This window comes from Cryptomeria japonica, chromosome 2 (assembly GCF_030272615.1).
Source record: "Cryptomeria japonica chromosome 2, Sugi_1.0, whole genome shotgun sequence".
NCBI lineage: Eukaryota > Viridiplantae > Streptophyta > Pinopsida > Cupressales > Cupressaceae > Cryptomeria > Cryptomeria japonica.
Window position 1 is genome coordinate 672,917,244 of NC_081406.1, and position 144,179 is coordinate 673,061,422.

At 36.1% G+C, this 144,179-nt stretch overlaps 2 protein-coding genes across 7 annotated transcripts; one reads left to right on the forward strand and one right to left on the reverse strand.

Annotated features, from left to right (window-relative positions):
- Window positions 1–17,385: 17,385 nt before the first annotated feature.
- Window positions 17,386–17,880, forward strand: LOC131060620 (secreted RxLR effector protein 161-like). Its single transcript, XM_057993930.1, has one exon. It carries the CDS (start codon window positions 17,386–17,388, stop codon window positions 17,878–17,880), a length of 495 nt encoding a protein of 164 aa, XP_057849913.1.
- Window positions 17,881–27,396: 9,516 nt separating this feature from the next.
- LOC131060616 (uncharacterized) lies at window positions 27,397–118,609 on the reverse strand. Of its 6 annotated transcripts, none has more exons than XM_057993927.2 (5): window positions 118,477–118,609; window positions 117,876–118,167; window positions 100,501–100,660; window positions 66,303–66,379; window positions 27,397–27,640 (listed from the first exon to the last, which is right to left on the reverse strand). In XM_057993927.2, the coding sequence occupies exons 2-5, from the start codon at window positions 118,134–118,136 to the stop codon at window positions 27,515–27,517; spliced, it is 624 nt and encodes a 207-aa protein (XP_057849910.1). In that variant the 5' UTR covers window positions 118,137–118,167; window positions 118,477–118,609; the 3' UTR covers window positions 27,397–27,514. The 6 variants fall into 6 exon arrangements, 3 of the variants coding, with proteins under 3 accessions (XP_057849910.1, XP_057849909.1, XP_057849908.1); XM_057993926.1 differs by having other exon boundaries at window positions 118,350–118,485; XR_009110399.2 differs by lacking the exon at window positions 118,477–118,609 and adding an exon at window positions 47,425–47,554 and having other exon boundaries at window positions 27,503–27,640; window positions 117,876–118,339.
- Between the last annotated feature and the right edge of the window lie 25,570 nt (window positions 118,610–144,179).

A 144,179-nucleotide genomic window follows, 5' to 3' on the forward strand; every position in this document is an offset into this window, starting at 1 on the left:
GATAATGTCAAAATGGTAATTTGTGAATCACAATATGTTCTTTGATATTTAATGAGTAATTTACTCACATCTTGAAATAACTAAATCTTAAATCCTCATATTCATCTTGAATTTCAATTATTAGGGAAATATCTTTTAATAACATGTCTTGTCATTCTAAATCAATAAATTATTAAAGGCTAGTGAAATGATCCAAATTAGTGACCATTCTCATACATCCACCCTTTCTTTCCAAGAATATTTAAGTGAAGCAATGTGCATCATTATGACATAAATACGAAGGATTTGTTTTTCTTCTTATAAGATATAGTCTCAAATAATCAAATGTACAAATGATGTTTACGACAACAAGGTCCCTAGTTAAACCCACACCTTGACAAAGCTAAGGAGAACCTACATAAAATTGTTAAAAGACTCGATTATAGAGAGATTTGCATCTTTGAGAACCTAAATAATTCTCATAATAGCTTTCTATTGCATGCCATTTTGTGAATTTATGGTAATCTACATAATGTGAAAGCATCCCAAAGGTCATGCCATCAACACTAAACAAAAAATTATGTTATTATAATTTTTGAATTTTGTGGTCTAATCTTATGCTTCCACATGTAAGAAACAATCTAAATTATTAAAATATTTACATTAATTTTTTTTCTATCATATGTGGACATTCATATATAATTAGATTTTCTCGAGGACCCATTTTCAATTGTTTATGACACCTAGTGGAAGCCAAGGAGTCACAACTTCTCATGAGGCCTTTCAAATGGTAGAAGAATTGCATGCTGCTTATTTAAATTGCATACGTGACCTTGATTTGCATACCGGCGACATTGAAAAGGTCACTCATGCATGGACCTAAATTTTGAAAAGAATCTTGCATGCCTCGTCTTAACTGCATTAACTAGGTATAGGTTACACTTAACTTATTGACTTGCATTGGTTCATGGTTGAATGTCACCACAAATGGAGACAATTACCATGGAGGGGACTTACAAGTTGAATCATTATATGCTATTATTGATCAACATGAAGAGAGGGCACCACATGAGGAGATGAAAATTCCTTGGAAGTTGCACTCTTAAGTTGTTGGCTAAACTCTTCAAGTTAGGACCAAATTTGGCTAAATTAGAAAAATGAATGAACATATTTGAGTTAACTTTCCAATGCTTTTCCTCATGGTTGAAGGTAGAAGAAGGAATTTGAACAACATGTTTGCATGTTTGGAGCTCAAGGGTGAAGATTGTCTTGAACTGAGGTGATAGTTGTGTGTCTAAGGAGACTTAATTTACTTATGAGAGTTTGTGTATGTCAATTTTCAATTTGGCCATTCTTGTATATGTCCATTTTGTTAAGGGAATTTGTCAAAAAATTCTTATTCATTTGACATAATGTTGGTTTAATTGTGGATGCAAATCCAAAGGTTTCTCTTATGTGTGCTTAGTCTTGCAAAGCTCAAAATTACTGAAAGGTTAATTTAAGTGATATTTTTTATTTTTATTACTTGTAGAGTTTGAAAAGGTGAGTAAAACCTATAGTATATAATAATATCAATCTTGTAAATCTCATTTAGATTTGGTCCATATTGTGGCTTAATTGAGTGCGGTTTGACCAACTAGTTTGTGGTTTTTTCTTCTCTACGTGTAAGTGTTTACTCATGTTTCATATTTGTACTTTGTAATCATGATTTATAACCCATTATAGGGTCTTTAGAAGTGATGTGAACTATTGTTACAAGGGAAAGGATTACATTCATTTGTCTCCCTAACATTGATTGCATCACTACACTTAACTAATAAGTAATAGAATATTAACGACTATTATATAAGAGTAAATGTACAAAGTTGTGTCACAAATTTTACTAATTATTAGCACAAATGAATTTAAGCATTTTCAACTAAAAATCCATTTTTGTTGAACATACCGTCTAGCCAGATTCATTCTAACTAAGCTAGATATGGGCCACAACTTTTCTAATTGAAAGTGTCCATTAAATGCATATTTTGCATCACTTTGGTGTTAATTTATTAAAAAACTAAAAAATTATTCAAACAATTGTTGTTTCAACTATTCATACTCCTATAAATAACATTTTTTTAAATTATCAAATTAAGGAACAAAATATGGGTCACACAACAACAACTCTCCTGCGCGCTGCATATTCAAATCCTGCCATTGTTAATGCCTTGTTGGGCACCCCTCCTCCTGTCACACCTTTGGGGGGGTCAGCTTTGCTCCTACATGGATTTCATTTGCACTATTGGGGCCTCTACCTATGCTATTAGAGATGGGTGCTTATGATCCTCTAGTTGTGGGTGGGTTTGATATTGTTGTCCCTAGCCTGTGTCTTACCTCTGGTTCATATAATTTGTCTTAGTCATATAGTGGTGTAGTATTGATTAAAGACTAATCAAAAGATGTGATAAGCATAAAAGGCATTGATTTATCATTAAAGAGACATATAATATGCATCGATATTGTGATGGAAGACAAATCAATGATTGGTCAAAAGGTAACGATTTGTTTAAACATCAATTATGATACACTATGTTAAGGCAATGACTTAAAATTAAACAAGTTAGATTTTGATTTGTCTTATTAAAAAAGGCAATGATTTAAGAAGGGCAACGATTCATTGAGTGGAAGTGACTATACTTAATTAAAAAAATGGTTTATAAAAGAAATTAATAAAAGCGTTAGCTTGCAGAAAGAGTACAATTTATTAAGAGAAGAAGACAATTTGTTAATGAAGAGATATGACCAGTGGTTTAAAAGTGTCTATTTGTGAAAAGACAACTCTCTTGAAAAGATATATAACTAGCAATTGCATCTTGGTGTGCAATGGGTACGCCGAAAAAGTGTGGAAGGTCAATTTGATATTTTTTGTCTATTTTTTGCATAAATTTGTGTAATACATGAGATCAATTGGTAGGTCCTTTAGAAAATGATTTTATTTGTGTAACAATGGTCTCAATGGAAAAGTGATAGCTTCAAATCAGCTATGTATCCACTTAGAGGGATCCAAACATGATTTAAATTAAACCTCAAAATTAGGAAGCTAATAGGCTTCATTGCCAATAAACTCATGTTACATTTGCGAGAGGGAGAAAGAGAGAGAGAGAGGGGGAGAGAGGGAGAGAGAATAGAAAGAGGGGGAGATATAGGGGGAAAGAGTGAGTGAGAGAGAGGAGTAAGGAGATAGAGATAGAGAGAAAGATGAAAATGGAGATGGAGATAGTATATATATATATATATATATATATATATGAAAGGAGAGTGATAGATATAGGTGTTTAGATAGATAATAGACATAAAGGGATATGGGTGGAAGAAGAATGGACATATGCAGATAGAGAGGTGAACATATATAGATATAGAAGTCTATGAAGATGTAAATGGTGTGAGAGAGGGAAGATTATAGTCTATTGTCTGCATATATTTGTGTAGTGCATCAAGTGAATTGGTAGACCATTTACCAAATGACATTGTTTGTCTAAAACGGGTCCCAATGAATAATTGATAGCTTCAAATCAACTATGCATCCACTTACAAGGATCCAAATATGACTAAAACAAAACCTCTAAATTAGGAAGATAATAAGGTTCCATTACCAAAAATTTCATATTATGTTTGCAATAGGGAGAGGGGAAATATATGGATAAAAATACATAGAGATAGAGGGGCGAAGAGTGTGATAGAAATGGTTAAGGAGAGAGAGAGAGAGAGAGAGAGAGAGAGAGAGAGAGAGAGAGAGAGAGAGAGAGAGAGAGAGAGAGAGAGAGAGGAGAGAGAGAGAGAGAGAGAGAGAGAGAGAGAGAGAGAGAGAGAGAGAGAGAGAGAGAGAGAGAGAGAGAGAGAGAGAGAGAGAGAGAGATGGAGAGATATATAGATGATGAGGGAGAGGGAGAGATAGAGAGAGAGAAATGTTAATATATATAGATGATGAGGGAGAGGGAGAGATAGAGAGAGATATAAGGAGACATAGAGAGGGTTAGATACTAAAAAATAAAGAGAAATAGAAGTAGTGAATAAGAGAGACTAAGAAAGAAAAAGTAAAAGAGATAGTAATATAGATAGAGTGAGGTAAATAAAGAAAGGGATAGGGAGAGAGATAGAGAGATAGCGGTAGAGAGGTACAAATAGAAGGATCTAGAGAGAAGGAGCAAGAGAAAGATAGAGGGAGAGAGAAATGGTAAGATAGTGTTCTAAAGTAGGAGAAATGGAGTGAATATAAGAGAGGTAGATATATATTGAGATATATATTGAGAGAGGGGGAGTGAGAGATAGGGATATAGAGATAGAGAGGACACAAGTTAGAGAGAAAGAAGACAAAGATAATTAATAGAGAGACAAAAACAAATATGGAGAGAAAAAATATAGATAGAGATAGAGAGGGGGAAACATAGACATATATAGAGAGAAGAGAGAGATAGAGGGGAAAGATAGTTAGAGATAACAACGAATAAATAGAAAGTGTGTGTGAGAGAGTGAGAGGGATATATAAAAAGACTTAGGGAGGGAAAAACATAGTGTACGTGTGTGTTTGTAAGAGATAGGAGAAAAGAGAGAGAGTGGTAAGAAGGTAGAGATAAAGAGAAAGATATAGATGGAGTTGGGGATAAATTAGAGGAGGCGATATAGAAAGAGGGAGATAGAAATAGATAGAGATGAACACATAGAGAGACAGGGAGATACAAGTAGAGAGATATAGATAAAAATAAATAGAGGAACACAAAGAGAGATATGGAGATAGGGATATAGAGGTAGAGAGATGTAGATAGAAAGAGAGTGAAGATGGAGAGAAGTAGAGAGACAAAATAGGGAAGGTAGATATGATTAGATATAGATAAAGAGAGGAAGGGAGATAGATATAGAGGCTCAACAATAGTTAGAGAGAAACAAGGTGACATGGACACGTAATAGAGAGAGGTATATTGGGAGAAATAGAGAGGGGAAAGATAAAGAGATATGGAGAGAGGGATAGAAAGGAAGACAAATATCTAAAAATAGATAGAAAGGGAGGAAAAAGAAGTAAATAGATATAGAAAGGAATGATAGGGAGAGAGGGAGAGAGAGATAGAAGTAGAAAGAGGGAGGGAAGGGGATACAAAGGAGAGACAGAGAGATAGAAGTAACTTGGGAAATATAGAGGAGTGAGAGAGAAATATATAAAAAGTGAGAGATGGAAGGAGAGATGAAGATGGAGAGGGAGTTGAATGCATATAGAAAGAGGGAGATAATGAGAATGGAATATGGAGAGATAAAAAGGTAAAGATCCAGGAAGTGATAAATATAGGGAGAGATAGAGAGAGGAATATAAAGAGATTAAGAGAAAGAGAGGGATAAATGGAGCGAGTAATAGAAAGAGAGACAAAGCTAATTAGATATAGATAGAGGGAGAGGGAGAGAAGGGAATATAGAGATAGGGGGTAAATAATATGAGGTAAAGGAGTTAATAGAAACAAGTAATCTAGAGAGAGAGTGAAGGAGAAGCAAAGAGTCTATGTGTTTGAGTGAGAAGGAGATATACAAGTAAAAATAGGGAGGGCGAAACATGAGGTGTGTGTGTGTGTGTGTGTGTGTGTGTGTGTAGAAATGAAGTGGAGATATATAGAAAGTTTGAGTGATAATGAGAGATAGGGATATGTAGGATAGAATGGAGATAGAAAGAGAGAGAAAATGAGAGGGGAGATGAGGAGATATCAAAGTAAAGATATAAGATGTGATATATATATATATATATATATATATATATATATATATATATATAAGATGTGTGTGTGTGTGTGTGTGTGTGTGAGAGAGAGAGAGAGAGAGAGAGAGAGAGAGAGAGAGAGAGAGAGAGAGAGAGAGAGAGAGAGAGAGAGAGAGAGAGAGAGTCTCTTTCACTCTATAACTTTAAGTTATATTTTGTAGTTTAAAATTTACTTAAATATTATATAAATAAAGATTCAAAATATAATTTTTATACAATGATTAATATTTTAATAAGACAAATAATTATAAATTAAATTGATTCTAATAACTTTGAATTATTATTTGTAATTTCATAAAAATATATAAATTATTAAAAAATAATCAAACGTAATTATAAATTTTAAACTAAAATAAATTAAATTAAATGCAAAGTGTAAATGTTAAGCAAACTGTTAGAATAGTTTTATTAATCAGTTCTCTTATCTCTGTATGTTGTTAATTCGATTTTGTTCTTCTATCGAATTCCCTTCGTTGGTTTGCAAATTACATATATCTGTGACTGATCTCTGCAGTGATTTTATTACTGTATGTAATAAAATGAACCTTTGGCAATGTCAGTATGGAGTTTCGTATTTATCTGTATACTGGTCGCCTATGCTCTATTATCTTTTCTTTTCATCTTCAGGGAACATGTTTGGCATCTATATATCATTCACATATTGGATCGTGCCTCCACAGGGAGTCATGATCTTATGTGGAACCATCGTGGTTCCACATAGGGTCGTGACCCCTGTGTGGAGTCATGATCCTACCCAACATCAGCGTCAACAAATTAGGTGTAATTCGAATGTTTGTTTATGTCTAAGTATTTTTAGTTAAGTCTACTAACTAATACGCAATCAGTAAGATCGTAACAAATATGCAATTAGTACGATCGTTACCATGCGATTTTCTCTTTCGTCTGAGACTATAAACTTAACACTCCCTCTTAGTCTCAGAAGAATAGGCCTAATACATATCACTTTAACTGAGCTCAACACTAATCTCATGAGAATCTCATCACCTAGGTGTGAAGTATCAACGTGTGATACTAAGGATATACTCACTTTGATATCCATGTTATGGTATGTGCATTGACACTAATACAGTTACATAATGTCTACCATAACTTACCATATTACTGATATTCAAATTGTATGATTTTCAGTTTAGATGATCTTCCAAACATTTGTAAGATCGTCACCTTACAATGTTTAAATACAAGTGTTCATTAACTAGAGAATCGTCATCCTTTAGTAATGTACACAGGAAAGATTATAAATTTCATATACTCATTTATATGAACAAGAAGTTTACATAGTTAAACATCTTTATATATATAAATAATTATATTTTAACCATACCAAGAAGCCTCCTGAAGATTAATTTTCACTCTTGCTAGAGGTTTGGTGAGAATATTAGCTGTCTGATCTCCTGTATTGATATATTTCAACTTTATTACCTTTCTTTCTGTCATGTCTCTTACATAGTGATATGGAATCTCAATACAGTGTTTGGATCTATCATGGAAAACTGGATTGACTGAAAGTTTAATGCAGCTTTGGTTGTCACAATGAATGATTGTAGGTTTTAGGCTTTCACCAAAGAATCCTACTTTCAGTTTCCTCAACCATACTGCTTCTTTTGCTACCATGGATGCACTTATATATTTAGCTTATGTAGAACTCTGGGCTACAGAAGATTGTTTTCTGCATATCCAAGATACCATAGCTGATCCCAAACTGAAACATAATCCATAAGTACTCTTCCTGTCTGTTAGGCTTCCAACCCAATCTGAATCAGAGAATCCATGTAGGTTCAATTCAGTGTGTTCATAGTGAAGTCCATAATCCAGAGTACCTTGAAGGTATCTCAATATATGTTTTACTGCTTCTAAATGTATTTCTTTGGGCTCAACCATGTGTTGACTGAGTGCATTCACTGTATAACATATATCAGGTCTGGTATCGACAAGGTACATCAGTGATCCAATAATTTGCCTGTATAATGTCAGATCTGCAAACTTGGAGTCTACTACTACTTCTTTTAGTTTATGAAGATTTGTTTCCATAGGAGATGACATTGACTTACAATTCAACATTCCAAATCTCTTTATAATGTCAATGGTCTATTTACCTTGATTTAGATAAATACCATCTGGTCTTTTCCATACTTCTAATCCAAGAAAGTAATGGAGTAATCCTAAATCCTTCATCTCAAATTCTAAAGCTAGTTCTTGTTTGCATTTTGTAATGAGATGATCTTCTCCTATAATTAATAAGTCATCTACATATAGTATCAATATCAACATTTCACCTTTGACTGTCGTAAAATACAGATTTGGATCAACAATGTTCTTAGAGAAACCTATTCCCAATAAGTAACTGTCAATTCTTTCGTACCATGTCTTGGGAGCCTATTTTAATCCATACAGTGCCTTTTCTAACTTGCATACATGTGTTTTTACATTATTTACCTCGAATCCTTCAGGTTGTTCTAGATATAATTCTTCTTCAATTTTCCCATTCAAAAAAGCAGTTTTTACGTCCATTTGATGAACTTTCCATCTTTTAGATGCTGTTATAGCTAGGATTGTTCTGATTGAAGTGTATCGAGCAACAGGTGCAAATGTTTCTTCATAATCAATTCCCTCCTTCTGTGAGAAGCCTCGAGCAACAAATCTTGCCTTGTGTTTTTCTATACTGCCATCGACAACATGCTTGATTTTAAAGAGCCATTTAGAGGATACAATTGATTTTTGTTTAGGTCTAGGCACAATTTTCTATACATCATTTTTTAAGATAGATTGATATTCCTCTATCATGGCATTCTTCCATACTTGTTGTTTAAGGGCTTCTTCTGCATTTGAGGGTTCAACTTTTATGATTTCTGACATTAGAGTCACATAGCTAGAAAATCTTGAAGGTCTTTTGCTTTCCCTAAATGTTCCTCTTGGTGCTGCATAGGTTTCTGCTTCCTGTACTGTTTTGGTGGCCCATAGTGGTCTTTTCCTGGGGTTCTCAGTAGTAGTGTTCTTTTGTCCCAATGTGTTTTCCTCAGGATGCTCCCTCTGAGTTTCAAAAATAGAATCTTCCTCCAAATTTATGGAGTTGGTTGAAGTCTCGTGTAATGGAACTTCTTGTTTTGTTAATAGCTACATCTTCTTCAAATATGACATCTCTGCTTAATTCTATTTGTCTTTGACTAGGGATGTATATTTGGTAGGATTTTGAAGTTTCACTATATCCTACAAAAATCCCTTTCTGCCCAACGGGTTCTAGTTTAGTTCTTTTCTCCTTGGGTACATGAATATAGACAGGACATCCAAATATTTTGAGATGGCTAATATCAAGTTTAGTTCCAGTAAAGACTTCTTCAGGAGTTTTATCAATGATATGAGAGTGAGGACATTTGTTTTGAATATATACAGCTGTGTTAGAAGCCTCCCTCCAAAGTGCAATTTCTAAGTTTTGATCAAATAACATAGCCTTTGCAACTTCTACTATTGTTCTATTCTTTCTTTCTGCAACCTCATTTTGTTGAGGATTATAGGGTACTGTGAACTCCCTCTTAATCCCAACATCTTTACAGAATTCTTTAAATAAGTCTGAAGTGTATTCCCTACCATTGTCAGTCCTTAGTGTTTTGATTTTTCTACCAAAATGGTTTTCTGTAATAGATTTGAATTCTTTAAATTTTCTAAGTATCTCTTCAGATTCCTTGCTTCTAAGAAAATAAATCCAAGTTTTCCTAGAGAAAGCATCTACAAATATTACATAGTATAATGAATCTCCTATTGATGGTTCAGACATAGGTCCACATAAATAAGAGTGAATTAGTTCTAAAACATCCTTAGTCCTTCTAGAGCTGCAGGGAAATGAGCTTTTAAGGTTTTTCCCTAATGCACATCCCTTACAAGTGCCTGATTGAATTTGATTTGACTTAGGTAGTCCTGTGACTAATTTCTCCATAGAGGGTAGAGTGCGAAAGTGTAAGTGCCCTAGTCTTCTTTGCCAAATTTCCGTTTGATTTGTGACTTCATGAAATAAAGTCTGATTTGGCTCATTACACAATTCATATAGATGACCTTGTCTGTAACCAATCACTTGTGCTCTTTTGAAGGTGGATGATTTTGGCCATGCCATTACCTTTCCTTCTATGAATGAGACCCTGTATCCATTATCTTCAAGTGTAGAAATAGAAACTAGGTTTCTTTTGATTCCTGGTACAAATAGTACTCCGGTGAGTTGAATTGAGATTCCAGACTTTAATTTTATGGTACATGTTCCGACACCTCTTACCAGATTTGCAAAATCATCTCCTATCGTTACCTCCTCAAGATTCCTCTTCCATTGAGTCTAGTAATTATCTGAATCTAGTGACATGCCTTGACGATCCACTGTCTATCACCCAAGTGGTAGATTTGTTTGAAGCTAGACTTGAAAGTGCAGAGTAGAATACAAACTTCTCAAATTCAATTTCTAACTTCCTCCCCACTTCGGTGAATGATGCTTGTTGTTTTACTTTGTTAGGACAATTGAATGACATGTGTCCGTACTGATCACATCCGTGACATTGAATTTTCGACATGTCTCTCTTACTTTTCCCATGGTGGAATTTTCTTTTCTTGAAGTTTTTCTTCTTACCTTTCTTATGAGAGTCAGTATTGAGAATGTGAAGATCCTGATCTTTAGTTTTATGATTGCCCCCTTTTATTTGCCTTGATTCTTCTAGAAGACAGTCTTCTCTTAGTCGGTCGAATTCTGTATAAATATCTCTTGCATTTATGCCTTGTTTGAATGATTCCCAAGAATCAGACAATCCATCTAGAGTAATCATTGATAGTTCCCTTTTCTCGACATGATAATCAAGTTTTTGTAGTTGATCTCTTAGAGAACCTACTCTCATGAAATATGAATTCATTGATTCCCCTTTATTCATGCTTATGTGGTTTAAGTGTCTTTTTAGAGCTAGGGTTTTGCTCATATTGTTTATTTCATATGTCTTCTCTAAGGTTTTGTACATTTCATATGCTTTATCATGTTTTGATATAATTGGTATTATATGATCTCTAACTGCATCAATAATGATTTTAACTGCTTTATCATTTTCTTCAGTCCATATAGATTTCTCTGGTTCAGCCTCGGGTTCAGGTTTGTCTTCTTTCACGAATTTGTCTACTTTGTTCCCTTTTAGCACGATCATAATTCTGACTTTCCAAGATGCAAAATTTGCTACTCCTTCAAGTCTGTCTTCAAATCTGATTGTGTGCGCCATTTTAATGAGTCTTTGTTTAATTGTAAACTTCTCCCTTAGTCTATTCGGATCTTTGAATAGTTAGGCTCTGATACCATGTAAATGTTAAGCAGACTGTTAGAATAGTTTTATTAATCAGTTCTCTGATCTCTGTATGTTGTTAAATAGATTTTATTCTTCTATCGAATTGCCTCTGTTGGTTTGCAAATTACATATATCTGTGACTAATCTCTGCAGTGATTTTATTACTGTATGTAATAAAATGAACCTTTGGCAATGTCAGTATGGAGTTTCGTATTTATCCATATACTGGTCGCCTATGCTCTATTATCTTTTCTTTTCATCTGCAGGGAACATGTTCAACATCTATATATCATTCACATATTGGATCGTGCCTCCACAGGGAGTTACGATCCTATGTGGAACCATCGTGGTTCCACATAGGGTCGTGACCCGTGTGTGGAGTCACGATCCTACCCAACATTGACGTCAACAACTTAAGTGTAATTCAAATGTTTGTTTATGTCTAAGTATTGTTAGTTAAGTCTGCTAACTAATACGCAATCAGTAAGATCATAACAAATATGCAATCAGTACGATCATTACTGTGCGATTTTCTCTTTCGTCTGAGACTATAAACTTAACACAAAGTCAAAATACATCAAATTTCAAATACTTACAATACATAATAAATATTAAACTTATTAAATTAATAAATAATAGAAAAAAGATAAATGTAATTTTTAACTGTATTATAATTTAAATATCAATAATATCATATAAATTAAAGTGAAAACATAAATAATTAAAGATTAAATTAATTCTAATAACTTTTACTTATGATTTATAATTTCATAAAGCGACATAAATAATTAAAACAAATTTTTAATCTAAACTTAAATTTAAATAAAAAATAGAATAAAAAACTAAATGCAAAATTAAAATATATTGAAATCTAAATATTAATAAAGTAACAATCTTAAAATTTATATTTAATACTAAAATTATTAAATTAATAAGCAATTAAAAATATATTGTTTAATTGAAAATATCCTATATTCGTATGTATTTGTCATATTAAAAAAAATTCATTTAATGTTTTGGTCTCCGAGATCAAACAAATGGATTAGCAAATAAAAGTGCCAGATTATGTTTAAAATAAGTAAATTAAAAAAGAAAAAAAAATTAACAATGTTTATGTCGAGAGGCATCTACAATGACATCAAAATGTCCGTAAACAAAAATCCATTTTTGAAACAATTTAACATGCAAATGACGGATAAATGCATGGAATATGCCATGTTTTAGTTTTTGTGGAGGTGTTATTCTATTACTCCAAATAAAATAGAGTCCTCGCCACTTGTCTCCAACTAGATTCACAACTTTTTGCATGCAGGAGTTTAATGGATTTGTATTCTTGGTGTTTAGTATTTTAGAAGAACATTTATTTTACAATGATTCTCTTCAATTATAAGATATCTCTTGGCATATTTTACATATATTTTTTTAACATGAGTATACTGGTTTAAAAATCAAATATATAATTAAAAACTATTTGTACTATGTATTCATGATATAAGTAAAAATTTAAAGATAATGCCTACCTTAAAGTTAAAAGAATATATAATGAGGAACTTTCTGTACTATTTGTACTATGTACACATGGTATACGTGAACTCAAAGTTATAAATGCCCACCTTGCCGCATAGTCAATGAACATAATCGACGACGTGCGGCAGTGAAAATAATAAACGACTCATATTTGTATCATTTCACACCACTCTTTAAGAGCACACAAAACGGAAATCAAAACAACCAGAACTGTCTAACATATGCGAAAAGTATGAAAGAAAACTGACAGAAAAATAAACAATTGCGATTTATTCAATCGTCTTGTAGTACTTTTAAACAAATTTCAACTGTCGATTTAAATATAGAGGTTGTCCATCTCAAATAAGAGACGCCTTCAATGTAATGAAAGGTTTTTTTGAGACAATTAATGCGTGTGCAACAAGGGAAGATCTTTGAGGAGAGTAAATTGTGTGTGAGGAATAAAAGAAAAATATTTATGATCAATATATGCTAAGAGAATTATTAGCATAATATCTTAATTATTTCTTGTTAATGATCAATTATGTAATTTATTGTAAATATTAGTTAGTTTCTATTTCGCAATTGTTTCTTTTTAGAAACATCTGTTTTGTAATTCTTTAAAAATCTTTCGATCATTTCTTTAATTCATTCAATTATTTACCAATTACTTGTGTAATATGGTATCAGAGCAGGAAAGAAAATAATTTTGTTTTTCAAAAAAATTTCAAAAGGAACTTTTAAAGAAATTTGAAAAACATTTTAAAAAAATTTCGAAAGCAATTTTTGTGGGTGGATTTTGTGCAAGGTTGCATTCTTCTTCTATCAGTATTTTCCTTCCCGGCGTGACTCTTCTTTGCTTCTTGTGATGCGACGTGATTTTGCGATCTTTTTATGTTCTGTAGCTCGCGATTTTGTTCGTTTTCGTGAAAAAAAATTCGTGTCAGGTTTTTCTTTCGGTAAGATTTTCTATGCAACGGGTTTGTGTTTCTGGTGGTGATGATCCACTGTTTTTCATGTCCTTTTTTTCTCTCATGATTCATCTCGTGCGACACAATTTTCACACTTTTTCTGCAATTGGCGACTAACTTTTTGGTGTTTTTGCGATGGAAATATTTGTCTGCAACCTTTCGAGGTCTTCTTGTGCAGGCTTTCTCCTAGATTCTATGTCAAACTTCGTTCAACCCGTTTTTTTTTTCTTTTGTCTTCCGGTTCAAGTTTTGTATTATTCTGCAATTTCTTTCACAAGATTATGCTTGGTTCATTTCGCGGCTAAGGTTTCTGCTAGAATATCTGTGTGTTTCGACAAATATTTTGGGTATACTAGATCTGACTTGGGTTTTTAGAAAATCCTCTAACTTTTTAGTCAAAATAAACTTTAACCTACAACTTCTTTTTGGGTTTTTACAAAGTTTCTGGGTTATAAACATTTGTACCTTGGGATTTGTGTCATTTGTACTTCATACATTTTTGAAGTCTGTACCTAATTTTGTCTCTATTTTTGCATTGGGATATGTGCCTTAGATTTTATCTTCATATTTTCACTTTTTTAAATAATTTCTCATTTTCTATGCCTCGAAAAGCATGCAAAATGGTGTCATTGGCCAACATCATGTTGGAGTGTATTCAGCGATTTAACGACAAAAAATATAACACATGGAAGCCGTGGATGATGACCATCTTTAAATATCACTGCCTTGATGATCTCGTTTTAGGTAAAGAAACTCGTCTTACCACAACTGGACAAGATCATGATAAGTTTGACAAGCGCAATTGGGAAGCGGTCATGCTTTTCAAGCTTTCAGTTATTGATGATCAGTCGCCGCAAGTGCCATCCGACAAGACGACTGCAGAGATCTAGACCATTTTGAAGGATCTCTATGAAACATCAAGTAAGATCTGTGCATTCTTCCTGAGGAACCAACTATTTTCTATCATGATGGATGAACATATGTCCTTACAAGAGCATCTGACAAAGATTAAGGACATTCGGGATCAGTAGGAAGCAATTGGCAGGAAAATGGAGGAAGAGGATATGATAGTTATAACCTTGAAGAGTCTACCTAAATCCTATGAGCACTTCATAGAAACTCTCAACATTACTTCAACGAATGCTGATCTGAAATTTCCAAAGTTGTGCACCAAACTTCTACAGCAGGACCGTTGGAAATAATAGTTTGGTAGTAGTGCCACTTCATCCTCCACTAAGCAAGCCTTCGTAGCCAAATCCTTTCACAAGGTTAAAGGCAAATCTCAGTCATCTCAACAACAAGGCCCCATCTAGTCTCAGGATAGCTCGAAGAAGAAGAAAGTGCAGTGTAACTATTGTCACAAATATGGCCACTTGATCAAGGATTGTCAAAATCGGATAACTTTCGAACAACGGAAGCAGGGAGGGTCTCAGCCTAAGGCCAATGTCACAGAGCACTCATAGCAGAAAAAATTTGCATTCTACGCTTTCATGGCAAAGTGTCCTACAGATCATGTGAAATCTTTGCTTGATACATAAACTCTGGTGCCTCTCGCCTCCACTCATAGGCGTGATTGGTTCACAAAATACTCACCTTTCACCGATTAAGTCATTTTTGGAGGAGGTGAAGAGTATACTGTTGTTGGTAAAGGAAATGTATAGATACAGTTTGGTGGGAGGAAGCTTATATTCCTCAATTTATACTACGTTCTTGGCATGGAACTAAATCTTCTCTTAGTGAGCCAGATTATGCAACACTCTCCCCAGTTTGATGTGATATTCAATTCACACAAGTGTTCCATTGTTGATCGTGCGACTCACACTATTGTGGCCGTTGGCATCAAGGATCATGGTCTATACAGACTTGTGGATATAGGCGATTCTCTTAAGCATGCCTTTGCAGCTAAATCATCTTCTATCAGTAGTATTTGGCATTAGTAGTATAGTCACCTGAACATTCATTACCGTGCTCAGCTTGTTCAGGAGGATCTTGTTCTTAGCTTTCTTGAGATTCAGACTCAGAATCGACAAGTTTGTGGAACTTATTAGGCTGGGAAGCAACACAAGACACCATTCAAGGATGCTAACTTATGACGAGCCTCAAAGGTATTGCAGTTGGTTCACATTGATGTATGTGGTCCAATGAATACACCTTCTATTACTAGTTCTAGGTATTTTTTGCTCTTTGTTGATGATTTCAATCATAAAATGTGGGTGTACTTTCTTAGAAAGAAATCAAATGTGTTTATTGTATTTCAGAAGCTTAAGGCCTTAGTAGAAAAAGAGTCTGGTTGTCCCATAGTCACTCTTAGGTCAGATAATTAGGGGGGGGGGAGATTTGTTCTACTGCTTTCTCAAACTTCTGTTATACTCATGGCATCATATGCTAGTTAACAACACCTTACACTCCTCAGCATAACGACATTGTAGAATGTTGCAACCACACCATCACTAAAATGGCTAGGTCAATGTTGGAACACATGAATGTTCCTAAGAAATATTGTGCAGAAGCAATATACACCACAGTCTATCTCCTGAATCGGTCTCCCACACAGTCTGTTAAGGGGAAGAATCCTGAGAAAGCCTTGACTGGTTGCAAACCCAAGATCAGTCATCTGAAAGTCTTTGGCTCTTTAGCATATGTATGGATTCCAGATGCCAAGCGCTCCAAGTTGGATTCTAAGAGTCAAAAACTTATGTTTATAGGGTACAGTGACAACCACAAGGCTTACTGGTTGATTGATATAGACACTGATTGTATTATCTTTAGTTGCGATGTTGTCTTTGATGAAGAACAAGGACCTTTTTAGCTTTCCTCGTCTTAGCAGAATTATGAGGATTAGCGTTTGAAGGCTTCTGATTTGGGTGTCCATCTACCATTTGGTTCACCTGATGGGAGGGATGATGTAGACTTTGAATTTGATGACGCACTACCTGAATTTCCTTTGGATGATGCTAATATTCCACCTGTTTCAGATCTTGTTCCGGCTCTAGTTCCAATCATTCCTCCTGCATCTAATGTCATCTCTTCTACTCTCCAGCCTAAATGGTGGGCTAAGACCATAACTGATCTTCGACCCAATGAGCTCATCAAGGGTACATCTTCCAGAAATAAGAGGAAGCAACAAAATACAGTCAATTTTGCTCTCATGGCCAACATTCATAGTATTTTTGAGCCCCAAACATATTCTTAAGCTAAAGGAATTCTTTAGTGGGAAAAGGCTATGGAAGTTGAACACCATATTTTTATGAAGAATAACACTTGGTTCCTTATTGATCTTCCTCCAAGGAAGAAGCCCATTAGCTGCGAATGGGTGTATAAAGTTAAGTACAAAGTTGACAGAACCCTTGACAAGTACAAAGCTTGTATCGTTACTAGGGGGTTCTCACAAAAGGAAGGCATTGACTATGAGGAGAGTTTTGCTCCTACAAACAAAATGAGTACCATACAGCTTGTCCTTGCCTTAGCAACTCAGTTTGGATTAAAATATCAAATGGATGTTAAGAGTGTATTCCTCAACAATGAGTTGTAGGAAGAGGTCTACATGATGCAGCCTCCAGGGTTTAAGGTTGTTGGAAAAGAACACTAGGTGTGCAGATTGGTGAAAACACTTTATGGGCTAAAACAGGCTCCTCGAGCTTAGTACATCAAAATTGACAAGTACCTCACAGATAATGTCTTTTAGAGGATACCATCTGATTCTAATATGTATGTCAAAAACATTGGCGGTGGTATCCTACTCCTTGTTGTCTATGTTGATGACCTGATTATCACTGGTAATTCAACAACTTTGATCTATTAGATCAAACATAGTTTGTGCCAATTCTTTGATATGACAGACTTGGGATTTCTGCACTATTGCTTAGGTGTTGAGGTTTGGCAGACTGGAGGTAGTATCTTCATATCTCAGTCAAAGCATGCTTGCAGTCTGTTGGACAAGTTTCAAATGCAAGACTGCAAACTTGTATCCACAACTATGGAGCAAGGGCTGAAGCTAGCAACCAAATATAATTCACTTGTGGTGAGCGAATCAACATTCAGGCAACTGGTGGGTAGTGCCATCTACCTTATTGCTACTAGGCCTGATCTCAGTTTTGCAATGAGCTACATTTCATGCTTCATGACAGCCCCCAAGGCTGATCATTGGGTAGCAACGAAGTGTGTGCTGCGTTATGTGAAGGGCACTTTTGATTTTGGTATTCTGTATAGTACAAGTCATGATCCTAGACTTATTGGTTTTACAGACTCAGATTGGGTAGGTTTCACTAATGACAAAAAGTCAACATCTGGGTATGTTTTCAATTTGGGTTCTGGTGCAGTCACATAGACTAGCAAGAAGCAGTAGGCAGTGGCTCTTTCCTCGACAAAAGCAGAGTATCGAGAAATAGTTAAGGCAGCTTGTGAGGCAGTTTGGCTTCGGCAAATGCTTTCAGACATGCAAATGTCTCAAGCAGATCCTGCTCTTCTTTAATGTGACAATCAAGGGGTGCTTAAACTGGCCAAGAATCTGGTCTTCCATGAGAGAACCAAGCATGTTGAAATTTATTGTCACTTCATTCGGAAGCTGGTTGAAGACAGATCAATTCAATTGTGGTATGTTCTGACGACGGATCAGATAGTAGATATCCTCACCAAGTCTTTGAGCCCGGACAAGTTTGTAAAATTTAGGGGGCAACTTATTATAGTTGATAGATTGACCATTAAGGGAGGGTATTAGCACAATATCTTAATTATTTGTTATTAATGGTCAGTTATGTAATTTATTGTAAATATTAGTTAGTTTCTATTTCACGATTGTTTCTTTTTAGATACATCGGTTTTGTAATTCTTGAAATGTTCTTTCAATCATTTCTTTAATTCATTCAATTATTTACCAATTACTTGCGTAATAAGAATAAAGGCAACAAGTAAGTTAATATGCAAATTTGATTGTAAGAGTCATGACCATTCAAATGGTTGTATCCTTTTGAAGAGTTGCATCCTTTCATGAAGGTATTAAGATATAAAAGAGAGTAAGATTTTGAGAAGAGCGCATGTGTATGAAAAATAATGTATCTATTAGGAACCTTTAGATCTATATAAGAAGAAAATCATTGTAAAAAGGAAAATGTATATTTGAATAAAGAATAAAATATGAAGATCATTCAAATGATGAAATATTTATGAGTAATGTTGAAAGACATTTCTAGAAGATATCGAGGAGTATGCTATTACAGAAATGGAGAAGATTAAGCCAATTTAAAGATAGACTTGTAAGTGTTTTTGGCAGAGTTATAGAGAGGAATACGTGTAGATTGAAGGGTAGATTTATAATGCATTTCATGAGAGATTGTGATCATTTGTGTAGCAAATTTGATGTCACCATAATAGCAATTTGAAGAAAGAAACTTGTGAAGAAAAGATTGTCTATTATTCGTTGAAGAAGCAACATTCAAAGGTGGAACCTTGATTTGGAAGTTGGTGCTTCCTAAAGGAGAGATTGGTGTCTCTCACTAAGTTGGTGCTTAGCAGTGGGGGCTGATGCCTCTAGTAGGTTGGTGCGTACAAATTGTGGGGATTGGTGTCTCTAGTGGGTTGGTGCTCACAAACAAAGTTAGGGGTTGGTGCCTACAAACATTGTAAAATAAAATATTCATATATAATCATTTATTGCCGTGGTTTTTCCTATTAGGGTTTCCACACAAATTTTGTGTTCTTTAGTGTCCATATTTGTTAAAATTTGCATGTGTTGATTAAGTTTTAAAAATGTATTACTATTATTTAATCAAGTATTAAAAGGATAAAATTTCTTAATATACCGATTCACCCCCCCTCTCAATATATTTGAGTGCTCTTCAATTGGTATTAGAGCAGGTTCCTTCTATTAAGCCTAACTGCTTGAAGATATATCGTGTGAGCACATATGGGAAAACGAAAAGGAAATAAGGGAAAAAGGTAATAACAATAAGATTATTGATGGCAATGCACCAAATGCTAGTGATAACATAGGAGCTAGTAGATGTGAAGAGGTGGCACTTGGAATACACATGGCAATAGAAAATGACATCGTGGCAAATGGAGATGACCTTGTGAGTGAAAGAAAGGAGAAGATAAAAAGGAAGAGAATTTTGAAATGAAGCTAGAAAAAGATAATCCAAGCAATAGCTCAAACGATGAATCAAAAGCAAAGAAAGCCCATTTTGATGGAAAACTCAAAGAAGGATCCAACACATATGAAGAACTAAATGGGGCATGTAGTGAAGAAGAGGAAGTAGATCTCGAGGAAGAACTTCACTATGCATACAAACACAAAGAGAAACTAAAGAAGATGACCACAAAACACAAGATATAAATTCAAGAAGTTTCTGAAGCCCTAAAAAAGTCAAACAACATTATTGAAGACCAATAGAAGAGGCCAAATGAATTGAGGAAGTCATGAAAGATGAGTTCAAGGCAAAAGAATTAGATTGTGATAAACGAGAACTTGGAATTGTCTCCTTAATGAATAGGAGAAATCAATGGAACAATTGAATTGATGCTTAAAGTTTGATAAAAGCACCAAAAAATTAGATGAACTTATCAACTAAAAAATCTCCACTTATCAAAACTGGCCTTGATTTTGTTGAAGATCAATCAAAAGAGGCTACAAGCTCTAAGATTGTAGATCCTCCACAAAAGGTAGATGAAAATTCAAGAAACTACATCAAGGCTCTCATTAATTCAACCAACGACAACAAAAAGGAGGAGATCAAGAAGAAGAAGACGAATACAATACCACAAAAGACCAATCCACCTCCAAAGGCAAACAAGGACAATTTGAGAAGGCCCCTCCATAAAAGCCAATTGTATATGACTAGGTTTCATCATTCCTTTAATGGCTATTGTTTTTCATGCAACAAATCTTGTCACAATGCAATGAATTGTAGAAAACGTGCAAGAAAGGTTCTGGAATAGGATTTCTTATGGGTTCCGAAGTAAGAATTATAATTCATGTGCTTCTTTAGTGGATTATGATGTCATATGTTATAAATGCAACAACCTTGGTCATATTGCCCAGTTTTGTAGAAGTGGTTTTGTAAAATCACCTAGAAAGAGTAAGAAAGTGGATGCTCTTCCTAAACACAAGAAAGAACCGACAAAAATCTAGAAAAGAAAGCAAGAGCTAGAAAGACAAAAAGAGGAGAAATCTATACTTGCGCTTCATGCACAAGAGGTATCACCATGATCATAAGAAGTATGAAGTCAAGGGAGCTGATAATTTCGCTATTTTTTCACCCCCATGGAGAAGACAACTAAAGAGATGAAGCTAGCAAAATATTAGAGGAAGAAACGATATGGTTGGAGATCTATGATTCTCAGTTCACTCACAATCATAGTCAATGGGCATTTGGATTTCATGCTGATATAATTTTAATTGTGATGACTTTCCTATGTGTAAAGATAGTGTAACTATAACCTTGAGAAAGAAAAGAATGTTATAAGAGTTTCTAGTCAATGAAATGTGACTAGAAAAGGACGAGCAAATTGCTTTCAACCTTCATAATGATTACATCGGTGCCATTCCAAGAGTTTGTGTATTGGATAATCTTATTGGTGTTCTCAAGGGCCCTAGCTTGGAAATATTTGATTGTAGTACTGTTCACCCAGTGAATACATGAAGATTGTTGATTGTGTCTATGTAAGGAAAGATTAAAACAAAAAATAATGATGGCATTGATGTCAAGAGAGAAGTTTGTCACTCAAGCATATCAAAATACACAAATCAAGAAACTAAGAGAAAGGAGTATTAAAGCAAGGGAGAGCCTTATAGATAGGGGAGCACCAAAGAAAGAATCACACCATGAAGGAAAGAAGTTGGTTACATCTCTTTGCCATTGATGTCAAAGGGGGAGAAATATAGAACTAGAGAGAGCTTGAGAAAAGAAAAAGAAGATGTTGCCATCAATGACAAAGGTGAAGCTTATTGGAAATGTTGTCATTGATGTCAAGGATATATAGATGATTGGAAGTTGTCATTGATGTCAAGAAGGAATTCATTATATGAGTGTCATTGATGTCACCAAGAAGAATTTTGGATGTGTTGCTCAAGTAGTGAATGATCTTACTTGATATAAGAAAACAAGATCATCTCTTACGACAAAGATCAAGGACAAGATGATAAAAAAGATAGACACAAATATCATGTTCAATCTTGCAAGTTGAGATAAGTTGAAGAATAATACATAACCTATCTCTAGTAAAGATGAAGACACAAGTCCACTGTGAAGGGAAAAACAAAAGCTTAGTAAGACAAAGCCAGTGAAAGAAAAACACATAACAACGTCATGAAATAATAGACATGGAGATAATGGTAAATCTTGCAGGTCAATGAATAAATTGAATAATAATGCTTCACCTATGTCAAGTAGAGGCAAATGCATGGAGAAAGCCAATTTTAGAGTTTTGTCTATCTAACTTTAAGCTTTGCACACCTAGTTACTATTTGCTACCTGAGAATTGCCTAAAACAAAGCTATAGTATTGACCTCATAGTAGAGGCATTGAATGATTATACATATAAAAGAGTTGTTGAGAGCACAACTAACATAGATGGTCTTTGAAGCATTTGAAGAACACTTGACAATTTTAAGTTTGAGATGCATTAAGTAGATTTATGTTGATCTTGGACTTGAATTACTAGATCTGTTGCATGTAAGCCCAAATAATGCTTTACCAGTAATACATTAGTTATTAATAGTAAAGACAAATAAATTAATAATGAAAATGAAAGAAAATACAAGAGTAGAACAAGACAAAACAAAAAAAGACAAATCAGGGTAAGACAAAACAAAAAAAGAGACAAATTAGAGAAAGTCTAAAGCAACAATTTTAAAGTTTGTTATCCAGGCTTTACCTATCTACAGGTGTTTTGTTCAAGCTGCTCCCATGTATTTTCTTCGAGAATTTGATGCACTTTCTCATCAATTTCTTTGGAATGGTAATTTGTCGAATGTTCAATGGAGCCTAGTTAAGTGGGAAATATTGTGCAGACCTAAGAATGAAGGTGGGCTTGGCTTACAATCCACTATTTTGAATGGGCAAGTTCTTGCAGCTAAATTGTATTGGCGCTGGTGTACTAGTCAAAATCAGCTCTGGGTGCATATCCTAACACATAAGTATCTTAACAATGCTAATGGGTTTGATGTTCCCCGCTTTCCTCTGGTGGGACGAGGTTCTATGATCTGGAATACTTTGAAATTGGGAGCTCAGTTGATTAAGAATGGTCTCTTTTGGATTTGTCACACAGGATCTCAAGCTCTTTTTTGGCTGGATTCTTGGGATGGTCATCCTTCTATTATCTCTACTCATCCTCACCTTCAACACCTTTGTGATTCTCTTACCACCGCTGGCTGGGATACGGGTTTCTTATAACTATGGGTTGGTGGTTCGTTTCCGCTGGAAATATCCTTCTGAATGGTCGCCATGAGGTTCTGTGGCTGATAGGACAGAGTTGGCTCAAATTCTGGAGTCTCGTGAGTGCACTACCTTGGCTGGGAATGATGTTCTAGCTTGGGCAAGTAGAGATTTGTCAGGCAGGTTTTTTGTTTTTGCTAGGTATGCTGAGTTGGTGCGACAAACTTTTGGTGACACTCAGGTTCCTTGATGGAAGCAAGTTTGGTACAAGTTTTCATGGCCCAAGTGCAATTTTTTCATGTGGTTGGTTGTCCACAATCGATGTCTTACTTGGGATAATTTATGCAAGCGTGGTTTTCAGGGCCCCTCGAGGTGTGTTTTGTGTTGTGATAGTGAAGAGAGTGTTTCTCATCTCTTTTTCTAGTGCTCCTTCACTAGACATATTTGACATTTATGGTGGGATGTGTGGAACCAAGCTTGCTGGCATGTTTCTTCTTTGGCTGAGTTTTTTGTCAGATGGAGAACGACCCCCGTTAAAACCTCTTTTCTTCAAGTTGCTTGGACTCTTGGCCCCTCTTTTATTATTTGGAATATCTGGTTGGAAAGGAATCATTGGATCTTTCAGGATGTTCAGTTGAGGGCCCAACACTTATGGTGGAAAATTCTCCTCTCTGGGAGAAACTGTTTTAGCGCGATGTGGCTTGTCAGAAATTGTGGACCCAGGTGATGTTAATTGCTACAATTGTTTTCATCTTCCTCCCCCACAACACTAGATCATGAGCAATAGATGCAGGCACCCTCTTCGGAAAATAAATAGGGTGGGGAGGTGGAGTCCACCTCAGCCGGGTATTCTTAAAATCAACACGGATGGGTCCTGGCGGGGAAACCCTGGCCTTGCTGGTATTGGTGGCATTGGTAGAGATAGTTTGGGGAATGTTCAGTTTATTTTTTCTGTCTATAAAGGGTGTCATACTAATAATTTGATGGAGACTCTTGCTCTTTTATCTCCTGTGGAGCGAGCTTGCGCTCTTGGTTGGTAGAGGCTCATTTGCGAATCTGATTTGCAAGTGGTGGTGAATTTGTTGACTTGGCCGCATTCTGAAGATGTTAGTTGGCAGTTAATTTTGTTTGTTAATTAGATTCTTCATTTGAGTGCTTCTTCGGATTCTGTTACTTTTTCGCATATTCCTAGGGAATGGAATGGTGTTGCAAACTGTCTGGCTAAATGGGCTTTTGATCATATGCATAACTGGAATGTTGTGGATAAGGGTCAGTTACTTCTGGATTTGTCTCTTCAGTTAGATCACTTAGTGGATCTTGATAGGGCGGTTTGATGACCTTGCTTTGTATTTCTTTTGTTTTGAATAAATTTTTACCCCTTTTATTTCAAAAAGCAACAATTTTATGAAGGTAATGTTAATATTTATAAAAGATTTAAATCAGTCAAACATACCCAAAGGTGTGGCCACTTCATATAAGACAAATATGACAACCGTGACAGCTTCATATAAGACAAATATGACAGCTTCATATAATTTGTTGTTGTTTCTGGATTTGATTGTGTATTTGTCTTATATGTTTGATGCAAAAAACACATACACAATCAAATCCAGAAACAACCACAAGTAACATGATGGATTGTGGAAAGCTGATGCTTCATATAAGACAAATATGAATTATGTAAGTCAAATTTGTCTTAGTCATATGGTGCTACGATATTGGTTAAATACTAGTCAAAAGATGCAATAAGCATCAAAGGAATATGTGTGATTACCAAAGCAAGCAATGAAATTAAAAAGGTAGTGATTTATCATTAAAGAAACATATATTATGCAACGATATTGCGATGGAAGACAAATCGATGATAGTGTTAACAATCATGGGCTTGCTCCCTTGGTTTGCTTCATCTTCTTGATAGTCTCTGACTATGTTAAGGGTCGACGCCCTAATTAACACTGCTTTTTCAATAATAATAATTAAAAAACAATGATAAAAATGTAACGATTTGTTTAAACAATAATTATGATACATTATGTTAAGGCAATTATTTAAAATAAAAAAGTCAGATTTTGATTTGTCTTATTCAAAAAGACAAGCAACGGTTTATGAAGGGCAGCGATTCATTGTGTGGAAGTGAATATACTTAATCAAATAAATGGGTTATAAAAGAAATTAATAAGAGCCTTAGTTTGCACAAATATTGCGATTTATTAAAATAAGTGAAAGAAAGGGGCAATTTGTTAATGAAGAAATGTGACAGGGGGTTGGGATGTGTCTATTTGTGAAAAGATAACTTTCTTGAAAAGATATATATGAAAGGTTATTTTGAGACAATTGATGTGTGTGGAATGAGTGAGAATGACATAAGAAGATATTTGAGGAGAGTGAATTGTGTGGGGAATAAAAGAAAAATCTTTATGATGAATGTATATTAAGAGAGTAAAGGTAACAATTAAGTTAATATACAAGTTTGATTGTAAAGAGTCATGACTAAGTTGCATCCTTTTGAAGAGTTGCATCCTCTCATGAGGGTATTAAGATATAAATGAAAGTAAGATTTTGAGAAGAGAGTGTATGAAAAAAGATTATATCTATTATATACCTTTAGATCTATATAAGAAGATCATTGTAAAAACGGAAAATGCAAATTTGAATAAAGAATAAAATATAAAGATCATTCAAATGATGAAGTATTTATGAGTAAAGTTGAAAGATATTTGTGGAAGATATAGAAGGGGATGCTAATACAGAAATAGAGAAGAAGATCATGTAGATTTGAAGGCAGATTTGTAAGAGTTTTTGGCAAGATTAAAGGGTAGATTTATAATGCATTTCATGAAAGATTATGATTAGTTGCGTGGAAAATTTATGTCACCATAATAGCAGTTTGAAGAAAGAAACATGTGAAGAAAAGATTGTCCATCATCAATTGAAGAGGCAACAATCAAAGATGGAACCTTGGTTTGGAAGTTGGTGCATCTTAAAGAAGAGATTGGTGTCTCTCCCGAAGTTGGTGCTTAGCAGTAGGGGTTGGTGCCTCCAAAAGGTTGTTGCCTACAAAATGTGGGGATTGGTGTCTTCGATGGATTGGTGCTCACAAATTTAGAAGTGGGAGTTGGCGCTTCCAATGGGTCGATGCTCACAAACAAGTTAGGGGTTGGTGCCTACAAACATTGTTAAAGAAGATATTCATATATAAGGATTTATTGCTGTGTTTTTTCCCATTAAGGTTCCTACACAAATTTTGTGTTATTTGGTGTCTTTATTTGTTAAAGGTTGCATATGTGTTTATGAAGTTTAAAAAGGCATTACTATTACTTAATCAAGTTTTAAAAGGATAAATACTCTTAATATACTGATTTACCCCCCTCCTCTAAGTATATGAGTGCTCATCAATTCCATACTTTAATATCATTTTAAAAAAAAAAATATAAAAATACTTTTTTTTGTAGATTTATAAGTTTAGTTTTCTAAAATATAATTTTTAAATAGTTTAACTAGTTTTTATTTCTTTTTATTTCTTTTTCTAAACGTAGGTTATCAAAGCCAAAATATAAGGTTGATTATCTTGTTAAAAAAAATGCTTAAATTTACTTTAAATTTTTTATTAATAAAAACATGATATATTTTTCTATTTGAAATAAATAGTTACAACAAAAGGTGATGTCCCATAGAAACATAGTTATGTGTTAGTGAACACAAATTTTTAGGTTTATTTATAAAGTATATTTTTTTAATCGAAATGGAGAAAAAATAAATCTATGCACTAAAGCTTTAAATTATAAATGCACACAAAAAATTGAAAAAAAAAAAGAAAAAAGAAAAAATTAACTGTATAAATAATGATGTCCCATGTAACTTCATTTTTCAACATTTTATCAATAGCTAAATTATAGTATCTATTTTATTTTAAACTCCACATAATTTTTAGTTTTTTTAAATTACAAATTTAAAATACACTAAAAAATATACATTTCATTAGTTTACATCATTTCAAAATTTAAAACATATATGTTGCTTTCTAGGATTCAAGTTAAAGAGTTGGATTAGTGTTGGTGAATTGCTTTACAAAAGTGTGACAACTTTGTACTTTTACTCATAATTTAGAAAAAAATAAAATTCTAAGATATTTGTTAATCAAGTTTCAAAATAAAACAATTTCAACCTTCATTGTATCTAACAATCCAATATAAAATGAGTCAAAGCAAATGGATTTTATTTTGTTCTATTGATTGAATGTTAGATGTTCTAATAAAATTTGTAGAGATAGGCATGAACATCTTCAAATTTTGGAAGATATGGACCTACTTTATGCTAGATATTAAAGAACTTTTACAATGCAATTATCATAGTTTTATATTATAACAGAATATTTGGTACTTGTTAAAAGAATTCAATTTCAATTTACCTTTTAATGCAACAAAAATAATTACTTACATGCATTAAAGATATAAAAGAGTAGTGAATGCATGTCGCCATAAAAATTAGAGTAATAGATTCCAAAACTTTTAGTAAATGCAATACCCAATGTTGGGAATGTTCTTTATGTAATTGAAGGCAACTAATGTTTATATTGGGGTTCTACTAGAATTATTTGCAGACATGTAAAAGTAGTAGGGACCTCCACAAGTCATCATTTAATTCAACTATTCCCATGTTGTTGGTTTCATCTAAAAGCTTGTAGTTTTCAACCAACATTATGGCAACAAATGGATCCTGAAATGGCAATACCACAATAGTTATTTCAACTTGTGCACATCCCATGATATAATTATAAAGAAAAGGCTGAAATATTGACATTGCTATTATATATTCAATCAAGGATGAATGACAAGTGAGTTTATAAGTTCTCATAATAGGCATTAACTACACATTATACACACTGTAACAAATGTGTGATGCTAGACTTATCATTTACAACACATAAAGACATTGTCATTAAACAAATTGCTTAAACCTACTTCAATAATATCTATGCAGGACACAGCTCTAATTTGCTTCATTATCCTGAAAAAGGTCCATTTAATCAGCAAGTACCCAAGAAATTCATCAAAATGCTCCATATACTCCAAGACATGTCTAGATCAATAAAAGAAAGACAAGTTGAAAAAAACACTATCAACTTCAAAAGGGCTAAACATGGGTTATGCTTAATCAGAAGTCCATTTTTAAAAACATATGCGGTTCTCTCAAAAATGTATGTATGCAAAAGTTATGGCCTCCACAAACTACAAGATTTTGTGAACAGTAGAGGGGCAGTTTCATAACTATCAAATGGCAGTTTTGAAACAACCGTTCTTCTTAAATGGGCAGTTTTGTAAAAACAGAGGATTTATTTCTGTCAAGGGTAGGTTTCATTTCTGCCACCTGCAGAATGTACTAGTTTTGTTAATGCCAACCACATAATGTGACAGTTTTGTCAAGAGAAATCATATCAGCAAAGTAACAACAAACAAAATATGTCTCTTCAATTTTGAGACTCGTGAGAATCCTTTGGTACCTTGAAAGATACTTTTAGCATTATAAATATCATGTAACACTCAGTTGATGCAATGAATAAGATGCAAGAATGAGAGATTCGATTGGTGATCTTTGTAAAGTAACTAGTTGTTCTTAGTTGGAACTACTCTTTACCCCTTGTAAATCTTTTTATAGCAGCATTAGGTACCAACTGTCATGTCCAGCTGGTCTTCCCCACATTGGGTTCTTGGGAATACAATCCTATTGCTATGTTGTTTGTTTCCTTCTGTTTACATTGTCCATAGTTATGAAAGTAATCTACACATTCCATGGACATTTTGACTGGTTTGAATACATTAAAACCAAAGTTCCCAGACTCGGACTCAGCTTTGACTCGGCTTGGACTCGGCAAAATAAGAAAACCCTTGAAATTTAGAGATTTTTGATGATTTAAAACTTGTTTCATACACCCATTATTGAATTAAGCTTAAAGACACTATAACATCATCAAATCGAAGCTAATTTGATCACATACATAAACATACATCCATCACATGCGTAGAAATCTAAATTGTAGCTGAAGGAATTAGAAAACATAGATATATAGAGCTATAAATGTTGTCCAATGTATATAAAATCCATGACTTCAAATGTTCCCAAACATATATGTAACTGTAAAGTGTAAACAAAAACAAGTCTATGGCTTAGGCTCTGGCTCAGCCTCGTCTATCTGCCTCCTAGAAAGGCGTCTAAGGTAGGTCCTGGATGACTGAGTAGCCATAGTCTTTGCTTGTGATGTGCCAGTCTGAGTAGCCATAGGTGCTGTGCCTGATCGTGCTCTATCCTCCTTCTCTGCCATAGCCACAGCCTCAGCCTCTCTGTCTGCCTGGTCAACCCACTCAAGGTCCTCATCAGTGAAGACTGGATCGGTGGACTCAGTGAGCCAATCGGACTCGGGGTCGACTTCCTCTAGAGTGATTGGAGAGGAGTCAGCGTCCAAAATCTGTCTGGTCCTGAGATGGAGGTTGTAAGAAAGGGAAATGGCAAAAAAAATCATTAAAAAGTGAATGCCAATCCCTTTTAGGGTTATAAGAAAGGGAAATGGCAAAAAAAATCATTAAAAAATGCTATGTTTTGTTTGTTTTTTTGACTGCACTTTTTTAAGTGACGTCAACCGGGTCACAACCCTCGGACTCAGCGAGTCAGGGAGTGACTCGCTGACTCGGCAAGTCAGGCGAGTCATGCCACCTGACCCGTCCGAGCCCGGGTCAAGGTCACCTGGCCCGCTGACTCGCGTGACTCGCCGCGAGTCACAGAACTCTGATTAAAACCACTACCTGAGTAAATTCAAGTAGTTTAAGCAAGAGTGCAAAATCAAAATGTTTTGAATTCCACAAACTTTATTTGAATAGCTATTAAAACACGAGTTTGTGTGCATGGCAAGAATATTTACAAAGTTCTTTGACAAAGTATTGTATGAATTTGTGGTAGCATAGAACAGTCTTGATAAAATCAATAAATAGAAAGCTTGAGGGGTCGAAGCTTGTCATATTAGAGAAGAGTTGCAAGTTACATGGGCTAACCAAGAATTCTTCATTTGTATCTTAGAGAACCGCAACAAGATTTGTTGTTAAAGGAAGAATTATCGGCAAAACTCTAACATAATGTTGGAATGGAGAAGAGAAGAGTCTACCACGAAAGGAGGAGCAGCCTCTAATTAAAAAATTTCAAACAATACAAGAAGTATGCATGGAAAATACTTCATGATTTTTTTTCCTTAAATTATACATTAAATGAATCCACTAGTAATTTTGAGATGCATAATAGATGAAATGATTTTAAGTTGTTAATAAGGAGGAATTGTTATTGTAGGGGACTTGGTAAGGATGGCCAAAGAGTTCTTAATTCCACTTTGATTAAGGGAAGGCCTCAATATCTAGGCCATGCATATGGTAGAATGAAGATTGGAGAATGCTCTAGCACAACTCAAGGAAGAGTAGTTTCCATGAAGGAAGATTTTGCACAAATGTAAAGTGCGGCCCAAAGAATGTAAAAATATTGTTTACATCATTTTTGTAAGCTACTCTTCCTTATGCATATACTTTTTTTAATCCCCTCTGCACCCACACACCTCTTCCTCTCACTTCACAAAGCACTAGCCTCATTTCTGATCTGTTCTTCTTTTACAAAAGATTCTCCTGTTCTTGGTGCTTTGTTTCTCAACACACCTCCTTCACTCTGCCTTCGCTCTCCTTATTGTACTCTCCCTGCATGATCTCCTACGTAGCTTCCCCTCTCTTCTACTTTGTCGAATCTGCAATCTTTTTAAACTTGATTATTTTCATTCTGTATTTTACCTAAACTTCCTTACGTGGCCTCCAAGAGGCTTTTGATCTTCCCCTCTTTCATTTTCAGTCAGTTATGTTTCTAAATTCCTTGTCTCTTGCATTGGAGACTTTTGATTTCCTTGTGCCTTGTTTAAATTGTCAGGCTCTTGATTTTATCCTGCAAACACATTCATTAATTTCCATTCCATATGTTTCATTGTTATTGCAAAACTGAAATCACTTCTTGTACCCCTTCATTCTCCATATTTTGTCTTATAGATTTTTTAGCCATGTCCAATGGTCGGGATGCTCTTGCATTAGACTCACTTGGTAAGAAGTTTGTGAGCATAGATCACAAAAGAAGAGTTGAGTGATTGAATCACTCTTCCAGATTGAATGCAATCTGCAGTGAACTCCATCACTGAAACAATTATCACGATAGTCTTTGGGTCCTTGGCTAGCGAACTTCAACCTTATCACATGCTTGGGGTAGTACCATTTCTTCAGGAGGGAAATTCTTCTCTTTGTTGTGTTCTTTCTCCATGCTTGATTCACTTTGTCATTGGATGACTTCATGAGGATTATTGACCCTTGGGCTGCCCCATGAATTACTATTGTATCTCTTCTTCTTTTGTTCACTGATGAAGAACCCATAACACCTTATTCGAGATGAAATTGTTATAAAACAATGCCCATGCCTTGATTTGTTGGTTTGATAGATTGTGTGTGCAAACAAGACTGAAAAGGGAAGGGATAAATTGATGTGAAAATGGGCTCACAAGTGAACTTCGGGTTTAGAGGACTGCATTACATGCGTGGAAAAACAAGAGCATTGACTTGCAATGGTGGAGAACGAACATGCAACTCCATATGTGTAATGGGAAAATACAAGTTTGCACTTGTAATTGGATCCTAGAGACTCATTTTCAAGTGTTTTTTAGTGCATTTTGGACCAATTTCGGGTATTGGGAGGTGGAATGCGAGTGCATAGCAGCAAGTTTGAAAAGGTGGAAATGGCCAGTGCAAATGTAGGGAAAAACTTTTAAACTTGCACTTCTAATCAGGTCTTGGAGATTTGATAGCAAGCTAGCAAGTCTTGAATGTTTGGGATGTGCAAAATGGGGAAGAGATGCTGAAACTTTCACTTTCAATCGGGTCTTGGAGACCCGAGTGCAAGTAAGCGAGTTTGCATATAAACTTGCAGCAGGGACCTTAAGATCCGATTACACATAAAAGAGGCTTAGCAAGATAGATAGACACTTGCATTCATCACTCAAAAAGAAAGGTGACTTGGCTAAGACACTTTGCATCAGGTTTTTGTGGACCAATTACAAGTGAAAGGGTAGTAATTGCAAACTTGCAATCGGGTTTCAAAGACCCGATTGCAAGTAAAATATACATTGCCAATGGTGAAGCATGAAGGGCTTGCAATTGGGTTCTAAAGACCCGATTGAAAGTGATTTTAACTTGTAATGAAAATAACCCCTACACACTTGCAGTCAGGTTTCTAGAACCCGATTGCAAGCGACCAAGTGTCTCTTTTCTTTTATAAAGCGAACTTGTAATCAGGTTTCAAAACCCCGATTACAAGTAAAGTTGATTTACTTGCAATGTTGGACATAAAACCCCCACTTGACTTTGACAAGAAAGCTCAACTAAAGGGACCTTAGTTGCAGTCGGGTCTTGAAGACCTGATTGCAAGTGATATAATACAACTTGTAATGATGCTCTAGAGATCCGACTTTGCAAGTAACTTGACAATTAAAATAATGAACTAACTTGTAATCGGGTCTTAGAGGCCCGATTACAAGTAAGTGCTTTTACTTGTAATGTCATCCAAAAGTTCCTACTACTTGCAGTGAAGTCAAAAAGTTCCTACTTGCAGTGTCTAACCTGAAACTCGAAATTGCATAGAAAGCTAGGAAAATGAAAGCAAGAATCAACCGGAACTTTCACAAAGATGGAAGATAAGCTTGTGATATTAGCATGATAGCTTCATAATATTTCTTTCTATTCTATTTAATGGTCAATATTGTATATTTTGTACATATTAGATTCTTTCTAATTCTGACGATCGTTTCTTAGTAGAAACATTGTGTCTTGTATTCTATAAATGATATGTTGATCATTCTTTTAATTCAATCAGTTTTTACCAAATACTTGTGTATTATGTTATTAGAGCTTTAGGTGAATTTGTTTTTCGAATTTTTTTAATCCTAATTATCCATGAGTGGAAATTTCGAAATTATTCCAGTTCATCCTAAGGGCTTTCGTTTTTTTTTTCTGCTTCATCTCCATTTTCCTGCATCGTGGGTTTGTCTTTGAGGATTTATTCTTCAACCCGCATTGGATGTTTGCAGGGTTTTGGCGAATTCTTTTCGACTCTGCATCTTCTTTTCGGTGGGTTTTGTCTGCAACAATTGCGATTTGTCTTCGTGGGTTTGTTCTAAGGATTTTTTTTCCTCTACCCGTGTTTGTTTGGTAGCTCAGAAAAACGGGATTTTTCGTGTCTGTTCTTTGGCTTGTATTTGCATCGCGCGACTTCATCTCTGCAAGTTCACGTGTTCTTTGTCTGTGTTGCGCGATTTTCGGCCCTCCATCTACAAGGCAAGCATTGCATTTTATTTTTTGGCACGGGATTTTTTGGACGTGTTCGAAGCAACAACGCGATCTTCCGACAGGGTTTTCCAAAAACGTAGTTTTCAAAACTCGCGATTTCGAGCTTCTGATTTTCACGACCTAGAGGTTTTACCCTCAGTTTAAAATCCGTCATTTTTTTGCATCATTGTTCAAGCCGCCTGGGGTTTTTTACAAACCCTCTGTACTTGTTCTGCGGCTAGGGTTTTTCAAACAATAATACTCAAAAATTTAGTCAACCAACTTTGACCTCAGTTTTCAGTGATGGCATCTTTGACAAATATTCTGCTCGAGGGAAGTCAAAAATTCAGTGGCAGAAATTATAACACCTGGAAACAACAGATGCTCACAATTTTTGAGTGTTGTGTTATTGATCAATTGATTCGTGGAAAGGCCACCCGTCCCACTGCAGCCGATCCTGAACAGACAAAGTTTAATGAACAAAATCGTGAAGCGGTCATACTCATCAAGCTCTCAGTGACCGATGATCAACTTCCTCGGATACCTTCCAGCAAAACAACTGCCAAGATATGGGAGCATCTCAAGATGCTGCATGAGACGTCTGATAAGAGTAGAGGCTTCTTTCTGAAAAATATGCTCTTCTCTATTGTCATGGATGAGCACACATCTCTTCAGGCGCATCTAAATCAGATCAGGGATATTCGTGACCAGTTAGAGACCATCGGTTGGCAAATGGAGGACATGGTCGTGATCACTCTGAAGAGCTTACCAAAGTTATATGAGCATTTTGTCGAAACACTCAACATCACTTCTACTGGTGTTGATCTAAAGTTTGTTGATCTCTGCACTAAACTTCTGTAGCAGCATCGGTGGAAGCAACAATTTGATAGCAGTACAAGCTCATCCTCTACAGAAGAAGCATTTGCTGCCAAATCCTTTCAGAAGGATAAAGGCAAATCACAATCTTCTTAGTCTTCTTAGCAAAAATCCTCTGCTCTGTCATCAGAAGGCTCGAAGAAGAAAAATGTTCAGTGCAATTACTACCATAAGTTTGGTCACATGAAGCTTGAGTGCCGTAAATGCTTGGCTGCACAGGCTAAGCAAAGTGGTTCACAGTCGAAAGCAAATGTAGCGGAGCACATTGAGCAGAGCGAGTCTGCCTTTTATGCCTTCATGGCTAAAAGACCTGCAGACCATGTCAAATCCTCTGCCTAGTATATAGATTCAGGTGCCTCACGCCACTTCACTCATCGTCGGGATTGGTTCACTGTTTTTCAGCTGTACTCAGATTCAGTTATCTTTGGAAGAGGGGGAGAGTACACTGTTGTCAGAAAGGGCAATGTGCAAATTCAGTTTGGCGGGAGGAAATTAATTTTCCTCGATGTGTACCATGTTCTAGGAATGGAACTCAACCTTCTCTCAGTTAGTCAAATTCTGAGAATTCTCCTCAGCTCGACGTGACCTTTAGCTCACATCAGTGCACTATCATTGATCGCGAGACTCAGACAACAGTTGTTGTGGGTCTTGAGGATCATGGTCTTTTCAGACTAGTTGACTTAGGTGATTCTCAGGAGCTTGCCATGGCAGCCAAGTGCTCCTCTATTAGTACACTCTGACATCAGTGGTATGAGCACTTAAATGTGCACTATCTTTCTTAGCTTGTTTGGGAAGATCTTGTCATCGGATTGCCAGAGATCCGGACCCAAAACCTTAGAGTTTGCGGAGCATGTCAGGCTGGGAAACAACATCAGACTCCCTTTTCAGATGGCGACTCCTGGAGAGCTTCTAAGGTACTTCAACTGGTCCATGCTAATATTTGTGGACCTATGGCTACTCCTTCTGTTACTGGGTCCAGGTATTTTCTACTTTTTGTTGATGATTTTAGTAGAAAAATGTGGGTGTATTTTCTTTATTAGAAATCAGAAGTGTTTGATGTGTTTCAAAAGTTCAAAGCATTAGTAGAAAAAGAGTCTAGTAATCATATTATTACTCTTCGATCTGATAATGGGGGAGAATTCTATTCTTTTGCTTTCTCCCATTTCTGTGAACAACATGGCATCAAGCGCCAACTCACTACACCCTACACCCCTCAGCAAAACGGTGTCGTTGAGTAGAGAAACCACACGATTACCGAAATGGCCCGGTATATGCTTGAACACGAGTGTTCCGAAGAAATTTTGGGCTGAAGCAGTTAATACTACAATCTATCTTCTGAATTGGTCTCCTACAGTGGTTGTAAAGAAGACGACTCCAGAAGAGGCTTGGTCAGGCTGCAAGCCCAAAATCAGTCACCTAAACGTTTTTGGTTCCACTGCCTTTGTTTGGATCCCTGATGCTAAGTACACCAAGTTGGATGCCAAGGGCCAGAAACTCATGCTAACCAGCTACAATGATAATCACAAAGCCTACCGATTGGTTGACATCGAGGCAAATCGTATCATCTTTAGTCATGACGTGGTTTTTGATGAGGAACGAGGGCCATTTCAGCTCTCTCCTTCACTTGTGGATTTTGAGGATCAGCCTTTAAAGGCTTTAGACTTGGATGTCCGTCTTCCATTAGGTCCACCTGATGGGAGGGCTCCAGCTATTCCAACTATTGCACCTACACCAATTCCTTCTCCTGCAGGATCACCTAGACACACAACTGCACCACCTGACTTTCCTCGGGATTCATCCGATCTTCTGTTAGATGAATTTGATCCTATTCCACCTCTTGCATCTGATTTTGGAACTTCTACTCTCCGGCCTAAATTGTGGGCTAAGACACTTGCTGATCTTCATGATGATGAGCTCATCGAAGGTAGAACTGCTCGAAAGAAGAGCAAACAGCCTGATTATGTCAATTTTGCTCTCATGGCCAATATTGACAGTGTGTATGAACCACAAACATACATAGAGGCGAAAGGGATACCTGAGTGGGAACAAGCTATGGCAACTGAGCACCCAAGCTTGCTGAGAAATAAAACTTGGGTTCTGTCCGATCTTCCTCCAAGGAAGAAACCCATTGGATGCAAATGGGTCTATAAGGTAAAATACAAGGTTGATGGTACTTTAGATAAGTATAAGGCTCGTCTTGTTGCCAAAGGCTTCTCTCAGCGTGAAGGCATTGATTACGAGGAAACCTTTGCTTCGACTACAAAGATGAGCACCATCAGATTAGTCCTAGCCATGGCAGCTCAGTGTGGATGGAAGGTCCATCAAATGGACGTCAAGAGTGCCTTCCTGAATGGTGAGTTATAGGAAGAGGTCTACATGATGCAACCTCCTGGATTCAAGGTTGCCGGAAAAGAACACCGGGTACTCAAACTGGTGAAAGCACTCTATGGCTTGAAATAGGCTCCTCGGGCATGGTACATGAAAAATGATAAGTACCTCACAGATCAGGGTTTCTAGAGGAGTCCTTCTGACTCAAATTTGTATGTCAAGACTACTGGCAGTGATATCATCATTCTAGTTATTTATGTTGATGATCTGATCATCACTGGCAGTTCGACATCTTTGTTTCAGGGAATCAAGAAGAGTTTATGCCAATCTTTTGACATGACCGACCTTGGGGACTTCTGCACTACTGCCTAGGTGTTGAGGTTTGGCAGCAGTCTAATGGCATCTTCATTTCTCAGTCCAAATATGCTAGGGCTCTACTAGACAAGTTCTGCATGCAGTACTGCAAACCTGCATCTACACCTATGGAGAAAGGCTTGAAGTTGTCGGCCAAATCCGGTTCTCCAGTTGAGAATGAATCCAATTTCAGGCACAACTAGTGGATAGTTTAATCTATCTCACCTCCACTAGACCTGATCTAAGCTATGTAGTGAGTTACATATCCCGCTTCATGACAGCTCCTACATCAGAACATTGGGCTGTATTGAGGTAGATCACGTGCTATGTCAAGGGCACTTCAAACTTTGGTATCCTTTATGGACGAACCAAAGATCCCAGACTCATTGGTGTTAATTTTGTAACGTCGGTCATACTATTTCATGCTTCCGATATATATATATATATATATTAATTTGATTACATATACTAATATGTTAACGTTAACTAATGATAAATAAAACCAAAGTTGACTTATCGCATTTGACCAACAGTTACACCGTTCATGGTATCGGGTGGTAAAGCGATTCTCAAACAAGTCGCACTCCTTCCGATCGGGTAAGTAAACTGTGACTAGTTTATATACTATGGTGAGAGGTACGTAGGGAAGAGATGTGTCTTCCCACGTGGGAAGACATATCTCTTCACTACGTAACCCCTCATCCACTTATATAGCATGCTTACATTGAGGAGGATGCACACACCGAAATTGATAAGTGTGGTGCATCTTTAAAACATGCTATAGCAGATAAAATACAACTTTCAGATCATATCTCCATCTCTTCTATTTTGATCACAAAATTTTGAAAGAACTTAACATGGTATCAGAGCGAAGTTAAGGAAGATCATATTAAAATTCTGTAACAATCTCATAAAATTTCACCAGGCTCTTACTAAGATCACATTCCCATAATCCTAATGGTAACCGGAGTTAGGTTTGAAGATAGATTAGATGGAGCATCAAATTTTGTATCTTGGAAATTCAGGATCATGCTTGTTTTGAAAGAAAATAAAATTGACTCCCATGTCAAAAGTGAAAATCCTGAACCCTCTGATGATACAAAGAAAATTCAGTGGAGCAAGGACAGTGAAGAAGCCCTTAAGATAATTGAGGATTCAGTAAGAGACCACATTGTACCGGTTATTTCTAAATATGAGACAGCCTTTCAGATGTTCAAAGCACTAGCTGACATTTATGAAATCAACAACACTAGCAGGGCTCTCACCCTAAAGAATCAACTACACCATATAAAGATGAATAAAGGAGAAACAATTACATCTTATTTCTTGAGGATCACTGAGCTTAGGGATCAACTATCCACTATTGGACATCTAGTAGACAACAAAGAACTTGCTATGATGGCCCTAAATGGACTTCGTACCTCATGGGAATCGTTCATTCAAGGAATCAATGCTCGTTCTAAATTTCCTAAGTTTGATAGATTGAAAACCGATTGCATTCAAGAGGAATCTCGGCTTGTCACAAGAGGAATAAAACAAAACAATGGTAATGAAGACATTCAAGTTCTAAACTCTAATTCCCACAAGAAAGGAAAGAAGAACTTTAAGAGAAAGAGGGACAACAACTCAAATGGGAAGAGGTCTTCAAAGAAGAAGAGAAACATTTCTGAAGTACAATGTTTCAGATGTGACCAATATGGGCACTATGCAATGAAGTGTCCAGACAAGATCGAACAACAAGCTTCAATGGCAGAAATCAAGAAAGGGAGTAATTCCGAGAAGCTAGTCTTCTACTCAGCCCTCTCTAGTCAAGTCACCTCCAGTTTCAACACATGGGTGATTGATGGCGGAGCATCTCGACACATCGCTGGATTTCGTGAGCACCTAGATACACTTGTGGAAAGTTCAAATGAAGAAGTGACAATTGGTGATGACTCAAATTATCTAGTTATGGGAATAGGAACCTGCAATATCAACCTAAAGTCAGGCATATCCCTACAACTGATTGGAGTTCTATTTGTACCTGGTATAAAGAGAAACCTTGTCTCAGTTTCTGCACTTGAAGATAAGGGTTACAGATTAACCTTATGGAAGGAAAGTTACTTGCTTGGCCAAAGAACTCCACCATCAAGAAAGCCCACACCATTGGAGTGAGACAAGGGAGCCTCTACAGACTTTGCACCACTCCACCTCTAGCCTTGATTCATGAGACTCCAAATTCGAATGAACTTTGGCACAAAAGATTAGGGCACCTTCATTTCCATGCCCTACCTAAGATAGAGAAGATGGTGATCGACTTACCCAAGCTAAGTCAAAAATCTGAAGGAGCCTGCAAAGGGTGTGCCTTGGGAAAGAATACTAAAGGGTCTTTTAATTCTAGCAACAGTAAATCCAAAAATGTATTAGAATTAGTTCATTCTGATTTATGTGGACCCATGTTTGTACCCTCATTAGGGGGATTTTTATATTATGTAATATTTGTAGATGATTATTCTAGGAAGACCTAGATATATTTTCTGAGGTACAAAAAGTCTGAAGAAATCCTTTCTAAATTTAAGGAATTCAAAGCTCTTGCAGAAAATATGACAGGTAAGAAAAGCATAACCTTAAGAATAGACAATGGGGGGAATACACTTCTGATATGTTTAAAGATTATTGTATAAATGCTGGGATTAAGAGGGAGTTAACTGTACCTTATAACCCACAACAAAATGGGGTAGCTGAAAGAAAGAATAGGACTATAGTAGAAGCTGCTAGGGCTATGTTGTTTGACCAAAATATAGAAACCTCATTTTGGGTTGAAGCATCTAGGACAACTGTGTACATTCAAAATAGATGTCCTCATTCTCTTCTTGACAATAAAACCCCTGAAGAAGCCTTTACTGGCAACAAACCTGACATAAGTCATTTCCGGATCTTTGGGTGTCCAATCTATATTCATGTCCCCAAAGAAAAGAGGTCAAAGTTAGAACCTTCTGGAAAGAAAGGAGTATTTGTTGGGTATAGTGAAACCTCTAAAGCCTACAAAATATACATACCTGGTCAAAGACAAATTGAACTAAGCAGAGATGTCATCTTTGAGGAAGACATAGCATTTAGGAGGTCCAAAAGCTCTAATGAATTAGAACACCAAGATCCTCCTACAAGCTTGGATGAGGATTCCACCCCTGAGATTCAAAGGGAGACCCCTGAAGATGCTGAGCATGAAGTTCAAGGCTTACCTTTAGAAGAAAATTATCCCGAAACTAGGAAGAGACCAATTTGGGCTAAAAAGATGCTTCAAGAAGCTGAAAATTATGCTGCTCCAAAGGGGACCTTTAGAGAAAGTAAGAGACCTAACCTATTTTCCAGTTATACTGCCTTGAAGAGTGAGATCATTGATGCAGAACCTTCTTGTGTTGGAGATGCGCTCAAGCATCAAGTTTGGAAAGATGCTATGTTAGAAGAGTATCAGTCAATTTTGAAAAATGATGTCTGGGATATTGTGCCTAGGCCTAAAGGCAAATCTGTGGTATCTTCTAGATGGCTCTTCAAAATCAAACATGCAGCAGATGGCAGCATTGAGAAGCACAAAGCAAGGTTTGTTGCCAGAGGTTTCTCACAGAAAGAAGGTATTGACTATGAAGAGACATTTGCTCCTGTTGCCAGATACACTTCTGTCCGAGCAGTTTTGGCTATTGCAGCATCTAAAGGATGGAAAGTCCATCAAATGGATGTCGAGACTGCTTTTCTGAATGGTAAGATTGAAGAAGTTTATTTGGAGCAACCTGAAGGTTTTGTGATTCAAAAGGGTGAATCACATGTCTGCAGATTAAAGAAAGCTCTTTATGGACTGAAACAGGCCCCCTGAGCATGGTATGAAAGAATTGATCACTATCTCTTGGAATTAGGGTTTTTCAAGAATGAAGCAGATCCAAATCTCTACTACAAGGTAGTCAATGGTGAATTATTAATTCTTATTCTTTATGTTGATGATCTACTAATCATAGGAGAGGATAATTGTATTTCTCGATGTAAGAAAGAATTAGCCTCTGAGTTTGATATGAAAGATTTAGGAATTCTTCACTACTTCCTTGGATTGGAAGTTTGGCAGCAGGCAGATGGTATAATCCTTAATCAAGGAAAATACACGATTGATATACTCAAGAGATTTAGAATGTTGGATTGTAGATCCATGACCACACCTATGGAGACAAATCTGCACAAGCTAAAGCAAACAGCTGTAGAATCAAAGTTTGCAGATCCTACACTCTACAAACAGATTATTGGATCTCTGATGTATTTGGTAAACACAAGACCTAATATATGTATGCTGTAAATGCACTAAGTCAGTTCATGTGTGAACCCAGAGAAATACATCTTGTTGCTGCAAAGCATATTCTGAGATATCTTCGAGGAACTATTGGTTTTGGTTTGAAATATAAACATGTAGAGCTTGACCTACACAGATTCACTGATTTTGATTGGGCTGGAAGCATAGTTGACAGGAAAAGCACATCAGGATGTTGCTTCAGTTTAGGATCAGGAATGATCTCATGGATATGTAGAAAACAGTCTCCAGTTGCTCAGAGTTCTACAGAAGCTGAATACATTGCAGCCTCCATGGGAGCAAGAGAAGCTGTATGGCTCCGGAAATTGCTTGTAGGACTGTTTGGTTAGCCCTTAAATCCTACTGTCATCTACTGTGACAATTAGAGTTGCATCAAGCTTTCAACGACTCCAGTATTTCATGACAGGTCTAAACACATTGAGATTCCTTATCACTATGTTCGAGATATGGTGGAAAGGAATGTGATCTGACTGAATTATATTAGTACAGGTGATCAAATTGCAGACATTCTTACCAAGCCTCTCTCCAAGATCAAGATTGAACACTTTAGAGATAAACTTGGTATGGTTGAAAATGTTATTTAATTTTGAGATAGAGTCTCATTTATTTTGATATACTAATATATTTAAAGATGTTTAGTGTGTAAACTCTTTTATTTGTCATGTGTGTGACTCCATGACTGCATGGGCCTTCCGTGAACATTATTGAAGGGTGACGACTTTTCAATAACGAACACTTGTTTCAAATTGATATTGTAAGGTGACGATTTAACAATTATCAATTTAACTATCTTGATGGATATCATGTGACTTGATATCTATGGACATGTCATGATAGTATATATATCTCTGAGACACTATGGTAGATATCCGTTGGTTGATATCATTAAATAAACCATAATTATGATAGAGATCTTCATGGTGAATATTATGAACATAATATTCATGGACATACCATGAAATCATTATCAGTATGGTAGGCATCATGTGACTTGATGCCAATGCACATACCTTGATAAATATGAGTTATGGTGAGTATCATGAGACTTGATATTCATTGTTGAGCCATATCTCTAAATATCACTATGGTGTGATATCTCCTCTCTTCACAATCAATGGATGAATTGTGATGTTTTCTCTAACATGAAATGTGTCCTCCCTAGTTAAGAGGGAGTGTTAATTTTATAACGTCGGTTGTACTATTTCATGCTTCCGATATATATATATATATATATATATATATATATATATATAAATTTGATTACATATACTAATATGTTAATGTTAACTAATGATAAACAAAACTAAAGTTAACTTATCGTGTTTGACCAACGGTTACACCGTTCATGGTATCGGGTGGTAAAGCGATTCTCAAACAAGTCGCACTCCTTCCGATCAGGTAAGTAAACGGTGACTAGTTTATATACTGTGGTGAGAGGTACGTAAGGAAGAGATGTGTCTTCCCACGTGGGAAGACATATCTCTTCACTACGTAACCCCTCATCCACTTATATAGCATGCTTACATTGAGGAGGATGCACACACCGAAATTGATAAGTGTGGTGCATCTTTAAAACATGCTATAGCAGATAAAATACAACTTTCAGATCATATCTCCATCTCTTCTATTTTGATCACAGAATTTTGAAAGAACTTAACAATCAGTTACATAGATTCGGATTGGGCAAGCTCTATTGATGACAAAATGTCTACATTCAGATATGTCTTCAGTTTGGGAACAAGTGCTATAACTTGGACCAGTAAGAAGCAATAGGTAGTAGCTCTTTCCTCGACGGAAGCTGAATATGGAGGAACAGTCAAAGCAGCTTGTGAGGCAGTTTGGCTTCGACGAATGCTTTTAGACATCCAGCTGTCTCAAGTCGGTCTTATGGTGTTGAATCTTGCCAAAATCCAGTCTTCCATGAGCGGACCAAGCATGTTGAGCTTCACTATCACTTACCAGACTAAAAATATCCTAACCAAGTCTTTACATCCAGATAAGTTTGTTAAGTTCAGGGGGCTACTTGGTGTAGTAGACAGATTGACCATTAAGGGAGGGTATTAGCATAATATCTTCGTAATATTTCTTTCTATTATGTTTAATGGTCAGTATTGTATATTTTGTACATATTAGATTCTTTCTAATTTTGACGATCGTTTCTTAATAGAAACATCGTGTCTTGTATTCTATAAATGATCTATTGATCATTCTTTTAATTGAATCGGTTTTTACCAAATACTTGTCTATTGCGTGATTAATTTATCATCAAGAAATGCAGCCTTTCCACCTTGGAAAATGTGCCTTAGAACCTTAAAATCACAAATTTAAAGCAGAAATTTGTGGGGTCGTCTAATTTTTGAAAGTTCAAAAATGAGGACAACATTATTTAAATTATCCTCCCTTCAAATGAGTTCTCTTCTCCCTTTTATACCTCATATTTGGGGGAGTCACAACTTGTCATTTCATGCCTTTTGACCATTCATTAACTTTAAACAAATTTTCATTATATATTTATATTCCTTTATATTTTAATTTAATTTTAATTTTTATTCTTTTGTATTTTAAATTTTATTATTAAATTATATTTCGAAGTAGGGACAATACAGTTTGCCCCACCTAAGATTGCTTGTCCTCAAGCAATGCCAATTTTAATTTTCTCAAGTTGAGTCATCCACCAAGATAAGGATTCCCCAAATCAACTTTTGGGAATTTGTAATCTTTCTTGTGATGTAATTAGCTTCTTCTATACATTCTGAGATAATTTAGGAATTGGAGCTTCTATACCAAGTGATGTTTCTTTCATTATCTTGGTTATGTCCACTTGTGCTAACATGATAGACATGTTGGAAATACATCAAATCAAACACAGAGCATACACATGAAAACACAAAGCATACACATGAATATATGCATACATAGAGCATACACGCGAATACATGTATTGCTAGATTTCTTCTCATTGACTTAGAATGATTCATTGATTCATCTTTACCTTGCAGGATGGCACGAAAACCTCTGATACCAATTGTAATGTACCCTGTTAGAATGCTACTTGTTTCCCAATAGTTACATCATTTAACATCATTATGTCTTAAATTAGGTTATTGAGATTAGAAGTATATATAATGCAATAAACAACTAATAAATTTAGGGTTTGCCCTCACTTCTTCCATAACCCTAACGGAAGATGGTGGAATTACTGTGCTAGGGCGCTTGGAAACAGTCTATGAGCGGGCTCCCTCAAAGTTTCTTAGGAACATATGTTTATGCCCATCTCGGGACTCTCCCTCAAGGCTTTAGAAATATATGTCCTTACCCATCTTGGGATTTACCCATCTAGTGACCAAATTACTCCACCTTTCCCTACAAAAACCCCCTATCCCAGCATAGGCATTAGCAGAAAAGCAAGGACTAGACCATTTTTTATATTGGCTTTTCAAGTCTTACTATTAAATTCTGCATAAGAAAATTGTCAGGCTTCATATGTTAAGCATACATATTAACAACCCCATGCATACCACCAAGAACAAGGATGTTACTGCCTGTAACTTAATAACAGTTCTGATCTGATCTGATCGATGGTGATATAACTGGAGGTTTTTGATTCCTTTCTTTTATATCTCTCAATGTGAGGGAGAGGTCACACCTCTTCATCATTTATGCCCTTTGGCAAGAGACACACCCTTTCACCATTAGCACCCTTTGAAAGAGTGCAACTCTTCATTATTTCTGCCCTTTGAAAGGGACACAACCTTTCACAATCAGATCTGAACTTCTTATTAAAATCAGATCTGCACTTCTGATTCCCAAATTATCCCCCTTTCAAATGAGTTCTCTTCTCCCTTTTATACCTCATATTTGGGGGAGTCACAACTTATCATTTCATGCCTTTTGACCATTCCTTTATATTTTAAATTAATTTTTGTTTTTATTCTTTTCTATTTTAAATTTTATTATTATTATTAAATTATATTTCAAAGTGGGGACACTACAATTAATCTGATCCAGTCATACTATAATCAGTGTCTCCCAAACTGAATAATTGTGCATTGTGGTATATATTTACTGGTTCATTGATCATCAAAATTTAATTCGTATATACATACATGAATGATTGGAATTGCATATGTCTGATATATATATATAAACTGTTTGTAAAACCCCATCATGTATAGAAGGAAGGAGGTGTATGGGAGAAGGGATTGCCATCTAGTTAAGGACCTGGTGGATGTCCATGTTGCCTGCCACTATGGCCAAGAGTGCCAAAGTTCTACTCTTGGACTTAGATAGTTCAATCAAGGAGCCCCCATACGATCTCCTCTCGGATTTGCAGTGATGGATAATAACCTTAGAGATGAAGTATGGATAGAGAAAGCAGATACAAGCGCCCCACTAGGTAAGGACCCTGAGTGGATGTCCATGTTGCCTGCCACCGGGGACAAGAGGGCCAAAGTCCCGTTCTTGGGCTTAGTGTGGGATAGCTTTGGGTGGACCCATCATACTTCTTCTCCCACACTCTAGTGCGTTGAAATGATGCTATTGACATTATATGAGTATCATGTGTTATGAGCTAATTAATATATATATATATATATATGTTTCTTATGTTATTGCTAGAGGATTCTAATCAAGGATCACCCTATTCAAAGAGATATTTTACTTGGTAAGATGTAACCCTAGCTCCAATTTGTTGTGTTTGTGATTCATAGGGAAATTCTAGGACAGATTAGAGAGGGGACATTACAACATGCATCTTACAAGTTAAAAATTTCAAATTTACAAGTTTACAACTATTGTAATTTGATAAAATATGTTTTGAATTTGCTTTCTAACTCTTCAATATTTTATTTTGTAGAGTCTTGGTGGACAAATTGGAGTGGAAATACCCCAAATCTCCAAAGATTTACCCTTTGCATATTATGCCAAACTTGTAGTGAATCGGTTATGAGCTCAATTGAAGCTTGTTTGAGGCCATCCACATGAAGAAGAGGAACAAATTAGCTCAAAAATGCCTCAATAACCTTGTCTTTGTGCAATACAATCTTCGGTTGTGCACAAGATAGAGGACATATGAGATGATCCAATCGATTTGGATGAGATAGATCCTCACAATGATTGGATGCGGCGAGATGAACAACCTCCATCGTTTATTGAGAATGCGATCCTTGATTTCAAGAGGCAAGGATTGGAGGAGGCGAGTGCAACAAGAGATTTGGGATTGGATGCATTGATGAGGCTGAGGAGGAGTCATTGCCACGGCATGTACATCCAAGATGGAGGTCAAGCCACATTCTATCATACCAAGTGAGGCTGAGGAGGAGTCATTGCCACGGCATGTACATCCAAGATGGAGGTCAAGCCACATTCTATCATGCCAAGTGAGGTAGAGGACACACAATAGACTCCAAGGACTAGACACTCTAGATCTACCTCTTCCCTAGTTTTTAGGGGATCAGGGAAGAGGAAGATGTAAAAAGTTGTATTTACTTTTAGTTTTACAAAAACTATTTACTATTTACATTTTGTTTCAGTTTATCAGCCGTCAACATTCCGCATGAGGATGTCATTTTGTACTCACTTTGCATTCAACTCAATCAAATATAATAGAAAACACTTTTGTACTTATTTATGGACTCATTGGATGCATCTTCTCATTGAATTTTGCAAAAAGAAAAGTGTTCCTAATGAAATTTAATCAATTTTTTAAGTTGCCGAGTCAAAAGTTTTGGGCCTGGCGAGTTTTTGTTGAGTTTGAGTAGTCCAAGTATGTTTAGAACTACTATATGCCTCTTGTAAATCTTTCCATGGCAATAATAGAAGATAGGAGACAACAAAGAGTGACTTGATGCTCTCAAAGTTATTTGTATTGACTTCATTAATCAAGAGAAGAAGATATGCAGTTGCCACTTCCAACTGGTTTTCCCCACCTTGGGGTTTCTAATGCATCTTGTTTCCTTCTCCTTATGTTGTTCATAATTATTCAAGTAGTCTACAAACAAATTCCATACAAATTTCTGCCAGTCTTAACACACTGTAATCTACTGCTGTTGGAGTTAATTCAAGTAGTTGCAGCATGGAGGAAAATTTCCTTTCCACAAGCATGATTTTAGAGAAATTACTGATTGTATTTCCTTATATAACAAATTTGGCAAATTCCAACTAAGTGTACCACACAAAAGGTGCAATTATTACTCAAGATATATGAAAAGGAACTGCATTTAACTCACCTCTTCTAAGAATATCAAAGTTGTCCTACAATGCTGCATCAGGAAAGTATCCCCATTGCTCATACAACTTATCATTTCACTTTCCTATCTAGGTGTATAGGATCTTCTAATAGTCACTCGGCAAGAGGCCCTGCAATGTTTATTATATAAAATTAAAGCACAATCACTTTCACAAAGAAAAAGAATATTACCTATAGCATGTTATAGAAGAGAGTTTAATGAAAGTATCTAACAATGATCCAAGTAACTTATGGGAAGTATAACCTCCTTGTAAGATAGAAGTACTTGTCCAGTTAAAGTAATAATAATTGTTACTCATTGCTCATTAGTTAGATGACATAATGACCTTGATTGTAAAAGAATCCCTTTAAATAGATTATAACCCACAATGCATCCAATCGAATGGGAATACAACAAAAAAAACAAGAGCAACCATGGCATATGCCTTGAACTCTGATCTAGGAGATGATTAATCCTAGTAAGATTTAAATATCCAGCTTATCTCTTCATTGTCAACAGACTAATTAAGAATTCAAATTGTCATTCAGATTAGGGTTAGAAATAGGAAACAAAAATATCCTGAAAGCAATAACTAGACAAACATGAAGTTTTCCCATAGTTCAAGGCATGTCATCAAACATGAAGCTTACTTCTAAAGCAATATATTATTATATCCTAAATTGTCTACAACCCATCACATGCAATCTTACATTTGTCAAAAAGCCAATACTACTCCTTTCTCAGTGTTATATGTTATGTTAGCATCATCATATAATAATGGTCATTTATTAATTTTAGATAGTCATAAGTACTTTATGTACATTTCATAATAAAGTCACTTTGGCAACATAATAAAATAACTTATGGTACATTTGAGTTATTTTAGGGTTTGGTTTTCAGGTTTATAGTATATTTTTATAAAGAGCTGTTTGCAATCTTTATTTTATTCTCAATCAAGTGTTTCTAATTTTTAGTTTTCTCTTCAACATTCTTTGTTTCTTTGTCTGTTTGGTTTTCATAATATGGTGTCAATGCTGCAATGAGTAAGTCAAATACAAATTGAGTGAAGGCATAGGGACTTCGTTGATCAGTGGCACCCAAGGAACTACTTCTCAATGTGCACCAAGGAACTGAAAGGATTTTTGATCCAGGAACAACTACAATTTTTTTTTAAGCAACTAATCAGTTATACTGATTGCCACAATGGTCATAAGGACTGCTACATTGAAAAAAAATTAGCGTATTTCTTTTTTTAGATTGCTGATTAAATGTAACAGATTTTTTTTGGCTGTTAAAACACATTTCAGCAGCAGCAGATAGACTGAAATTTTCTTTTAAAAATGGTTAGTTTGTCAAACACTATGTTGGAGGGTAACCAAAAGGTGTTTTGGGAAGAGCTACAATGCCTTAGTACAGGTGCTTGGATCAACTTGCCTTGGGGTAGAAAGAAGACAACAGAACAAGTTTTATGAGCACAATAGAGAGTCATAAAGCTGATCAAGCTCTATGACTAATGAAATGCTCTCAGAAGTATTGACTAGAGGTAGTGTGGCAAAGATTTGGCAAAGTTCTAATGATTTGCATGAAACTTCTGATAATTGATCAAGATGTAGCCTTCTTCCTTCAGATGAAAGTGATTTTTTGCAAGATCAGCTGTTAAAACTTAAAGATCTAAGAGAATAGTTGAAATCCATTAGGTGAACAATATAAGAAGATATGGTGGTCATCATTCTATAAATTTTACTATAAAAAAACCAAAGTCCTAAGAAACAAGCCAATGTTGCCAAACGTCACTATGAGGAGGATCTTTGTTTTTATGGCTAGAGATAAGGCAACCATCTGAAAGAATTTGCTTGGTATATTGATTCTTGTGCATTTCTTCATTTTACTAATAGGAATGATTGGTTCAATATTTGTGCCAATAATGAGTCTTTCAATAATCTTATGATTTTTGGTAGTGAGGGAGGAATTCAAAGTATAAGGCAAAAGAAAAGTTCAGATTACCTTGTCAAATAAAGAGCTAGTCTTCCTTAATATTAATTATATTTTTGGTATGAAGAAAAATCTACTTTCAGTTAGTGCGATTATGAGGAAACACCCCCACTTGCATGTGATTTTGTGTTATATGGTTGATAAGAATAGCAAGAAAACAATCGCTCTTGGCATCCAAGACCATGGGCTTTTCAGATTGGTTGGTGTGGGGGAGGCAAAAGAACATGCTTTTGCGGCGAAGAGTTGTCTCGATTGTAGCTCAATTTGTCATCAAAGGTATGTGTATTTTAATTTGTGTTATATTCTTATCTTGCTGAGTTAGTGGCACATGTCAGGCTGGAATGCAAAACAAGAACCTCTTTAATTAAGGACATGTATAGCGAGCTGTAGAGGTTCTTCATTTGATTGGTGACGATGTTGATGTTTGTGGGTCTATGAAAACATCGGTTTCAGGTGCCACTTATTTTTTGTTGTTTTTAGATGAATTTTCTGAAACAGTGCGGGTACATTGTCCAAAGCTAAAATCAAATGTGTTTGGAGAGTTCAAAAAATTTGAGGCTACGATCAAAAAGCAATTTGAGAAGAGCACAATAATTCCTACACTCTAAGAGGGTATTTAATAGCAGTACGCATCTTACACTCCACAGCAAAACGGAATGGTTAGAGGCAGAAACATGCCATAATGAAGATAGCAATAAATATGATAGAGAGCAAATCCATGCCTAAAGATAGGAATTAAGCAGTTCACACATCAATGTACCTACTCAACTGGTCTTCAATGAAAGCAGTTGACAAGAACACTCCAAAAGAAGCATGATTTGGATGAAAACCCAATGTAAGTCATCTTAAAATTTCTAAGCCAATTGTATATACATGGGGTTCTACTGAAAAACAGACCAAACTTAAGCCAAATGTAGATAAGAGATGCTTACCGGCTACAGCAATAATCACAAAATGTATAAGCTAGTTGATATTGACTCTAACAAAACATGCTATAGTCGTAATTTGGTAGTAGATAAGAATGCAGAGTTGTTTCTGGCAATGATAGAGTAGAGATCAAACTTGAGAATTCCTGAACATGAGGAAATATCAGCTGAGAGATTAGGTATGGTGCATGCAACATCTTGACTTAAAAAGGGGGAAGTTCCCATAAAATTTCAAACCCAACAGTTGTTGCAAACTATGGAAATCAGCAAGAAAGAAACAAAGAAGAGACCCAAATGGTGCTACAGCACCTACAATGATGTTCACTAGGATGTGATGAACTGCCTAATATGAGGGGGTGGAAGAAAAAATCAAAAGAGGTGAATCAGCAAAAACAATAAATTATGCTTTAATCTAAGTTGTTGGTCCTAGAGCGGGGACGAGTACAAGTTTGAAATCTGGGTACGCCGGTAAAACATGAAAGAAAGTGAAAGGAAGGACTAAAGATGACCCCCCTAAGGAAAAACTCACCAATTTACAAAGGATGCTCTCTGAAGTATCAGGAGGATAAAACCCAATGTTTTGAATGATGGAATGGGGTACAAATTAGTAAATTACAAACTGGTGTTTGTATATGGTAGGTGCAGAGCATAAGATTTACGCCAAGTATGTAACAACTGAAACCAAATGGTATTTCTTGATCAAGATAAACACTATATTCACTCAAAAAAACACGTCATGTCCTCATCCAAACATTCCCATTAATATTATGGCATTGATTCCCTTGCAAGGAGTAAATTGAAGATATTAGAGGCGATAGTAATTCAGATATTTTTTTATTTAAAAATAAAGGATGGAAGCTATGTCATGATTATTCCCAGCCCAGCAACTCATTTAAAAACCAAAAAAACAAAGACTAAGTTATAATTAACAACAGGTTGCAATAAAATGCCATGACTATTAGAGGGACCAAGCAAGGTAGAAGGACATCATTGGGAAGGTTATTATATATTTTATTTATTACTTCTTTGAGTATTAACAATTTCACTTACATTCCGAGGACGAAACCCATCACGATTATGCAATTAAGGATGACAACCCTTAATTACCATCACTGAGTTAGGGACGAAAACCTCTAATTCAGGCAGATCTGAAAGCACTTTCAAAGTAGACATACAAAAGGAAATCATTACAGTTTGAAGAAGATAGAATACAGAATATAGGATAAGTACTATATTTTTCAAGGGATAAATTATTGGTTTTCAAGACAAATTAAATTACTAAAATTACAGTTTCTGAATAAATTAATGTTCATGATTTATATTGAAATTATTATTGTGAGTTAGGATTATCATATTAAAAGAAAATAAGTAATGTTCCATAATAAAACATTACAAATGGTATCAAAGCAGCAATCCTGCCAGCTTGTAGAGTAAAGATAAAATGACGGATGCATTCTAATCAAAAAGATTTATAGGTCTGTGCAAGGAAGAGGATAAGGATCCTATTCAAGAATTAGTGTACAAACTTGAGGCCCCCAAAATTATTGACAAGTACCAAAGGTTGTCAAAAGAACTCAAAGCTAGTGTTCCCCTTGATGAGTAATTGGGGGCACTCAGGAACCATTATCCCAAAAAACAGATCCATATGAATACATAAGAAAAATAGCCAAAGAGGAGATCAAGGAGCAAGATCCAAGAGAATCATTAATTACAGAAGAAGTTAGAATCAGAATCACAAGAAGCTGCTAAAACCAAAGAAGAAGAGTGAAAATTGTGTGTCAAAGATGTGTCAATAATTGCAAATGATGTCCAAGAAACATCCATCTAATTTTCAGATAGGGAAGTAATTGATCCATGTAAAAATGATTCGGAAGGCATGAAAATGATTGGACCATGTGAAGATGTGAAAGATATTAGTTATGTTGTTGTAAGGAATAATTTGTCTAAGATTGATCCCGTGAGGAAGAATTGCAAGTTTATCAAGAGAACTCCATGATAATACATATCGATTACATGGAAGTTGACCAGGGGACATTTGAACTCCCTTGTTCCAAGACCAATGAGCTTGTTCATGGGTTAGTTTGTAGTCATGAGAATGACACTTTTAGTTTACCTCTTGAAGAGACCAACATGGACATTGAAGAACAATGGATGCATTCACCACATTGCCATCCCATAACACTTGGAGTTAAACTGGATAAAGTCACCTCAAGGAGCTTGATGCTAATTGAAGTGAAAGATATAACCTGAATAAAGGACACCTAGATCCCTTCACTCAAATACAAAATAGGATTTGCACAAAGGAGTAGGATCTTGGTATTCACAACAATCACATAATTCATCATGTTGGAAGATGCAACATTTTGCTAATATTTTGGATGTCAACAATGACAATCAAAAGTTTGTATCCATTGCCCAAGATCTTTGATAAAATGAATTGAGAAAATGCAACAAAAGGCCTAAGAAATTAAAAGCAAAGATGGTTGAAGATTAGAGGATATGGGATTCTCGTAGAGTGGATTCAGAAGAAAAAAATGCGGAACTACAAACTGAGTTTAATGAACGAGAGTATTGAGCCAGAGACATGAAGAAATATGCATAAAGCTAAGACAATAAAAAAGTAATTTGGAAAACACATTGAAAGAGTGTAATGATATAAATAAGGAATTACAAGAGAAAATAATTGAAAATGGTCTTTTGTTCGATGTTTATAAGGTGGAGTTGGACGGAAGAATTGCAGAACTGCAAGATGTCTTTTTGTTTCTTCTCTCTGGGGATGAGAGAAAACTTGTCTTAAATTACAAACTTGCTGGTTAACAACTCTTGATTTTGTTGTTGAGAGTTATTGGGAAATACCAATACATAAGCCTGAAGAATACTAGACAATAAATTTTCTTCACACTTTAGATGATAGTATCAACCTAATGATATTAAAGGACTATACTGGTAGTCTGGCAAGTACATTAACAACTCTCTAGGGACATCATTGTAGTATAGAGTTGGACATAACCGAGACACTAAGTTAAACATCACTTGGTGTAGAATTTCCAATCCCTAATTATATCAGAGTGTTGCAGCAGAAGCTAATTACATCATAAGGAGGATCTAGGGATTGCAAATCTCCAAAGTTAATTTGGGATCTTGGTATTGGCAACAATGATTCAGTTTGACAAACTAAAACCAACATTGCTCGAGGACAAGCAATCTTAGGAAGGATGGACCGTCACGTCCTTGTCTAAACATGCACATTAATATTGTAACATTGATTCCCTTGCATGTAATAAATTGATGATATTCGAAAGGCGATAGTAATTCAGATATTTTTATGTTTAAAAATAAAGGATGGAAGCCAGGTCGTGAGATTTATTCCGATTCCAATGACTCATTTACAAAAAAAAAAAGACTATATTATAATAAACAATGAGTAGCAATGAAAAGTCATGACTATTGGAGAGAAGGTATTTAAAGAAGACAAAGAAAGACAGAAGGACATCATTGGGAAGGTTATTATATATTTTATTTATTACTTCTTTGAGGAATACAAACCATTAGACTTACAATCTGAGAAGAATACCCGTCATGATTAAACAATTAAAAATGAAAATCCTTAATTGCCTTTGCTGAGTTAGGGAAGAAAACCTCACTTCAAGCAGATCTGAAAGCACTTTCAAAGCAGGCATACAAGAGGAAATCATCACAGTTTGAAGAAGATAAACTAGCATAATAAAGAATAAGTGCTATATTTTTCGAGTGTAATGCTCCCTTCTAATTTGCCCTAGAATCATAATTGCAAAAAATTAGGGTTAGGATTACATCTTACCAAGTAAAATATCTCTTTAAATAATGTGATTTTGAATTTAAATCTTGCAATCATAGCATAAGAAACATATACAATATATGTATATTTAATTACTAGGTTAGACAAGATCACATTGCTTTCAACTACTAACCATAATATTATTATACATGCATATTAGGTTTTGGAGGAAGATACATGATAGGTCCGACCGAAGCCATTTCTACACTAAGCCCAAGAGCGGAGTGAATGTCAGAGCCCTCTTAGCCTTAGAGGGTAGTCAATATGGACATCCACAAAGGTGGCCTACTTGGTTGCTTGTACTTGCTTTCCCCATCAATGCCTCATCTACCTAAAGACAAATGCCATCTTCCGTAGTTGGGCAGAGGTCGTAAGTGGGACCTTGGGCTCTTCTACATAAGTGCCCTCTGGTCCTAGGAGCCATTATGGTCAACTCTAGGACGACTACTTACGTAGCCCTCTTAAACCCCTTTTGCTTATACCCCAAGCCCTCCCTACAAGATGTATTTCAGACAATCAGGCTTATCTTATATTCTATCATATATTCATACACTTAAGCATTATCTATTATGCATAAGCAACATGCATATAGATACCACAAGCAGTTGTGAGAGTATAGAGTGCTGAGAAGGGCAGATCTGAAAATAATATCAGGCTGCTGTTTTAAGTCTGATCTGAAGATCAATTCCTTTGATGTATTTGCCGTTGGATGACTAGAGGTTCGAACTGAAATTCCTTTATATCCTTTATCAGACTTATTTCTTCTTCGATCTGCTCAATGTCTTCTTTTGTGTTTGCTGCTCTTCATCTTATGGGAAATGATTCATCTTGCTAATCCTCTTCCATTAATTGCTTACTCTTTTTATACCTTCATATCTCATTGAGGAGATATCCATTCAAATGGGTCATGTCTCCTCATTGCTGTCTTATTATTCAAATCAGATCTGCACTTCAGATTATTCATTACAATGCTTATTTTCTATTCCCCAAATTGATCTCCCTTGGATGCATTCCTCAAATGAAATCTTCAACCCTTTATATCTTCCCATGTGAAGGAGAGTCACACCTCTTCATCATATCTGCCCTTTGCAAGGGTCACAACCTTTAATAATTAGCACCCTCTGAAAGAGTTACAACTTACAACCCTTCATTATTTCTGCCCATTCCTCTCTACTTCCATTAATCCTTCCTTGTTTCACACGCTCCTTTCTTTCTTCTTCCTCCCCCATCCAACTTTCAAATGAGGTTCTCTTTTCCCTTTTCTATCTCATGTTTGAGGGACTCACAAATTTTCATTTCATGCCTTTTGACCATTGATTAAACTTAATTATATTTTATTTTTATTTTTATATTTTAATTTTAATCTTATTTTTCTCATTTTGTATTTTGATTTTTATTCATTTTTATTTTTTTTGGTACCCAAGGTATCCCCAATCCCCACGGCTCCGGCCCAGCATTTCCACTTAAGGTCGAGCCTGGGGGCGAATCCGCAGCCTGCAAGCAGTCCCCCTCTTAAACTTGGGAGGGTAGTTGAACCTGAGATCAATGGGGACCCACTGCCCAAGCCAACTCATAACCCATGCAGTTTTTAATTTAATATTATTATTTAATATTTATAATTAAATCCCATTCAAATAAGGGGCGTTACAAAGAGATAAATTATTAGTTTGAAAAATAAATTGAATGAATGATTCAATAATCGGATAATCTATTCAACAATATACAAGCGTATATATAGAGATTACAAGACGACGTTCTAAATTAAGAACAAGTCGTTTAAAGTGAACTACCAAAAAGCTAAACGCTAAATAAAGCTTAAAAGCTAATTAACTAAAAAGAAAAAGCTAAATGCTAAATAAGACTTTAAAAGCTAATTAACTAAAAAGCTAACTGACCATTAAACAAGGAACTAAATATAGGTGACTAAAATATAATTAAATATTCTAATACCCTCCCTTAATGGTCATTCTATCTACTAACTACCTGTTGACGTGTATTTTCTACACAATCATACACAGAATAAAATACCGACAGGCATCTTATCCTCTCTTGAGAAAATAGTCTCTAACTGCTGAAGATCTGCAAAAAGGATCAGTTAGATGGACTCCAAGGTTCTTTTAGTGGGGTCTCCACGTGTGGACAAGCTTTTTTAGTGGTATGATGTGATTTGCTGTTTCCTCCAAGGCGTCTTACGGATTCCAAAGGCTCGAAGATTCTACTAAACTAAAAAGGAACTTTCAAAAAAAATGGCAAAAGGACAGGGTTTAAGGAAGTCTAATCTAGCCTAACCCTATGAACGACTTAGCATGAATGAGATTTGGCAAGACTCAACCAACTTCAATTTTGCCATAAGATAACAACTCAATTGAAATTAGTGCGATCTTCTAAGGTAATAATGGTGTTCAATGCATCAAAGACCAAGGATACTACTATGAAGGTACATATTCTAGATACGAAAATGCTTGAAGGTTAAGGACTCAAAGTGTTTTCCAGTCGACCACGCAAGGCGTTCCTACAATCAGCAAGAAGCTAGTGGTTTGGATTGCGAATCCCACCAAATATCAAATCTCACACTTAGTCTTTCAAATTAACAAACTACTTTGATTGAGCGTGATTCAAGTACATCCAACAACCATGAAGATAACTTAAGAAATTTGCAACAAAACACCATAACTTCAATATTTTATTGATTTCCAAGTCATCATATACAACAATTGCTTGAATTTCTCTCTTCAAGACTCAATCTTGCTACAAAATAAAAATTGCTTCTAACTCTAATCTCTCTTCTATTACATCAACTATTATCTCTTACACTATTCACTATTACCAAATGAAATGAAAAATGGGGGTATAAATAGCATCCCCAGTTACAATGAAAGGTCCAGATTGAAAATAAATCAATGGACAAGATCATGACACCTAAACCCTAATTAGGGTTTGTTACAAATGACCTCCTTTTTACTGAACAACATTAAATACATAGCCAAATATTAAATTTGGCACAAAAATCTAGGAGGTATCAACCAATGAGAAATAAGATGTCATGTCATTTGTAACAACCTTTCATCTAGAATCTTATTCCCTTTCCAATTCTCTTTCTTAGCATATGCAATGAATTTTGTCACGATTCCTTCGATTTCTGTGTTTGGAATCTCGGGAAGATTCTTGATACTCTCTTCTAAGTGGATAACCTGATCAAATGCATCTAGAAGAGCTGCGTCCCAAGTAGGTTCAAGTTCCTTTGTTCTATCAATCAGGAGCATGGTGGCATACATCTGATCATACTGCTCATCTGTAACATCTGCGTCCTTGCAAAAGATGATCTTGATTCTATCCTCAAATTCTTGTAAATCCACATCTGTCTCGACCTCGATCCTTCTGCCAAGAATGGTACGAAGTACCTCAAATACTCTGTCCTGGATCGGATTGATCACCTCCTCAACTTGACCACATCTAACACTGATGTCCTCGAAGAGAACACTCTTTATATGGAGTAAGGTTGACCACTGAAACAAACTGTGAGAATCACCTTCTAAGATCCTCTCTTGCGCTAAAATTCTTCTGGATGTGTGTCTTATAACTTTCAAGACAGGGATGACAACGTCCTTGGTATGGGCAAATGCAGCTACTGTTGCCATCAATCTGTGGATTATCTCAAGAACTTGGATAGCCTGATGGGTGATCTTCGACATCCTTGTAACAAACTCTATGGCCATTGTATGAGATCTATCCATCCAACTACACGTACGCTGGACCAGGTTCCTGAATCTTTCTGCTTCATTGATCGATTGAAGGGGCAATGCCTGCACTGGTGATCTAACTGGATCCTGACGTCCCAAAGGTTCATTGATATGACTGAAATATGTCCTCCATGCACCGACCTCTTTCTCAAGCTTTCTATTCTTTTCCACTTCTTCTCTAAGCTTGTCCTTCAATGCCTCAAATGTGTCGGTGGCATCATCTAAAGTCCGCTCTGCTGTGGATGGTCCTAACTCAATAGTCTGTATATGATAGTCTTCTGCTAGGATTTCACCCTCATATTTGTCTGCTGTTGGTGTAGCTATCTGCAGTTTTCTAGATCCAGTCTCATCTCGAATCATCTTGGACATCTTTGTAGCCTTCTTCTTCTCTGTTGTCATATGTGAACGTCCCACAAGGCTCTCTAAATCAATTGCACTGTCCTCGTCCTCAATTACGATCACCTTGGTTAATCTCTCCTTCAACCAATCTGGGATATTCGATCTTGTCTCTTGAACTTGAATTTCTTTATGTACTATTTCTTCTTGTCTGGGAGGAGATGTTACTTCGTTATCCTCTTCTAAATCATAGTCTTGGAGAGATCCATCGGATGAAACATGCTGTGCCTGTCCTTCCTCCTGTCTATCATTTTGTACCATCGACTCCATGGACTCTTCCACTCGAACTGTTCTATCTTCTGGTCTGGAAGAAGTACCTGGTGTTTGATCTTTGTTGGCACCTTGCTTTTTCTTGGAAGACTCTTTCTTTTCTGATCTTTCCTTTCTCTTCGAACCTCTCGAATGGAGATTGCCCTCACTGGCACATCGAAGGTTACCTTCACCTGAATTCCTAGGATTAGGATTGCCTTCACTAACACTGGCTCCACCTTCGGCTGGTTTCTCTTCCAAAGTAAAAGACATAGCTATGCCCTGTTCTCTCAACTTCTGATGCTGAACGTCTACCCATCTGCGAGTACAAGACAAGACTGGTGCCATCAAATCATCTAAATCCACGGCCTCGGGCTCATTCCAATTCAAACTAATTGTTTTACTTTCTCTATCATATGAAGATTGGATGTGCCTGCCGTTGTCCTGAGCTTGGTCGGCTACTCTGTAAATCTTACATTTCCTGATGAAATCCAAAGGCAATCTAGAATGTATCTTTCGTTTCACTTCGAGATCATCTAGGAGATTCATCATAAAATCTTCAATCTGGTGCTCATGTCTAAATCTTCTACCGACCGTCTCCTCTAAATGTCCATGGGGATCAAAACTATTCCTCCAAGCAAAAGATGAAAAAGGATACAAGGCTAACTCCTTCTCTGCGTCATCCATGGCTGAGACATTGGGACATACCTCAACTGAATTACCCAAAATAATAGGTACCTGAACTCCATTCTGATGTCTGTGTCTGAATGCCTTCACATATGCTGCCAACTGCCTTGTTACTTCAAGTAACACAATTCTGTCTGTCGGGTACCTCGGCAACATGTATGGAGGTAAAGGACATCCATGCACTCTAATGTAAGTGAACTTGGGAAACTGAATGAACCAAGCACCGTACCTCTTGATGAATTCCTGGGCATCCTGAGATAATCTGTTGTGAATCCCTCCTTGCAACGTCCTTGTGATGTTCATCGTGAAAGTATCATTGACTAATTTGTAGTTCTTCCCTGGTGGATGATGCAAGTAGGTATAGGATTCACAAGCTCTGACCTCGCCGGGTCCTCTTCCAATCACTCCTCTGTGAGGTAGTCCTGCGTACTCAACGCTCCTGATTAAGGCATAGATGACGTATGAACTCATGTGGAAGGACTTAGTAGCCCTGAGTCTTCTCAACTGTACGTCTAAGCAATGGCTAATTATCCTAGCCCAATGTATCGTACCCTTTCCTTGAACAATCACCTGGATGAAGTAAAACATCCACTTCTCAAAATAGAAGGCATGAGGTGCTCCTGTAACTCTGTTGAGCATGGTAATCAAATCTCTGTACTCCTCTTGGAAATCAATCCGATGCGGTGTGTTCGGTACTTTTCTCAGACGGGGACGACTCTTGAGTAGCCAGTTCTTGTTGATTATACTTAGGCAAGCATCTGGATCATCATCGTACACTGATCTGGCTCCTTCAATGCTCTTGTATATCATGTCCCTGTGCTCTGGAAGATGGAAGGCTTCACTTATGGCTTCCTCTGAAAGGTACGCCAAAGTGTTTCCCTCGTTGGACACAATTGTCCTGGACTGTGGATTGTAGTGACGGGCACACTCGATCATCAACTCGTGGCACTGAACAGCTGGAGGAAAACCGGCCGCCTTGATGATGCCACTCTCTATTATTCTCCGGGCGACAGGTGATGGCTTGCCAATGTAAGGGACCTCTCGGAACTTCTTCGTGCTAAAGTTCCCCAAGTTTTTATCTCCAATGTTGCTCCACTTTGACACGATCTTGGTCTCCACTTCTTCGGTCTTCTGATCCTCTTTCATGAGAGCCGAGCGGCTGGTGGATGCTCCCGCCTTCGGGGTCGCCATACCTACACAACATTTCATTATAAGAAATAGATTTTGCAATAAATAGCGTAAATAAGAGAGAAAAGTTTTTAGGAAACCTCATGATAAGTCTCTAGAGTTATCATTTCCTAAAAAACAACGATTGAGCAAAGAGATTTAAAACTTCAAAATTTCAAAATTTGAAATATGACGATGAATGAATAAAACAATAATAATTAAATCGCCATACCTCGATAGAGAGCTAACTCTAGAATGCAAAAACGAAATTCGCCTAGGCAAAAATTGAGGTATAAAATAGTCTTCAATATGATCTCCTCAAAATTGACTTCGCCACCTCTGGAGAGAACGTGATCTTCAAGTATTGCCTTAGACGTGGTCTTAAATGATCTTCAAATTCGCCTTTGGCGTGGTCTTAGATGGATCTCCAAGTTCGCCCTTGGTGTGGTCTTCAAATTCGCACCACCTTTTGATAACTAAGTGCCACCCTTGGATGAATAAAATTCGCACCACCTTTGGTCTTCAACGCAATTCGCACTCCACACAAGATGATACTAGCGCCACCTTTGGTTTGAAATCGCACCACCTTTGAACACACTTCGCACTATATTCGCCTCTTCTTGATTCGCATGAAGAAAGGTAAAAATGATTATGTGAAAATGAACATTTCACTCCCCTTATAAATAGCGCTCATATCCTTTCACCCCTTAGGCCGACTTGACAAATAAAACCATTTTTTTTAAATGATTTGCAATAAAATAACAAGGCCGACTTGCCTAATTGGGCGCTTCAAATCAATTTTTATATTAATTAAATAATTAATTATTAATGCCTTGCGTTTTTTAAATGAGAATTTCGATTTTTAATAAAGGCAAAAAAATAATTAATAAAAGATAACGCCACATTAAATGCTAAATAAAAATGGATTTTCAATTTTTTAAATTGATTTAGCATTTAAGGAAAATTTGAATTGTTTAATTTGGCGCCAAAAATATGAAAATAAAGGGACGTACCTCATCGCTCTGGTCCCTTGGAGAGGGACAGGAGTGATCCATGATTTTGGTCTTGATTTTGCATTTCTTACGTCCAACTCCTTCATCTCCATGCTCAAAATCGATCAACTTGATGGTCCTTCGAATTTGATCGCCTTGTGTGCGCATATGGGTGCCTTTTAAGTGCATATCGCCCTGGTCCTTGTCCAAAGGACAGGAGCGATCTTCTAGTTTCCACGTTCAATATGCATCCTCTGTCTTCGATCTTCATTGTAGGGCGAATAACACCTATGCTCGTGTCTTTTGCGCTTATTCCATTTGTCTTCATTATGTGTTTGGACGCATTAAAGGGATCATCGCCCTTGTCCCTTGGGGAGGGACAGGAGCGATCCACGTTTTCTCCTTAACCTTGGCAAGTTTGCACTTCGATCTTCATTGCAATGTCTTCCAAACGATGTCCCTTACCTTGCTTAACCTCGCCTTGTTTCGTCTTTGAAAGAACATGAGCGCTTTTGGCGATATCGCCCTGGTCCTTGTCCAAAGGACAGGAGCGATGGGAGCCTTTAGCATGACTAGCAATGTTTGGATGTTCAAAACCCCTGCGAATTATCCTCAAACGATGCCTTGGACCATATGCTATCTTATGGCGTCTTGACTTAGCTTGAACTTGAAGCAAAACGAGGAATCCAAAGCAAATCGCCCTGGTCCCTTGGAGAGGGACAGGAGCGATATAGTCTCCATGCTCAAAATGATGATCATTTTACGTTCAAAAACTCTTGTATATCATCTTTTATCATGCCATGGACCCTCTAAAACATTGCAACGTCTTGTCCTTACGTAAATTTTGCATGAAATGGCCAATGCATCTAACATCGCCCTGGTCCCTTCTTGAGGGACAGGAGCGATCTAGGCTATAGGGTGCGAATTTCATCATTGCGACGACCTTTGAATGTTTGTGCTTGCTAAAAAAAATCTTGAAGTGTCCCTCGCCACCTTGACTTAACTTGTGTCGACCTTGAACTTTGGAGGAACGACCTTGAATTTGCGTAGGAAGTATTATCACCATTGTATCGCCCTGGTCCCTTGGAGAGGGACAGGAGCGATCCTCCCCTTGTGGCCATTATCTCACTTCGCCAGGTTCCAAGTTTATATTCAACGGACTCGTCCCTCTTTACTCTATTCGTCCATGCCTTGACATCATTTGTAACTTTGCAAGAAAAGCAATTATATCAAAAATCGCTCTGGTCCCTTCCTGAGGGACAGGAGCGAACTAGGCATTTAACACTGTTATGGACGTCCCAAAAATCTTCAATTTATATTCAACGCATTTATCTCATGTTTTCCCTTGTTTTTGAACGTAAACTTGCCTTGACCTTTGTCTGGATTTTGCATAATGAAGGAAATCGCTCTGGTCCCTGGGAGAGGGACGAGAGCTACAAGGTACCTCGCCCTGGTCCCTTGGAGAGGGACAGGAGCGATTTGGTCAATATAGGTCATTCTTCTTCGTTTTTGCATATCAAATTATATTCATTTGGCAAAGCATCTTCCCTTGGACGTCCTCAAATCATTAAGTTTTCAAAATCTTGCAAGGACAAGGCGAAATTTGAATTGTAGCTCCGGTCCTTCACTGAGGGACAGGAGCGATTTTCCTCCTGGAGGCATTTCCGTGCTTATAAAAATCTTCAATTTATATTCAATGGAAAGATCTCGTCGTTCTCCATCACTTCAAACGTAAAATTTGTCTGGACTCTGCAGGGATGATGAGATATTTGAAAATGAGCTCCCGTCCTTCACTGAGGGACAGGAGCGATTTTGCTCCTACAGGCCAAAATAACATGATTTTTCACATTTTAACACTTCACGAGGCGAAAACAAACCATTCCCAATGCCCAGGATCAAAATCAAAAAAGGTCAAAATTTGGTCAAAATATTCAATCGGACAAAAATTCACATTTCACCTTCGACACTTAGACAAATTAAAGCTCTGCATCAACATTCCAATTGAAAATTAGACAATTTTGGCGAATTTATTGCATTCAAAATTTGCATTCTAGAAAAGGAAGCTCAAAAGCTCTCAAAAACGACTGGATTTTGGCTTGAAAAGAAAACCCTAAGGCTTGACCCTAAATCCAGACGACTAACTGACTAACAAAACCCTAAAAATGAAAGCGAAAACGAACGAAAAACAAGCAAAAAGAGGGGGTCCCCATTTGCGATGGGGCGATGTGTGAAATGGTCACAACACTACCCTACAGAAGACACTGCAGATCTTTTGATCACAAATGAAAAGAACACTTTGATCAGAAAATTTGAGGTGTGGAAAACGAGGCACCCAAAAAAATATGAGACCACCAGAAAAGCTCTCGAAAAACCCACCAAGAATCTGAAAACAGAATGCAGATCTGATGGCTCAAAAATTGAGGCACAGAAAACGATGCACCCAGAAAAATCTGACGATGACCCAATTGAGGTCTCCAAAATCCCACTAAGAATCTGCAGCCATAATAAAATTTTGACTTGAACTGAAGGGTCAAAACCCTAGTTGAAAACTGCAGAAACCCTAGAAAAAATTTCAACCTTCAAAAAAAAATCTGCCCAGTAAGAGAAAAAGAATCTGCTCTTTTTTTATTAAAAAAAAAAAAAAAGTTTCAAAAAAATCTCTTCAATAAAAACTTCGAAAAATTTTAATAACAAAAATTTTTGAAAATTTTAATTTCCATGCTTTGATACCATGAAAAATAAATTGAATGAATGATTCAATAATCGGATAATCTATTCGACAATATACAAGCGTATATATAGAGATTACAAGACGATGTTCTAAATTAAGAACAAGTCGTTTAAAGTGAACTACCAAAAAGGTAAACGTTAAATAAAGCTTAAAAGCTAATTAACTAAAAAGAAAAAGCTAAATGCTAAATAAAGCGTAAAAACTAATTAACTAAAAAGCTAAATGACCATTAAACAAGGAACTAAATAGAGGTGACTAAAATATAATTAAATATTCTAATATAGTTTTCAAGCCAAATTATATACCGAAGTTTCAATTTCTGAATAAATTAATATCAATGGTTTATATTGAAATTATTATTGTGAGTTGTGATAATCATATTAAAACAAAATAATTAATGTCCTAGAATGGGACATTACAACACATAAACTAGGTTATAAACATACAAATAGATAAATAACAAAGGTTGCAAAATTGTACGAGTCTACTTAATAATCCAAGATATAATCTGTATATTCCTTCATTGATGTTGAAAAGATACATCGCAAAGGCTTTGTAATGATTTTATGGCCTTTTAGTTGACCAACTAATCAAAAACCATCAACACAATATACAAAATTCTCTTGGAGACATCAAACAATGTTGGATCTGCTAGTTACATTCATTTTTCTAGGCTAGGCCTAATGCATTATTGCAATAATCAAGTGATGTTGGGTATGTTGAAGCATAAATGGGAAGGCTGAGTAGTGGCATTGTTACTCAGGTGTTTCAGAAACAGATTGATTGCATAACATGTCCACAAAGGCCTCTAGAAAACGTTAAACCTTCGTAACTAGCAAGGAGATAGTGGCTAGAGGAGGAAATACCCCGCTCTTCTGGGATTTTTTCTCACATTGGGTTCCTCAAAGTCAAATTTTTAACTTCTCTCCACTTTCATGTTTATGTATGCTCTCTAAATACTCCTATAATTTTTCTTATTCCTGTTTGCATTTAAAAACTACAATAAGGATTTTAAGGACTGTTTTATAAATGTCTGCTTCAAAATCAACAACTAGATCAACCAAAAATTGATTGGGATATTTGACATTCATGTTGATAAAGCAAGGAGTGGAATATCCACACTGTTTATGAATCACTTCATTAATAATTTTGTTTTCTTGAGTGAAGTTTAAACATTTGATACCAACTTTTCAAGTGTCAAATCATGCTCCAAGAAACATTAAGTTGGCAGACCATTTTCCTGCATTTATGGTTTCAATTATTCACTTCATTTGTTCAACTTCAACTTTATCCCCTTTGTAATAACTATAAAAAAACTTCTAAGACACTTGTTGGACCTTAGAAATGTTACTAAAATCTACTTGCAAGTAGTTTGCATGATATATGATCCCCTCAAAAAGATTCCTTATTCAAAATATTGTTGAATGTGAAATATTACTGGCAGCAAACATGCTCTTCGGGTGTGATATAGCAATGCCTAATGGAATGACAATGAATTAATTAAATGAAGTCTCAAAATGATAGTTGAAGGTAGTTTCTCTGATTCAGCCCCAAAACTAAAGTTGAAGACAGTAAATTCTCTAATGGCTCCTAAACAACATATCGATATATAAACATAGTGTTTGAAAAAATAACATACATCAGAAATTGAGCTCTATCATAGAGACAGATCTGTTGATCACAAATGTGAAAGAGACCGAAGGAATGAACCAGAAATGTCAGTCAATACATAGGTCACAGGAAGTACTTGCAGAGATTTAAGATAGACTCAGTATCATGTGAATACATTATCGAAAGAGATGGTTAAGATGCAATCTACCTCGACTTTCAAAAGACAGTGCCTCTACCCTAGAGAGAAACATCCATCAGATACATCCTCAAGCAGCAAACCCAAAAATATGATTACAAACAACCAGAAGGAGCTTGAGCAGTTTAACACGAGATACAACCATTTAAACAATTATTTAATTGATTTCTCATTTCGTTCCTGTGATAGATACTTCAGAAATGTACATAACTAGGTTATTTATGACAGAAGTTAGCTAAATCCAGGTTCCACAGACCTTTTCTTTTGGATCCCAAAATAATTTCTTTTGACTCGATAGACTCTCCAACACACATGAACCCATACGTGACTGCATATATGACTACGATTCAAGTTTATAAGTATCATAAACTCACCTTATTGTCTCGTATCTCAGAAACCTTCTTGTTGACATTTGTTAGCATACTGGCAATGCGCTCATGTCCTTGTTTCACTGTTCAAAAAAGAAAATCAATTCCACTGATTATAATATAAAATTAAAATTGCACCTAACACATTATTTGTGGGGCCCAAGCAACATAAATATTCGGAAAACCTCAAATACCTACTTATTGAATAATTAAGAGCTGCAACCTAATCAGAGAAGTGAAGAAAGAGAATGGAGAAAGCTAAACATAAGTAAAGGAACGTGAATATTAGTCAGGGTAAGAAAACAATGGAATTACGCTTCCCAGATGTCAAAAATTTGTCAGGCCATGAAGAACCTCTAATGGTGGAAATAAAAAGCATCAGAAAAGTCTACAAGGAAGCATGCAACCTGGAGGCTCAATGGGGACAGTAGCAATGAAACATGGATGCAATTTAACTCATACTACAGAATATTCCCCATTCGCAAACTTGTCATCAGCCCATAGATGCCATTTAAATCCTAAAGAATATTCCCAGCCTAAGAAAAATCAAACCATCACCTCCCCTGATGAGAGCCATTTACATCCCATTTTATTTAATATTTAATCCATTTTCATATGCCTTAGTACCCACCTTCATATGCCATTTCACACCATATCATATATTTTTACCATCCTCTGCTGCATATGGTTAAATATAAATAAGTGATAATTAATATAGTTTTTAGATAAAATATGTGAAAATAAATATTAGATTGTATTTACTAATGCTTGCTTCCATTATATTCTAGGTTGCCGGTTCGGGTTCGAAGAACCGGTATGCCGGTACGGCAAAATTTTGAAAAGGGGTTTGGGTTCGTTTGGGTTTGTTAGTACAAAAACATGTAAATTATATATATATATATATATGCAGCCTATAAGCATGAATTAAGATTAGCATGTCACATAGCATCATATAAACAACAAAACCAACATAAACTTGTAATCATAGCATCACGATCATACCATAACAGCATCATATACATCAATTTTAATATCAAAATGATAAAATATTCAAGTATCGTTGTTTCAACTTTCAACAATTTAAAGTTTGATCATCAAATAGATTCTCTAATTCGTCATCCTCATTCTCCTCCTCCTCATCACTGACATTGACATTAGATGAATCAATGCCAATGCCAATGACACTTGCACTTGCACTTTAAGTTTGCTCGCTATCTGAGTCATCAAATGCAACAAGCTGAGAAGTGAATTTATCCAAATCAGTATGTTTTGGCTCCATATCCCACATCTTCGTTTCCCCTTGCTTGTAGTCATGTTGCTTGTGTGAAATGAGCCAAGTTAATGTTTTAAAACTCACTTTTAGGGTCATTTTAATTTTTTATGTGGTGGAATTCAAAAAAAATTAAATTTTGCAAAAAAAAAATCCATTTTTGGGCTGTCAGACCCCTGGGTTCGACTTGGGTCCTCTGGGGTTCGACCTGGGTCCTCTTGGGTTCGACCCTGGGTACTCTTGGGTTCGACCTGGCTCGAACCAGGCCTGTGAACCACGAACCCTGTCCGAACCATAGGCGAACCGGACCCGAACCCCGAACCAGGACCATACCGGACCAGTACCAGGGGTCTAGGGGGCCGAACCCGGTAACTCAAATTATATTGAAAAAATATAGTTTGTAGAATGCTATTGGAGGAGAAGAGAACAAAATTCCTACAGCCCGTGAATACATTTGGCAACAAATAATTTCATCTATTAATCTATTTTTATGTAATTATTCGTTGTGCTAAATATTAGCTATTTTGTTATAACAACAAATAATTTATTTTCATACTCATATGGTATTAAATAGTATATATTATTTGTTGTTGCAACTAATAAAGTTGTGATATACGTAGACCAAAAAAATAGCCATTTTCATTGCAAAACAAGCTCCTATATTTGTGGCTAGTTTTATTCCAATCCACAAGCCATAAATAATGCCATAAGAAATGGCAAGAGAATAGAATAAAATGCTATGAAATAGGGCTGCAAAAATAGGAGAAAATGCTACAAATAGGGGTGCAAAAATATAATAGAGGGTGGAGAAAAAACATAAGGAAAATAATGCAACAAAATTAAATGTGAAAATAAGAGGAAGGGTGTGAGAATAGGTAATAGTTTAGAATTTGTTACACGCCTATTCATTATATAAACACAATCTAATAGCATAGAGGGAGATATAAGAGGAGGAGGAAGAAGAGTTACAAGAAGACGTATTATTTTTCAGAAAAGAAATAATAAGCAGCTGGTTTTAAGTCTTAAGGAGTTTTCAGTAAATTATTTGTCACCCCGTGGAAGGAGAGGAGGGCCCACTCTCTTGAAATGGTGGTGATGTTAATTTTTAAGTTATGTATTTTATTTTAATATCGTGGTTTGTTTTATTTATTATAATGTGTAAGTAATTTTATGTTTGCTAATGAGTGAGTTATTTTCATTTACAGGTTTTCAATGTTTTAAATTATTTATTTCATAGGATTATAGTTGTAGATTTTACAATAGTGCGGAATTTTTTGTAGAAAATTATGTGTGTTTTTATGTTGTATTTGCATTTCATCTACACTCACCTCACTACCTGCAGCCCTTGTGAATATATAGCCACGACACCTTTCGCAACTTTACGCCCCCGAATTGACACTTAGACCAAACTGAATTTTGTTATTAAACATTGAATCTATTACACTCTTTATCCCAATTTTTGTCTATCAACCCCATTGGTCAGCTGAAAATTGTTTCAAACATGTTTCAGACCAAATATTATTCACATGCATCTACAGGTATTCTGGATGGAAAATAAGAAGTTCCTGAAAATTTTCCCGGGGAGAAGTTACCATTTAATTCGTCTAAACCTGCAGTGAGTTGCTCTTTAAATTAGTAAAGGGATAGCCCTAGTCTTAAGGTTGTGGTATGCTCTAGTGTTACACAAACTGATATGAAATAAGGATCCCAATTGTGTGGACATTCAATAGTTTGAAACTCATCAAGAAATGTACCTGCACTGAAGGTTATGGATTACTCACTTTTCATGCAATGTGCTCTAAGAAAGAAGCGATCGATAGTGCACAATATTGAAGGTGTTCGGATTAATTGTCTCAACCTTAGAGTCCAAACATGTTAATTTAATTATTATTTAATTTGTTTTGAGCCCTCTTTGGAAGTCCTAAAGTTTAGACGACTAGTGTCATAGGTTGCTATGTTGGGACTATGAAAAATTTCCATTATGACTACGACGGTTACTAGTTCAATGGAAGATTCATGGAGAGTTATTTTTTAAGGGGGTATTTATGTTTTGAGTTCACTTTTTACAAGTGGCATGAGGTAAGGAAGGCGCCTATTCTTGGTCATGGTAATTTCTATGTTGTACTTACATTGTATTTGGCAAGGTGACCTGTTGTGACCTATTTCACTCATCGCTCCATTGCGAATGGGGACCCCCAATAGTTTGCTTTTTAGGGTTTTGTCTTAGGATTGCAATTTCATAAGTCCATTTCTTTGAGAGTCTGGAGTTAGAGTTTTTGAGCAGTCATCCAAGTCAAATAGGGAAATCATGATCAGAACAGTGTCTGGACATCATCAAAGTGCTCAGAAGGCCCAAAGGACGAAAAACGCAATTGCTTAAGGTCAATCCTGACACCTTCCTATTTTTGTGGGATTCTGTTTTTTTGCTTTTTGGCACTTTGAGAACAATTCGAGAAGTATCTTTTTCGCTTGCTTTTTTGCTTTTTCTAGCTTTTTTGAAAGTTGACCTAGGATCAGGTTGCTTAGGGCATGGCAACAGGGTTCCTATCTTCGAAATCAAAAATTTATGTCTCCAAGTACAAAAGGCAAGGGAAAATCTCCAGACAGGGTGTTGATCCAGATGTTCCAAACGAACATGGATTATCAAGCAAGAAAATTCATCCAAGTGTTCATGGCAAAGATGGAGAAGACCATGTCTCAAGCTTAAGATAAACTCCCCCATGGATAAGTTGGACGTAGCTTTGGCAATGGCAAGTCCCCCATGCCATATGATTGAAAATGTCCTGCCAAGGCTAAAGTCTGCCATGCCAAGTTAGCAAAATGGCTATCCAAGGGTGAAATCCACCAAGGAAGGAGGCAAGAGATGGCATAGCAATGGCCAAGTCCGCCCTAGAGTGTCCAATCCAAGATGAAGTCCGCCCAAGGTAAAATGCAAGTTTGTCTTGCTAAGCATGAAGTCCACCCTCCTAAGCAAGGAATGTCCAAGCAGCTAGCAAGTCTGGTCATATATGGCTTGCTAATGAGGAAGTCCGCCCAAGGTAGAATGTGAAGGTTGGCATGCCAAGCATGAAGTCTGCCCACCCTTGGCTTAGAAACTATGAACTCTGCCTAAGGCTAAACTCAAGGATGGCATGAAAATCATGAACTCCGCCTAAGGCTAGACTCAAGGATGTCCAAGACACTATGAAGTCCGCCTAGCAAGGAACGACAATATCCAAAGCCACATAAACTCCGCCCGCTCTATATGTTGAAAACATGGCCAAATAATCATGAAGTCCGCCTTGGAAAGAATCAAGGGAAGTGGCATAAGCATGTCAAAGTTCGCCACCTCTAGAGCACAAAATGGCACAAGAAGTGCAAACTCTACCCAAGAATGGCATGAAGTTGGTGAAGTCCGCCATGCCATGTATGGAAAATGGCTTGACAATTATGAAGTCCGCCCAGCTTGAAGCACAATTTGGCCTAGCATATGATCAAGTTCGCCAAGAGGAAAGGGAAAATGATATAACAACGTAGTGGATTTGACAAAGAAAAATGTGAAATGACATAATACATGATAAAATCCACCATAGATGAGGTTGGCCAAGTTTGGAATATCAAGGAAAGATTATCCAACAGTTAAAGAGAATTTCAAAATAAAAACACTTAGAATTATTTTTTCTTAGAAAATTTTTCGAAAACAATGAAATTTCTAGAAGATTCCTTGCCAACACATGGACAAGATGAAGATAAAATGTGAAGTGGCACCAAGGACAAAATTGGAAACTTTCTTTCAAAATATTTCAAAGAAGATTAAGTTACCATTTTAAAAGAGTCTAAGTTTGACGAATCTAAGAAAGAAACATGAAGTTGCCAAATGGATTGATTTTCTCCAGCCTTATATCCATTCGACTTGTTATTTTCATTTCACTCTTCTTCAAGTTCGAAATTGAAGAGCTCTCTCTCTCTCAATGTCAAGGAAGATAGATTTTCGAAGGAAGATTTTTGAGGATAAAAATAAATTTTCTGAGTAAAGGACATAATTTACCAAGGATTTCCAGAAGTGAAGGCAGATTTACATCAAAAAATCCAGTCAAAGTATAATTTCGAAGGTTCAAAAATCTGAGTTTGACTGATTTCTTTCATCCTTCTTCTATCTTAATCGTTTATTTCACAAAATTTGCAAAGTATTGGGCCAAATTCTTCCATTTTCAGTCTGATTTTTCACAGAAATTTGTAAAAGTTCTTCAAATTTCAATTCAAAATCAAGGTATGTATAATGATGTTGTATTGCAATGCAAATATTTCTCACAATATATATCAATTCTGTTTTCTAATTATCTTCTATGTATTGCAGATGGTGGAGAAAGAACATTAATAATTTCAATGTCCTTTCGATAACAATAACAGGCACATATATATCTTACAAGAGAGATGTCATGGGCAGACATGTCTCCACAACGTCCATGGCATCTCTTAATTGTGCCTCTACAAATAAACGATGTCATGGGCAGACATGTCTCCACAGACGTGCCTGTCCATGGCATCTCTTAATTGTGCCTCTACAAATAAACCGATATGAATCGGTGTATGCTTATCGGGTTTAACACAGTGATCAATGTTTTGTTTATGCCAAACGATCGGTATTTCCAACCGATAACAATGTGAATCTGTAATGCATGCTATCGGGTTAATAGCCCGATAGCATATTGGTGCCGATTCATTATGAATCGACACCAATATGCTATCGGGTCTAGTAACCCGATAGCATATGATCGGTGCTTAACTAATGTTAAGCAAGTCGCCGATCAAAACAAAAAAGCAATCGGATATTATTCATTGTTAGCCCGATAACATATAGTTATCAACTTTTAATATAAATTAATTTTATATATATATATATTTCTTGGCAAGGATTTCTTCATCTGATCGATGCTATTTCATCAACACTCCCTCTTAGCTCGGGAAGATGAATGACAACATATCTAGCATCACATTTCTCATGATGGTCAGGATTCCTTATGGAATCTCATAATCTCACTCTACAGAGGATCATATCACTCAAACACGTGATATGAAGTATCACCTAAACACGTGATACAAAAGTTGACCACAGTAACTTGTGATGACAAGATATCACCTAAGCACGTGATATCAGTATTGCAAAGCAAGCAATACTAAGGATAAAAACACGAGAATAATTAAATCCTCATTTTATCCAAATTGTGGTATGTGCACTGACATTTCAAAATGTCTTTACCACAATATAATTATGGCACATCCATAACATACTAGGAATCACACATGATATCTGATTTGATCATTATAAGATCGTCACCTTATAATGTCTACATACAAGTGTCCATTATCTGAGAGATCGTCACCTCTTAGAAATGTACATAGGGGGTGGAGCCCATAAAAGTCATAGCATGACAAAGAAGTTTACACATTAAACATATTTATTAATATATAAGTACAGATTACGAAGCAAATTACCTTTCAATCATACCAAGACCTTTTCTGAAGTGCTCAACTTTCACCCTGGAAAGTGGTTTGGTAAGAATATATGTTGTCTGGTCCCCTGTACAAATGTATTCTAACTGGATCACATTCCTGTCTACCATATCTCGAACATAATGGTATGGAATCTCAATATGTTTGGATCTGTCATGAAACACCAGATTCATTGAGAGTTTTATGCAACTCTGGTTGTCACAATGAATAACTGTAGGTTTCATTGGTTCACCAAATAACCCTACAAGCAACTTCCTAGGCCATACTGCCTCTCGAGCAGCCATGGAAGCTGCAATATACTCAGCCTCAATGAAACTCTGTGCTACTATTGACTGTTTTCTGCTGATCCAGGATATCATGGTTGAACCTAAACTGAAGCAACATCCTGAGCTGCTTTTCCTGTCAGTTACACTTCCAACCCAATCTGAATCTATGAATCCATGTAAATCCAAATCAACTCTCTTATACATGAGACCAAGATTTAAAGTACCTTGTAGATATCTCGTGATGTGTTTTACTGCTATCAGGTGTATCTCCTTTGGTTCACACATAAACTGACTCAAAGTATTAACTACGTAATAGATATCTGGTCTTCTATTTACCAGATACATCAGGGACCCAATCATTTGCCTGTATAGAGTAGGATCTGTGGGTTGTGATTCTGTTGCTGCTTCCTTAAGTCTATGAAGGTTTGTTTCCATCGGAGAAGTTATAGGTCTGCAGTTTAACATACCAAATCTCTTGAAAATGTCCAAGGTATACTTACCCTGGTTTAGTATGATGCCATCAGAATTTTGCCATACTTCTAATCCTAGGAAGTTATGAAGGCGTCCCAAGTCCTTCATGTCAAATTCTTTAGCAATGTCTTTCTTGCATTGATCTATGAGGTGATCTTCACCTGTGATTAACAAATCATCAACATATATAATCAATATCAACATATCACCTTTGTTTTGTTTATAGTAAAGATTTGGATCTGCATCATTCTTTGAGAAACCTAGCCTTGTGAGATAAGTATCAAGTCTTTCATACCAGGCCCTGGGAGCCTGTTTAAGCCCGTAAAGAGCTTTCTTGAGTCTACACACATGAGACTCTGCATTATGAATCTCAAATCCTTCAGGTTCCTCTAGATATACTTCTTCTACAATCTTTCCATTAAGAAATGTTGTCTTTACATCCATTTGATGTACTTTCCATCCTTTTGTTGCAGCAATGGTTAAGACTGCTCTTACTGAGGTGTATCTAGCCACAAGTGCAAAGGTTTCTTCGTAATCAATTCCTTCCTTTTGTGAAAACCCTCTGGCTACAAATCTGGCCTTGTGTTTCTCAATGCTGCCATCTTCAGCATGTTTGATCTTGAAGAGCCATTTGGAAGATACAACAGATTTTCCAACTGGCCTGGGAACAATCTCCCAAACATCATTTTTTTCAATGGACTGGTATTCATCAGACATGGCATCCTTCCATACTTGATGTTTAAATGCATTTGATACATTGGTAGGTTCATCTTTTGAAAGGTCATTCATGAGGGCAACATAGTTGGTGAATCTGTTAGGCCTTTTGCTTTCTCTGAAGGTTCCTGAAGGGGCAACATAGCTGGTGAATCTGTTAGGCCTTTTGCTTTCTCTGAAGGTTCCTGAAGGGGCAACATACTTATGAGCTTCTTCTACAGTTTTGGTGCCCCATAGTGGTCTTTTCTTAAGATTTTCTCTAGGTGGGTTTTGAATTTCACCTTCATTTTCCTCAAGATTCTCCCTCTGAAACTCAGGAGCAGGATCTTCATCTATGCTAGGAGCAGGAACATGGACTTCAAGTTCTATAGAACTTTGGGCTTTTATGAAGGCTAAGTCTTCTTCAAAAATTACATCCCTACTAAGTTCAATATGCCTCTGACCAGGTATGTAGATTCTGTAGGCCTTGGAGGTTTCACTATACCCAACAAATATTCCCCTTTTTCCTAAAGGCTCTAGTTTTAACCTTTTCTCTTTAGGTACATGGATATAAACAAGGCATCCAAATATTCTAAGATGGCTAATATCTGGCTTTGTTTTAGTAAAAACTTCCTCAAGGGTTTTATCTTCAATATGGGAGTGAGGACATCTATTTTGGATATACAGGGTAGTGCAGGAGGCTTCTGCCCAAAGATGGGTATCTAGGTTCTGATCAAGAAGAATAGATTTGGCAGCTTCTACAATTGTCCTATTTTTCCTCTCAGCTACCCCATTTTGTTGAGGATTACAAGGTACAGTAAACTCCCTCTTAATCCCAGCATTTTTACAAAAATCTTTAAATAGATCTGAGGTGTATTCCCCCCCATTGTCAGTTCTTAGGGTTTTAACTTTATTACCTGAGAAGTTTTCTGTTAGGGTTTTAAATTCTTTAAACTTATTAAGGATCTCTTCTAATTCTTTACATTTCAAAAAGTAGATCCAAGTTTTTCTAGAGTAGTCATCCACAAATATTACATAATACAAAAATCCCCCTAAAGAGGGTACTGACATAGGTCCACATACATCAGAATGGACTAATTCTAAAACATTACTTGTTTTCCTAGTACTATTTTGAAAAGAGCCCTTAGTATTTTTACCTAGGGCACATCCCTTGCATGCCCCTGAATGATATTGCTTTAACTTGGGTAAACCTGTGACAAAGTTTTCCATAGATGATAAAGCTCTGAAATTCAGGTGACCTAGTCTTCTATGCCAAACTTCATTAGCATCTGCAACTTCATGGATTAGGGCCAGATTGGGCTATGTGCATAGCTCATATAAGTAACCTTGTCTTTGACCAATGGTTTTGGCTTTCTTGATAGACGAATTCTTTGGCCAAGCCAACACTTTGTTGTCCATGAAGGTCACCCTATACCCATTATCCTCTAGTGTTGAGATGGAGACTAGGTTCCTCTTGATGCCTGGGACATATAGTAAACCTGTAAGTTGTAATGATAAGCCTGACTTCAGTCCGATGATGCAGGTTCCAATTCCTCTGACTGGATATGCAAAGTCATCTCCGATTGTTACTTCCTCATCGGTCTTCTCTATCATGGAGTCTAACACTTCTCTGAACCTTGTAATATGTTTGGATGAGCCACTGCCAATCACCCTTGAGTTAGCCTTGTTTGATACTTGGTTTGAAAGTGCTGAGTAGAACACATATTTCTTGGAATCATCTTCGTTCTTTGACTTTCCAACTTTGACAAATGTAGCTTGTTTAGATCTTTCAGGACATTTAGCAACATAGTGCCCGAACTTGTCACACCTGAAGCATTGAATATGAGAGAGATCCTTCTTGGAGGTATTCTTGCCTTGATGTCCTTTCCTCTTCTTGAATTGTTTCTGTTAAAATATTCGATGTTATGAAACAATAGAGCGAGAGCTCTATATAAAGAATTTACAAGAGACGATGTTTCTAAAAGAAACAATCGTAAACTAAAGCTGAAAATAGAAACTAACTAAATAAACTAAAGACGACTAAGATGACCATTAAAGAAATATTACAAAATTCTATTACCCTCCCTTAATGGTCATGTCATCGTTCTAACTACCTAGAGAAAAATAGACAAGGCTGCCACCTTCTTCTCAGAACGTTCTGCGACATGAGCCTGCCACTGACCCTGTCAAAATCTAGAGAACTTCTGGATAACATAAATCGTCCACAAACTTTTGCAGATGAGCATGACGCCCTATAACCGACTGCAAGAAGCCACAGTTTTTAAAGGAAAAAATCGCCAATCCTAGAAACTAAAGATTACAAAGCATCGTTTTTTTTTCAAAAAATTTATTAAAACCCACCAATTTTTTTTGAAGGGAAAAAAAAATTATAAACCCATCAAAAATTTTTTAAGGAAAAAATTATGAAAACCCATCAAAACATCTCCAGGCGACCAAACAAAGAGCCAGATTGCGTGCCCTAGTCGCATTTTTGCAGGGAGATGAAGACATCGAACAAGGCCTGACTCCACGAAGCCCTAGACTGCAGGTACACAGGATCTGAAACCCTAGGTCACAAAATGCAAAATACAAATGCGGGTTGCAGATCTAAAACACCATAGTCGCGAACAGAAACCAAATATCTGTGTGCACAAAAAAACATAAGAAAACCTCCATGATCTTCAAATGCAGCACCCAAATTGCCCACGAACACAGATCTACGAACTCACAAATAAATTGAATTATAGCTCCAAAAGAGCCCACGAAATTCTGCATGCAAAAATCCTACACGATCTTTGCCTAGAAGATGGGTCAAAACCCTTCATGGGTTTGAACACAGAAACCTGCCTTTGCAAATCCGTACCAAAACAGAGAACTGGAAAAGCTTTCCCATAATCCCGAGCCCTCCCAGACCGGCTCTAATACCATGTTAAAATATTCGTTGTTATGAAACAATAGAGTGAGAGCTCTATATAAAGAATTTACAAGAGATGATGTTTCTAAAAGAAACAATTGTAAACTAAAGCTGAAAATAGAAACTAACTAAATAAACTAAAGAGGACTAAGATGGCGGAAACTAACTAAATAAACTAAAGACGACTAAGATGACCATTAAAGAAACATTACAATATTCTATTAGTTTCTTCTTTCTTTTCTTATTGGAGTTGGTGTTTAGAACTTGAAGATCTTCATCTATATTCTTATGCTTGATCCCTTTCTTATTCAACCTTGATTCTTCTTGAAGACAATCTACTCTTAGCCTCTCAAAATTTGGATATTTAGCCCTTGCACTGATGCCTTGAACGAACGTTTCCCAGACACTAGGTAACCCATCTAGAGCAATGAGTGTTAACTCTTTGCTTTGGATTTCGTATCCAAGTGTTGCTAGTTCATCCCTTAGGTTAGATATCCGCATGAAGTAGGCATTGATTGACTCCCCTTTTATCATACTTATATGATTTATCTCTCTTTTTAGAGCCAAGGTTCTACTTGCATTGGTTATCTCAAATGCATTTTCGAGTGCCTTGAACATATGAAAGGCAGTCTCATGTTTCTTTATGATTGGCATAATATTGTTTCTCACTCCGTCAACTATGATCTTGATGGCCTTTTCATTACCCTCGATCCATGTTGTTTTGTCAGGTTCATTAGATTCGACTCTTACAAATGATTCAACTTTATTCTCCTTTAGGATCATCTTAATTCTGAATTTCCATGCTGAAAAATTGTCGCCTCCTTCGAGTCTATCTTCAAATCTGATAGTGCTGGCCATTTGAAGAAATGTGATGTTAGATATCTTCTTGACTTTGAATTTTTCACATATTTGAATGCCTCGGGTTCAATCTACCGAGGCTCTAATACCATGTAAAAGTTCTTCAAATTTCAATTCAAAATCAAGGTATGTATAATGATGTTGTATTGCAATGCAAATATTTCTCACAGTATATATCAATTTTGTTTTCTAATTATCTTCTATGTATTGCAGATGGTGGAGAAAGAACATTAATAATTTCGACGTCCTTTGGATAACAATAACAGGTACATATATATCTTACAAGAGAGATGTCATGGACAGACATGTCTCCACATGCCTGTCCATGGCATCTCTTAATTGTGCCTCTACAAATAAACCGATATGAATCAGTGTATGCTTATCGGGTTTAACACAACGATCAATGTTTTGTTTATGCCAAACGATCGGTATTGCCAACCGATAACAATGTGAATCTGCAATGTATGCTATCAGGTCTAGTAACCCGATAGCATATGATCGGCGCTTAACTAATGTTAAGCAAGTCGCCGATCAAAACAAAAACGCAATCGGATATTATTCATTGTTAACCCGATAACATATAGTTATCAACTTTTAATTATAATTAATTATATATATATATATATATATATATATATATATATATATATATATATATATATATATATATATATATACATACATATATACATACATGTATATATATATTTCTTGGCAAGGATTTCTTCATCTGATCGATGTTATTTCATCAACAAAATTTAGCTTTTTGACAGGCTGAAGGTCAAAAAATTGGGACAAAAGGTCCAAAATAAAGTTAAAACCTTAAATTTTCTTGAAACTAATGTTAAATTTTTCATGTTTATTACAAGTTGATGACCACTAAAGGAGGACTTTCAAGAAAAGTCTAGATGAAGTTCACTAACAAAGAGTTACAACCTGAGTCAAAGATCAATTCCAAGTGGAAAAATGTTAGAGACACCAATGTCGGGCACGTGGACTTCAAAGATTTCAAAAGGAGAATGTATAGGCATGATGGACACTTACCCACACCTATTGCTTGCTGAATGATGAGGAATGGCCTTGTCCAGGCAGCTGGATTTCCATGTATATTCAACTATGGCTTAGAATTCCATTCAACTAAATCGGCAAAGACTTTGAAAAAGAAAATAAAAATTAAGTTTGAGATGCAAAAAAAATATTACCAAGATAATGTCACTCTAAAAATTTGAGCCTTAGTTGACGTATCATTTTCCTCTAGAGGGACAGCAAAAAAATCTTGGTAAAAGTATGCAACAACATAAAAAAATTTTACGGTGATTAAATATTCAAAGCCTTAATCTAATATTTTAGTTATTATAAATAAACCTAAAACCTCCAAATGATCTATCATTTTACATGGTTGTTCAAATCGAGAAGTAAAGCTTAAAAAAAATGAAATGGCATCAATAGACTATCTTCCAATTGTTTTTCGGTGAAAGATAAGTGAATCCATATTTTAGATTATTATACTTTCTTATATTTAAAAAAAATGAAATGGCATCTTTAAATAGAGCTAGAAAGATAAGTATAATAATCTAAATTATTATAGATTATTATACAATGGTATAAGAAAGTTATCAATATTTTAGATTATTATACATTCTTCCTAGCTCTATTTAAAGATATTGATAACAATTAACAACTGTTTACAAAGTAAAGTATGAAAAAACAAAACTGTTTAATATAAAATCTTCTGCCTAAACCAGACGAATACGTTAGGCAGATATCATGCCACTAGTATTGTCAACGAAAGAAATCTATTTTATTATTTCTAAAAAGTCCAACCTTTATTCCAGGTTGCTATGCCTCCTCACTGTTGCGTTGTAGCACTTCAGCTTGTCGCAATTTTCAAGCAACTCCTCCCGCGTGTTCTTTCTGCAACTCCCTCGCAGGCCCGTGTTCTGTCTGCAACTCCCTCACAGTCCCGTGTTTTTATAGACTTTTCGCCTCTTTCGGTCAACGATTTATATAGCTGATTGAAGGGAAAAAATTGGGTAAACTGCCGATTGCCAATTAGTCGCGATTAATCGCGTCTGATCGGTGATTATTGCTTCTATGGTTGTTACTTTGGAAGTTGCTATGTACAACATGTCATGGGATTAGCAAGACGTTTGTTTATGACACAACTTACCTCTTAGGTGATGAAGATGGTTTTGGAAACCATGGACGCCTACCTCTTTGTGTTGAGCTCTATATATATATGTTGATACCTTAGTTGATTTCATGAGACAAATTGATTATTTTTTTAAACGTCATTATGTTAACAAAATTTCTCTAGAATTCTTTGTTGTTCTAGCTACTACTAAAGAGAATTGGCTCTGTGCATTGTTTTGTAACTATTGGTTGTTGTTGATAATACAATTGAGTCTAGATTTTGAAGTGTGGGTTTTTTCCCAAAAGGGTTTTCCCAGGTAAATCTGCTGTTATGAGTTTATTTGTTTAAATCTGAATTTTGTATGTGTTTATCTAATCTGTAACAATTAAAGGGTTTGTAAGATATTTTTCGCATTCACTGTCCTTGTTGGTGTAAATAATTATTCATCTTGGATATTATTACACCTTACTTAAGTTTACTTAGGTATATGCATTTCATAGTAGTTTGGGTATGAGACACTTGGGTATTTGTGCCACATTGGGATAGCGTGTGTAGGAGAATTTCCACCTTTTATGGTGTGATCTTGTTGTTACATTCCACATTCAGTGGGTGATCCACCTCATGTGGAATATTATATTGTTTCTCCTACCTACCCACACCTATTTCCTACCTACCCTTATTTCTTATTGAGCCACATGTCATGTTTGTGTGCTCACATATCCATATAGCCTTGCCTATATAAGTAGGCTCATATTCATTGTATGAAACATCGATTGAATCCAGTTGATCATTTTCATATTGATGAGAATACAGTTTGTTCTTGTCATTCTTTTGTCTCTATTTTAATACTTTTCATTGTGCCCTTGATCTTGGCAAAATCTCGCATGGTATCAGAGCCATTGGGGCTTCATTGATTGGTTTTTGGAGACATCGTGGAAGGCTTCTATTTCAGATCTGAGGAACTGCATTTTTTGGAGGCATCTTAGAGCGTTTTCGACCTCACCATTGCGTCCGGGAGGTCATTTCCATAAAAATCGAGTATAAATTTGACCTATTTTGGCGAAAATCGATTTTTGGGTGTGGAGGAAATTTTCTGCCCAATTCGGGCGGTACGGTACGGAATTTTCGGATTTTTTTCAAATTTTTTTTTTTTTTTTTTTGAAAATTATTTTCCAGTTTGAAATTTTTTTTTGAAAAAAAAAAAAAAATTTGAAAATTATTTTTGGGATGGACCTTTTGCCCAGTCAACAACGCACAGTCAGCGCCCAGTCAGCAGCACCCAGTTAGCATTTTCTTTGGAAATTTTTAAACCTCTCTCCGTTGAGCAGTTTGGATTTTTGGGTCAACTTTGGAGGCCCATAACTTGCTCAATTTTGCTCCTTTTTGGGTGCAATTTTTTTTTGATTCGGGCTAATTTTTCGTGCTCTTCGCAGTGGTGTGGTTATTTTCTGGTTTTGGTGCATAGGGTTTTCAAAATTTTCAGATTCTCTCAGCTGTACCTGTCCAATCCTCAATTCTGCAACTTCAAAGGCCTCATTTGAGCTCATACGACCTCCTTTTCAGGTGTTTTTTTTTTAAAGTGCATGTTTTTCATCTACTTTCATAATCTATGATCAAATTTCAGAGATTTTAAGTAGAAATTGTACTTTCAGATATTGGTCTTATTTGGCCTATTTGGTACTTGTAAATTGCTTGGATCTTAGTTTAGATCTCTTGCATTATTAGTTTGAGTCTCTTTTGGCCTTATTGAGGCAGTTGTAAAATTGAAATCAGAAGTCCACTTTGCCATTTTTTGCAAGTGGCTCATTGTACATGCACTAAGTATAAACTGTCAAATCAACACTTTTGGGGGGGTTCTTTGATTGAGTGAATTTGGGGGGGTGTCTTGTGTGATTGTGCCTCTCTTTCCTTGTGCTCTTTCATTTTTGTTGCAATGAGTCCTCATAAATTTCCACCTTTAACTCCACATAATTATGCATCATGGAAAATTAAAGTTTGGAGCAAATTAATGGAAAAAGGTCTCACGCATTACATAGATGGAACAATAGCAGCACCACCTAATCCTAAGGCTGATCCTAATGCTCAAATTGAATGGCTTACTAAGAATGCTATGGCACTTAGAACTCTTAGAAAGTATGTATCAGATGACCTCATTTTTCACATTGATAAGTGTACAACAATTAAAGAGGCTTGGGATATTTTTAAGAAATTGTATGGTCAAGTTGATGAGATTAAGGGCTACAAGCTTGATAGTGAACTCACAACTTTGGATCCCAAGGATTTTTATACAATCCAAGATTATGTCACAAAAGCAACTGAGTTAAGAGCAAAGCTAAAGGATTGTGGAATTGACAAAAAGGATGCTCAATTGGTTTATAACTTGTTGGACAAGCTTCCTTCAGAGTATGCAACCTTTGTATCTAGCTTTCACACCCATAGGTTAGCTCAAGGTTCCTCATACACTTCTCCCTCATTTGATTCATTCACGGAGATGTTGATACTTGAGCAATCTAAGTTGACCACGATGGGGATTCTCAAATCTTCAAAGTCACAAGCTTTGGTGGCTAACAAAGGGAATCAAAGTAATCAAGGAAAATGAAAGAATCAAAAGCAACCTAAGTCTAAACCACAACATGATGGAGCACAATCTTCCTCTCCACAACAAGGTGATTCACCATTCTCACCTAAGAGGAAATCATATAAGGACAATCTTTTTTGTGGATATTGCAAGAAGTCAGGACATGATGAACATCATTGTTATAAGAAGGATATTGATAAGTTGAAGAATCTTCTTGAGAAGAACAAAATCAACCTACCTTCTAGAATGTCTACATCGGCTTCTTCTTCCAAGGATAAAGGAAAGGATCACTCTTTTGGGACAGATAAAGGAAAGGGACAAGCTCTTTGTGCTACTACAAGTCATGATTTAGGGAGATGGCTTCTAGATTCAGGGGCTTCTCATCATATGGCATCTTCACAGTCTATGTTTTCTACATTTGAGCCTTGCCACATGCCGCAGATTTTGATGGGCAATCATACATACATGAATGTGATTGGGAAAGGATCTATTGCCATTGGGGATAACTCCTTCAATGATGTGTTTTGTGTACCCCACTTGACAAATAATCTTCTTTCCATCTATCAAATCACACATGGGGCAACTAGGAAAACTATGGAGTTCACACCTGATTCAGTTATCATTAGAGACTTGAAGAGTGGAGCTATCATTGCGACTGGGGTGGTTGATTATGCATCTCGGTTGTACTCTTTTTCAGATTTTGGTCCTATTGATAAGGTTGGTTCTTCCTATGTTGATGATTCAGATTTTGAGGAGAACTTTGGGCATTTGAACTTGGGGATTCTCACATGTGACCCCGTTCTTGAGCCTTGCATTTCATCTCCTTCTATTGATATCACACCACCTATTGCACCTGATGATGCAACTAGTGCGATAGTTTTGCCTTCTTATGATTCAGTGCAGCAGGATATTTTATGTCTTCCAGCTTCAGTTGATTGGGATGCCTACTTGACAGACATTGCAGGTTTGTTTGTGGACTCCTACATTGCAGATTTGGGAGACACCATTCATGACATTCATCTTCTCTTTGATGAAGATGATCCTTCTTTGATTGTTGTGAGGGATCACTCTGATCCTCTTGTGCATTCTCTACATGATCAATCTTTAGAGGTTGACATGATTGTGGATACTTTTGTACAACACTTGGACGAGGTCTCTTTATCTTTTGAGGAGACATATGAGTCTTTGGATATTGTTCTACATTCATCTCCACTAGATCTTGGAGTGCCTTTTTCAGCAGTGTGGCACATTTTACCACCTTTGGAGGGGGTACCTTTCAGCATCGACATGGGGACACTTGAGCAGTTTTCAGAGATTCCTTTCGTCATGAGTATTTTTGCTTCATCTTCCCTTCATGGTTGGGGAGACTTCATGGATACACCTTTGGTTTTGTTTCTTCCTAAGGGGAGGAATGTTGTTCGACGTTCATCGAGCAATTTCTTCATTCATCTTCGAGCTTCTATCATTGGTGCAGATTCTAGATTGAGGGGGGGCTTCCTAGTATCTCTTCTTCTTCTCTCATATGGGGGGGACTTTTTCCTCATGAGGTTTTGTCCTTCACATACTTCTATGAGAGTTCTTTGTATCTAGTTTTCATCTCTCTTTTGGGGGAGGGTTTTTTCCCATTGGGTTTTTCTCTCTTTCCCTGCTTTGTGAGAGATTTCCTTGCATTGGTTTTCATGCATTTGCATTTGTACATAGGTACCTAACATGGCCTCGTAGTCGGGACCCATCTTGCATTTCTTAGTTGCATTGTAGACTTAAGTGCATTCCCCTAAGTTGCACTTAAGGGGGGGTGTTGGTGTAAATAATTATTCATCTTGGATATTATTACACCTTACTTAAGTTTACTTAGTGTTGGTTGAAAATTTTGTACACTTGGGGGAAATATACAAAATTGTGGTTTCAACCACAGCACACGAGTAAAAACTCTCATAATTAAGGGAAGGCTCCCCCTATCTAACTAAAACTGAAATAAAAACAGGATGGGACAGCAGTCTTCCTTCTTTCTTCAAGAAAGACAATATCCTTTTCTCTTCACAGAAAAGGATAGCGATTGAAAATGAACAGCAGTAACTACTTTCAAGTGAAATGAGAGAAAGGAAATGAAGTTTCCTGAAAACGCAAAGACTTCCGTCACTTCCTTCAGGACGGGACAACAATATCAAGCTCAAAGACTTGACTATTGGAAGTCCTATCTACCCTTTGCTATACTAAATTTTACAACGAATAAAAGATAACAACTCAAAGACTAGAATAATCTATTCTTTTAACACAAAGACAATAACTAATGCAAGCTCAAAGACTTGCTGCTATTTCTTATCAAACAGTAATTTTTCTCAAGAATGGACGCAAGCTCAAAGACTTGCTGCTCCTTCAAGAGAGTTTCCTATTTTAATTAATCTTCTCTACTTGCAGCTCAAAGACTTCAAATCAGATTGGACTAAGCTCCTTTAGAAATACTTTGCATAGAAGAAATAAAAGATTCAAACTCAAACATGTAGCTCAAAGACTCAAAACTTGAGTAATCCTTCTTTATTACTCTTCAAAACCTTCAACTCACATACATAAGCTCAAAGACTTCTTGTTGTAAATTTGGCAGAGTTTTTGCTTGCTTTTCAAAAAGATGATAATTACAATGGACCTCTCAAGTATTTATAGAAGAGGAGCCTTGAGAAAAAGGTGGGAGGATCCTAACTAATTTTGAGAGATTCTCTCAACCACCAAGACTCATTCAATAAATAACTGAAACTTCATTAACTAACTAAGAGTTACTCTAACTAACTAAGACTTATTCCAACTACAGTCCTAATCGGACACAACTTGTAGTTGCCTTACATGTAATTACAAAAGTGCAAGTAATGTGTAACTTGCATTTTACAAAAAATACTTTTACATGTAACTTGTTAAAACAAAATTACAACTAAAGATTACAAAAAGAGGGAAAATCCAATTAAGTGTTGAAAAACACTTAAGTTGTATTTTGTAAAGACACGAATCCTTGAAATTTCCGGATGCTCGCTTGTAGTTCCTCGGGATTCAGTTCATGGGTGTTCTTAGCAACAACCATAGTCTTCACAATAGTGTCGTGACAGCGGAGGAGCGCGGAATTGTCTTTATCCAGGATAGACTGGATCTCATGCAAAAAGGCTTGGTGTTTCATCAATGCTTGAATTGAAGCTGCTGAGAATTGTTCGCTCCTCCATTCATTATGAATCCTCATCTGTAAATCAGCAAGAACTTCTTCTTCTGGAATCAGCTCTCCATCCTGACTTACTATATTGCAAGAGGCCCTTTCACAATGTGAGACAATACCTCGATAGACTTCATCCTGGAATCTCCTTGCATCACTGATCTCAATGAGGGATTTAAGAACAAGGGTCTTGTTTTCCATGAGTTCCTCAAATTCCAAGTCCATGACCCTGGAAGAGATGATGGCGTGCTCCTGCAAAATACTCAGCTGTTGTTGGGGCATGGTACGCCAGATTGCCAGACTTTTCTCAACACTTTCCAGATTCTTTTTGAAAGTGTTAGAAGTCTGATCCAGTTTCTCCTCAATGGTTTCCAACTTAGACATTATTTGAAAAATGTCTTTTACCACTTGTATACATTGATCATGAAGCTGATCAACCCAGGAATCCAGTGCTTGTACTTTCTGAGCAGCCCTTTCCACTCCACGAATCGATTCTTGGGAACCAGAAGAACCTATAGAGTTACTCCCTTCAGCAGCAGGTTTTGTGATTTTATGAATGGCTGCCATGAGTTGTCGGTTTTCCTCTTCTAGCTTGTCTTTCTTCGCAAGAAGATCGTCACACCTTTGCACCAGTGAAGCAGCAGGAAACTGAGCATCATGTTTAATGACCTCATGTGTTTGCTTGCCCAATTCTACCCTTGTAACCTTATAATCAGCAGCTGACATTTCATCAAGTGGCTTATCTGCCATAGGTTCCACAATTTCAGCTACTTTCATCTTGTTACTATCAACAATTACCCTAGAGATAGTCTTGGCCTTCTTAGCAACTTTGGATCTGGACTGTTTGAGTTGCTGGTAGTCAAAGGCATCAGGTGAGATCTCTTGCTTCTTCCTTTTCGGGGTGAAAGAACTAAGCCATGGAGGCAAAGTCATCAATTCACTTCCAATAGCAGCCGTAGGCAAAGGAGAAGCAGTTTCTGTTTGAATTACCGTGGTCACCCTGGGAGGAATATCTGTTTGAATAGCGACCACGGTTTGCTCAGTTACCAATGGACATGAAGATTGCCTCATGAATTCTTCAAAACCAGAAGTGGAAGTATCAATTTCTGATAACTGAATGCAAGTGGAATTATCTTCAGGAACTTTCAACACACTTTCTCGTTGTCGATCAGGAGAAGGCTCGTATGCTAAAATGGGAACTGCATTCTGAGGAGACTCATCTACGAGCAAATCAGGAGGAGAAAGAGGCGTCTCAATGGAAATTGGAGGAATGACCTCGTGAGGCGAGTCTGAAACTGGAGACTTAGGCGCATCGTCAGATTGCTGCCCCTCTTCTGGATTATCCAGATCGATCACCCGAACATGGAACCGTGATTTCTCCTTCCCACGAGCAGTCGTCTCCTCAGGAGGAAGCACTACTGCACGACTAACTCGTCGTGACTTGATCCTTGTGCCTGAAGATGAAGCACCCTCCTTGTTATCAATCTGAATCTCAGACTTCCGTCCAAGAGGCCCTGTAGAATCATCTTCTTTACCAACCTTGATTTTGATAAGTCTAACAGCATTACTTTTCAGCCATGCATTAGTGTTGGCCAAGATAGGCTGAAATCTGTCAAAGATGGAGACGCACTCTTTGTGTGACCATTGGATCAAAGGAAGTGGAGCTTCCTCAACCCTTCGTGAAGTGTATTCTGGATCAAGTATATGCCCGTCATCAATCATCCCTTGTGGGATATCCGCCAAGTTCAAGTCAACAATTTGCTCAACAGTGAGCCTGCAGTAATCCATCTTCAGAACTTTGGCTTCCGTGCGGAGATCTACCCAGATGTCTTCAATGCGATGAACATTCGCAAAGGATTTCTTGATCTTCTCTTTCATACCTCTATAATCAAAATCAGCTCTAGGTTTGAACCTCTTAAGCTTGATTTCCTGCAATTCAGCCTCCATGGCCTTAGCCTTCACAGATGTGACAAGGGAGTATCGACCAATTTTCAATGGGTTTGTGCTAGAGATCCCCATTCCAACCTTGTGTCTAGCAGACTGAAAAGTATGAACAGCCATGATCTGTCTTCCCAACTCCATAAGAATTATCTTATCGGTTGGGTATCTTGGAAGCATGTTATGGCTGACCATCATAGCATCCAATCCTCATATAGGTGAAGGTGGGAAATTGCAGGAACAAACACCCATACTCAGTCACCTTGACCCATGCCTCATCTGATACTCTTTTGTTCCTGAGATCCATGTCAAACTGACACATGAAATATCCGAAGAATGCATCTTGGACTCTTCTGAAATGTAGTCTGCTGGGTTTCAATGGCAACTGGTCATAATATTCCCAAACTGGTATAAGCAAGCGATCACCCTTGGTAGAAAGACCTGGAAAGTGTCTAAGTGACGCTGCTAAATATACCAAATAAGAATTCATGAAGAAGGTCATAGTGGTAGGAACTGCTGCAAGTTGTTCGCACAAAGCATCGCTGATGATTTCACCCCATGAAATGTGATGCGACTGCCGTATGAACATAATGAATTGATACATCCATGGCTCAAAGACATTGGAGTGCTCAAGGCCCATCATCCTGCTGAGAAGAGTGATGGTGTCTCCTATCTCCCACTTGAAATCACAACGGTACAACTTTGCCCATCTTGAAAAGGAAGGACGTGGCTCTTGGATCCACCTATTGATGTGTCGCTTGCAATCTTTTTCCCTTTTCACATAATACTCTGCTGCACTTTCTTTGGTGATTTCCATATAAACAGGTGCAGGAGGTATTTTGAAGACCTTCTCGATTGTATCCGCATCAAGACGAATTATAGCTTCACCATCATCATTTTTTATGACTCTTGACTCTTTGTCAAAATGATGGGTGCATGCAAGAACAAACTCAAGTTCTAGGGCAGCCACTGGGAAAGAAGATGCACGATGGATATGGCTGTCCAACAGCCGCTGCAAGTTGCTATCCTGTGGATCTTCTACCCTGTTGATGAATTCTACCATATCAACGTGCCCTAGTTCCGTGTCCCTGATGCGATCCAAAGGAGAAGAAACCTGGGAAGGTGCAACCTCATTCTGGTATTTGTCATATTTGTATTTCATTTTCTTTGGAGCTGGAGATGCCGGCAAATCTGACATTGATTGTGAACCTGGAATGCTGTGATGAAGACTTAAAAGAGTTAAGGCAACATCATAGTCAGCTGCAAATATCATTCTTCCTTCTTCAAATGGGTAAAACTTTGATTTCTGAATTTCACGGTTTTGTGAGAGGAAGAGGGGAGATATGTAGAAATGGGAAAATCTTGACTTTGACCAATTTCGGATCTTGGGAGAATTTTCGCAAGTATACAAGTTGGAAAGGACATACATGCAATCGGGGTTTTAAAACCCAAATACAAGTACACTTGTAAATTCGAAAATGGAGAAATGGACGAAAAATGAGATTTTGACTTGCGGGAAATGATGGAAATGGAAAGTACGGATATGGGGAACATGAATGGATAGAATGGGAATATCCGGGAAAGTCATTTTCATGAAAATGGGAAGAACTTTTCAACATGTAATCCGGTTTTTAAAACCCGAATTTGCAAGGGAGGGGTATTTCACACTTTTCAATCTTGGAATTTTAACCAAAAATGATTAAATTCCTTAACCGTAGGGGAAGAACAAGAATTTCCAGTGAACTTGTAATTGAGATTAAAAATCCCGAATACAAGTTAAGAGGGAATTTTGAGAAGAACAATGCAATTCAACAATTGCATATCAAGGGGAAGATTTCTTTCACAAAAACCAAATTTTTGGGGGAAGAACATCACATGCCAAAAATGCAACTAATAACGAAAAATAAAGAAAACAAGAAAATAATAAAATGAAGGGAAGAAAGGAAAGAGAACATACCTTTCTTAAAAATGCAAAATGCTTCTCCAATAATGCAACAATTCTTGAAATGAAGAAGCAAAACCGGTGAAAAGGAGCAATCCGGAATGTCAAACCCTTATCATGTTTTTTGTAAAAATGCCCCAAATATAGCAGCAATCTTAAACTTGGAGGACCAAAATGCCAATGAGAGTGTGCATCCAAGTTTATTAGAGCAAAACGCCTAAGGTAGAAGAAGAAGCAATGATGCCAAAGGTTGAAAACGTGGCCAAAGGGAATCACGTGGCCACCATTATAAACTCCAACGACATCATTAAATGGTGCGAAAATCCTCTCACCCTCCACGCCTAAGTAGGAAAGGGCAAAACGATTTAGGAGTGTGCAAATTTATGGAGTAAAAAACGCCCAAAATGTGGGTTAAAAGAACCACGTTTTGCTGATTTGGCACCAAAAACCAGCAACAATAAACTCTAAATGGCGAAAAATGTGTTTGTGAAAGCATGAGAATAGGATAGAACCCTAAACGCCTTGCATCTCCAGCAAATCTCCCCAAAAAAATCGCTTTGACATCTTCAACAAATCCATTTTCCATGCAAATCGGGTTTTAGATGACACATGACAAGTTCGAATTGCCCAAAATGAAGCAAATCCGGTTTTAGAGAGAAAATAACAAGTTTTATTTTCACTTTTTCCACTTACATGCCAAAATCGGGTTTTTTAAGACAAATGGCAAGTTTAAAAATTCACTTTTTCACTTACCAAGCCAAAATCGGGTTTTTTAGAGCAAACTGCAAGTTTAAAAATTATCAAAAATGCATTTGCAAGCCAAAATCGAGTTTTTTAAGACAAACTGCAAGTTTAAAAATACTTGTAAAAGGGAAATAAAATCCCTACAACAAGTTAGAAACACTTGCACATATGTAATGGGGATTTAAAATCCCTATTACATGTAAAAACCATTAAAGTAAGGGTTTTTTGACCAAACTGCAAGTTTACTTGCAGTTGAGCCAAAAAATCCCTATTTTAACTAAAAATGACCAAAAAACAATAAAAAGATAAAAACATCAAAGGGGAAACTTAAAATAATTTACAAGTGACATATTTAAAATAAAAGTGCACATGTAATTGGTCAAAAATTCCCCTACAAAGACCAAAACAATGAATATCATTAAAACTTGCAGTTTGAAGAAAATTCTCCACCTACAGTCTGGGTTTTAAAACCCAAAATTGAAGGAAAGGCATAGCAAACGAACCCAGAATTGGACGAAATTTGAAATGTAGTTCGAGAATGGACTGAGGATTAAGCCAGTCCAAGGATTAGTCAAAATTTTGCCTCGGGAAGCGTGCCATAGAGTAAAAATTTTCATTTTTTCATAAAAATTTCACCATAGTGGTCCTTCATTTTTGGAAACAAAAATGAGGACAACACTTAGGTACATGCATTTCATAGTAGTTTGGGTATGAGACACTTGGGTGTTTGTGCCACATTGGGATAGTGTGTGTAGAAGAATTTCCACCTTTTATGGTGTGATCTTGTTGTTACACTCCACATTCAGTGGGTGATCCACCTCATGTGAAATATTATATTGTTTCTCCTACCTACCCACACCTATTTCCTATCTACCCTTATTTCTTATTGAGCCACATGTCATGTTTGTGTGCTCACATATCCATATAGCCTTGCCTATATAAGCAGGCTCATATTCATTGTATGAAACATCGATTGAATCCAGTTGATCATTTTCATATTGATGAGAATACAATTTGTTCTTGTCATTCTTTTGTCTCTATTTTAATACTTTTCATTGTGCCCTTGATCTTGGCAAAATCTCACAGTCCTATTAGATTTAGCATTTGGAAGCGCTATTCCACATTTTGCTTCCTTTGAAAAGGCTCCCTTCCCGTTTCACAGCTTGAACAAGTGTTTGAACTTATAAGCTTTTGTGTAGTAGTATGCTGCAGTCAGATTTACAAGAAAGTGATAGAGAAGCTTGGAAGCCATTTTTGAGGCTCAAGCATTAACCCTATCACAATGTCATCACATAGAGAAACTGTAGATATCCCATATTTGAAGGCAATTTTTGCTTCAATTAAGAGAGATGTCAATGCCTTTTCTGATTTGCTCTGATATGCAAGTTCAATGATTTTTCACCCCATTATCAAGCTCATAAGAGTAGATATCCAAAAGACAGGCTTTATAAACAAGAATTTATTTGTCCATGTTGCTCTAAGATTGCTTTTCATCACAAAATTTAGTGATGCATTGAAAGATATAAGGTGTTGGAAAGTGTTTCTTGACTTGGCAGAATAATTTGTTAACCCATCCATTTCAGTTCTATCGTATCAAACCTTACCCCATGTATGTAATAAACGATGTTCTAACCAATATTGTTAATATTTCCAAAATACTTTTCCATCTTGTTGCAAGAGCATCCTCATGCTCAAAATGCTCAAATTTGGTTTTTTGTCTTATTTTGTGTTGTTTTATGTAAATAAGGTCATTTTGGACCATTAGAGATCATATGGGATCATTTTGTGAAGTTTTAGGCCAATAGGGTAAAAGATGTAAAAGTTATTCAAATATTGTCAAAGTTGTAATGACAATTTTTCAAAGTTGTAATGCAACCTTTTAATATGTTGTTAAAGGGTAGTTGTAGGTTGGTTGGGGATGAGAAACTAATTGTTATGGCATAAATATGTCTTGTAACCACAACCCCAGGGGTTGATGAACTTTGGAATGACGATGGGAGTCAATTTGGAGCAATTTTCCTTGTGTTTTCCTGCAATATTGCTGCTATTTCATTTGGTACGGTTTGTACAGTCAATTTAATGACCTGAGACCTATTGGACTTAAAAGCCATGTGATCTCTACTTTCCATTGCCCTTGGTCTCATCAAATTTCATCCAGTATTTTGAAAGATATTGCATTTTTTGTATAGACAGGTTGAAAGATTGTATTTTTCTGTGTTAACAGTTTGCAAAAATGAATGGTATAGAATTGTACGGACTAATATTGGTCTGAAACAAATGGGAAAGGATGGATACATGAGTCTACTTTCATATGCTTTTGGTTTGATCAAATTTCATTAATTTTTTCATTAGTTATGCCATTTTTGGTGAGAGCAGGTCTGGGATGAAGCTAGGGTTTCCAACAAGACAAAAAAATCCATAACTTCCTTTTCCACCGTTGGATCTTGATAAAAATTGAGGGAAAGGTTTGTATATATGTTATCTTCAATCTCACCAAAGCAATTGGCTTAATTATTTGTTTTGTGAAAGTTATTAATGATTGTTATTTTCAGATTACAGTATGGCAGTTTGAACATCTAGTTCAATGAAGGTTTGATGTTATAATGTTTTGTTTTCGTTCTGATCATTGGAAGCATTGAATGCACATGAAATCCACCCAAAGGAGAATGTGAAGGGTTGTCCAAGTCATTGTTTGAGTGTTTGAAATAATTTGTGCTTGTATGGCCTTGGCCCATTGAAAGTTGTCTTCCTAGAATGAACAAAACAAGAAGTGTCATACCAATGAATAGTTGCATTGTAGAATGTCACCAAAAAGGAGTTCTTTATAATCATTTGTGCCTCACAACAAATGTATCCATGTCATTTGAGATTTACAAAGCCAATATGTTCAAGGATTCCAAGTTAGGCCAATGGTAGTGGTCTAGGGAAGAGCACCTAGTTTGCACCAATGCTGGAGTTGGTGAGAAACTCTAAAGTTGTGTATTTGACATATTAGAATTTCTTCCTCTGCATCACATCCCAAACAATTCCAAGCAGAAAGTGACATTGGTTCAAGGATATAACAATAAAATTGCCTGAGATTTCCCAGAAAAATGGTAGATATAATAACGGAAACATGGAAATAAAGAGACTTGCAATAGGAGGAAGGAAAATAGTGTCATACTAAACAGAGCCTTTTTAACAAAATACAGATCCTATTCAATATCACATTTCCTCTCATTTATGTTGATCATAATCTTGGAATCCAAGCCTCAAGGTTCAAAGTTCAAACTGTTTCAAAGCAAGCAAAAATGCACAGATTGTTTTGATATCAAAAAATTAGTCCACTAAAATTAGTAGAATCCACTAGGATTTATCTGTGTGAATCTTATAATACCACTAGGAGTTGTTTTATGTTCATTTAATATTCTCTATTTATGTTACTCGGGTGCATATTAATATCAAATTACCACACTTGCAAAAAGTAAAAGACCTGAAGTAGGAAATTTTTATTAAACGGAATCTTATGTGGTACATGCTTTGGGAAAGTAAATCTTTGGGCAAAGATCTGAGGCAATGTTTTGGACAAGACTGTTACTGTATGTTCTTGATTTGACCCCAAGTTGACATCTATACCTTCTTAAGGAAGCTTTCTCCTTTTGCCTTGAAAAATAATTGAATGATATTGAATGAATTAATTAAGAATATACAAAGTATATAAAGGAATTACAAGATGGTGTTTTATAAAGAACGAACTATTAAACTAAAGAATCATTCGAAGCTAAAAAGCTTAAAACGCTAAATAAAGTTAAAAAGCTAAAATCTAAAAAGCAAATTATGCGTTCTTATAAAAGAAGCAATAATTGCACTTAAAAGACTAAATGAACTAAATGACCATTAATAGAACAACTAAAAAGGTAACTAATTAAAAAAATGAATTATTCTAATACCCTCCCTTAATGGCCATTATATCAACTAAGTACCCGACAGAAGACACTGCAAGGCTTTTGATCACAAACGCAAGGACACTTTGCTACTGCGAAGACCCTCCCAAGATCTGAAAAGTGTTAATGACCAAGAATAGCTGATTTCATTCAACTAATGTAACCCTCACACGCGAATAACTGAGCCTAAAACCATAATTTTGAGGAAAAACCGGCAAACCCTCCAAAGAGAAACAAACACGATTTTAGCAAAAACCGCAAAAACTTTTGCAAAAGAGTACTGAGCACAGTTTGCTCCAGCAACTCCAAAACAGACAACAAGATACCACGACTGCAGATGTTCGCCCCGGCAACTCCAGGTGCAACCCAAAATTGACAGCAACAAAGCACGATTTTTGAGGAGAAAATCGTCAAACCCTAAAAACTTCGCGAATCACAAAATCCCATGTGAACTTCACAAATTACTTCGAAAAACCCAAAGTGGATTCGACCCTGGTCGAACCCGGGCGGACCCAGTAGAATTCGGGCAGTTGAGTGGCCCGTAAAGTCAAAAAATAACGCAAATTTAATTTTTTTTTCAATTCCGCCTTGTGAAAAGTGAAAGTTATAACCTAAAATTGACTTCTAAAACATTTTATTGACTCATTTCACCTCATTTGTGTTGCAAACAAAAGTTTTATGAGAGCAGGTTGAAGAAAGGGTGAACAAAATTTGGCTTCCAAGATCAAAGAGGAGTTGAAGATTGATTTTTAAAGCTTCAAAAAGTGTTGCAGCATCATTTCCATACATTTTCAAGCTTCCATTGGCTGCAAGAGGTAGGTTTTTAAACATTTTTTTCCAACTATTTTTGTTTCACAAATGGTCAAACATGAAACTTGAATTTTTTTTCATTATTTAGTTTTTGTTTTTTAATATGTTTATATTATTTCTTGCCATAGGAACTAGAATGACATCTACATCTTCCTCCATTGGCAATGAACAAATAATTGCAAAACAAAGAAATGATTCAAATTCTCCCTTATGGAAATATGTGGACATTATAAAACAACTTCCGGGAGGTGGGGGATTCCGTTGGAAATGCCATGGATGTGATATTGAACGTAATAGTTCATATTATCGGGTGGTAGGCCATTTGTGTGGAATAAAAGGAAGAGGCATCAAAAAATGCCCTGGAAAAAATGGTAAACCTATACCAAATGAGACAATGATGAAATATATTAGGGAGCATGAGGCAGTAGAAGAGAGGGAAGCCCGTAGATTGAACCAAACCGCATCAAAGAAAAAAAAGGGAATGCAAGGCCCTTCTAATCCCAGTATTGTAGTAGAAGACCACCCCTTCTTTGCCACAAATGAACCTCAAAGTGAACCACCCTTGACACGTAAAAGAACAAAGGGGCCTTTAGAAACCGCATTCCAAAATGAGAGTAAAGACAATGCTAACCAAGATATAGTAAGGTGCATTTATGCAAATGGGTTGTCATTCATTGTTGTTCGCTCCTCATATTGGAAGCAAATGATAAAAAGTGTTAATGAGGTTCCAAGAGGGTATAAGGGCCCCGGTTATGAGAAGGTATGTGGAACATTATTGGAGAAAGAGGTGAAGAGGGTTGAAGATGCATTGAAACCCATTAGGGATTCATGGGTTGGGATAGGTGTAACAATTGTTTCAGATGGGTGGAAAGATGCTAAAAACCGTCCCTTGATCAATGTCATAGCGGTGTCCCCTAAAGGGGCAATGTTTTTGAGAGCTGTGGATTGTGAGGCCCAAATAAAAGATGGCCAATTTATTGCAGAAATTCTCATCTCTGCCATTCAGTCTGTGGGACCCCGCAATGTTGTCCAAGTCATAACGGACAATGCAAAAAATTGTAGAGCTGCTGGTTTGTTGGTTGAGCAATGCTATGATCACATCTTTTGGACACCTTGTGCGGTACATTCACTCAATCTTATGCTCCAAAGGATTGGGCAAAAAATAAAATGGATCAGAGATGTGTATGCAGAGGTTGAGGACATCCAGATGTTCATCACAAACCACCACATGTCTCAAGGGATTTTTAGAACCTATTCGAATTTGGAGCTATTGAAGGTAAGTGAAATAGTAATTTAATTTTACATTTTCTGATTTTTTTTAATTTTCAATGTTCATAATATCATTGTGTAAGCTATATTGTGTATTCTTCTTTAAAGTTTGGCTTTATTTTTTAATCATTTGGCATTAATTTGTGTTATAGGTTGCTGAGACCCGTTTTGCATCAAACACAATTGTCTTAAGACGACTTGTGAAAGTTAGAGTGGCACTATGCAATATGGTGATCAACACCAATTGGACTGTATGGAAGCAAAGTAGCACTAAGAGGGCAGAAAAAATTAGGGATAGAATATTGAATGAGAAATGGTGAGATCTTGTTACATATCTCCTAAGTATCACTGAGCCCATCATGAGCATGATTCGCTATACAGACATGGATAGGCCTTGCGTAGGTGAGATTTATGATGGCATTGACTCAATGCTTGAAAAAATAAAGGTCACTATAAATGAAAAAGAGAATGATCCTCAGGAGAAATTCTTCAAAGAACTGGAAGTAATTATTGTAGAGAGGTGGAATAAGATGACCACTCCTTTGCACCTTCTTGCCTATGCCTTGACACCTAAGTACTATAGCAATCAGTTTCTTGATAAACCAGGAAGGATTCCACCATGGAGAGATCTAGAAGTATATGATGGGTACAAGGCAACATTTCTTAGACTATATCCCAATGATGATTTGCGAGATGTTGTTACAAATGAGTTCATAGAATTCGCAAATGGGAATGGTCTAAGTGTTGATGCACTTCGTCATAGATCCAAGAAGGATGCTCATAGCTGGTGGTACTTCCATGGCACATGCTTCCAAAACCTACAACCCCTCGCTATAAAAGTTTTATCACAAGTTTGTTTAATTAATTAAAATTTTAAATTTACAAGTTTTAGTGTATTTATAGTTTACTTTGTCTTCATAGGTTGCTAGTAATTTTATTTTTATTAATGTATAACTTTAATTGTTTACTTTGTCTTCATAGGTTGCTAGTTCATCTGCTTCAGAAAGAAATTGGAGCACATACTCTTTCATCCACTCAGTAAAGCGCAATAGACTGCTATCAAAAAGAGCGGAGAATTTAGTATATGTGCATTCCAACCTACATCTTCTTTCACACAAACAACATGACTACACACAAGGGGAAACAAAGATGTGGGATATAGAGCCAAAGCATACTGATTTGGATGCTCTTGCTTCTCAGCTTCTTGCATTGACACTTGATGACTCGGAAATTGAGCCAACTTATAGTGCAAGTGCAAGTGGCATTGGCTCATCTAATGTCAATGTCAATGAGGAGGAGGAGGAGGATGAATTAGATGATCCATTTGATGATTAAACTTTAAGTTTATATTGTTGAAAGTTGAAACAATGATACTTGAATATTTTGTCATTTTGTTATTAAACTTGATGTATATGATGCTATTATCAATTATGGTATGATCATGATGCTATGATTACAAGTTTATGTTTGTTTTGTTGTTTATATGATGCTATGTGACATGCAAATTTTAATCCATGCTTATAGGCTTCACAAATATCAAAATATATATATATATAAAAAAAAAATTTAAATGTTTTTGTACTAACGAACCCAAACCAACCCAAACCCCTTTTCAAAATTTTGCCGTACTGGCGTACCGGGTTCTTCGAACTCGAACCGGTGCCCGAACCCGAACCGGTAACTTAGGATTAAAAGAATGAATTATTCTAATATGTTTGTCATGTGAGACATGTTTTCTAGCAATATTATAGTCAATCTCTTTGAAGTTTTCAAAAAAGAAATTCAGCATCAGATTTTTCTTTCAGCAATTCCACATTTAGGTTCTTGTATTTTCCCAATTTCCACTACAATCCTATTTCCAAATTTTGGAATTTATGAAAGACTTTGTGATATCTAATTTCTCTTTCCAGTTCAACCTTAATTTCAGATCTCGGTTTGTATAAATTAATTCAGATGTTCATGTTTCATTCTCACTTCAGATTACAACTTTCAAAATAGGGCTCATTGTAGATATTTCAAAATTTCCTTATCGTTCAAGAGTTTCAGTTTGTTTTCCTATTTACAGTTCAGACTTAGATTTTTGAATTTCCTGCTCCAAATTTGGGGTTCCTATCCTCAATTTAGAGAAGCTTTAGCAGCTGCACATGGCTCATAGCCAAATGGTATGCTCTGATTGATGATATGTAATATGCCAGATTGAGTATTTTATATTATTTGATTTATATATAATGATCAACACAAAAATAAAATCACTGATTATACAGCTCTATTGGGATTGACTGTATGTCTTTGAGTAACTAGATTTTGAAATAAATCTGCCACAAAGTCACTGAAAATCTCTTTGACACTTTGGAATATCATGAGACAAGTGTTAGGTCCACCATTAAATCTTTGACTTATTTAAACCCTTAAATATTTAATGAACTGCAGACTTAATTATGGTGCCCACACAATTGGTAATGCTAAGGAGAATATGAAAAGTTGCACTTGAATACATATATCCCTTGAAACCTTTCTGATATTTTATAATTTTCTGGAATATATCTCACATTTTTATTTGCAGCAAAATATATATCTTGATAGATAAGGATTCAGCAGACTTAACCCCAACTTGACATTGTACGGCAGCTACTAACCTCAATATGCTGCGATCACCTTTATATCATGTATTTATTGGTAACAATAAAAATAAACTGTCTTTCTTTCAAATTTTATCAAAGCCGTCCAAGGCTGCAATTACTCTTCATTTGGAATAGTAAGTTATTATAGCTACTATTAAAATATCAATGGTAGAGAAATATTATAAAATATGCCAATAACAAAATGCTATGTTAGTATTTGTCAGAGTTTGTGCCCTAGATAGCCGCAGTGTAAATTAATTAAATGCCTTCAACAGTTCAGCAGATTGGAATGGATACAGCAGTCATAAAATATGAAGCACCTGGGGTAAAAAGTTAACAAAATGTATATTTAATTGGTTTCAGCTCCTCTTTGACAAAGTATCCTTCTATAGTGTACGATAGAAATTTACAAAACAGCAGCAAGGATAAATAAGAATCCGATTTAGTTACCAAAGTTGTAATTCATATTTCTAAAGTTAAGGCACCTTCTACTATATTAATCAGATCTACACAATGGCGATCTCCATGTGAAATCACTCCAAGTAATTGTTAGTTTTCATCCTCCAATTCCAAATCTAGAGGGTTTTCATGCTCAAGTTAAGTGGACTAAAATCCAATGCTCCAACAAGGAGTAAAAATCAGAAAATAGGATGGTTTATCAATATTTTCCCCTTCTTACTCAGCCTCTATTAAATAGAATTGCCCTCCAAAAGTTAAGACTCTGCATATTTCTTTCATTACCCTTGATTGATATTTGAAAGGAATAAAACTTGATTATAAGAGAGACCTTATTTTATATTTTAACTTTCCTTGAGGCCATCCTCATTAGAATTTTAATCCTATTTCCTTAGTGCAAAATTCCCAAGACCCATGGGAAATGTATGATGGGCATTTTGGGTTTCAACTTGGTTAATTTCAAAAAAAGGAATATTATATGATAGAACAAATCAAGGCTATTGGAACAAAATTACCAATCAACTGATAGCATAAACAAACACTAGATAGTAATCCATATTGATATAACAAAAACTTCAACAAAAGAAGCAAAAGTTAACTAAATGCAGACAACAAGCAAAACTCTACAAACCTGCTTTATGCAACGGAGTACAACCATAAGAATCTTGAGCACATGGATCTGCAGCAGCAGCAAGGAGAACTTTTACAACTTCTTCATGACCTGCATATGCTGCACGGTGCAGACTAGTTGCCTGACCTGATCTTAATTTCTTATTCACAAATGCTCCATTCTGTCATAGAAGTAGAAAACCAGAAATTCATCCTCTTTAAACTCTCAGGTTCACAAATATATCAACCTTTTCATTTGCTCATATTAGATTTTCTGTATAAAACCACCTTATGATGAACTTACACAAGACTCTCAGTGAAGTTCACACATAAAATTAAACAGATATGGTAAAATAAATTAGCATATGATACCCAGTTCAAATTGACTAACACAAAATAAGATGTTCACACTGCAGTTCTAAATTGTCGATCCTAAGTGAATACATTCATCAACCATGATGGAAAATGTATTGCAGCATTCCATGTCAAAAACAGAAGAACAAGGTTGTATAGTATTCTTATTTGTAGAGAATATGATTCTTGACAGTTATGTTACATGATGAAGGTAAAAAGCATTTGTAGGAGCAATGAAATACCTCCCACTATACTCACCCTAAGCTATCAAAATGATGAAACTAATACAGAAGAGAGTAATAATTAATCAGGTTTTAGAGTGACTCTACAGTCTACACTTCTCTAAGAAGATAGAAGTGTTTTACATTTTTTTCTAAGGGATAAGAAACACGCAAACTAGAGTATACACCTATAACAGGGCCTCTTAAGTTTGTCCTAATCATAAAAGTCAATACTGAGTATTTCGATCTTCAACCCTTTATTACATATAGGGCACTTATTTTTAGCATTCTTTGCTGTAAAATTTCAAGTTCTTTAATTTCACATACAAAATAAACATGGTTTTTTCTATCTTTGTCACTTATAAATTCCACCAGATCTGTCATACATTCTATGTAGTCATGCAAAAAAAAATCACAGAGTTCAATGTTCAACCCTTTAACTCTATGTAGGGCATTTATTATTCAACATTCTTTGCTGTAAAATTTCAGTTCTCTAATGTCATGCACAAAAAATAAACTTTTTTCCTACCATTTTCACTTGCAGCATTCCATGTCAAACACAGAAAAACTAGATTGTGTAACATTCTCAATGGTGGAGAATATGATATTTGACAGTAAGCAACATGATGAAGGTCAAAAACATTTGTAGCAGTGATGAATACTCCCCATTATAGTTACCCTAAGCTATCAGAATGAAGAAACTAATACAGAAGAGAAAGTAATGATTAATCAACACTTTTTTGAGAAGATAAGACTTGTTTTATGATTTTCCTAAAGGGATAACAAACACACAAACAAGAATATAAACCTATATCAATGCCTCTTAAGTTTGTCCCAATCATAAAAGCAAAGACCAAGTATTATACGGGTCAACCCTCTAATCTATATAGGGAGCTTGTTGTGATATTTTCACACATCGTCCCATTGCAAATGGGGACCCCCCTTTGTTGCTTTCTAGTATAGTGTTTTTGCTTAGTTTTGTTTAGCTTGGCAAGTAGTCGTAATCTTTGCCTTTGCTTATGAGAAGGGTTTAGTCTTGTCAATTCCAGGAAAGGTGTGTTGATCCGTCCTTGAAGTGGCTTAAGTGTGCAACATCCTTAGGGTGTGCGAAGGCCAGGAATTCAAAATTCAATCCCGGGATTCATGAATAGCATCAAGACTGAGAATTGAAGGTGGAGATTCACAATGTAGGGGTCGAGTTGTCAATGAAGTCAAATGTTGTCATAGTTGTCAAAAATGCAAGAATCGTTGAACTGTAAGAATTGAAGAAGAGGTACTTTGATTATTTTCAGGGTGGAATTGTGAGGTTCCCTTGCAATTTCACCTAATATTGCATTCAAAATTTGCATGACTATGGTCAAATCCCACCCTCTTCTTAATGCACAATCATGGTGGATTTCTGACCTACTCACTTATACATCACCATTGCAAACTTCTGATTTGGCAATCAATGCATGACATTGGTGGAGTTCCAACTTTTTTCTAGCTCTCCAATGCATGTGCATAGTGAATTCCCAACCTTGGTCTCGTTGTGCAACCTTAGAAGAAATGCACCCTTTGTCTTTCAATGCATATACAAGCCTCAAATCCGAACAATCGATTTATGCATGCACAATGATAAATCCCGACCTTATCTTGCAATGTAACGCACGAAAAGCATGGAATCCTGCCCTTGGTGTTAAAGCACATACATAGAGGATTTCCACCCTTTGATGTTCATTGCATGTACATGGTGAAATTCTGCCCTTGCTCTATCAATGCATAAGCACTCTAAATCTTCGCCCTTGTCAAGGCATAGGATGTGTGAAAATCTGCCCTTTGAGCAATACATGGACACTGTGAAAACCCACACTAGTCTTTAATACATGATGTATGGCTAAGTCCGCCCTTTGATCAATGCACAGGGTATTGCTAATCCTGCCCTAGGTTTTTAATGCATAACAATCACTTAATCCCGCCTAACTAAAGAGGAGATTGAGCAAGTCGGTACTCTTGGAGGGGAACATGAAATTCACAAATTCAAATCATTTGTACAAGTCGGTATCCCCTTAATTTAAATGCAAATGATGGTAACTCGGCCAGGATAAGGTTCCAATTTGAAAGGCATAAATCCTATAAAGGATAGAATGAATTCCTTATTTGGATTCAAATCAAATGTGAACATAAAATTAAAGAGCAGAGTGAATTTCAAAAAGGCAGAGTTAGAGTTGAATTCATGAGCAGATTAAAATAAGAAATAAGGTGAAGGCAGATTCCTACAACATTTTTCAGAATTGCAGACCTGAGACAACTTTTATTTGCAGCCATTAGAGGCGAATTTCATCAGCATTCTGCAAGGGTTTTGAATGATAAGGGTTTGTGAAAAGTTTTATGGTATTTTTTATTCATTTCATATGTGTTTGATTCGGTATTTGTTTGACTTGCAGGATTGACATAAGAAAAGAAAGAAGGCAAGTCAGAACTGAGAGATAAGGTGGATCGGGTCATTTATATGCATCTACATACCTGATTGAGAGGGACTCAACACCTAAGACAGAGTTAGAATTGGATTAGAAGATGATGGAGAGAAATGAGGAGCTCAAAAGGTTAAGGACATTCAAGACAAAGATTTCTTGACAAGGTTGCAAGCACGCTCCAAGCAAGGTTGTGCAACAGGCTAGCTTAGATGCACTCAAGGTGGATGAGGAGATGGAACCTAATATTTGTCTGAGTCTTGAACAAACCATCCACCTTGAAGCATGCACAAACATGGAGTTGTGCAAATGTACACCTAGAATCCGCTCACCCATGCATTTTGTGCACCAAGCCCCTAAATCCTGCCCTTGCACAAAGTTGTGCATGCAACAGGGAGAATGCGCTCTAGTTTGTGTAAGTGTGCCCCTTCAAAACCGACCTCATGATGCAAATCATCATTCTAAAAATTGTCTAAGTGTTGCCTTAAGGGGGCCTCTACTTCAATTTTCTGCAAGACTCCCTTCAGAGTGCACCCAAGGTCAAATTTGTGCAAGAACACTATCAAAATGCGCTCACAAATTTGTGCAAAGGACAACATCAAGATTCAAGTGTTCAAGAAGGTCACACATTCAGGGCTTGTACTACAACATAGTTGAAGGAATCAAGATTCAAGGATGAAAGATCAACACCTTCAAAGATGCCGGTGAAGAAGTGAAAGATCCCTGATGGATCCCCTTGCTGATCTGCTGTAGTTTTTTAATTAATAAACTATATTTTCCTATGTTTCCTTTGATGGTTTTAGAGAATAGACAGAAGTTGCAGAAGGTTTGTTTATTTTTGTGTTTTTGATAGTTTTTCAACAAGTAATAATTGAAGAACAAGTACATGAAAAGAGTACTGGAAATAAATGTTCATACACAGCCAAATCAGAATCGTACCAAGCAGATTTCTGATTTATTTAAATCAAATAATTGTCCAGATAGTGATTCCAAACAATTCCAGGAAGATTACAATAAGCAATGAGTCCAACCTGAATGAAGAGTGAATACTGAAATCAAGAAGGAAGCTGCGGCAAACATCCAAAGCTCTTACATAGCTCCACGTGGGAAGAGAAATGGCTGCAAAGTACAGCCGTATGGTTGTTAGGTGATGCCAAGCTGGAAACCCCAATCTCCACGCTGAACCCTAACTCTGTTCACCGAATCCTCCAAAAAAGATGTTGTACCAACTCTAAGGCACTGAAAACTGAAAGCAAGAACCAAATAACCACTGTGCTGGGGGCTACGTCCCAAACAGGCAAGACCCTGGGGTTTTCATCCCAGATGCTGAATCACTCTCCAGAGCAAATTCTCCAAATCAAAGATGAAATGTGTAAAAGATACTTGATAATTAGGTTACCATCTCCTTATAACTCCTTCCCTCTAGCTCGAACCCTAAAAGTGTATGAAAAGTGCGCTTAGGCTTATAAAGTCTTATTTCTCATTTTTAGTCGCCAAGTATAGAGAAAACGCCACTTTTTTAATATAAAAGAATTCCGTTCATCAAAAGGGTCCCTGACAAATGGGAAACATTTAGAAAAGTTCAAGACCTTTCCAACGAGCTATAACACATGGGTATATGCATCCCGATGAAGCCAAAAACCCCTTATTACTCCAAAATGGCTATAAACATAGCCTTATTTAATTAATTAAACGCTAACTTAAGAAATATTTAAATATATTAAAAATATAACCCAAATAGCTGCAGAAGGCTCAAATGACTCCAAAAGTCTGAAACAAAACCTGTCACCTGTCTGTGACTGATGTCGGAAATCATGGATCAACTGGTAGTCTCATCCCTAAAATCTAGGGATGCTCCTACAAACTAGGAAACACACCCAAATCTCCTGAAACTGAAACCAAGGAATGGTCTCATGGAACCCCAACCCTGGACGCTGTCACAACCTCCTAAAAAGTAGGAACTGCCTCCTAAAATGTAGGAACTGCCTCCTAAAATCAAGGAACTGCACCAAACTGGTCTACTACTGCCAAAAACACCAAATCCAAACACTGAATATCCTGACTGAGTCTCTATCCACCATTGCCAACCTACAAGACTCCATAATAGGCTAACTCACATGTCTCTGCTAGACAGAGCTAAAGAGGGGACATGACAATCCTCCCCTCTCGGAGATGCTTGCCCACAAGCAACTGAAACACCAATCCTCCACCATCCCAAATAAGACGTAAACAAATCATTGCATGTAACTACTGCTCATCTCTGATATAAACAAAATGCAATACCCCGGTCTGGAATAGCTGCTCAAAACGCTGAAGCACCTGTGCTGTCAAATCAACACTGCCTGGGTCCCAGAGCGAAGCATAGCTCCCGCTGAATACCTCAAGTGAGCAATGGAAAACTATATCATCTCCATAGATCAAATATCCATAAATGCCAAGATCACTAGTGTGTAGGTGATCACCAACATGCATAACATCCGTCATAATATCCAATGAATGCCAATCCATGGAAGACCCTCTGTGATCTGACCCCATCTGACACAAGTGACACACAACTGCCACACACTGCTGCTGATGTGCCGGAAGATCTAATGCCAACTCACTAGACAATATATAATACTGACTAAAATCATCATTGTCCAGGCTGGCATCTAAAAATATGTAATCACCAACCAGCAATGAAACAATCACCCTGTCTAGAGAATCAGGTGAAATTGCCACATCAACTGGCTCAAAGTACTCACTAGGAGTAACATCACATAACTCATCCATGTCAGCTATCTGATGACAATCAACCTGTGGATCAACTGTCGTCCCACTCTACTCGATAAACTGAGATGGATAGTGGGTAAACTCCAGCTCCATCCTCATGAAATTCCAAACATACCGTCCAAGTGTCAACAACCACTGTACACCCACGACTACATCTATACATCTGAAGTGAAGCAACCCATGTAGGATCCACGGAAGAAAGGTATTACACATGTCTATACCATAATCCCACACAAACCACCTGTAGGACAGAAACTGCTCCTGCTGCTCTCCTCTGATATAAGTGCCATATAATCTTAATATCTGGAGCAACATACTATAATCCCTATAAGATGTTGTATCAAATGAATCAACACCTGGATCCCAAATAAAACTAAATCCACATCCATCTGTCATGAAGAGACAATGATGGTAAGAGGCATCCTCGATACCGTGTCTCTCTATAGCCACTGTGAAACTCTCACACCTGTGATAACCATCCACAACAACACACCTGCTAATCCATGCATCATCCTTCCCCCATGATCTTGGATGAAGTCTCTGTGTCAAGGAGATGGAAAACTCTGACGGTCGCTGCTCATCATAACGGTTGATTGTTTGCTGATCCCGCAAACAATCCATCCCAAACTGCTGGATCAGGTGCCTGCAATCAATAACTCTATCCTCTGAAGATTTGAGAGCACTATCGCAACACGAATAGTATAAGTCCCGAACCAACTCACATCTGCAAGCCATCCAATCATCTACAATCGGACTAAAAGAGAAATGAAGTGCACTCCTCGCGAGGTAATCTAAATGGACTCTCGTAGGCTCACTCAATGGCTCTGTGTCATAATCTTGTCCATCAAACTCATCATCACTCCCATTGCTCTCAAACCATGAATCCGAAGACAACTCATATGTCTGAGATCCAAAATCCATAATACACCTCAACTAAGCACTGTGGCTCTGCGGTGAAACATACCGGTTTCCCTCGTCAGCTGTAAGAGGTCTTAAAGAAGATTTGCTTTCCAGAGAAGGAAACAAGTCAACAGGAGTATCATACTCCCAACCAGCTGACAAACTGCTAGTCGCCTATGAAAACAATGATGGAGTAATATCGTGAGTCAAATCACAACTCTCTGGTGAATCTCGCAGTCTCACAGTAGAACACTGTACTGTATCTGTCGATGATGATGTCTGTGCCACTCTCAATCTATCAGAAAGCTCCTCCAATCTGAAGTTCGCTTCCTGAAGGGACAACTGGGTATCCTCCCATGCAACAACAATCGCCTCAAGCTCCTGAGAGAGGATATCAACTTCCTCCTCTTCCCTCAACAAAGCACCATAACTAATAAAATCCCTCTGAAGGAGATAATCTCGGTCAGCCACTAACTGTAAATACTCATGCTTCAATATCCCAATGGCTCCATAAAGAGCATGAAACTCTGGTAAGAAAAAATCACTGCTGCCCTACTCATCAATCATGAGGGTGCTCCAACTATGTGTAGCCAACAACTGGCGAGTGACATCGAAATGCTCAATAACTGTGTCTATACGCCTGTCATCAACCTTGAGTTGTCCAATCAAGTGATGAGGAATCCGAGAATGTTGGCTCTCCTGTAACTGTACAAACTCAAAATCTACATTGTGGAAAGAAGTTGTATCTGTATCCTGTACCTCTCGGTAGTCAACATCGTGTATGCACTCGGCCATGGATACAACCTCATCCAAAGTACTACTGCTCTGTGCCTCTGAGAACACCACATCCGTCAATGATGATACTGCTGAAAATGCATTGTCATCACTCTCTTCTGCATCCCATGTGTCCGCACAACCCACTGGCTCACGATGACTAGGCTGGATTCTAAGGTCTGATCTATAAAATCAGAATCATGATGATATGAGTTCTCAACATTCCAAGCATCATTGGTGCCCGAATTTTGAATACCTTCATGTGACAGCCCATTGGCACCATCTTGTACAAGTGTAGACATTGATACCTCAAGCTGATGCAAAGGTACCTCACTGCTGTCATAAAAATCAGAATTGCTAACCTCTAAATCAGCTGCCTCTTGGGAAATCCCCTGCACGGAAGGTGAGGACAATTCATTATCCAAAGTTGTCCTAATGTCTCCTTGAGTTGAATCCACATGTCTAACAAAACCATCACATAAATTCTTGTCCCACTCATCGGAACTTGAGGGCACCAAAACATTCTTATGTAGAGGTATATTACCCCTAAATGAAAGTTCTCTGTCCATTCCTGATTCCTACACCCTTGATTCTTCTTTCCTTCTTTGCCACTGATCTGAACTTGTAGCTACCAAGTTATCTTTGTCTGCTCCGGGTACACCCATAAATTGTGTGAAGGAAAGGATCTCACGTATCATCTTAGGAAGAGAACAATACTGATGATAGCTGCTCATAACTGTATCATTAAATATCTTGGCAGAAGGCATCCTACTTTTACGTGCTGAAGAAGATGAAACTTTTGAGTGCCCAATTTTAGTTCTAGCCATGGTATTTACCTATAACTAAACTAATATCCTAACAGATCCTGGAGGTCGAAATAAAAGTTTGTTCTCAACAATTTTGGGACTTTGGCCAGTGTATTGTCTTACCAGCTATCAACTGTAAGCATAAATGTGTAGGCTGACAACTACCCAGTTGTTGATATGAGTTATCAAAACCTTTTATCCAGTATCCAAATGCTGAAATGAATTATCAAAACTTTTTATCCAATACCCAAATGTGACAATTTCTCATAAACCCTACAGGCTGGCAGGATGCAGGCTCGGATACCACTGAAAGATCCCTGATGGATCCCCTTGCTGATCTACTGTAGTTTTTAAATTAATAAACTATATTTTTCTGTGTTTCCTTTAATGGTTTTAGAGAATAGACAGAAGTTGCAAAAGGTTTGTTTATTTTTGTGTTTTTGATAGTTTTTCAACAAGTAATAATTGAAGAACAAGTACAAGAAAAGAGCACTGGAAATCATACACAGCCAAATCAGAATCATACCAAGCAGATTTCTGATTTATTTAAATCGAATAATTGTCCAGATAGTGATTCCAAACAATTGTCCAGATAGTGATTCCAAACAATTCCAGGAAGATTACAATAAGCAATGAGTCCAACCTGAATGAAGAGTGAATATTAAAATCAAGAAGGAAGTTGCGGCAAACATCCAAAGCTCTTACATAGCTCCACGTGTGAAGAGAAATGGCTGCAAAGTACATCCGTACGGCTGTTAGGTGATGCCAAGCTGGAAACCCCAATCTCCACGCTAAACCCTAACTCTGTTCACTGAACCCTCCAGAAAAGATGTCGTACCAACTCTAAGGCACTGAAAACTGAATGCAAGAACCAAATAACCACTGTGTTGGGGGCTACGTCCCAGGCAGGCAAGACCCTGGGGTTTTCATCCCAGATGCTGAATCGCTCTCCAGAGCAAATTCTCCAAATCAAAGATGAAATGTGTAAAAGATACTTGATAATTAGGTTACCATCTCCTTATAACTCCTTCCCTCTAGCTCGAACCCTAAAAGTGTATGAAAAGTGTGCTTAGGCTTATAAAGTCTTATTTCTCATTTTTAGTCGCCAAGTATAGAGAAAACACCACTTTTTTAATATAAAAGAATTCCGTTCATCAAAAGGGTCCCTGACAAATGGGAAACATTTAGAAAAGTTCAAGACCTTTCCAAAGAGCTATAACACATGGGCATATGCATCCAAATGAAGCCAAAAACCCCTTATTACTCCAAAATGGCTATAAACATAGCCTTATTTAATTAATTAAACGCTAACTTAGGAAATATTTAAATATATTAAAAATATAACCCAAATAGCTGCAGAAGGCTCAAATGACTCCAAAAGTCTGAAACGGAGCCTGTCACCTGTCTGTGACTGATGTCGGAAATCATGGATCAACTGGCAGTCTCATCTCTAAAATCTAGGGATGCTCCTACAAACTAGGAAACACACCCAAATCTCCTGAAACTGAAACCAAGGAATGGTCTCATGGAACCCCAACCCTGGACACTGTCACAACCTCCTAAAAAGTAGGAACTGCCTCCTAAAATGTAGGAACTGCCTCCTAAAATCAAGGAACTGCTCCAAACTGGTCTACTACTGCCAGAAACACCAAATCCAAACACTGAATATCCTGACTGAGCCTCTATCCACCATTGCCAACCTACAAGACTCCATAATAGGCTAACTCACATGTCTCTGCTAGACAGAGCTAAAGAGGGGACATGACAAGAAGCAAACGGAAGAAAGTAACAATGCAAATGTAAGATCAAGAACTAAGATTGCAAATGGACGAGGCTATCATAATCTTGAATTTCCTTCAGAAATCCAAGAAACAAGGTCAATACAGCAAAGGACTTCACAGCTATTAAAAGGAAATAAAATATCATCAAGGAGAAAACAAGGTGAATTCCCGAATGTCAAGACGAAAGGTGAAATGCAATCAAGGATGAAGATAGTTTTAGAAGAGTTAAGCAGGGTTAGAAACTTGATCATCATGATGATGCAATTTGGGAATATGAACCATCATAATTGCATCAAGGCTTGGAAATGTTGAGTATCAAAAGATATTGCCCAAAGCACAAAGACTTCTTTGTGATACAAGAAGTGTAAGTTGATGTGGTGCCAAATCAGATTCAACCAATCAAAATATTCAAAGTTAAGGTATCCAAGTTCGATGAACCTAACTCATCCTACAAGAAGGACAACTACACATGTGACAACTGTCACTACATCGAATATTGTTCAACATACCTAACCTCATTTCCTATTGATCCACAATCAAGGAGGGACATGTGTCCAAAGCAATGTAATTTTCTCATTGATCAAGAATCGTTAGTTATTGTTGAAAATTGTAGCTAGCTCGGATACCTGACTATTGAATTTTAATGTTGTCAATGACAATTAAAATTCCTATGTATTATCTCTCATGCAATCCGAACCACTTAGGACTGGGCCCAAACACATGTAACGTGAAGGCAAATGATGTAACTTAGGGCTGGGATCAAATACATGTAACTTGTAATTATATCTTGCTATGGATAGGACAAGACCTATGTATAATGTAACTTGTGAATAGGACAAAACCTATATATAAATGTAACTTGTAAATGATTATTGGTCTGACCCTATATTGGGCGCCAACCTTAGATTATTATGAAATCATTTAGCAAGGCCGACCTAAGGCTTCTAGGTTAGTTGGTCACATATATATACAAAGTCATTTACAAACATCAGATATACATTTTTTGGAAAATACATTCCTATCTGTCATAAGCGAATTACTTCAGCAGTCAGCAAATTATGATCAGAGATCAGCAAACATCATCTAAAGGCAGCGATCATCATTGAGTGCACAGCAAACACAATCAGGGGACAGCGAACACTATTAGAAGACAGCGAATATTATTGGAAGCTCAGCGAACCTTATCTGAAGCACTGCTATCACCTTGGGAGGTCAGCGAATTCCATTTAAAGGGCAGCGAACTTCATCTTTGGGACAGCAACATCCGAATTGCAGATAAGTTCACTCCCTAGGTTGAAGCTATTATTGTCCATTATGTGTTGACAACTTCAAGTGCTGAAGCATATTGTAAAATCACTTCTGATTATTGCCTAATAAACATCTGAGACTTGTTGTTGGGTTTCTCACCTCCAAGAGGGAGGTTTTCCCAGGGTGCTGTTGTGTTATGTGTGTTTTCTTTGTTATTTTCGGCTTACTATTATCTGTCTGATCTTAAAATTAACAGTTATAACTAACCCTAATTAGTGTTTCATCATGTAATCTCAACCACTGATTTCAACTCAATCTTGACCCTTGAATTGTAATTGGGATGTCTATATAAGGCATTACTTTCTTATTTGTAAGGGTTAATAGTTAATAGTCAAAGAATAGTTAATAGTTAGAGATTACAAGTAGAGTAGAGTAGGAGGAGAAGAAATTGTTGCCAAAGCTATGGTTGGAATAAACATATGATTTCATTGAAGATATGGTGGATTTTATGTGTTGTTTTGACATATTGCATGGTTTCTACTTCTCAAGTTTAGATTTGTTTACATCAATTTACTTAGTTGAATGGAAGACATTGTTGTTGATTAATGGTGAAGCCTACTGTTCATACCATTTGGAATTTGTTGATTGCAAATTGCAATGCATGGTTAGTCTGAACTCAATTCAAAGCTTAACTTCAATTGCTCTATGTTCATTGTTCGTGGTGTTGATGCACATAAGTGATATGAAAATCATCTACTTATCCTTAGGAGATTGCACCATCTTTGTGCAGTTGTTTCCTCATGGCGAAGTAAAGCTTGGTTTGGTTTCATCAAGTCAACAATCATTTCTGACATCCTTAGATTTAGCTTAGATTTCCTTAACCTTTCATCCTTCTGGCTTTAACTTTCCAAGTGAGTTAGTATTCCACGTTCTAGTGAAGCGTAAGTCCCTTTGTGATTACCAGCATTATCACATCAAATACACTGAGTCTATCCAATGATAAAGTTGATTGTTCGCATTGTAAACCTTGGAGTTGCCTTATTTGATCACATTGTTTAGAATATGAGGCTTCTTTGTTCAAGAGAGTATAGAATACTTAGTATTTTATTATGTTTTAGAGGTGTCATAAAAAACACATCAACGGTACTTATTTTTCAACATTCTTTGCTGTAAAATTTTGAGTTCTCTAATATCATACATAAAATAAACATATTTTTTCCATCTTTTTCACTTCCATATTTCACCATATCAATTGTACACATAGAAGACATTGGTTGATAGAAAGAATATCATAAGGGACAAATCCTCAAAACAAGTTGACAGAGACTTCTGTGTCCACAAAATAACATCAACTATTTCTCTATTGTTACAGCTATCCGATTAAACATATTTTATTTTCATAAACCTCCACTTCCTGTTAAAATAATATTAATATCTTCTATAATGGTCATCTTCTATTTTTAGTAGTCATCTTAGTTGTCGACTTATTTAGCTATTTAGCTTTTTAGTCGACTTATTTAGCTTGTTAAGTTAGCTTTTTATTATTTAGCCTTTTGAGCTATATTTAGCTTTTTAAGATTTTTAGCTTATTTGATTTCACTTTAACGACTAGTTCTATTTATAGAACATCGTCTTGTAACCTCTATATATACGTGTGTATATCGTTCAATGTAATTATCCCATTATTGAATCATTCATTCAATTTATTTTTCATGGTATTAGAGCGGGTCGATGGGATTCTTTAAAGTTTGGTGAATTTTTTAATAAAAATTCATGGCCTTCTTTCTGGAATATTTTCCAGATTTTTTTTTTAATTGTTTTTTTATTAAAAAAAACGATTTTGCTTTTTTGAAGGCTTTTTGAGGGTTTCGAGGGTTTCTGCTTCGTGGGCGAATTTCTTTGTGCTAGGCAGCAGTTCATTTTTTTTTTTAGGGTTCTGGAGATTTTCGGGCCTGCAACCTAGAGATTTTTTTTGCAGGTTGAAATTTTTCCTAGGGTTTCTGCAATTTTCGACTAGGGTTTTGACCCTTCAGTTCAAGTCAAAATTTTATTCTGGTTGCAAATTCTTGGTGGGTTTTCCGAGACCTCAATTGGGTCGTCGTCAGATTTTTTTAGGTGCATCGTTTTTTGTGCCTTGATTTTTGAGCCGTCGGATCTACATTTTGATTTGAGATTCTTGGTGGGTTTTTCGAGAGCTTTTCTGGATTGGTCTCAAATTTTGTGGTTGCCTCGTTTTCCGTGCCTCGAAAATGGTGTCGACGAATTTGCCTTGGGATTTAAAAACAGTCAATGATTTCTGCTAATTCTGTGGACGTCGGGAATTTTGGTGTCTTGTGGACCCCGTTTATGTTGTACATCCACCCTAGGGTTTCTACCCCTATTTTTTGCCTTTTTTTTGGAAAAAAAATCGACAATATTTTTCTGGTTTTTTTACAAAAAAACCAAAGGTATTTTTTTATTTTCTGCATATTATTATTTTTTTTTTATTATTTTCAGAAAAAAATTTAGGTTTTAAGTTTGCAAAAAAAAAAACTTTTGGGTTTCCAAACCTCGAAATTTGCACCTTGGAATTCGTGCCAGAATGCTCCTCCAAAGGTTTCAGTTTTTTCAGCAACTACTATTCTGATTTTAAAAAAAAATCAGATTCTTTTGTCTTGCTTTCACTCAATTGACCTCAATCAACCTCGGTTTCCGTGATGGCATATTTGACCAGCATCATGTTGGAACACAAATAGAAGTTCAATAGTTGCCACAACACTTGGAAACAGTGCATGTTCACGATATCTGAATATCGTTACCTTTATCAGATTGATTTAGGCCAGACCTCGTCTTACAGGTCCCAGGGTTTTCACGATTTTATCCTGAAAAATTGTCTGTCGGTTTTCTGATTTTTTCCACAAAAAGTCATGGGAGGGTTTTCACGATTTTTTCCTCAAAAATTGTTCATAGGGTTAATAATTTTCCCTTAAAATTATCTCATTTGTAATCCGCAATATTCGCGTAAGATTTTAGTTATCTAGGTTTTGCCAAATTTTTTCCACAAAAACGATGATTTGTAACCTCAAATTTCTTGGTTTTTCGATTTTCTCCTCAAAATCGTAAATTCTCTTTTCGAGGGTTCCTATTTTAGGGTTTGATGATTTTTTCCTAAAAAATCGTGCTTTGTTGCAGTCAGTTTGGGTCGCACCTATCAGGGCGAACATCTGCAACTGTGGTATCTTGCAGTCTGTTTAGGAGTTGTTGGAGCAAACAGTGTTCAGTACTCTTCTGCAAAAGGGTTTGTTGATTTTTTCCTCAAAATCATGGTTTCAGGCTTTAGTAATTCGCATGTGTCAGATCTCTAATTCGCATGTGAAGGCTCCATTAGCTTGGATGGCTTTTGGTACTCTTGGTCATTTACATTCTGCAGATCCTAGGAGGGTCTCCGTAGTAGCAGAATGGTCTTTGCATTTGTGATCATAACACCTGCAGTGTCTTCTGTAGGGTATTGAGTACGATGACCATTAGGGAGGGTGTTAAAATAATATTAATATCTTCTATAATGGTCATCTTCTATTTTTAGTAGTCATTTTAGTTGTCGACTTATTTAGCTATTTAGCTTTTTAGTCGACTTATTTAGCTTGTTAAGTTAGCTTTTTATTATTTAGCCTTTTGAGCTATATTTAGCTTTTTAAGATTTTTAGCTTATTTGATTTCACTTTAACGACTAGTTCTATTTATAGAACATTTGTAACCTCTATATATACGTGTGTATATCGTTCAATGTAATTATCCGATTATTGAATGATTCATTCAATTTATTTTTCACTTCCAAGATTGGGCATTTTCTATAATTCATTGCAAGGTTGAAAAGACAAATTACAATCAGAAAAGGATAAGATTGACTGTAAGATTTGGCTGTGAAGCCACCCAAGAATGCAAATGATTGAAAGAAAACCATTAACAGAAAATCAGAATGATAGAATAAATTGTATTCTATTCAATAGAAATGCAAAGCATACAAGCATGGGTGCCTGCAACAATAGCAATAGCTGAGTATAAATAGGATATACCACCTAAGAGACTAAAAACACAACCAAATGTGGGATAAATTGAAAAAGTGTCTAAGTTAACTAAGCGCGAAAAGGGCCTAAGTGGAGAACTAGATAGGAAACATGTTAGTAAGGAAAGATACCCATTTGAATTAGTGAAAATAATAAAATATCTGCTAAGTGAAGGATGAACAATAGAGCAAATCAATAACCTGCTCCTGTATCAGCTCTCATGTGGATCTCGATGTGTTTGAAACCCTGATGATAGACTATATCTTCAAGATTTGGATGCACTCTGATTGTCACAGTAGATGACTGGTGGCTTTGAAAAAAGCATGCCAAGCCCAGGAGGATATTCTGAAGCCAAATAGCCTCAGTAGCTGCATTAACAACCCCTGACACTCAGCCTCAATCGATGAGGCAGTAATGGCATGTTGCTTCTAGCTCTATGAACAAATGGGGCTGGAATTAGATGTGAACTTCCAATCATCACGATCACCAACCCAATCAGAGTTTTTGTATCTGATCAAATCTAAACTTGTGCATACTGCATAGTGAATCTCATATTTGTAAGTGCCAACTATAAATTAAATATCAAGGCCAATATAAATAAAGTAGACGAGGCTGCCAACAAGTTGGTAATAAAAGGTAGCATCAACCAAGTGAGTGGAAGCCTCAAATTTGACCCCGAAGAAAAAGGGAGTCAATGCACGCTTACAATTAACCATATGGAACCAAGCAAGGAGGTCAAAGGCATACTTGGGTTGGGCAAAAGTGATCCTGAAAAAGAACTAAATGATCTCAATCCTGAGAAAGTAGGGTAGCACACCCAAGACAATCATAACAAATCTATCATGCAAAGCAATCTTGACTCTGTCAATGGTGTATGAGGTGCTCCCAATGACAATCAAATCATCAACATAATGAACCAAAAAGAAAAGAGAATCTCCCTATCTCAAAATGGAGACATTCATATTCAAGAAAACTTGACGAAGAGAAGAAAGGAGTCCATCTTGGCATACCAAGCCCGCAAGGCTTGCTTGAAGCTATAAAGAGACTTCCACAACCTAAAAACCAAAGAAAAAATTCTGAATGAATCCTTGTGGTTACTCCATGTATATCTCCTCTATAAATCACTGAAGAAATGCACTCCACATCCATCTAATGCATAGCCCAATTATCAGCTACAACAATGGCAAGAGTTAGGCAAATGGAGCTCGTCTTGGCAACAAAGGTAAAGGTCTCAATGCAGTAAACACCACGAACCTATGAGAAACCTTCAGCCACAAGTTGTGCTTTGTACTTATCAACTAATTTTTCCATAACAAATTTAGTTAGATGGAACCACGAACCTATGAGAAACCTTCAGCCACAAGTTGTGCTTTGTACTTATCAACTAATTTTTCCATAACAAATTTGGTTAGATAGATCCTCTTACATACCACCAATTTTCACACTAGATCACAAAGTTCACAGTAAGAATGGCACTTTTGTAGGTTCATCATGAGCCAAGTACCCTCACAAAGGAACCATGATCACTTCCACTACACAAACATTTTCAAAAATCCCAAACTTTATAAATTGTTTCCTCTTGCAATTACCTATATCTAAAAGACTGGTTAAATATGATACTCATAGTGCATCCTGATTTCACCTTTCCAAAATTAATTCCTAGATATTGGAGCCATAAGATTGTAGACTTCTAAATAAAGTCAATTTCTACACTGGAATCCTATCAAATAAATTCAAAATGGAATAAATAACATTCGCAACTAAAAGCCGGTGCAAGGAGACTAGCCTTTACTATAGATTAAACGACTTACTAATCATATATTAGTAATTTAAAGCTAATTTTACTTCTAAGCACAAAAACTAGTCTACTGAAAGTAACATGGGTTAGCTGAATTATTCATCTTTCTTAACTTCTTTAGTGAATTTGCCTTACAAAAAGGATGTTGAAATTTTAACGCATGCAACTTTGAAAAGCAATATCAATTTGAAAACTCAATAGATGCATCTTTCAAAAGCAGAATTAAATTGAAACATGAAATGGGTACCTTCAATAGAACCGAGCAAGCTTGGCTATGGCCATTCCGGGCAGCATAGTGCAGGGGCGAATATCCATATGAATCCTCAGCATTGACATCAACTCCCTTGGAAATCAACCTCTCTATTCGCTCTAAATCACCAATCACGCATGCTCCCCATAAACTTCGATTAAAATCCATTTCTTCCATAGATTCTGCTACTCCATAAGCATTTTTGCAACAACAATCGCATTCCTTTCCATGGTGATTATTCATATTTGCATCCGCCATGACTGTGTCTTTGCAAGGAGAGGCAATTGACCTGGAGATATAGAAAGGGCAAGGATAGACGAACGATGAGAGCACGGTATGCGCACCTTATAGATAATCTAAATACTATCCTTAAAAAATTAAGCAATTGGATATGCATAATGTCTGGAACATTGCTTGAATTGCATGGAACCCATATTGTCAAAAACGTTACAAAAAATATTAAGCAACTACCGCTGGCAAAAATGTGTTTTTATGCTCGAGGCAATCCCATGAAAGACGGTCAATTTGAAAATGCAGAATTATTTTCAATCTTTTCTCTCTAGTATTTTCACAGTTTTCAATTTGGATGAAGACCCACAAAAAATCATGGATCACCGGGAAAGGATCCCGTAGTTGTGCACCCTAACTTCGCGCTTCTCAAAATTCTACTTGAAAATTTCAAATCATTCCTAGTTTTTTACAGCAGCTTACTTGGCAAGTCCCCTGCTTATAACTAAGGCGTGCAAAAGAGACTCAATTTTTGTAACAAAATTATCAAGAACAAATTGTACTTAATATTTTATTAGTATTTATTTTTTAACAAATTATATTGGAGACTGCTTATAACTAAGGTTTCAGGGCCACATCATCAAATATGATGCCACATCAGCATGCTTTTTGCCAAGGTGTCCAAAATAGCCCCCAAAAAAAGTGAGACCAATAGGCGTGCAAAAGAGACCCCAATAGTTGTGCAGCTCACATGGCATCACCTCATTGGTTACTTTTTACAATATTAGTACATTTCTTAACAACTATTGGTACATTTCCTAACAACTGTCGGTACATTTCCTAACAAAAATTGATATTTTTTGTTTCAAACAATAGGTTTTATTTGTTCAATTTTTGTAACAAAATGTATCAAGAACAAATTGTACTTAATATTTTATTAGTATTTATTTTTTAACAAATTATATTGGAGATATTTTTCTCGAAAAAATATTTGTTTTCCTAATTTTTTAAGAAATTATATTTAAAAAATTATTTTTGAAACAATCTATTCAATATGGACAATTACTCAATGGTAAAATTACAGTTTCCACGGAAACGCGTTCCAAGTCCCTCGTCTCCAAAACCCGTCCCCGAAACTTTTTCCCTTTGCCCCGTCCCCAAGGCTATGGAACACTATAAAATTATTTAATTATACAAATGATTCATCTTTCATTTAAAATATTTTTTCAATCTAAAAATATACTAGAAAAATTTACAATGGAATCGATACATTTTTATTTATAAATTTATATATTAATTTTTAATAAATATTATATGACTTTTATCAAGTTCAAAATAAACAATTTTCATTCCTATTAATATATATTATATATTAAAATATAATATGATTTAATAAACTCTATAAATTATTTGTATTATAATAAAATACATTTATATTCATTATATTAATAAAAAAAAAAAATTAATTAATAATTTTAATTTAATATCTACAAGACAAAAAAAATTAAAAATAAAATTTATATAATTTAATTTTCTTAAATAATATAAAATTTTTATATGCTCCTATTTATTTTTTTATAATTTTGTCATACTGATTATATTTTCATATACAATATTTTACTCAAAAATCTTCAAATTAGTTTAATCATTAAAAATTATAGTTAAATATTAATAAATAATATAATATTTTCATTTATACTAATAATAAATTAAATAATTATGTATCAAAAAATAATAAATTAAATAATTATGGAATTTTAATTTACTCTACTATTGACTTGTTTTTCTAATTTTCACATAATTCTCCATCATAAATTTAAGTACAACACATTTTGAAATATTACATATATTACTTAGACTTTCAATTTGTATCATCTTAATTGTCATCTATTACAATCAATAGAGTATAAATTATTTTATATGATAGATATGTACAACACTTTTTTTTTACTCCAAATAATTTGTTATTTTCTTCTGAAATTTGGATTGCAACCGCTCAAATGTATTATTAAGCATGATTTATTTCAATTTGTTTTCAACTCATTCTATGATACTATTAATATATTTTATTATTTTATATTCATTTATGTTAGTGTAGTGTTGTATTTTTAATCATGTGTTGTTAATTATGTTTATATATGTTCTATTATTATTTTCATTGTCATATATGTATGTGTATGTATGTATGTATACATATACATATACATATATAGATATAGATATATATAACTTTACAAGTGAATATATCTCATTATAATTATCATACATCACAACTAGTAGAGTAAAAATCATTTGGCATGGTAGATATGTGCAACAACTTATTTCTCATCCGAAATAACTATGATTTTATACACCCTTCCCTTCAAATTTGGATCAAAATCACAAAAACTTATTCATTCAAGTATGATTCATTTTGTTTTAGGCTCATTCCACTTGCACATTTAATGTATTTCTTCTTTTTTTTCCAATTGTAATTTTAATATATTTCTTCTTTTTTTTCATTTTTTATGATTATTCAATTTGTTATTTGTTTTTTTCATTACACTGGAGGTATCCTCGTGACCTAGACCAGCACCCAACCCACCTTACCTTGGTCTTACATGTTGTCAAGTTGCGGTTCAGGAACGCACGAGCTGAGGCAAGACTAATCCTCTGGGGTGTTGTCAAAGCCCACAACCAACAAACACTAGGTTAACCCGTCCTTCAAGGTTGAACCTGAGACCAATGGGAAGCAAAACCACGGCCCATTTGTTTTTTACTATCACTATTTCACAAATATAGTAAGCATGTATGCATTAACGGTCATTACATTGTGTTTCAAATTTCATTCGGTTTGAAACTATCAAACATAGCTTATATCTAAATCTTACCTTAACAACAATTAAGCTATATATATATATATATATATATATATATATATATATATATATATATATATATATATATATATATATATATATATATATATATATATATATATATATATATATATATATATAATTTAACAAATGAATATATCTCATCATAATTATCATACATCACAACTAATAGAGTAAAAATCATTTGGCATGGTAGATATGTGCAACAACTTATTTTTCATCTCGAATAACTATGATTTTATACACCCTTCCTGTAGTGTTCACCCTTGATTTGACTTATTGTCACTAGAGTTGACTTTTATATTATGCTTAATAGACTTATCTAGACTATATTTTGATGATTTGGATGATGATTACTCATGGGCTTCACTGACTTATGATTGATGTTAGACACTATTTGGACATATGCTATTTTGATTATCTATATGGATGTTGGTACTATCATGATTGATCGTGTGATTTGATGATATATGTACTCGATGGATTTTATATGCTCACTATGTGATGATTATTGATAGATTAGATTTATCATGGTTTTGATGATGATTATGATTACGCTAACCCTACTTCATGATTACATATGATGAGATGTTTATGAGATGTGTTTGACTATTATTTGATTGTCTTCGTGATAGAGATGATTCCACATCACTCATTGCGAGTGAGATGTGTCATCGTGATTCTCTATCACTTACTTGTTCTATATGTGTATATGTATATGTAGTATTGTCGTTTTGTGGTTGCAGGATTTTGCAGGTATCAGACATCGACTCCACCTGGATTCACAGGTCTGAGCGTGTCTTTAGTTCCAATGGCTTATGTGGTTCGGAAATGGCATGATTTCCCCTCACATACTCTAGGTCTAAGTTGTTCATTGTGAGTAGTCAGCGTCTTGGCATAATTTGCCACGTGAGTTAGTAAGCTTGGTCTTTTGGTATTGTGAGTTCATTTTATGCCAGTTGATTTACTTGTTTATGTTAGAGTAATTATGTGGCTCTTGATGTGTAGTTTTATAATTGGTAATGTTTATCTTAATGCATTTAATTTTAATGTTTTGACTATTCAATTATTTGGTATTTATATTTATTTGATAATTAACGTTTATTGATTTTATGATTATTTAATATTTGATAAGCCTTATTGTTGTTTGATATTTATTTAATATTTGTGATTTAATCTTTAATGGTATTTGATTATTTAATTATTTATTTGACCTTCTATGGTTTGATATTTATTTGATATCTTACATTTATTTGGTTCTTTAATGTATTTTATTAGCTTTTGGGTTATTTGATTGTAATCCCCATTTGGATTATTTATTTACAGCTTATATTTATTTAATAGTTTGACTTTTATTCCTAAGTGGGGTGTATGCACACCTTAAATTAAATAAAGAAATAAAACAATCCCACTTAGCTAGATAAGAATATTTTATTTACTTTACCTACCCTCCACTCTCATTGGTTAAATTCAAAATGGATGAATAAATTATATTATATGGTGGGTTGGTAAAATATACTCCAAAATGGAATATTTTGATTGGCCGAGATTGAGGCTAGGGTTTTAGATTATTGTTACTTTTTAATTTCATTCCCGTGAGGTTTTTCGGGTTGGTTGGCTCTTCTCTGGAAATTTCTCCAGCAAGTTTTCTTCTTGGTTTTGGATTTCTTCTCTCTTGGTTTTGGCTAGAGTTTGGTTGGATTTTGGTTTTGCTTGTGGGAGCTCTTCTTCAGCTTCAATCCATTACTTCAAGTTGCAGGTTGGAGTTATTCACTTTGCATTTTGGCTTTCATTGGCTTCTCAATGCATGCATTGTGTCTACATTGTGGGTCTAGGTTGAAATATTACTTTACTCTATAGTTTTATTATTGCTGAAGGTTAATATTTGGGAGGGAAACTTTCTGTTGTGAGAGTTTTTTATATAGTTGTTGGGAGATATATATTTGGTTTTCCTGTGTATGGCATTTCTCGGCTCTGTGAAAATTGTTGTGAAGATCTTTACTTGATTTATCTTTGTTTGTATGAGAGTAGTTTGCTTTTCCCCTTTGTGATTCCTTCAATTGTGATTGTTTGGGATTGTCTTCATTGGATTCTTTGTGAGTTTTGCAATGGTTCTGTTTGTTTTATGCCATGAAGATATTTGATTAAATCTTGGTTTATAGTCTAAGATATTTTGGTGTGTTTATACCTATGTATTCCTTGTTTCTAGGCATCTCTTTTCATATGTTTTTTGAGCCCTTTTGTAAAGTCTGGATTTTATTATTTTACTCGAAAGTTTTCTAAGTTTTTCATAAGTCTTGTGCAAAAGCGTTGTTTCTGCAAAAGCGTTGTCTTAATGTGCAAAAGCGTTGTTCTGTGTTGCATTTGTACTGCTTTGTGTAGCATAAGCGTTGTCTCAGGATACATATGCGTGATTCTAAAAACATAAGCGATGTTCTTCTTGACAGAAGCATTGTCCTTTTTGGCAGAAGTGTTGTCTTGCAGGGCAAAAGCGCTAACCTGTTTGTGTTTTGTATTTTCTCAGTTTTGGTCATTTTTGAATTATTTTCCCGAATTGATTTTTGTACCAAAAGCTTTATTTGAGGTTTATTAATATTTCCCAGTTTTGGGTTTGATCAGTTTTGATGCATTCTGATGGTTTTGGCTATATTTGTTTCTCTATGCATGGTGAATACTTTAGACTCTCTTCCATGTGGATAGGCCATGGATGATTGAGATGATTGCTATGTTGTTTTGGACCAGCAAGTGAGTAGGTCTTGATGTGATGTTATCTTTTATTTGATGGTGGCATTTGATGGCTCGATATGCCCTTTGTTTATTGCTAGCCAAGAGGCTCATTTTGCTATATTGATGTTGTAGTAGCCTTGTTTATGTTGTAAGAGTATGTGTGGAAGTTGTTGGTTGCTTTGAGTATTATTTTCATGTAATTATGTTGGTAGAGCCTCTTGTGATTTATTGTTGGGCCATGCTAGGAGGAGTGGACTTCCTTGTGATGATCGGGGTCACGAGAGATAGGCTTGCATGAGGTTCCTTGTAAGGATGCATGAAGTCTAGACCACTAGGGCACATTAGAGTTTTGCATGATTTGTAAATAAGTGATAACCTAATAATTGATGGGTTGGGTAGTTAAATTAATTAATAAGATGATAAATTGGTTTGTGCCTCGTGACTTAGTCCTAGGGAGGATGTTTTAGGACAAGCATGAGAAGACCGTGAAGATGGTAAGTTAATCTCCCTTAGTCTCTCATAGGTTGAGATGGCTCCACATGTCCATCAGGCTAGTGCCTTGTGTTATTAAGTTGTTATGTTATGAGGATGGCATGTGATGACACTCCACTCCTACATGTGTTTTCCCTTATGATTTATGATAATTCTTATTGGATGCATTTATGTCTTGATGAGTTTTACGCCTCTGGGAGTTCATTCTTGTTGTATGTGTGAGTTCTTGCTTGAGAGTCCTTGTGTGGTTAGTCTCCTTGGTTATAGGTGTCAACTTAGGTTTAGAGTATGTGTTGGGACGTTGTGTCATCTCCTAGCACGGGGGTGGTTCCATTGGTTCCACATGGTCGGGAGGTTGGTTCTTTTTAGCCATTGGGATGTTCTCTTGGATTCTTCTTTCGTGGATGTGGATTCTCCTTCATGATGTACTATGGGTGTACCTTGTAGCAGATTTATGTAATGGATAAGATAGAATGCATGTAATATAACATTATTGTATATAGTAGATGGATTCTTGTAGTAGAAAGAGCTATGCTCATGATGTATTTAATGTACTCGTATTTGTAAGATGAATTGTAGTTGGAAATTGAAATTTAGGCATATTGTATTTGTACTGTTATAGAGATGTGATCTTATGAATCATGGAAATAAGTGGATTATAGTTGGAATAGAATGAAATTTCATTATGGATTAGTTGTATTATTTCATGGAATGTTTAGAGGCTAGTTAGAATGTTAAATAATCTTGAAAGAGGAATATTCGTAGATTAATAAGTGAATATGTTAGAAGATGTTAATTGGATCTAGTAAATAGGAATGATTCACATAGATGCATTGGTAGAAAGGAAATTATGCATATCATGAGGAATAAGTAATGTTGAAGGTTGCATATCTTATGGTTAAAGAATTGGAATATGATGCATTAATGAAGGTGAAATATACCTATCGTGTGTATAGTATGTTATTGTGCAAAAGAATTAAGTAATGATGTTAAATTACCCTAGCGAAAGATTATTGATGTTGTGTTATTTTCGCTTGCGTTAATTGATGAAATGAGCAATGATGTATGTTCATATTTGTTAATTGGCTAATGAATGTAAATAGATGGAGATGTTATATGTTGCATTAGTTGTTTTTAGATGTTAATTAAGAAAAAAATTATCTCCATTTGTATATTATTGTTTAGCTTCTTTAGGGTATTTTGGCGGGCATTACACTTACCTTCAAATTAGCAGGAATGATCTTACTGAACAACTGTTGGAAGTCTCTGAAAGCATCTCTTCTGATGAAGCAAACATAGATGCATTGGTTGAGGAAGTGGAGAAACTAAATGGTGAGAAAAATAACTTGAGGAGAGAGCTTGAAGCCCTTACAATCTGGATGAGTTGGGAACTTGAAGCAAGGAGGACAGTTGAAGACAAGATCAAAGAGAAAGATCATGAGATCTTTAAGATAAATCAGGAAAATGACACACTATATGCACACTGGCATGAGGAGAAAGAAGAAAAAGAAGAAATCAAAGTAGATCTTGATATGGCAATGTCTCTTAGACAGACTCTTATGAAGCAAAATAAAGATCTTACTAAAGAGTGTGAGATTTTGCCGAGATCTTGAGGCAATGGAAAGCACAAAATAGAGAGAAAAAATATAATAGGAATAAACTGTATTCTATCAAGATGCAAAATATGATCAACTGGATCATTACAAGATATTCGATGATTGCTAGTATAAACAATGTAGATGAGCTTGCTTATATAGGCAAGGCTAGGGATATGTGAGCACACAAACATGACATGTGGCTCAATAAGAAACAAGGGTAAGTAGGAGAAACAATAAAATATTCCACATGAGGTGGATCACCCATCGAAGGTGGAATTATCACTCCACAATAAGTGGATGTGATAGAGTAGTAACAAGATCAACACCATAAAAGGTGGAAATTCTCCTACACACACTATCCCAATGTGACACAAACACCCAAGTGTCTCATACCTAAACTACTATGAAATGCATTTCCTAAGTAAACTTAAGTAAGGTGTAATAATATCCAAGATTAATAATTATTTACATCAACAAAGAGCTTGCAGAAGCTAATGAGAAGCTTGCAAAATTTAATAAGAGTTATACCATGTTGGATGAGCATATCCAATCTCAGAGGATGAATGGTGATAAATCTAGGTTAGGATACAATACATTTGAGAAAGGAGAACCTTTCGGTACTAAGGTCAACATGCATGAAGGTAAACCTGCTCCTAAGACTCAGAAAACCACAGGTAAGAAATCTTATAAACCTTTTTGTTTCAATTGCCATAAGCCAGGACATACTGCTTGTCTGTAGAAGCAGATCTGATGTTAATATTGGTTATAGACCTAATACTAATTAGAGATATATGCCTAGAAGATTTGAAGGTTATTGTTACACATGCAAGATGTATGGGCATATATCTATTGAATGCGGGTATGGAGCAAATAATCCCACTCCTCACATGAATCAGAGATCTGTTGGTGATTGGAGAAGGAATTTCAATGACCAGAGAAGTCCAAATTGGCAAATACCATGTGGTAATTGGTCTAGTCCCTATGAAATGGAGAAAAGAATGAATGTGGTGTGCATAATCTATAATAACTTTGGTCATGTGGCTATGAACTACAGAAGAAGGACTAGCAGAGGCAATGTTGGACCTTGGAGAGCTTCTAGTATGGCTTGTTATCATTGTCATAAACCGGGACATATGGAAAAGTTTTGCAAAGCTAAAGTGAACAAACCAGTGAATCGATCAGGTGACCGGAAAGGGAAGATGAAAGTTGGTGTGGAGGAGACCAGAGCATAAATGAATAGAATATGTAAAAAGAAGGATGATGAGGTAACTGAAATAAAATCATCTAAAGATCCTATTTCTTCACCTAGTGTGGAGAACCTTTCACCGAAAAAACCAAGTTGTTTATACAGCTTAGGGGGAACTTAATGTTAGATCTATTTCGAGAACCCCTAAAGGAATACGAGGTATGTTAAATCTGCATACTTTGATGTAATATGATGTTAAGAAGTGATTATGTGATCAAACCGGTAGTTTTGATGTGTTATGTGAACCGATACAGTGTTATAAGAAATTTTAGGGTTTTATCGGTAATGGCACTTAATAAGGTAGTTAATGGGCAAATAAAAGGAACTTTTTGAATGTATTTGTCTTATTGCATTTTTATGAGCACTTGGAGAGTGAATAGAGAGCAACTGAATTTGTGTTTGCAACATTTGACCTATTTGATAGAAATTCGAAGTGATCTAGTGTGATCTGAGATCGACAATCTATTTAGAGAACTTTGTTGGTGTTTGAAACCCTAGTGTAGAAGCGGGAAAAGGTATTTTTCAGAGATTTTGCTATCTATTTCTGAATTTTGATTTGTTGAAAATGTTGGCAATGCACACTCTAATGAGACATTGTAGGTGATTGAAGGTTTTGTCATTGATGGCAACCTTACAATCCTATGACACCGGCAAGGCAATCCACTGCCACTAGGAAGATCAGACTCTACACCGACACACAGACCACCGGCACCAACAATGAAAGGAAGCATACCGGCATAGAAGCCGATAGGAATTTTGTTGTTAATTTATTTTGTTTATTATTGTAAAAACTTTGTAAGTTGACTTGGCAAGTTGTAAAATGACTCATATATATAAGAGATCATTATAAAATATTTGTAAGGTAGTATATAGGCGAAATAAGGCAGACATATTATGCGAATTATAGGTTAAGGGTTTATGTAAGAAGCAGAGCTATAAACCGGTACTGGATCTGGCATAGTAGATGCTATTTAGAAGCAGTACAAGACATAGGATTTATATAATCCATTTTGTAAGTCAGTGAGACTTCCATTTTGAGCAGTGAGCTCTAGGCACTTGGCCTTCCTGCATGTGCAGGCCCCTCTTGTAGCAGTAATATTCTCTTATTGGCCAGTAAGTGAATATTGTGGGTCACAAATCCCACCGAGGTTTTTCCCACACCGGGTTTCCTCGTTAAACTACTGTGTTATGGTGTGTTTTTCATGTGGTTGCTTTTATCTCTATTTATTGCTTTACTTTCTGTTTACCGGTACACAGTTTTAATCTGTTCTACATGTTTTAAGTTAAGAAAATCTTCTAACTGGTTAGATACTGATTCACCCCCCCTCTCAGTATCTGTGGGAATCCTAACAGAAAATGGATACACCACATCTAGTTGATGTTACTGATAGGCCACGTCCTGAATTCAAAAGACATTCGTTTATATCCGAAGAGACTGATCTCGTTGGAGCCCTATCCAGAGTACCCTATAGTGTACTACATGTTGAAGATGTTAGATCATTTTACCATTGCAAAGTAGAAAATTTGGGTATGGTTGCTATTTTTTATCAATATAGAGCACTGTGTGATGAAAATGGTATCTTGAAGGAGCAATAAAAGAAGATTACCAACAAAGGGTTTCATCATGCATTCGATTTCATTGATGATTTTGTGGATGAACATGTTAGTTATGTGCTTAGCAGGATACATGATCAGTTTATGTGGCTCGACCGACCACATAAAGTTTCTAATGAAGTCATTCACACAATCACCGGACTTTGTGCGACCAATGAGGTACCTTTACTAAGATCCATTCCAAAAAATAATGTAGAAAAGCTAACGAGATCCAAATGGGATGGCAGAGCTATGACAGTGAACAATATCAGTGATCCAGCAATGAAATATGCTTCTATGGTGATTGGTTACAAAGTATACTACTCAAGCAAAATGAATAGTGTATCGGTAGCTACTATTCATATTGCTTACCGGATGATCATAGAAGAAGTTGATTATGATCTATCTGAAGCATTGAGAATTCAATTGATGCTGAACCTAGAGGTCATTAAGAAGGACAAAAGATTGAGGTTCAAATTTGGTCAACTCATTCTTTGTCTATTCTTTTATTTTCCAAATTCTTTTCATGGTATTGGTGATATTCAATGGATTGGAGGCACTCCTGCTTTGATGCAAATGAAGAATAGCATTAGGATGCTAGGCAATGATTTTGATAAGATTGCATGGGGATACTTCAAGGATTTTCAGAAGAAAATGCGTGCAAGAGAAAGGATATCGGTAGAGGTAGTTAACCGGTATGAGAAAACAATTTGTTTTATGATGGACACAAATACTTGTATAATGGAAGTTGTAGAAACCCTGACTACTTGGGTTATGCCCATGGGGTATGAATTTGATAAATAATTATTAATTGCATATGCTGACCATCTACTTGGACAACCGGTTGATTCAACAATAGAATGTTTTGGCACTTACAAGGAGAAATCCCTTCAAGTGCACTCAGAACTTAACCAACCGATGATAGCTAAGAAAGTTAGAAAGGAAGTTGAAGCCTCTAATGAACAAGTTGGATTCACAAAGGAAGCCATTTTTGAAGAAAGAGAAAAGCATGTTTCTCAACAGGATAGAACATGTAGTGCTCCAACCGACACCTCCACCAGTATGCAAACAAGAGCTGGAAAAGGGAAAGCTGCAGAAAAAAGAAAAACCAGCAGTTGTAAAGAAAGAGAAACCAACAATAAAATCTTCAAAGATTCAATTCCAGAAAAGAGGAAAGGTTGTTGATCCTCCAACTGAACTGGTTAAAACTGGTAAAAGGAAGAACCAACAAGCTCAGAAACCAACACCGACAGATGCAGATGATGAAGACACTGAATCTGAGAAAGAGAAGAAAGTCCCAAGGACCAACCGCAAGAAATCTAAGGTTATTGGAACCTCCACTGTCCAATCTATGGAGAAACTGATAAATAAACCTACTGCTCTTGATAAATTGTTAAGAAGTATTATGGAATATGGTATTCTTAAGGGATTGAATAAACTATATGATAATCTTGGTGAGAATAAACAAAGGTTAATAGAAGATGCAGTTGTGTATATGATGAATAAATATGGTAAATCCCTTACTGAGTTGCAAGGCCAAATATAAAATTCGTTATACAACAAAATTGATGTAAGGTGGCAGGCTGCAATGAAGCGAGACATAGAATATGTTGAGTATACACTCAAAAGTCTTCAACCAGAAGCCACAAAGGAAGAATTAGATGATATTTTATTGAATGCAAAATCTTCCTTCAGATCTAAGAAAAGACTAACAAGGATGTTAATCGGTGAGACTCAATCAGTCTAGCAAGAGACTAAAAGTTCGCCCTACTAGGAGCCAAGCCTTGTTAGAATCTTATACAATAATGTTCTGTTAGGAACAAATCCGGTTAAGGACCACCCGGTTAAGGGATTGACTACAAATACCCTGTTAAAGGTAATACCATGTTAAAGGTAAACTCAGTGGAGGACTTAAAATCAAAGCTAATGGATCACCTAGTTAGAGGATTTCAACAAGAAGCCTGTTAAAGCTTACCTGGTTAAGGGATTTTACTGTTGTAATGGTTAGAGAACAATAGGTTCTTGACCGATCTAGAAATAGCACTTCCTTGTTGAATCAGATCCTTTACTGCTCCTATCTGCCTTCACATCATTCTACAGACACACCTCCTGCTTCGGCAGCAATCACTTCCACACTCTATCAAATTGCCAACAACACATTGGATCAAATAATCGACCTTATAAGAAAATACATTAGGTTGGTAACACAACACAAACCCTAAAATTCTCATAGAGATTACAAACACATCAGTTCAATCTTGACCGTTAGATTACATGCAATCAACTTTACATTCTTCTAGGCATCTACAACCACTCCTGGATCATTGCACTTTGAATCTTGTAACACATCATGTGTTTGTCACTTCATACTATGAATTTGATTATTCCCAAGATAAACGGTTATCCTTACACGCCAAAACCTTTTCAAAACTCATCATCATTCGGTCATAAATCATCACAACAGATCTTCGAGCTTCATCGATTAGGGTTCTGCTTCTCAACTGGTTAGGGTTACTGGTTGATCTTCACTACTTCATTATCGATTGCTTTACTGCTTCATTACCAGTTTATTTACTATTTCATTATCAGTTACTATTGACATCAATGAAAACACTATACTTCTTTAATGCAATCTTCATGCAATGCCAACATTCTCCCCCTTTGGCCTTGATGGCAATACAAATATCAATACCAATTGATTGTCATGATTGAGAGTAAATAATATACACAGGTATAGGAATCCCGGTTTACATTTTCTAACATAAACTATCCTTCAACTATATCTTCATGTCTTCAGCTGGTAACTGGTCTACAATATGACTTCTCTAATTAACATATAAGGCTATCAATCATATACTTTTCTTCTCTCCCTTTGACAACAATTCCAAAGTGAAGGTAAACCATTTTGTTTCTTATCCATGCTTCACCGATATGCAATTAGCTGCTTCGCTTGTGGAGTAGCTTCATTCTTCACCAATCCTTCTTCAAGATTTTCAATAGGCTTCGGGATTGATGTCTTCCACATCAGCTTAGTTGACTTCATGTAGGGGTACAACCCTTAACTCACCTCTAAGATATTCAAATGTATCCTTAGGTAGAGGTTTAGTAAAAATATTTGCTAGTTGTTCTTTAGTGGAAACATGCTCCAATGATACATCTTTGCTTTGAACTTTATCTCTCAGGAAATGATACTTTAGCTCTATATGCTTTGTCCTAGCATGCAACACTGAGTTCTTAGAAATATTTATAGCACTCATGTTATCACATAAAATTCTTACCGGTTCAGATATCTTCAGCTTGAAACCTTCCAATATATGTTTCATCCAAAAAAATGCTCCTCCAGTTTTACTTTTCTTGTCATCAACATTGCCTGCCCAATCTGCATCGATGTAGACTTTTAAGTCAAAGTCTTCTGCATATGGATACCATAATCTATAATCTATTGTGCCTTTCAAGTATTGTAAAAATTATCTTGTTTGCAATCATATGAGACTCCTTCGGATTTTTCTGAAATCTAGCAACCAATCCTACTGCATGAGCAATGTCTGATCTACTATGGACAACATAATGTAGCTTACCTATCATGGATCTATATTCTTTTTCATCAATTAGTGCATAATCATCTTCCTTTGACAATTTACATCCTGTAACCATTAGTGTTCCAACAGGTTTACTATCTCCCATTCCAAAAGTTTTCAACACTTCTTTCACATACTTTGATTGAATAATAAAAATGTCTTCCTTCATTTGTTGGATTTGCAAACGTATGAAATTTTTTATCTCACCTACCAGTGACATCTCAAATTCATTATTAATTTCATTGGCAAAATCATGACACATATCATCATTACCTCCAAAAATGATATCATCAACAAATACCTCACTTACCAGTATTTTATCTCCTTCTGTCTTGAGATATATGTTAATATCTTCACAGGTTCTTTGAAAACCTATCTCTACTAAGTGAGATTGAAATCTTTCATACCATGCTCTTGGTGCTTGTTTCAAATCACATAGTGCCTTATGAAGCTTGCACACCATATCCTTTTCTTGATTTAATGCATAACCATATGGTTGTTCTATGTAGACTTATTCTTCCAATATTCCATTTAAGAATGTTGATTTAACATCCATCTAATATACCTTAAATCCTTTGTATGTTGCAAATGCAAATAGAGTCCTTACTCCTTCCAATCTTGCTACTGGTGTAAATGTCTCACCATAATCTTCACCTTCCTCTTGTGCATATCCTTTGCATACCAGTCTGGCTTTATTCTTGAGTACTACTCCATCTTCATTCAATTTATTTCTGAATACCCACTTTGTGCCTATTACATTCTTGTTTTCCGGTCTGGGTACCAATGACCATGTATTATTCTTCTATATTTAATCAAGTTCTTCTTCCATTGCCTTGATCCAGTCTTCATTTGCAAAGGCTTCTTTTTTTGTTCTAGCCTCAATGGTGGAGATCATACAAGAGTTTTCTCTTAGCCCTCTTCTAGTTAACACACCTGCATTCTTGTCTCCAATAATCTGATCAGGGTTGTGATTGAATCTGACATACCTTAGAATAACTTGATCTTGGTTTCCAGGTTCTTCTTCTTCAATTTTTTCATCATATGTTGGACCTTCCTGTTCTGGTTGAACTAGGGTTTCTATGTTCAGTTCTCCAACTTCTAGCTTCACCGGTTCCGGTTCCAAAAATAGTGTGTTTGGTTCTTCTTCTTCCTTCTTCTTGCTGGTTTCTTCAGATTTTTGAGGAAATTCATCTACTTGGACATTGACACTTTGAATGATCTTCTTAGTCTAGTTGTTGTAGCACTTGTAAGCTTTGCTCTTGGTGGAGTAACCAAGAAATATGCCTTCATCACTTTTAGCATCAAACTTTCCAATATAATCACATCTTATAATAAAACATCTGCTACCAAAAATTTTGAACTAACATTCGGTGATCTACCATACCAGTATTCATAGGGTGTTTTGTCTTTACCTCTTTTGACCAGTATTCAGTTCATTGTATAAACAGTTGTGCTAACAGCTTCTCTCCAAAATGTCTTAGCTACACCTCCTTGGATTAACATAGTCCTAGCAGCTTCAACCACTGATCGGTTGTTCCTTTCTGCAATACCATTTTGCTATGGTGTCCTTGGTGCAAATAGTTGCCTCTTGATCCCATTGTTTTCACAGTGTCTAGTGAATTCCTCTGAAGTAAATTCACTACCTTGATCAGTCCTTAAACATTTTAGCTTCCTTCCACTTTCATTCTCAACTAAGGCTCTAAATGCTTTAAATTTGTTGAATGCTTTTGTCTTGTCTTTCAAGAATGTGACCCACATCATTCTTGAGCAATCATCAGTAAATATCATGAAGTACCAATCTCCTTGAATACTCCTAGTCCTCATTGGTCCACACAGGTCAGTATGAACCAAATCTAGCAAATTTTCAGCTAAGAAAGATTTTCTCTTAAAGGTTGAGGATGTCATTTTCCCTAATTGACATTCCTTGCACAAAGCATTCACCGGTTTGTCCAACTGTGGCAATCCTCTTACTGATTTTGACTTGCTGAGTCTTACAATATTATCAAAATTCACATGGAAAAACCTTTGATGCCAAAGCCAACTATCTTCTACTTTTGCAATCAAACAAATATTAATTTTAGAGTTTAAGTGGAAAAGATTACCTCTGGTTTGTTTGTCGGTTGCAATCAGTTCACCCTTGCTTCCAAAGGTCTTGCAAACTCCATTCTTGAATTCTAATGGGTAACCTTTGTCATTGAGTTTAGCAACACTTAAAAGATTGTGTTTCAGACATTCAACCCAATAGACATCATCTACACTACTCTTACCATTCAGGGAAATGGATCCTTTGCCTTTCACCATGCAAGTAGAGTTATTCCCAAATCTGAGAATACCTCCATCAAATTCCTCCAATGTTAGAAACTTGCTCCGGTCACCAGTCATGTGGTGTGAACAACCACTGTGTATAATCTAGTCATCTAAATTATCCAAGTGAGAGACCAATGCCTTCTAATCTGATATGTCTTCTTTGATAGCAACAAAGACAATGTCTTGATTTGTATCTTCCTTAGATTGTTCATCAATAATACATCCATCCACTGCAATGAAACAATTTATTTTTCCTTTTCCTTTAAACTTCCTCTATTTCTCTCGTTTTTCCTCATTATCTCCATTAGGACAGTTAGCAACAATATGTCCTATCCGGTTACATGCAAAACATTTCAGTGGTAATTTACCTCTATACTTATCGGTACCTCTGGGTAACCGCTTGGCCAACAATGATTTGAGTTCCATCGGGCTATCATCATAATCTACCTCTTTGCTGGATCTAGATTCATGACTGTAACTTACTTCTCTACTTTTCCTTACTGGTGGGGTTGATACTAAGGCTTTAAATGCAGATTCTGACCTTTGAATACTTCCATCAAAACCATTTAATTTGAATGCAGTTAATTTACCAATGATAGAGTCAATAGTTACCTTTGTCTTGTCAATACATTTGAGTTCTTGAATGGATGCAACTTTGATAGCGTAGACCGGTAGAAGGGTTCTCAATACCTTGCTAACCACAATGGCATCCTCCACTGTACCTCTAGCACTTTTGAGTTCTCCAACTATCTCCTTGATTCTCTCACCATACCGTGAATGTTTTCACCTTCAGCCATTCTCATGTCATCAAATTTTCCTTTGAGACTCTCTTCCTTGGTTATCTTTGCATGCTCATCATAGCCATATATTTCTTCCAGTTTCTTCCAAAATTCATATGCATTCTCCAATCCATGAACATCAACATATATCTTGAATCAAACAAGGTACTAATGATGGCCTCCAATTCTTGGTTGTTCTCCTATTGCTCCTTCTTTTGATCATCCGTCAGAATTCCACTGGGCAAGTTATAATTAGAGATAACATGATCCCAATACTGACTTCCAAAACTCTTGATGTAAATCTTCATCCTATCACTCCAGATTCTGTAGTTATCTCTATTGAAATTCAGACCTTCTCTCTTTATCATTTTCTCTTGGATCTTTTCCTCAATCTATTAGGCTTATACTCAAGAGGACTTGGAATGCTCTAATACCAATTGATAATATGATGAAACTATAAAGATACGGTCAACTACTGAGAGGGGGGGTGAATCTGTAGATATAAAACTAACTAAAATTTCACCAAACTTATTTTCATCTAAGAATAAATTCACAAAGTATACCAGTTGACCTAATACTTTAGTGATATAAAGCAACAAATCTGAAACTTGAATATCCTTTGACTTAAACCTTAAATAACTTCACTAATACCAATACTAATATATTTCATATCATTTCCAATCATTTAGATATATCCATGTAGATTTACCAATCATTCATATCAACCATACCAAAAACATATCCACAAAATCATTCACCACTTGACACAATGATTTTTCACTTGGAAACCTAAATGAGAAAAACCACAGTGGGCATGAATACCCACAAGTACTTTGAACTCTTCTGAAGTTCGCCCTATTAGGAGCCAAGCCTTGTTAGAAGCTTATACAATAATGTTCTGTTAGGAACAGATCCGGTTCAGGACCACCCGGTTAAGGGATTGACTACAAATACCCTGTTAAAGGTAACCTTAGTGGAGGATTTCAAATCCAAGCTAATGAATCACCTGGTTAGAGGATTTCAACAACAAGCCTATTAAAGCTTACCTGGTTAAGGGATTTTACTGTTGTAATGGTTAGAAAACAATAGTTTCTTGACCAATCTGGAAATAGAACTTCCTTGCTGAATCAAATCCTTTACTGCTCCTATCTACCTTCACATCATTCTGCAAACACACCTCCTGCTCCGGAAACAATCACTTCCACACTCTATCAAATTGCCAACAACGCATTGAATCAATCATTGACCTTATAAGCAAATACATTAGGTCTGTAACACAACACAAACCCTAAAATTCTCATAGAGATTACAAACACATCGGTTCAATCTTGACCATTAGATTACATGCAATCAACTTTACATTCTTCTAGGCATCTACAACTGCTCCAGGATCATCGCACTTTGAATCTTGTAACACATCACGCATTTGTCACTTCATATTATGAATTTGATCATTCCCAAGATAAATCGTTATCTTTACATGCCAAAACCTTTTCAAAACTCATCACGTGCAACATGTGTACATGGCATCTTCATCACCGATCATCATTTGGTCATAAATCATCACAATCGATCTCCAAGCTTCATCGGTTAGGGTTCTGCTTCTCAACTGGTTAGGGTTACCGATTGATCTTCACTGCTTCATTACCGATTGCTTTACTGCTTCATTACCAGTTGCTTTACTGCTTCATTACCAGTTACAATTGACATCAATGACAACACTATACTTATTTAATGCAATCTTCATGCAATGCCAACAAGTGATAATGTTGATAAAACTATTGATAATATAGATGTGTATGATGTAGATGTTCAGATGTTTGAACAACATGAACAGAATCAGGAACAGGAAGGAAAGAAAGATGAAGAAGAAAAGAAGGATGAGGAACCATCGGTAGATAATCAGAGTGTAATACTCAACCACCACCGGTAATGGACAGTAATGAAGAAAAGCAACCAGAAGAGAAGACTAAAGAAACTGAAAAGGAAAAGGAAGAAGAGAATACTGAGAATAAAGAGGGAACAAAGGAGAATAAGATAGAAAAGACTGAACCCATAGTGACACCTTTGTCACTTGATTCCAAAAACAAAGGTGTTGATGAAGAAGAAGATGATGATGCTTTAAGCATCCTAGACAAAGTGAGTTCTACTAAGTTAATGGAGATTGCAACTGCCATGCAATCTCGATCTAAAAGGAAGAGCATGAAAGAACAATAGAAGGAGGCAGAGACCATAAGGAATGCAGTAGATATTTTGTTTAGTCTCCTATCAGAGACAGATATAGGAAACTTTTCCACACCTATTGGCAAGCTTGGACAACTTGTTTATGATGTCGGAGAGCAGATGAAGTCATTATCGTTAGAGGATGTAGTTTATATCAGTTTGGAGAATAATTTCAAGAAGAAGAGGACAGAGCACTTGATGTCTAAAATTGATAAAGGTAAAGTGGCTCTTACTGTTAATAAGGATTATTTGAAGGAAGCACTGGAAACTGGAGGTAAAATCCTCTCTACTGCTTCAACATGTTCCTTATTTTGTGTTGACTTGAAGAAGAAAGGAGAAGAAGTTGAGCATGAACTCGAGGTTGTAAGTGAGTCATTTAAGCCCCTTAATGACTCTGTTATTTATTTTGGAAGATCAGTCATAGAACTTCATCACAAGCTGAAAGTATGTGAGCAGGAACAGGTGAAGAGAGTCAGATCCTTGCAAGAACTTCAAACACAACTTATACCGAAGGTCGAAGTTTTGCAGAGAGCATACAAGGAATGTGAAGCCATTCTTGCTACACCAGAAATGAGCATTGTTAATGCTATGGAGGAACAAGCTGGACAAATCAAGGCTCATGTGGAGATCGCAGGCATAATATTAGAGACATGGCATAATGACTTTAAAAATTTGAAGTCTCATTTTAGTGATATTTTTTCCAGAATTCGCGTGTAAAGACTTTACAACTCTTATATCTATATACATTCTCTAATACAAATTTTGATATCACATGTATTTTTGTTTCATTTGGCATTGTTGTCAAAGGGGGAGTAAGAGTTGAGTCAAAAAAAATTATGTAACAGTATGAGTATTGTGTTTATTTTGTTATAGCATGTAATTACTAAGGGGGAGTATATGTCATGTAGTCAATTTTTATTTTGCAAACTTAGTTGAATTTTTTTTTCTTAAGTGTTGCCATCAATGCCAAAGGGGAGATTGTTGGCACTTGACTGAACTGGTAAAGATTGTTGTTGTATGCAATCGGTATATGGTTAGTTAGTAAATGTGATGAAGAGATTGAGATTCATGTTTGATGACTAATTTTTGTGTTGTCATTGATGGCAACAATGTTTTTGTAGTCATCTAAGTCTTAGAAGCCAATAGGTAAGGGTTAACATATACAAAAGACAGTTTTACAGAGAACTGGTAATTAGGATCTCAACTGGTAAACTGAGACAGAGTAGCATTCCAACAACCAGTACAGGCGATTCATGAAGAGTTAGATGATGCGGTTTTACAGCGATGTTGGTGACAGGTATTTGGAGCTATGTCTCAACCATATTGGCAAATTCAACTGGATGAGCAAGATTTGATTTACAAAATAGACAAACTGATAGAACACTTAACCGGTAGTGATTTAGTCACTTAAATCGGTAACACGACATGAGATTTAATTTATTATGTCGATGGTCGACATATGTAAAGCATGTGATGTAAGTTTGTCTAGATTCATTGAACCTAGGAAATTGTTCCAAGGTTGTAGCCGACTAAATGTAAATGTTTATAAAAAGTGTGACGAAGTATAAAGTCAGTATGTGTGTGAAGAGAGAATTCATGAGCGAATATTGTGAATGTGTTTGTGCGGTGATTAGGGAAGTTCTATAATGAATTTTTATTGATATTTTAAGGATCGGAAGTGGATCTTATCAAACATAGAAGGTGTTACTTGAAGATCTTATCACTGTTATTTTCCTAATAGTTTGTAGCAGCAAAATCCCCTGACCAGGTAGGTCCTAACAGGCCTTAATCTGTAAATCCCCTAGAAGGGTAGCTCTGAATCAGAGTCTCAAATCCTCTTGCGAGGTTGATCCTAACAGGTCATTTCTCTTAATAGGGCTTATCATTTAAATCCCGTAATCGGGTGACTCTTAACCGGGTCTGCTCCTAATAGGGCATAGTTGTAAGACCTTAACCGGTCAAGATTTATATTCTGTAGATAGTGAATCTTGTGGGTACCAACTCCTACCATGGTTTTTCCCTTTTGGGTTTTCCAAGTATAATCTCTTGTACTATGTGGAATTTATTTTATTGGGCATTAGCTTATGTGGTGATATTTCTTATATGATTGATAAGTTTTAAGTTGTTAAAGTTCACCCCCCTCTAAGTGCCTTATAAGTTCATCAACCCATCTCACCTTGGTCTTACATGTTGTCAAGTTGGGGTTCAAGAAGGGGCAAGTCCACGTGAGACCGATCCTCTATGGGTGTTGTCGGAGCCCACAACAAACTAACACTAGGTTAACTCATCCTCCGCAGTTGAACTTGAGACCAATGGAGAGCAAACCCATGGCCCATTTATTTTTACTATCACTATTTTACAAATATAGTAAGCATGTATACATTAACAACCATTACATTGTGTTTCAAATTCCATTTAGTTTGAAACTATCAAAATAATTTATATTTAAATCTTACCTTAAGAACAATTGAGCTAGACTCATTCCATGTCTTACTAGCAAGAAGGATTTCTACACAATCAAGATATTGAATCCAAGAACTTAAGTGTCTAGGGTAAAAGAAAATCAATTTATAAAAACTTATGAAAAAATAAAATAAGTGTTGTAGACACCTAAAATTGTCCTGCTTAATTAAATAAATATTTTTATGTATTTAATTCTAAGTATTCTATTAATTAAATAAATTCTTATTTATTTAATTTATTCATTAATTCTCTTCTAAGCCTTTCCTCATTTAAATAAATACTTTTATTTATTTAAATTGTTCTTTTCATAAATTAAATAAATATTTTTGTTTATTTAATTGATCCCACTTCCTCTATTCATTAAATAAATATTTATTTAATTAATTAATTCATTAGCCTTTTCTACCCATGACACATGACACTCATCTCTTAATTTTTCTCTTACCTACCCCCTTTATCATTTAATTATTTCTTCTTCCTACCCTTTAATCCCAGTTGACAATTTATCTTTACACCTCTTAATCTTACCCCTCCATTTCTTACAATGTTCTCTATATAAAAGGATTCTTCCTCCATTATCAACCCTAATGATTACATCAATCAAGTCTTTTGCGATCTAGCTATCAATCACAATTTGTTCTTTGTTGAGCTCTTGAACATACATAAAATCTGAGAGCAAGTATATCAAACAAGATCAATGGAGCTAGGAAGAAATGGAGATTGAAACCCTACTTGACATGTGAATGGTATATTTTGGTTTATTTTGTTTGTTTGCATGGTCTTAGGTATCTTCATTTGTGTATGGTAGATTACTTTCATTGTTAGGCTAGGGTTTTGTGGTTGGATATTTGTTAGTATTTCAATATTGTTATTTTTCACTATCCATTTTCACCATATAGATTTTGGCACAGCCAGTGGGACCCTTATCCCTTTATTTTGACATCTTCTTTGTAGATTTTGTGTTTTAAAAAGTTGCAGGTTTGACATTGCGACGATTCTGCATTTTTTTGCATCTGCAACGGATCTGACCACGTCTGTGTTTTATTTCCGCGTGTGCGATTACTCTTTCTACATTTTTATTTTCTCTTGTTTTTGCATATTTGTTATCCAAAAGTCACGTATGTGAAGCTCATCTAAGCACATTTTTGTTTTCTTTTCGCGTATGTGTTACATGTTGTTGCATTTTTGGTTTTGCAGGTTTTCGGCCAGTTTTTGTAGATTGCAGGTTTTTGGAATCACATCTATGAGTGTTTGTTTCGCGTCTGTGCCCAGATCCCAGGTTTGTGCCTAGATCTCGTGTCTATGCAGGTTTATGTCACGTCTACATTTTGTTTTCTGTTTTGCAAGTCTCAGATCTAGAAAATTGCGTCTTTGTAATATCTTTATGCGTCTATGATCTATTTCTGCCTCTGCGTCTGGTATAGTTGCATTTGTGTTTTCAGTTTTGCATTTTCGCTTTCATTTAGGGTTTTTAGATTTTGTTTTTGGAGCTAACCTCTTTTGATCTAACTAACAAAGTGTTGCAGCTATTTGAAAAGGAGAAAAATGTCTTGTCAAAGACCCCTATTTCACAAAGTCATTTGAGATTTTTAAAAATTTACCTAACTTGTGTGCTTGCAAGAGGGGTATCATTTCAAAACTACTAACAAGTTTTGTGCAGGACCTTTGGCAATGATTTGATTTTGAAATTGATTGCTTTGTCTTCTTTAGTTTAGAAAATACTTCATTTTGGGTCTTAAAATTAACAAGTGTCTTTTGTGTCTTGAACAATAGGCTCTTTGTGTTTTGCCTTTTAGAAGTTATACCTCCGGAGTATCCCATAAGGCCAAGTGAGAGGGAACGACCCAAGTGGTAATGGGCTAAGGCCAAGTGAGAGGTAACGACCCAAGTGGTAATAGGCTAAGGCCAAGCTCTTCCAAGCCACTTTAAATAAACGTGTTTGTGACGAAAGTTGCAAGCAATGGGTGTTACATGCTACTATAACAATATTAAGACTCCCCATAAACCCTATAGAGTGTGACCTCTATAGGCTGGGAGGCCTTCCATTTAACGGAGCGTAACACGCTGCTTATTATAGCAACCCAAACGGATGCCCTTACTCGACACCTTTTGTGTTAGAAGCCAAAAACCTTCTAGTTGCAGGAGGTCGAACCTCTGAAGAAGCCCACATTCTTACGGTTCTTAGTAGAGATACAAAGTTCGCCACAAGGATTTTTCGTGGGGACTTGTGCTTGGCTACCTTGGAGAAGTGAGTGTTGAGGGCGGATCCAGTAGGGTCAAGCATCTAAGGATTTTTCGTGGGGACTTGTGCTTGGCTACCTTGGAGAAGTGAGTGTTGAGGGCGGATCCAGTGGGGTCAAGCATCTAAGTATTCGCTCCAAATTATGTAGCTAGGGGTAACCCCCCAAGTGAGATTCAACAACTATTGTCCTGGCCAACCCTAGGATCTGTGCTTGCATGATCAAAACACTCAAACATTTTCAAGCAAAACAAAGAAACACTATGTCTGTTGTGTCTTTCAATTGTATGCAAAACAAACAAGGACATTTTACAATCATACTTGAAATTGAAACACTTTATCATTTTTGGACAAAAACACCTTCACACATTGGGTCTTCACTATTTTGCTGTGTTTTCTTGCCACTAAAAGTCAAAACATTGAGATTTGGTCCAATTCAACAACTTCATAATTGGACATAATTGCAAAACATTTACAGAACTGCCCCTATGTCAGTTTAAACTGCGTCTGTATCAGAAAATTGCATCTATCCAGAGAAGAATCACGTCTGGGTATCAGAGAAATATACTGTCACATTTGCGAGAGAAAACTTTTAAATCACGTCTGTGTCAGTTCAAACCACGTCTGTGTTGATAAATCACGTCCATGCAAAGTAGAATTGTGTCTCTCACTTTAAAGCTAAAATTATCATTATCATCAGAAAATTGTGTTTGTGTTTACTGTAACTGCGTCTGGGATTAGAAATCACCTTTGCGTCTGTTAAAACTGTGTTTGTGTTCAGAACTAAGAAATTGCAAAAGATTTGTCAAGAGAAAAAGGACTCAAGTTTTTCAGATTCAAAGAGCTTCTAAGGCTGCTTCCTGTCAATGATTTTTTTAGTAGCTAATATTCGCCAATTGGCTATTTTTTAAAATTTGGAAATCAAAATTTGGCTAATAGTTCAAGTTTTAAGGTAACCTAAATTGCCACATTTTTACAAAATTTTATTTCAGTCTTATTTAAATCGCTAGAGAATTTATTTTATTAAATTTTTGAACTCAAAGATTCACCAAAATATTCGATACATGGTAGGATTAGATTCACCAAAATTTAATTATTTATTGTAAAAAATTAAATTAATTCGCCAATAATTTCAATCTTATTTAAATCGCTAGATAATTTATTTTATTAAATTTTTGAACTCAAAGATTCACCAAAATATTCGATACATGGTAGGATCAGATTCACCAAAATTTAATTATTTATTGTAAAAAATTAAATTAATTCGCCAATAATACATCATAATTATTATTTACTTTAGGGTTCTACCAACAATCTTTAGTTGCCACCATTGATTCAAAATATAATATAATGACCATCATTGCATTCCATGAGGTAAACTGTACCTACAACTTGTAATGCTCATGGGAGTTGAGTTTCTTTTCAATCGTTGGCCTCAATGGAAATCAATGGTATAAAAACAATTTTGGGCCCCATGAGTATTACAAATTTGAAGTACATTTTATTTGATGAAATACAAAGAGGGATATTAGATTAGTTTAAATTAATGCGAGTAACTAAATAAAGTAGTGTTTACCCTTTAAACTCATTAATGATTTCCACCTTAAGCATCTACTTTTCTATAAGATTTTTTTTTTAAATAAAATTATTTGAAATAGTAATTAATGCATACTTGTGTTATTTTCTAAGAATCGCCAAGATTTTCTACCAAAAAAATTTGATGTAAAAAAAATCAGTAATAAAATTAATATTTTTCTTTTAAAAAATGAAAGATTCGCCAATAAAAAATACTAATTTTATCCAAAATAAATAAAAAATCACCACTATTTTATATCTTTCTTTGAGGTGGGGTTTCTTAAAGTTATCACTGCATCCTATAAGGCTTCATTTTACAGTCAACCTATCTTGGTCACACATAGTCAATCATTTTCCTTCACTTGCATTACCCT

Bases quoted from the DNA above. Each gene is read 5' to 3' on its own strand.
- LOC131060620 (XM_057993930.1), top strand. From the start codon at position 17,386: ATGACAGACTTGGGATTTCTGCACTATTGCTTAGGTGTTGAGGTTTGG.
- LOC131060616 (XM_057993927.2), bottom strand. From the start codon at position 118,136: ATGGCGGATGCAAATATGAATAATCACCATGGAAAGGAATGCGATTGT. The intron at 66,380-100,500 runs GTTTGTAGAGTT...TTTTTTGAACAG, and splicing joins TACTCCGTTGCATAAAGCAG to TGAAACAAGGACATGAGCGC. The intron at 27,641-66,302 runs GTGAGTTTATGA...TTGCCATTTCAG, and splicing joins CTGAGATACGAGACAATAAG to GATCCATTTGTTGCCATAAT.